The sequence below is a fragment of the Schistocerca serialis genome, chromosome 5, assembly GCF_023864345.2.
Source record: "Schistocerca serialis cubense isolate TAMUIC-IGC-003099 chromosome 5, iqSchSeri2.2, whole genome shotgun sequence".
NCBI lineage: Eukaryota > Metazoa > Arthropoda > Insecta > Orthoptera > Acrididae > Schistocerca > Schistocerca serialis.
Window position 1 is genome coordinate 303,780,170 of NC_064642.1, and position 142,822 is coordinate 303,922,991.

The following is a 142,822-nucleotide window of genomic DNA, read 5'->3' on the forward strand; positions in this document are numbered from 1 at the left end:
TCATGCTTGTATTTTGTGTGTATTTCTCTATGAAAATTGTCACTATTTCTTGTCTCATACCTATGGACTTGACTCTATAACACTGAGAAATCCAAGAGTGCCTCCAGAAAACATATACTTTCATGAATGTAGGTGAATGATAGGGTCGGGATTTTATATTTCTTGAAAATAGAGGGTGCTCGATTCTCTATATATGACTCCTTTAATTGCTCATATTGTTGCTTTTGATAAATGTGTATAAATGATCATTTAATCATACTGGTATTCGCCAAAACACTATGCCATATTGAAAGGTTCCTGTTGTCCCCTTACATTATCTTTATTTACCTTCTGGTGATACAAAAATCTCTGGCAGGCGTGAGTGAATCAATGTGGGTGTGTTTCTTGTTGGTATACGCTGGTTTAGTCTGCTGCAGAGAATCAGCAGTAGTCGTACAGAATGGCCAACCCCTCTAGTTTTCAGGAAGGCACAGGGGTTTTCTCTCCTTGCTTAAAAGTTACCGGTGTTAGGTTCGTGGCGGAAGTCTCATCTCCGGGTTTTCCTGGCTACGGAATCGCGTAGGAGACGTTGGAGTGTGCGAGACGGTCAGTCTGCTTCCAGCGCGCCGAGGGTCTGCAGCTGATTCAAAATGGTTCAAATGGCTCTGAGCACTATGCGACTTAACTTCTGAGGTCATCAGTCACCTAGAACTTAGAACTAATTAAACCTAACTAACCTAAGGATATCACACACACCCATGCCCGAGGCAGGATTCGAATCTGCGACCGTAGCGGTCGTCCGGTTCCAGATGTAGCGCCTAGACCGGCAAGGCCACTGCGGCCGGCGTCTGCAGCTGAGCTCTCTTCGAAGGCAAGTGAGTTGGTTTAACTGCGTGGCGCGTTGTCTCGTAGCGAGAGGGGAGCTTTTAGCTTTTGGTCTCGCATCTCGTCTTATAAAGATTCTTTAACCTTGTCGCAGCAAGGAATTCAAGGCTTCTCATGACTTTCAGTTTGATTCCTATTGCAGACTTTGAACCGTAAGAAGAACATAACACAAAGATGTTTCATATGTAAGAAGTGCGCCCTCGGTTAAGTGTGAATGTTTGTCTGCCGGCAACTGCGCCTGTTTGCGTTCTAATCTTTCCTGAACCTTAATAATTTTGCCTCTCCGTGAATTTTCTTTGTCTCATTTACCTTTTGTCCATTGGAAGCCATCCACGTGGTTTAATATTGGAGCTTGTTGGCCCACTGCCATCACCTTTTGTCCATTCAAATGTGCCTTCTGAAAAATGTTAATTGTTCGCGGCTGCATGGTTTAATGTGGTTAAAACTTGGCCACAATATGTAGAAACTGTGTCTCTGCAAACCACATGTGCATACGAGTGTGTTGTGAATCGTGTACCGTTTCACAAGCAATTGAACTTAGTTACCAGGCAACAGCAGTTTAGTATATGCATTACATCAATGTACTAAGGAATAAATAATTTTATCACCAATCTTATCCTGTGTACTGACGTTATGTCTCTATTACCTACGCCATTTACCTTGTAGTTTCCTTGTTAGCCCATCCATAGCGTTTCCATGTGCACAGGCCCAGTAATTAGTGTTCCCTTTTTATTTAAAACAAATTCTTTAGAATAGACGTTGTTTTCAGGAGTGCTGCTGCAAGTTGCTCTTATGCACAGTGTTCACACATTATCTACTTTATTTTAATATTTGATTCATGTGAACGATGCCTGGACCAAACTAGTAATTACATCCCATTCTTTACGAGTGATAGGACAATGAATGTTCTCTTATGAATCTTTTTCTCATGATTAAATTAATTAATTTTCCAATTCAGCCAAACCCTTTATTTGTCATGTGGCTAGAGTTACGGGTGACCCAATATTTTACATTGATTTCAACGTCAGATAGCATTTTCTTATTCAAAGTGAGCTTCACGCAACTTACACATAATGCCATTTTTTTCCACAACTTACATATAGTGCCCATGATGCAAGCTAACTTACAATACCTTAAAATGTTATATTTGAGTGTACAGTAAGTACATAACACTGTTTCAATACTAAAGGAATTTTTAAACAATGTTAGTACATAATAGTACTGATTTAATTTTTTTGTTTGTCGATTCTGTACATTTTACCCATCTTAAATGTTCATCCAGCCATACTCCTAATGGTTAGTATGTGGTATCTGTTCTGCTTTATGCTGCCACAGTTCTACTGTTAGGTTGGTTCCTAGTTTCTTTGTTTTTTGGGTAAAGTTAATAAGAATTCCTTTTCATCATACACAGTTAGTCCTTTATGCCCACATTATATGTTCTTCTTCTGTTGTCACTGTGACTTTGTACGGTATGTCATCTGCATTGACTGAATTAACAAACAGTAGCATCATCACCAAACAATATTTTATCTGCTGCTGATATATGGCTTGGTATGTCACTCATAAATAATAAGAGCAGTAGTGGTGCCAGTGCAAAGCTCTGTGGCACCCAATTCAAACTCTGAAGTATGCTAAGAATAAATATGAATGTCGTATCTATACTCTTTGATGGCTGTTAGGAGGATGGGATTTCAACCAATGATATATCAGTACTAAAGGGTAAATTGTTGTTCAGTAATTTAATCATGCTTATATCTCAATGTGCTGAAACTGGACTGCTACACGAAAACTCCCTTGTGCAACCAGTGGCAAACTTTATTGAATGTGTTCACAACAGAAATGGCAAGGCATCCGATGGGAACAGTACATTCAGCTAATTCCATAAAGATGCACTAATAATTGGGAATGGAAAATATTAAAACATAAATCAAAGACTAAACAAAACCAAAACACACGTGTGAAACACTGTGCCTCTGGTGTCTGGCATGAAATATGTGACAGTGAAATGTTTGTAAGCACATGCACTCGGCGTAAACGACACAACACTACGTAATGGAAGATGGTCAGTACATCAGTCCCCTCAACGGAAGTGGAATGCTATAAAAAACGTGGGCTGGAAAACTATCATTACGGCTTAATCGTTAGATGCGTTCTGCTGGTGGATTCGCTAATGCTGGAGTCTTTACTAGTGATGGTGGTGTTGGTACAGCTGAGAGATGAGGTTGGAGCCATAGAACTTCTGATGGGAGTGCTTCTTGAAATATGTATTCCAGCTAGACTCTGTTGATGGATCATAGTGGATTTCCCATTAATCGAAATGTCAAGTGTTTATTTTACCCTTACTAGCACACTATGTTAGCCTCTGTACTTATGCTGTAGAGACAGTTTGATGTTCATCATGTAGCATGACATGGGAACGGGTACTGAGGTCCTGATACACAAAGGTACAGGATGTTTCATATTTCGAATGCTCGCTTTTTGTGGTCTCTAAGTTGATGGACAATTTTGGGCTGATCTTGATCCAGCAATGGCAAAGTGTTCGAGTCCACAAATTCACCTGATATATGCAATGCTTCGCTGTACGCTAGTTAAGCCTATGAAGCGTCTGATTTATAAGTGTTGCAGAGGGCTTAATAGCACCATGGGAAGGGCCTTAGTTCACTTGGTGTCATGGAATGTCAGTTCTGCTTTAAATGAGTGGTGCCATCTCTCAATCATCATGTTGCTGGCCAGATGGTAGCTCGTCGTTTTGGCAAAATTTGTCGAGTTGCACAGACAGATCTGACTCAGATTGCTCCGAATGGTCCATTATGTTGTGCAGCGGACAGCTAAGTTGTGACACTCAGTGTAATACAAAAGTAAAGGCTACATTTCTGCTGAAATATTGTCCATCAGTGCAGCTTCTGACCAACGTGTGAAACAGTTTCGGGAGCAGATAGCATTGGTCATTGGACAATGGTAATGACCCGGCAAAATTGATGTGGACATGGGCAAAGCGAGTGGTTGTGTTCGGAAAGTTCCCTATAAGTGTGTGCATTTGTTGGTGACCTCTAATGCGACATCAATATTAATTGTTTTGCATTTCTGGTCATATATAACGATTTGTCATCAGAAGAGTCCTTGATCGTATGCCAGGGTGGCACAAATCGTGTAAAGTAGTGAATTCATCTCTTCTGAATGTGACTGGTAGGAAAGGATGAGGTTTCAAGGTGACATGTCGCAATACAGTTTAACATCAGCTTCAGAAATGTCAGTTAGCTGGAGAATCGATCATGTTGTAGATGCTGCTGACCCAAAAGAGACAATTCACCACAACACTGTTAATGCCATGTATGTGTTGAACATAGGTGCTGAACTGTGAGATGACTACGAGCTCATTGTGCCGCCTTGTCAAACAGTTCATGTTCTGAGCAAAGGCATACACAACAGTTTGTGATCTGCATAGATTATAATGACTTTGGCTTCCAGCTGAGGCCTGAAGTATTTAATGGCCTTGCACATGACTACAAATTCTCAATCATGCATTGCAAAGATGACGGCTTGTGTGAGAAGAATGCTAATAGTTGACACATGTCACTGCATCATTGCTGTAGCACTGCACCAATTGCTGAGTGATTAGCATCAATTACCATTACCAAGCGCGCATTAGGCTTGGGGCATGCAAGCAAGCAAGCAATGCAGAGTGTGATACTCTTTTAGCTGCTTCAAATGCCAAGTTCATACCACCAGTCTGTGCTATGTTTGAGATGCCTTTATTCTTCAGGTCAAATTAATGGCTATTGGAGCTCAGCCAAGTGTGGCAGATGGTGGCAGTAGAAATTCAAGGTGCCCAGAAATTGGTGCAATTTCTTGTCGGTGCTTGGCCATGGGACTCACAAGATAGTTTCCACCTTCTCGGATAGCAGTAGCAATCACACTGATGATATTCTGTACCCTGGGAAATCCACGTGTATCTGGCCGAAGATAAAATTAGGTCTATTGAGGACTACACCATATCGTTCCAACTGTTTTTAACACTTCTATTGAATGCTGACAATGCTGCTCTGATGAGGCAAAAAAATCAAGATGTCGTCAAAATAGGCAAAGCAAAAGGACAGACAACGTAGAGCTGAATCAATAAATCTTTGCCAGGTTTGTGCAGCATTCTGGATACCAAACACCATAAACATGTTCTCGAACAGTCCAAAAGGAGTAATTATAACTATCTTTGGGATATCCTGTTCGGATATGGGTATCTGCATTTGTGTTTTAGCACAATATAGTACACTGAAGATATTGGCACCATTAAATGCATAATTGTGGTCATACAACAACAGGACAAGGTATCTTCCTGGTATTGTTTTGGCGTTATGTGTGTGGGGGTTTTATTTTGTCTCATTGCACAATGGATTGATGCAACCAGTACCCTTTGGTTCCTTCAAGAAACAATTTCCACCTCACACTATGACAGTAGTCAGACAGACGCTCCTAATGTACCAACAAGAACTGCTTGAAAAACATTCAGCAACAAATATCTTCTGGAGTAGTCCGCTGTAAGGAAAAGACACAAAAAGAATTGTATATTCTTACATAACTAGTGGAATACTTGGATACTGGAGTATTGCTAGTTAGTGTAAAAAAAACATTAAACGAACGAAATATATTATTTATTGCAAAAAAATTCTGAGAAATCAAATGAAAAATAATAAATTTCCGGGTTGTTTCAAGAACAGTAGATTGCCTCTTATGGATAGGAATGCTGTTATTTTACAAAGTATGGAAAGGTTGTTTTCTCCCTTTTCTTTAAGGTTGTTATTTACTCTGCAGAATTGCTGAGAGCCACGCCTACACAACTTGAGTAACTTTCCTAGGTACAGTCAAGGCTGTCGTGTGAGAAATGTAATGGAGTGTAACATTAGGGAGGAAAGTGGGGGCTCGCATACACTGTTGCACACAATACAGTGAGCTGTGATGGCTGCTGCCTGCATCGCTCGCTGCTGTCAAATAACACAACTATCTCTTTCTATCTCGATTGACCTTCGCCAATTAAACTCTCCCTACACCCTGATGAAGTCAAGGACTCCTATCCACCCCTAGTCTAACTATTGGCGTGGTACACTGGTCAGATAACCAGTCCATCGCGATGCCACTCAGTATTCGCTCACAGGCATTTAACTAGTATTCTGTGTGTGTTCACACCGCACAATAAGTGTGGCAGCCAACACAGTGAACAAAGCTTAATCATGAGCGACTCAATATAGAGTATCAGTCCGATTCGCTAACGTCAGAGGTGCTCTCCCAGTGAAGTACTGACGAGAGACTTTGTACCTCGCTCTTTACGTACACGTATGAGCGCACTCGCTCTCGTTATGTGTTCCCGTTCCAAGAGCGACAAAGGAACGGCCCCTTTTTCTGGAAATGTTTGCAAGGGTATATCATTCGCTGTCTTCCCTCACTCCTCTGGCTCTTTGCGTCAGAAATATTCCACCAATCAGCGTTGCTCTGTTAAACAGGAGAATGACGTTAGTTTGATTTGACCAATGCGGAAATATGTAGCATCTCCGTTAGGCGTATACTGTCCTCCTGTGAGAACTCCGTAACTGCACAGCTGGTCCATCACTTAATGTTTCTTCTGGGCACTCACACACAATGTAGCGGAATTTGCTTTTAAGTCGAACACAGGGGTCATTATCCCTTCGCTCTGGCAAAAGCTGTCCTCTCTGTGGGCGGTCGCTTCGGCTGAAGTAGTTGTGCACCTACCCCTCTGAAGAGACGGACCTCCCAGTAGGCCGGCCGCCTCCCTAGAATGAAAATTCCTGTGGCCGACATGTTCTGTATACCAGCCTCGACTTTTTCAACCTTGGTGCGCGCTTGCGATTTACTTATTAGATTTGAATATCGCTTATATGAATTCATACAAAATTGACTCTACCTTATAGAGTTTGGGTTCGAATGAAGCATCTTGATGAGCAGAATACGGTTGTGAGGACGAAATATAAGAAATAAAGGTCAGGAGACCACACCACCTTACATTCCCCCCCCCCCCCCCCCCCCTTGTGACTAAAATTTTGTCTGGGGTTTCTTAATGCTGAGGAAAACATTGGCAAAGTCAGGCAAGAATTGTTCTTTTACATTTTCCAATAAACTTTCTCAGTCATTCTTAACAATTTTGTAATTATTTCTTTATAGCTATTGTTTCTATTTTTTAATTATACAATTTGTGTTTAGTTGTTATGCAAACATAGACTTTACAAAGGTTGATTTTCTTTGTCATTGCCATTATGTGTCTCTGTTTATCTTTTTCATTTCCAAAAGTTGCTTTTACAATATTAATTTTTTTAAACTCATTAGTGTACAGTGTATCATGTCTTAGTGTGGTTATTTCTTTTCTTCAGTTAAGCTTTGCGTGAATGTTTGCAAAAGCTCTGTTGTGTCACTTTGTTTTGTTTATTTATTTCTTTTATGTGTCACTGTTTTTCTTTTTAAAGAATGAAGAAGCTTTTCTCTTAATTCTGTCCTCATTACTAATGTTATGATTGCAACAAAAATGTATTTATGAACATTTTTTACAGAAGGAAAATACTACATAATTCTTTTTCTAATTCTGCATATAAAGGAAATAAGATTGTATGACTATCCTAATTCAGTTTCTCTCTCAAAAAACTTGAGGTATGTATAAATTAGGGACTTTGTATATTTAATAAAATAATTACTTTTACAAATAGAAAGGTAAGTATTATTCACATATATCTAATTTTTATAATCTACACTGGTTGTATTTACTCTGTCCGTTTCTTTGCTCGATGATCCCCGTGGAAGTGCTGGAAGGCGTTGACTCATTTATATGGGTGTCAGAAATCATGTGAGAAGCACTCTAGCATGTGATGCTGGGTCTTATTTGTTGATGTTGTCATCATGAAGTGGTATTTGTAACCGACGATGATGACTGGGGTTTATTGAGTATACGGTAATGTCTTGGTACTCCTTTGCTGTCACACCTGCGGTGTATGGCCGTTCGATGATTGTAGTAAGTTGGTGATTACCGACGATCGTCACCAAATATATGTGCTGTGACGTCTTGGTACTCCACACCTGGTTCGGTATGCCAGTTTGGTGATGTGGTAGGGAGAGTGATGTTTATTTTGCTGAATCCATTTCTGGATAATGTTTGTTGGTAGCACTTAATATTCCGTTTGCCGTTCGTTTGTATTTGTTTGACTGTTCCAGGTTTATTTTTGGAGTGATGGTTGTAGTAGTTACCATGCCTCAAAGTTCATGGAAAGAGTTTTGTAACAATTGTCTTTGTAGGATAGGAGAGAAAGGTATCTTGCTGTCTTCTGCCCTTCTTCGTCTTGCATCTTCTGTTCTTCTCTTCTTCCTTGCATTCTTCTGTTCTTATTGGGCTAGGGATATGTGAATTTTAATGTGGGAGAGATTTAGGATTTGCAGGATCTGACTGCCTTTCCGAATATAAGTTGATGAGTTTATTTCATGTACCTTCTTTTTAGTCTCATCATATCATGATTCTCACCACACTTGTCCATCAAGTAGCAGTATCGTAGCATATGACATGTCCATGGTGCACGTTGTTCTTCTGAAGTCCAACCTGGTTGCGACCTGCATTTCCAGTGTGACATTGGTCTTCATGTTGTTGTCATTGACCTAAGTGCTTTCTCAAGATGTCTGTACCCTCTCTGTTGCTATCTCTGTAATATTCCTTCTTTTGACTTGTGTGTGTTATTTACTATCGTGATATGCAAAACCAGATGTAATACTTTGTGTATTTTGTATTCTCTGAATTGGTTTACAAAACATACTGTCATGCAAAGCCAACTGTAATACTCTTATACTATACTGTTAATAATAAGCAATGTAACAAACAGAAATACAGTTACCTATCCAGACAGCAAAACCACAAAAACAAGTGTAATAACAGTGTGTGTTAACCTAAGGAATAAGCATCAGATTTTAACTCGTTTCTTCAAATAAGTCATTAGTTCAGAGGTATGGCAAATAACAGTAGTTAGACTACTATTCTTCATCGATAACAATATATGTGGTTGGTATTACACTATTATTTGTCAGTCTAATTAGGCACACATAATGAAGCTGAGTAGGACAGCAGAAAAGATTATAACTCCCTACTTACCTAACAGACTTCACTTCAAATTTAGATAAAGATTGTTCAGCAATACAAGAAAAATTTAGCTGCTCGAAACAAAACAACAGCACCCAATTGCTTAATCAAACAGACTGATTTCATGAAAACAAAAGTAAATTTGGACAGGGGGGGGGGGGGTTCTACGTCGACATATTTGCTACTCAACATTTCATTGATTCACTATAAACTGTTTAATGTTACTATTTATCACCATTAATCATCAACTTAGTATTTCCTTTCATTAATACGTAATGTGAAAGCAGCAAACAATTTATCTAATGTGGTCTCTGAGTCTGGCATAACCTTATGTAATCAATTTAACACAGAAAATAATAGCAATGGTAATTATGAAATTCTCAGTTATCCTTTCCATCAATTATTTCACTGATTAATCACTGATTTGCCAACAATATATTAAAGATTTCACAGTCTTGGCTGAATACAGGTCACTCGGAATTTTCATTTACCAGTTTAGGATCCTGCTTGGTTTATGAGCGGGATAAATTACCAGGTGGATACAATTGTTAATTTGGATGATGGTTATTATTCTTAAAGCACATTTCAACTTCCTGGTACACACTATAATACATAGCTAAAATGTCGTGCCCTGTAAGCTGTGATCAGCGACGATGGCGTTGGTGGCAACAACTGCATTAATATCAGAACGGCCAAGAGCAGTTATCCATGTCGGACTTATTTCCTCTTCATAGCGATGATCCATCTTATAATCATTAGCCCGTTTTTCTCCCCATAGCAGGCCGTGATAAACTGCAGTTTTCAACCGAGGCAAGATGCAACAATACGGCGCACTCCACACTATGCTGGCGCTGTACGTACTGCGTCTAAGATCCCTGGCCACCGAGTGACTTTGTTCGTGCCCGCCAAAGCGCGCCAAACGTTTCCGCTCCCACCTTTTCCTATGCTTACACAGCTTTCCGTTCCTGACGGAACTACTCCATCTTTTGTACTATACATATCTCATACAGCCCAAAGTGAGTGCCAGTAGCTATTACATACATAATTATAGCATCTTTTTACATTTAATAATTATAACAAATAGCTATCTTTACAATATTTAAAAGTAAATATTACACCATTTTCCTTAATATGTACACTCATTTTAATCTTATCAAAGAGTCTCAGTATCGATTTCGCTGCAAACAAGATGTCTCTACTTCTGCTTTTTAACAGTTTCAATAAAATATTTACAAAAATAAAATTTAACAAATATGAACAATAATGTCACACATGCTACTGTTTCAGTAATGTGTACTACCATTAAGCATTATTGAAACAACCAAAGTTACAGTTTTTCATATTTTTTTAACTTCAACACCTCAAATTTTTTTATGTTCCCTACATAACCAATAAATCTCTTATACTAAACATCATACACTTTATGGTCATATAATAAATACACATAATCTCATGAAAAATAGAAATGGTTTCATACTAATACTGTACCTACATATCCACACAAGAAATACCTATGATTACATGAAAAAACATACCTTCTGTCATACAAGAAAATATACATAATTACACAAAAAATACATAGTCACATGGCAAATACACCTAGTACAGTATAACATTACTTTAGCAAAAAACATCTATGTACCCTTCGTCAGTTGTTTTACCTAAACTATATGCTTTCACACCTCTATTGCTGCCCCCAGTATGAGTTACTATGGCAGTCCATTATTTCAACAAATTGCTCTTTCACACCTTATGGCTGCCTCTATGTTTCAATATACAGACAGTCCCTTTTCAAATTTATACTGACTTTTTAATCACCCGGTATATGTGAAATTACCACACGTTCTCAGCAGATATCCAAATAAATCCACGGATAGTAATTCTAAACCATCGTTTCGTTTGATACTTTGCATTGCCCCTCTACTTGTAATGTTAGTAACCTTTGACCTCTGACATACATCACAGGATTTTAACCGACTAGTTACTTTCTTCAAAGCGTTGATACCAATTTTGGCTATGCTTGCTAACTTGTCGTAGCACTTCTTTGAACCACAGTGCCCATAAGCCAAATGAAAATAGTCTATCAATTCGGTTTCGAATTGTGACAGCCAGCAAATTTGCCATTCCTCACTGTCCTTACTTTTCCTCACATACTATATTCCTTTACATATTTTATAGAACTTAGGTATCTGTGGACAATCTTTACTGTCAAATTTGACCTTTACTGATTTCCGTACTTCATCGTCATTTTGCAATCTCCTCATCTTTTTGCAAATAGAAACTATCTTCTTGCTGTCCACTACACCCTTTAAATACAATATTCTGAATGGCCCTTTGTCATAATTACCTTGCACATTTAATCCTTTACCATCTGGTAATCTAGACAAAGTGTGTGCTACATTGTTTTTTGTTCCTTTTACATACAGAATTTCCTAATCAAATTGCTCCAGATAAAGAGTCCAACGAGCTAACCTTTGGTTTATCAACCAACAGTCCTTTAAAAATGTGAGTGCTTTATGATCTGTGTGTATAATTAATTTATGTCCCTATGAATAATTATGAAATTTTTGCAGTCCCCAAATTATAGCTAATGCTTCATTTTCTGAAATTGTGTAATTCCGTTTATATCTAGTGAATGTTCTGCTTGCAAAAGCAATTGTTTAGTGCACAATGCTGCCTTCTTGTTCTACCTCTTGAAATATTTCTTCTCCTGTCCCATAGTTACTACTGTCAGTACTCATGTGAAATGGTAGTGACAAATCTGGATGGTGTAACGCGTTGTTTTTTAGTAATTCAGTCTGAATTTCTTCAAAATCCTTCTGACATTCCTGCGTCCAAATAAACGCACTGTTTTTACGTAACAAATTGTTCAATACTTCACTGTTAAATGCATGTCCTTTTACAAACTTCCTGTAAAATCCGCATAACCCTAAGTATGCCTTTAATTGTTTCTTATTCTTAGGAGGAGGACACCTTTCAATGACTTTAAGTTTTTCAGGGTCCTTTACAATACCAGTTGCAATAATATGGCCTAAAAATTTTATTTCTTTTCTTACAAGTTCACATTTTTTAAATTTCAGAGTCATTCCTCCCTTCTGTAAAGCGATCAGCACTTGTACCAACAATTCGCAGTGCTCCTGCCATTCTTGGGTAACTATTAACAGATCGTCTTCATATATTGTAAGTCCAGTACTCAAAAGTTCTATCAAGTACCCAATCCAAAGCACGAGTAAATACTGACACTGATGTGTTCAGTCCGAATGGCAACACTTTATAGTGGTAACACCTTCTGGCGAAGAGAAAAGCGGTATACTTTCTCGATTCGACACTGAGCTGCACCTGCCAGTAGCTAGCAGTCATGTCAAGGCTAGATAAATGCCTTACATTATAGAATTTCTGTAGCATATCGTCGAGAGATTCAGGACGATCAATTTCCTTTTTCACTATTTTATTCAGTGTCCTTCCATCAATGACTATCCCACTCCACCATCCCGTTTGGCCACAATAAAAAGCGGGTTACTGTATTCGCTATTACTACGCACAATAATTCCCCATTCTTAGATTTTGTCGATTTCTGCTTGAACTGCCTGTTTCTTTGCTGCAGGCACTGGATAAGGATGAACAAAAAACGGTTTGTGTGGTTGAATTTCCATTCTGTATTCAAAACCTTTTATTCTACCTGGTTTGTCCGAAAATACTATACAATTTTTTTCCAAAATTTGTAGTAGTTCCTCCTTTTGACTTTGATTTAACTCGGGTATATTGTTTACTAGGTTCATAATTTCTCCCAACATCTGTTCTTCATGCTTCTCATATGGTAAGCTTCAAACAGTTCAGATAACCCTTCGTAAACTGTTTCTACGTCATTCATCATAGATGTAAAGTCCGCTTCTAACTCCTCGTCGTTTCCTCAAAACCCATATCCAAATTTACGTCCTCGTTTGTTATGCTAACTGTCTCGTTACCACAACTGATACTCACCTTTTGTTTGTGCAGTCAATCCACACCTAGGATTACTTCAGTACGAAGCTCTTCAATTACTAGAAAGTCATGTGAAAACGTTTGTCCTTTTATCTTAAAATCGATCAAGATTTGGTTCTTTACCGGTTTGCTCCTTTTCCCAGTAGCCCATATAATACGTATTCCTTGGACAGTCATTAGTACTATTCCAGGTTTGTTCTCTATATATTCATAAAACGACTTAGACAACGCGCTAACCTGCCATCCTGTGTCTAATAATGCTCTTAATTTATAACCATATATCTCAATCGGTATAATAGTCTGCTACTTAGACTTCTCTTCCGTATCGCCATGTTCAAATGGTTCAAATGGCTCTGAGCACTATGGGACTTAACATCTATGGTCATCAGTCCCCTACAACTTAGAACTACTTAAACCTAACTAACCTAAGGACACCACACACATCCATGCCCGAGGCAGGATTCGAACCTGCGACCGTAGCAGTCGCGCGGTTCCGGACTGAGCGCCTACAACCGCGAGACCACCGCGGCCGTATCGCCCTGTCCTTCCAATAACAAGTCCTCATCCACCATTGCATCTTCCCACGAAATAGCGTTCGTTTCCTTTGATTGTACGTCTGGCGGCTCTTTCTTCCTTCTGATCGCAAATTCGTCCACGATCTCCTTCTGCAATACCTGACACATTCGTACATTCAGTTCTCTCTTGTCGTTTTCGGTTCCTTCATCTGTAAATTCTTTCTGTTCTACGTTAGCATCAGTTTTCGGCAATTTTCCGCATGAAAGGTTTTCGTTTTCCGATTCTACTGCTTTTATACAACAAAGTTTTTCTGATAGTTCTCTTACTTCGATTTCAGAGTCACTCGAATAATTACTTTCTTCGTCTTCTTCCGAGGGAGCACTTTCTACACCGCTTCCAGGCTCTAGCAAGACTGCTTGTCGTAACTTCTTGGTAAATTCCCACGTCATTACTAGTCTCGAAATCCATGCATTTTTGGATTCTTTCGAGAGTAGTAAGATCTTCCTCCTTATTTTCCTTTGCAGTTCCCAGGTCTTTACCAACACAGAGATTGTTTTCATCCGAACTGCTTCCTACATCTTTGGCAATGACATCAGCTCACACTTCGAATACACTGCAATCCTTGTGGAGTTCAATTAATCGCACGCATTCATTGTCTTTTAATTCAGGCTTATGGCTAACAGCAACACTTTCCTTCGTTTCGTGGCCGCGGAATGATTCATCAGCAACGTGTAAGATTCCATCTTTCATTGTGCGGCTAAGTACGGCTTCCTCCTTTTCAGCCACTCGTATTCTTTACACGGTGCTTTTTGTTTCGTTTAAATTGGCAGCTCGCGAAATCTGCGCGGCTCCACTGCAGAAACTTTCCTCCGTTCCTGCTGACTTCGCCGTTTTAGCGCTACTTTGTGTATCTTTACACTGCTTCAGACCGTCATACAAATTGCTCATTTGTATATGCCATTTACCTATTCCTTCGGACCAATTCTCCGTTTCCTTTGCCTCCCATTGTCTATCGCCTGCCTGAGACATTCCTAATGCGAGCGAAACTCCTTCCACCTGCTGGTCTACTACACTCCTGGAAATTGAAATAAGAACACCGTGAATTCATTGTCCCAGGAAGGGGAAACTTTATTGACACATTCCTGGGGTCAGATACATCACATGATCACACTGACAGAACCACAGGCACATAGACACAGGCAACAGAGCATGCACAATGTCGGCACTAGTACAGTGTATATCCACCTTTCGCAGCAATGCAGGCTGCTATTCTCCCATGGAGACGATCGTAGAGATGCTGGATGTAGTCCTGTGGAACGGCTTGCCATGCCATTTCCACCTCGCGCCTCAGTTGGACCAGCGTTCGCGCTGGACGTGCAGACCGCGTGAGACGACGCTTCATCCAGTCCCAAACATGCTCAATGGGGGACAGATCCGGTGATCTTGCTGGCCAGGGTAGTTGACTTTCACCTTCTAGAGCACGTTGGGTGGCACGGGATACATGCGGACGTGCATTGTCCTGTTGGAACAGCAAGTTCCCTTGCCGGTCTAGGAATGGTAGAACGATGGGTTCGATGACGGTTTGGATGTACCGTGCACTATTCAGTGTCCCCTCGACGATCACCAGTGGTGTACGGCCAGTGTAGGAGATCGCTCCCCACACCACGATGCCGGGTGTTGGCCCTGTGTGCCTCGGTCGTATGCAGTCCTGATTGTGGCGCTCACCTGCACGGCGCCAAACACGCATACGACCATCATTGGCACCAAGGCAGAAGCGACTCTCATCGCTGAAGACGACACGTCTCCATTCGTCCCTCCATTCACTCCTGTCGCGACACCACTGGAGGCGGGCTGCACGATGTTGGGGCGTGAGCGGAAGACGGCCTAACGGTGTGCGGGACCGTAGCCCAGCTTCATGGAGACGGTTGCGAATGGTCCTCGCCGATACCCCAGGAGCAACAGTGTCCCTAATTTGCTGGGAAGTGGCGGTGCGGTCCCCTACGGCACTGCGTAGGATCCTACGGTCTTGGCGTGCATCCGTGCGTCGCTGCGGTCCGGTCCCAGGTCGACGGGCACGTGCACCTTCCGCCGACCACTGGCGACAACATCGATGTACTGTGGAGACCTCACGCCCCACGTGTTGAGCAATTCGGCGGTACGTCCACCCGGCCTCCCGCATGCCCACTATACGCCCTCGCTCAAAGTCCGTCAACTGCACATACGGTTCTCGTCCACGCTGTCTTGGCATGCTACCAGTGTTAAAGACTGCGATGGAGCTCCGTATGCCACGGCAAACTGGCTGACACTGACGGCGGCGGTGCACAAATGCTGCGCAGCTAGCGCCATTCGACGGCCAACACCGCGGTTCCTGGTGTGTCCGCTGTGCCGTGCGTGTGATCATTGCTTGTACAGCCCTCTCGCAGTGTCCGGAGCAAGTATGGTGGGTCTGACACACCGGTATCAATGTGTTCTTTTTTCCATTTCCAGGAGTGTACTTCAGCTGATTGCCTCGCCAGGTTACTGACCGACTCTACTGCGTCATCTGCCGTCCGAACTGCTTGAGAGAACTTGCATTCTGCCGCGGCTACTTGTAAACGCGCCGTAGCGCCGTCACTGCGCCCTCGCCTGTCAAATTGCGGCAGGCTCTCCGCACCATGTGTCACTGCGCGGCGACTGCTCCAGCTCGCTTTAGCACACACACAGCACTGCGGTACTTCTGCACTGCGCTCATGAGGTTGAAAACCTTTCTTGCGTCTGGGCCATTTACTGTGTTTCTTTACCGAGTCCGTCCGACCCGTAACATTCGCGGACTCTAGTTTTCCGAACAATCCAGTGCGGAATAATTGGGCGGTCCATTTCCTCTACCGCGTCTATTAAAATTACCTCTTCCCCTTCGCATCGTATTGATTTGATAACGTTCGTTATCTCTTTAGTCGTCATCATGCAATCTTTGGTTCCTATTCCCGTTATTTCTATTCTGGCGGTAATTACTGCTTTCGCGCCAATGGTCCTATCACTGACCTTTTCCAGAAACGCTGAAAACGATCTGTGGTTACTACCCACATACCTCTTAGAATCTTCTGGCAACTTCTGCCAGAGTTCCCAAATAATTTCGGAATCTGATCTACGATTTCTTAAATGAGCTAACTTCCTATACCAAGACTCACAAAACTCTTTCATGGTCATTCGATTCCTGCTTTCGAACATTTTGACCATTACAAACTCACGCCATACGCTATTTTGTATGTTTTCGGACGAGTATTCGTCCAAAAATTGTTGCCTAAACGTACAGAAGGACATTTTTTCAGTACTCAGGTTTATGCCCCATCTTTTAGCATCTCGTGCTAATCTACTAATTACGATGTTGATCTTTTCCTGATCAGTGCTATTTTCAGGAAAAAGCCTCACGATTTTTTTAATGAAATCCACAGGGGATAATCCGCTGTGTTTTTGTATGGGTCGAATTTTTCTTTGCCCTCCAATACTTTGCTATGATTTACTCCATTTACTTCGTAAGAGATGTTGTTCTTAATTTGATTTTCAAGGTTGGTAACCTTCTTCTAAATGCAAGTCGCGTTATACAGCATTTTGCCTGGCAAAGTTCTACCTGTTTCTTTAGCCCTTTTTCAGTTTCTTGGACAGTATTTCTCAGTTGAGATATCTGTTCTTTATTCCTCTCAATGATGGTTTCCTTCGCTTGTGAAACCTCCTTTTTCACTTCAGCTTTAACCATAGGTTCGACCTGCTCTTGTATTTTCTCTACTTCTGTTTCAAACCTAGCATTGATTTCAACGATTTCAGTTTGAATGTTACTAACATCTTCCTTCAGATCCTTAATGTTACTTTTCGTATTTATTAATTCCTTAGTAAGAAATCCTATTTTATTATGTACCTTTTCTATATGTTCAGTTTGTTTTTTAAGCTGTGTATCTACATGTTTTGTGTGTTTTTTAAATTGTTGTTTTGTGTGTTCTTTGAGCTGTTCATTCTGAAATTTAATTTGCTTAGTTTGCCTTTGAAGCTGTTGTTTTGTTTGAATTTTAAGATGTTCACTTTGGGATTTGATTTGTTCACTTTGGGATTTGATATGTTCACTCAAATTTTTGGCCTGTGTCTGTATGTGCATACTAATGCCGTTCAACAAAGCATACCAATCGACTTGTGATTGTGCTTTTTGTTCTGTGTCATTTCCCTGATCTCTGTCTTCCTCTTCAGAATCTAACTTTCCTTTCTTTATCTGGGATGGACTTAACAACATAAAAGTCTCATCTTTCAGATCTACCTGCTGTACTTGTTTTTCTACCAGTGAGAGAGATTCATTTATGTTTTGTTCACTATCACTGTGTACAGAGCTTGTTTCACTATCATCCTCCTGCTTCACTTCCCTGTATTGCATTGCCTTATCATTATCCATTTTTAACAACTTCTCAAAGCACATGTATTGTTCCTATGACTGTAACAGATCCGTGCGCCTTAACTTTCTGTACCTCTCTCAAAAGTCCTGGCACGCTGCGCCAAGTGTAATATTCCTCCTTTTGACTTGTGTGTGTTATTTACTATCTTGATATGTAAAACCAGATGTAATACTTGCGTGTATTTTGTCTTCTCTGAATTGGTTTACAAAACATACTGTCATGCAAAGCCAACTGTAATATTCTTATACTGTTGTTGTTGTGGTCTTCAGTCCAGAGACTGGTTTGATGCAGCTCTCCATGCTACTCTATCCTGTGCAAGCTTCTTCATCTCCCAGTACCTACTGCAACCTACATCCTTCTGAATCTGTTTAGTGTATTCATCTCTTGGTCTCCCTCTACCATTTTTACCCTCCACGCTGCCCTCCAATACTAAATTGGTGATCCCTTGATGCCTCAGAACATGTCCTACCAACCAATGCTTTCTTTTAGTCAAGTTGTGCCACAAACTTCTCCCCAATCCTATTCAATACCTCCTCATTAGTTATATGATCTACTCATCTAATCTTCAGCATTCTTCTGTAGCACCACATTTCGAAAGCTTCTGTTCTCTTCTTGTCCAAACTAGTTATCGTCCATGTTTCACTTCCATACATGGCTACGCTCCATACAAATACTTTCAGAAACGACTTCCTGACACTTAAATCTATACTCGATGTTAACAAATTTCTCTTCTTCAGAAACGCTTTCCTTGCCATTGCCAGTCTACATTTGATATCCTCTCTACTTCGACCATCATCAGTTATTTTGCTCCCCAAATAGCAAAATAGCAAAACTCCTTATACTACACTGTTAATAATCAGCAATGTAACAAACAGAAATAGTTAACTATCCAGACAGCAAAACCACAAAAACAAGTATAATAACCGTGTGTGTTAACCTAAGGAATAAGCATCAAATTTTATCTCGTTTAAAAAAAATTATTGAGTGTCATGTAATATTTTGTCTAATGTAATATCTTGTATAGACACCTTTTATTAACCTTAGACGTTCCCCATCATTAGGAAGTGTCGTATTCATGATCTATGGAACAAGTACTAATCTAATCTAATGGAAAATAACAGTAGTTAGACTAGTATTCTGCATTGATAACAATATCTGTGGTTGGTGGTACACTATTATTCCCCAGTCTAATTAGGCACACATAATGAAGCTGAGTAGGACAGCAGAAAAGATTGCAGCTCCCTACTTACCTAACAGACTCCATTTTAGATTTACATAAAGACGGTTCAGCAATACAAGAAAAGTTTAGCCGCTCGAAACAAAACTACAGCACCCAGTTGCTTAATCAAACAGACTGATTTCATGAAAGCAAAAGTAAATTTGGACAGGGGGGGGGGGGGTTCCTACATCAACATATTTGGTACTCATCATTTCATTGATTCACTATAAACTGTTTAACGTTAATATTTATTACCATTAATCATCAACGTAGTATTGCCATTCATTAATACGTAATGTGAAAGCAGCAAACAATTTATCTAACGTGGTCTCTGAATCTGGCATAACCTTATTTAATCAATTTAACACAGAAAATAATAGCGATGTTAATTATGAAATTCTCAGTTATCCTTTCCATCAATTATTTCACTGATTAATCACTGATTTGCCAACAATATATTAAAGATTTCACAGTCTTGGCTGAATACAGGTCACTCGGAATTTTCATTTACCAGGTTAGGATCCTGCTTGGTTTATGAGCGGGATAAATTACCAGGTGGACACAATTGTTAATTTGGATGATGGTTATTATTATTAAAGCACATTTCAACTTCCTGGCACACACTATAATACATAGCTAAAATGTCGCACCCTGTAAGCTGTGATCAGCGACGATGGCGTTGGTGGCAACAACTGCATTAATATCAGAACGGCCAAGAGCAGTTATCCATGTCGGACTTATTTCCTCTTCATAGCGATGATCCATCTTATAATCAATAGCCCGTTTTTCTCCCCATAGCAGGCCGTGATAAACTGCAGTTTCCAACCTGGGCAAGATGCAACAATACGGAGCACTCCACACTATGCTGGCGCTGTACGTGCTGCGCCTAAGATCACTAGCCACCGAGTGACTTTGTTCGTGCCTGCTTACACAGCTTTCCGTTCCTGACAGAACTACTCCATCTTTTATACTACACATATCTCATACAGCCCTAAGTGAGTGCCAGGAACTATTACGTACATAATTATAGCACCTTTTTACATTTAATATTTATAAAAAATAGACATCTCTACAATATTTAAAAGTAAATATTACACCCTTTTTCTTAATATGTACATTCATTTTAATCTTATCAAAGAGTGTCAGTATCGATTTCCCTTCAAACAAGGTGTCTCTACTTCTGCTTTAACAGTTTCAATAAAATATTTTCAAAAAATATTTAAAAAATATGAACGATAATGTGACATCTCGAAGCATATGGTGTTGAGGGAGTTGATGATTGATGTTGGTGGCGATGTCCGTCTGATGCGTAGAAATATTTACAGTTTTTGTTTTACATATATTTGTTATTGTTATTTACAAAAAAACTCTGATTTTATATAATGCAAAAATTTTCTGATAGCGGCAAATATTATATATATATATATATATATATATATATATATATATGATTTCTTTTCTTTATTCTAATTATGGCCTACCACCTCTTCGTCCTTTTATGGGTTGTGTGTCATTTCTTGTTTGTGTGCATGTTGTAGGATTCTCAATACTACAAGAAATTGATAGTCCGTTTTGTGTGCCTTTTTTTCTTTTAATTATGTTGTTCTGTTGATCTATTAATTTAATTTTTATTTAGTCGTTAGTGTAAGATAGGGTGGACGTTAGTTTGCCTAACCTCTTCTGCATTTTTTGCGTCAGTCTTTATGTTTTGCAATATTCGGTGGCTTAACCTCTACTTCTGGTTTCCCTTTGCTGTGTTGTTCTTGTCTCTGTGGACCATGATTTCCTGTGTAGTTATTTGCGCTTTGGTCTCGCGAGTTGCTGTTTCTGTCATCGTGACCTCTTTCAAAGGTCCTAAACCTATATCCACCACTGTATGAGTATCCATTACCGTTTCTATTTCGGTACCAATTATTCTGGTTCTCGTTTCTATGCCAATTACCTTCATTATGCCACTGTCCTGGTCTGTTAAATTGCCTGAAATTATTGGTATTATGATTACGATAATTATTATTGGAATATTCGTTCCTAGACCTCTCCTTTTGCTGTTCCCTCTCCTTTCCTTTTTCTTTCACCTTGTCTTCTTTAAACATAACTTAACTTCTGAGGTCATCAGTCGCCTAGAACATAGAACTAATTAAACCTAACTAACCTAAGGACATCACACACATCCATGCCCAATTCAGGATTCGAACCTGCGACCGTAGCGGTCGCCCGGTTCCAGACTGTAGCGCCTAGAACCGCACGACCACACCGGCTGGCCTGGTCTGTATCATGTCTACCCATAAATCCTGAAACTCCTATGCCCTAACAGCAACACAAAAATCGTAAAAATCCAAAATTCTCCAACACAATATACCACAAGACCTTGTCCCTACAATTCTACTTTCCTCGCTACTGGTATCTATTCTAACCCTAAATACACTCCTGGAAATTGAAATAAGAACACCGTGAATTCATTGTCCCAGGAAGGGGAAACTTTATTGACACATTCCTGGGGTCAGATACATCACATGATCACACTGACAGAACCACAGGCACATAGACACAGGCAACAGAGCATGCACAATGTCGGCACTGGTACAGTGTATATCCACCTTTCGCAGCAATGCAGGCTGCTATTCTCCCATGGAGACGATCGTAGAGATGCTGGATGTAGTCCTGTGGAACGGCTTGCCATGCCATTTCCACCTGGCGCCTCAGTTGGACCAGCGTTCGCGCTGGACGTGCAGACCGCGTGAGACGACGCTTCATCCAGTCCCAAACATGCTCAATGGGGGACAGATCCGGAGATCTTGCTGGCCAGGGTAGTTGACTTACACCTTCTAGAGCACGTTGGGTGGCTCGGGATACATGCGGACGTGCATTGTCCTGTTGGAACAGCAAGTTCCCTTGCCGGTCTAGGAACGGTAGAACGATGGGTTCGATGACGGTTTGGATGTATCGTGCACTATTCAGTGCCCCTCGACGATCACCAGTGGTGTACGGCCAGTGTAGGAGATCGATCCCCACACCATGATGCCGGGTGTTGGCCCTGTGTGCCTCGGTCGTATGCAGTCCTGATTGTGGCGCTCACCTGCACGGCGCCAAACACGCATACGACCATCATTGGCACCAAGGCAGAAGCGACTCTCATCGCTGAAGACGACACGTCTCCATTCGTCCCTCCATTCACGCCTGTCGCGACACCAGTGGAGGCGGGCTGCACGATGTTGGGGCGTGAGCGGAAGACGGCCTAACGGTGTGCAGGACCGTAGCCCAGCTTCATGGAGACGGTTGCGAATGGTCCTCGCCGATACCCCAGGAGCAACAGTGTCCCTAATTTGCTGGGAAGTGGCGGTGCGGTCCCCTACGGCACTGCGTAGGATCCTACGGTCTTGGCGTGCATCCATGCATCCGTGCGTCGCTGCGGTCCGGTCCCAGGTCGACAGGCACATGCACCTTCCGCCGACCACTGGCGACAACATCGATGTACTGTGGAGACCTCACGCCCCACGTGTTGAGCAATTCGGCGGTACGTCCACCCGGCCTCCCGCATGCCCACTATACGCCCTCGCTCAAAGTCCGTCAACTGCACATACGGTTCACGTCCACGCTGTCGCGGCATGCTACCAGTGTTAAAGACTGCGATGGAGCTCCGTATGCCACGGCAAACTGGCTGACACTGACGGCGGCGGTGCACAAATGCTGCGCAGCTAGCGCCATTCGACGGCCAACACCGCGGTTCCTGGTGTGTCCGCTGTGCCGTGTGTGTGATCATTGCTTGTACAGCCCTCTCGCAGTGTCCGGAGCAAGTATGGTGGGTCTGACACACCGGAGTCAATGTGTTCTTTTTTCCATTTCCAGGAGTGTATTTGCAAATAACTCTTTAATACATGAAAGAAAATTTTTCAAAGTGTTAATGCTGCGACCTGCCATACCTAACTATCATATATCACCTATTCTGACACTTGTCTATCTTGGCAACGTACCTATTTTACATATCCCGTCAGTTTTACCTATCCTGGCAGGGTCGGAATATTCTGTGAGTGCGAGGGTTTTATTTTGTCACATTGCACATGGATTGATCTAACAGGTACCCTTTGGCTCCTTCAAGAAACAATCTCCACCTCACTCTACTACAGAAGTCAGACAGACGCTCCTAATGTACCAACAAGAACTGCTTGCAAAACTTACAGCAACAAATATCTTCTGGAGTCGTCCGCTGCAAGGAAAAGACACAAAAATATTCTATATTCTTATGTAACTAGTGGAATACTTGGGTACTGGAGTATTAGCAATAGTGTAAGAAACACATTAAACGAACGTAAATATTATTTATTGTAAAAAAATTCTGAGAAATCAAGTGAAAAATAATACATTTCCGGGTTCTTTTCAGAACAGTAGATTGCTTCTTATGGATAGGAATGCTATTATTTTACAAAGTATGGAAAGGTTGTTTTCTCCCTTTTCTTTAAGAACGTTATTTACTCAGCAGAATGGCTGAGAGTCACGCCTACACAACTTGAATAACTTTCCTAGGTACGGTCAAGGCTGTTGTGTGAGAAATGTAATGGAGTGGACTGTTAGGGAGGAAAGATGGGGCTCACATACACTGTAGCACACAATACCGTGAGCTGTGGTGACTGCTGCCTGCATTGCTCGCTGCTGTCAACTATCTCTTTCTGTCTGGATTGACTTTCGCCAATCAAACTCTCCCTACGCCTTGATGAAGTAAAGGACTCCTATTCGCCCCTAATCTAACTATTGGCGTGGTACACTGGTCAGATAACCAGTCCACCGTGATGCCACTTAGTATTTGCTCACAGGCATTTAACTAGTACTCTGTCCATGTTCACACTGTACAATAAGTGTGGCGGCCAACACAGTGAACAAAGCTTAATCACGAGCGATTCAATATAGAGTATCACTCCGATTCGCTAACAGCAGAGGTGCTCTCCCAGTGAAATACTAAGTAGAGACTTTGTTCCTCGCTCTTTATGTACACGTAAGAGCGCACTCGCTCTCGTTACGTGTTCCTGTTCCAAGAGCGACAAAGGAACAGCCCCTTTTTCTGGAAATGTTTGCAAGGGTATATCATTCGCTGTCTTCCCTCACTCCTCTGGCTCTTTGTGTCAGAAATATTCCACCAATCAGCGTTGCTTTTTTAAACGGAAGAATGACGTTTCGTTTGAGTCGACCAATGCGGAAATATGTAGCATCTCCGTTAGGCGTATACTATCCTCCTGTGAGAACTCCATAACTGCGCAGCCGGTCCATCACTTAATGTGTCTTCTGGGTGCTTTTAAGTCGAACACGGGGGTCGTTATCCCTTCGCTCTGGCAAAAGCTGTCCTCTCTGTGGGCGGTTGCTTCAGCTGAAGTAGGTGTGCGACTACCCCTCTGAAGAGACTTACCTCCCAGCGGGCCGGCCGCCTTCCTAGAATGAAAATTCCTGTCGCCGTCATGTTGTGTACGCCAGCCTCGACTTTTTTAACCTCGGTGCGCACTTGCAATTTACTTATTAGATTTGCATATCGCTTACACGAATTCACACGAAATTGACTCTACCTTATCGAGTTTGGGTTCGAATGAAGCGTCTTGATGTGCAGAATTCGATTGTGAAGACGAAATATGTAAGAAATGAAGGTCAGGAGACCACGCCACCTTACAGTGTCAATAGCTGTATAATCACCACAAGGATACTATGCACCACGCTTATTCGGAACTATATGTATCGGCGAGGACCATAGACTGCTGGACAAGGCATTTCTCCCTAATGGATCATACTGTAAAACTCTGATTCTGCCATCGCCATCCAGCCCAGAGCCAAATGTCATGGTCTACAAGATGTTGGTGGTCCATCTGTTGTCTTGGTGTAACGAACCATGTTGTGTATTACTTACTTAGGGGCGCCATATGGTCATGTCAGGGCTGGAAAGCCATGCAACCGTTTGGCATACTCTCCATCTGTGAGATGAATCAGTTTGGCAGAATGTATAGCTGCATCTCGATGAAACCCAGATGCTGTCAGACCAGTGGCGTTATCAGTTAGGCGCATATTCTTTGTGTCTGGCGAGAAAGTCTGCTCTGATAGTGGGTTTGGTGATGTCCACGATGGTGAAATCCTGTGTGAAAGCTCGATGCAAACCCAGATCTAATTCTGGTTGCAGAGTACCATACATCGTTATGACCGAATTGTTCGCTGCAGTCAGACAGAATCATCATCTGCGCATCATGGTCCATGGACAAATACACAGATTGGATCCAGTGTATATTAAATATTTGCAGCTAGACAGCCAATCTTTACCAAACAGGTGTGGAGATATGGACCAGCAGTTGGTGGAGGCACCTAGTTCCGACTGTCGCTGACATTCAGGTAAGTGTAGGATAAGTGTAGGAATTTGTGTATTTGAGTGCCTACTCGCGAATACCAACAGATTCCTTGCTGCTCAGGCCCAATTACAGAAGAAGTCGTTGATGATCTGCTCCACGAATGTCAGCAGTTCCGATTCCGGCCTCTGCCGTTTCTTCAGTCGTGACGAGATAATAATTCGCCCATCTACTGCGTCACTAGATCTACCTTGGCTTCCAAGACGTCGTAATGTGCGCGCGAAGCAATTGGCATCGGGCTAGCACACCACGTGGTGAATGCGCTGACAGGAAGTAGCGTCATTGCGTCTTGGAATTTATCTGGCAAACCCTCTAACGCGTTCAGCGATGTATCAGTCTAGGATGATATGATTACTTCGATGGGCGGTGATAAAGGACTGCTCCATATTGTGCGCAGTAAGTTGTCTGGTACCGTTTCCGCGTCCATTTTGCTTCGTAGGTGCCGCAAGTACTACAAAGGGTTTCTGTCTGTGGTATATTCTTGGGTGAGCACCATAGGTGAGCACCTGTCGGATTCGTTCTTCCTGCGATGCTGACACTTGCCAGATCGATTCTTCTTGCACTGCAGCGGTGTACTGGTAACCTAATTGACTTACTACCGCCGCAAACTTAGTAGTATCTGCTGAAATTTCGGAATAGAAAAACTAGGCTCCACCTGCACACACTACAAAGCCAAATTGTGTGGCCAGAACGGTAGTAGACATACAGCCAGTACCGACAGGATTAGCCGTAGACGGTGAGCCAGTCATTTTGCAACTCTCCTCCACGAGCACTCGTTAATTCAGTGATACTATGCAGGCGATCACGTCTGCTGCGCCAGTTTGTCGGTACAAGCCAGATAGGCTTCGTTCGACGATTTAATCCTGTGTATTTATCTCAACACGGTGAAACTGAAGTACTACATGAAAAACTTACTCATGCAATGTGACAAATTTTACTGAATGCGGCCACAGGGGAAACGGCGAAAAAATATAACGGCTTCTTAGAATCCAATTCACAACCTAACACAAATAAGCCGGGAACATGACATTCAAGTTATGCCGTAGCTATGAACTAATAATCAGACACAGAAGACATAAAACCTTAAAAAGCATAAATCAAAGAGTAAACGAAACCAAAAACATGCATACAATACAGTGCCGGTGGTGTCTGGTGCGAAATGTTTGACAGCACAATGTTTGTAAACACACGCACACGGCGCGTGCGTCATATCGCTATGTAACGACAGGCAGTTGCTACAAATCCCATGGAAGTATAATTTCGTGAGCAGAAAATTATGATCAGCGACACCGAACACCTTACGTAGATCTAACAGGCTAAAATTCAATTTTTTTATTACTTGTGGAATTTATGACCAGTTATAAAAATTTGGAGATGGCTGTGTTAGATGGAGCAGTTGTAACATAGTAATTTTAGACTCTGGTTATAACGACAAAGCAAACGCAGTAGGAAGTTTGAAATCATTGGGTAATTCGCATGATTGCAAACAATTGCGTCAAAGATGTGCTAAAATACTGACGGTGAAAAAAGCAGCTCATGGAATGAACCTGTACCAGAAGGCGCTGGAGAAATGTAAACAAGAGGAAAGTGTGAGATATAATTGCAGTCATCCTTTTTAGGCGCGAAACTTATGCGAAGCTAAGGCGAAGCTATAAACTAACTGCAATGCTATATTAAAAAAAAAAAAATGGAGATTGAAAATTTTATCTTTGACTTGGACGCTGATATCTCATTGGTTACAATCGTTTCGTCTGCAGCGTATCAACAAACTCAAACTGAAGCGCTGTTTACGTGTAGCCGGAAAAGGCTTGCAAGAGATAACGTGTGTTTGCATTGACATTTACTCAACTGTTATCGTTTGTTTTCCTTATGTAAACCATTTTATTTGTTTTAAAATTAATGTAGAGAAACTGCTATCTCTGTGACTGTGGTTTATTGAGAGCAAGTTTGGATAAGATAAAGTTTGGCCCATTTCGTAGGCACTTTATCGTTGCTGTACAGTGACAGCGCACACTGTTTACTTTGCGTTTCAACCTGTTCGCTGTCGTTGCAAGTAAGAAGGTAAGGACGCCTCGCGTTTTAAGTTTATGTCATTTTAACGATGGGATCCGTCTGTTTGGGCTTATCAGCCGCTGAAATTGTATTTATAGCTGTGTGTCAGAAAATTTGTATTAGTGAGCCTTAGAACCATCCACGAAAATGCAGTCGTTGAGTTAAAATTTATGTAAAACTATGAGTCGAAATGTTGTTCCCAACACAGCTTGTGCTTATTGTAGTTTTTGGCTGCTCCACAGAGATGTCAACTTAGTGATCAAAGGCCGGTTGTTGACGCCGTGGCCCAGCTATGGCCCAAAATATTAGAATGTGAACCGGGAATCGCCGTAAAAGTATGCAATAAACTCTTGCATAATTTGTGTTATTCCATATTTATTGTTTAAGTCTCGTATATCAAACAGATCCGAAAATGTTGTAGGTTGCAGACATTCCGAAGCATCTAAATGACAGCGCCTTTTCTGTGGTTTTCACCAAAGAACCAGAGTCATGAGAGATACAGACGCATGTTCATTGGAAAATATGTTGTAAAAGTGAGAGTCTTCCGCTGTAACTCCATGAAATTGCCCTAGATATTCAGAAAACCATGTCACTTATACTACTTATATTACATAAGTAATTCAGTGAACTTTATCATAACTGAGTGAGTTTATGCCACAATGATTAACACATTAGACCCAAATTCAATAGCAGTGGTCATGCTGGTTTAGTTTTCCTGTAGTTCTGTAAATCACTTGAATTGCTATAGTAATTATTTTTGGAGTCTATGCTTCATTCTTCCCTTCAAGTGTCCAATCCGAGCTTTTGCTCGTTCAGTAATGACATCAATGTTATAGGATTACTCAGCTCAAAAACTTAATTTCTTCACTGTTATTAACAGGTATCTGCAAAAATATATGAGTGCTAGGTTATAGCAATTGCTTCTAATGCTATTGTAATGTGTGGAACCAGTTGCAAATACCCTTTTTTCTTTCTGCAATAGTAATCATTGCAATGACCAAATATTAAATGTGTCTATCTCATGCAATACTGTGTGGAATGATGATTTTTTGAGCGAGCAATGTGAAAAGGAAAAACTAAACTCCACCTCCTAGGCAGTAGGTGGGAAAAAGTTGCGTCTTGAATCCCTCATCCCTGCATTTTTCAGCATGGCATGGATGGAAACGTAAGGCTTCTCTATGCCAGTTAGTTACACAACCACATTTTCTGCTTTCACATTTGGTGTCTTTGCCATATCACAACCAGTTGTCACCTTCCAGATTAACCTAGACCTCGAGCTGGTTTACGGATCAGTCTGTCACCACAACCAAGATATCAGAGCGGCCAGTATGTATCTTTAACCCATAACGTCTTGGTGGAGGAAGTTATGCACAGAAACCATGCACATACTCATTTTAGAGTGTGGTACAACAACTTGGAAGTTTCCTAAATAGTATTTGTAGAAGAAAGAGGGAAAATTTTGAAGTGGCAGTATTTTACTTGTCAGAAATATGTTAAGTCGCTACAAAAATGGTCAAAGGACAGTAACAGACTGGACCAACTATGATAAATGTCAGTAAAGGCATACTCTTTATGTGATAACACATGTTGAGTACTATGTTTGCTAAAATTCCTCCAGAGCAAGCAGCTCTATAAATTCCAAAATGAAGAGTAGTGACAATTTTCCATGAGAGAGATCATTTTCCTTTAAACTATCTGTGGTTATGTCATCAGGCCTTTTGGTCTAGTGGTAATACACTTGACTGGAAACCGAGAGGTCGCAGAATCAAATCCCAGTCCCACCGTAGAAATTTTTCAGTCTGACTTGATGCTAACTTTCACCTCACAGTGATGTGAAGATTTGCCAGGAATGACACGTAGTTCAGGTGTTACATTAAACTGTAGGTCGCCTTTCTCTGATAGAATTACTGTATTAGGTTAAGAACACACAAATCGCCGAAGTGGTATACAATTGAGCAAACTTGTGAACAGCTCACTGACCATCCCCCCTGAGTGTCTCCTAGCCAAACATGCCATACAAATTTACTTTACTTGTGGTTTCACCAGTGGGAATAATTAACAAACAACATAATGTTTCAGGTAGTGTGTCTGTTTATGAAAAGGAAAGCACCTTAGAAAGAATATCATTCATTTAAAATAAGAAAGGCTCAAAGTATATTGCAGGATCTCGTAAATCTGGAGAATCTTAACAGGACAATGTTAATAAAGAAGTTGACATTTCGCCATGAGCCGCACTACTAGATACTACCAGGTTACTAGGAGACTCTCCTGTTATGATACACTCTTTAGATGAGTTTAGTCCTGCTGGAGCTCAGAAAAGAATGAAAAGGGAAGATTTCACTGATGTGAAGGACTAATGAGAAAGCTGAACACAAACCTGGAAGAAACAGCCACTTTTATAATCATATTTAGGTTTCCATTTTTTTTCCCCAAAATGCATAATAGCTGGATTCCTCTCTCTTAGACATAACCTACTATTCAAAACTTGGTGAAGTGCTCTAAGTGTCAGCAGTCTGTGCCACACAAGTAGAGAAATCCGCTCAACTGACCCTACCAGTACTCGATGTTGACTTTTTCCTGTGACATAATGATGTGACATGACATGTGCAAACAGCAAGAGAACAGAACATTGGCAACAGTTTTTTTTCTTTCTTTTTCTGCCTTATTTTTTGGAATGTAGGTTGTGGTGATAGACTGATTTGCAGCATAGCCTGAGGTCTAGGTTAAATTCAAAAGTGACAGTTTTCTTGAGAGCTGGTGAAGCCAACGAATGCGATTAGAAAATTTCAGTTGTGTTGAAATACTTTTCCTAAAATGCTTCAAACAAGGAAACAGATATAAACAGAAGAATGTAGTACCACCAAGAGAAACATCAAATCAAAAGAAAAACTGACCAAAATGACACTCAAGCAGTGAGCCTGTAATCACTGGTAGAATCTGAAGAGACAGAAGCTGATCCAACTAAAAGTGACATGCATCTTCACATCTTCCTGAAAAAGCTGTCAGGTTCTTCAACCAATTTCTTTTATTTGAAGCTGTTTCCATCTCAGTGAAAATATAAAGTGAAAGCAAAAGAGAAACCTCACCAGTAAAATAGTTTACAGAATATACGGAAATACGGAAGCGTCCGATCCCACCCGTCTGCTTTGACCCATGACTTCACAAATATGGCGGAAACAAAAACAAACACACACACTTTCCACAAGAAGCCTAATGACACTAACGGGACAAGCACGGGAAATGGGGTGTTTTGGGTCGGGGGCAAACTAAATATAAACAAATTTAGACGCCTTGCGTAGCTACAACGTGGAAGTGAAGACAGCCATGCATGAATACCCACCCACCTCCCCAGGGGTTGTAACCCCTGCAACCCATAGAAGATAAAGATGCTTCAGTAGCTGATTAGTGTTTTTTGTCTTTTTTTAAAAAAATCTCACGGGATAGAAGGAACAGATCAGAAAGATAAATATAATAAACTAAAACAGAAATTCGAGGAAACAGATAATTAAAATAAGTAATAAGTGTTTTTAAATTAAAAAAAAAAAAATCTCACGAGATAGAACGAACAGATCAGAAAAGTAAATAAAATAAGATTAAACAGAACTGGAGACAGCCGCACTCAAACCAAACTCCGCGCCGTCATGACGTCACACACGACAACACCCTTACGTCACGGGTTAAAGCCGACGCGTGGGATCGGACTCTTCTGTCGACCCGAATATACTAGAACACAAATGGATTGAGAACTGATCTCTGGGAAATGTGCTTCTCGGAATAGCAGAAACCTCTCCCTTCTCTGCAAGACTCCAATTTTGGATATAACAAACCTCGGGTAATGGAAATGTCCGATTCCACCCGTCTGCTTTAACCAAGGACGTCACCAATATGGCGGAAACGACCATTCACAACTACTCCCATGTTGCTACTATAACGTCATTAGGTAAACATCACAACAAACACGAAAATAGGTAAAAAAAACCATCAAACACATATTCCTGCTATAATATAATGAAACTAATGGGACAAGCCGGGAAATTGGGGGTTTTGGGGTGGGGACAAACTAACAATAAACACACGCCACTAAACCAAACGACAAAACCGGTAAAATAAACAAACCACAACATTCGCAAAATCAATTAGAAACAATATCCAATGGAATCGAACATTTCCCTTGACCTATATAGGTCAACGGAAACTACTTATACCAATTCATAAACCCCAAAACCTACAACCACTTCCACAATCATCACTACCTTAAAAACCACAAGAAAACACAATACTTGGAATCAAAGACTTCCCTTGACCTCACAGGTCAACAACAACACAAAAAACCAACTCACCAATACCAGCAACACAACCTCCCTGACACATTATCCACAAATCATCTAACCAGACAAAAACATGAAAAAAAAAAATTATGAAAACTCGCCACATGAAAGAGCCGGCGCTGCCTACTAGATCGGACACCACAATCTCTCTCTCTCTCTCACCACACACACACACACACACACACACACACACACACACACACACACACACAATCTATACACCCAACTTCACCAACAGAATAAAGGACAACCAAGCAAATTTCCCAATCGTTGGTACTAATGGCAAACAGGGACGATTTAGGTATTCCTGTAATTCAATGTAAAGGCAATTTAAGCTGAGGGAGCATCCCCCTTTCCCCACCCATTCCTATTTTGTGGAGGACTTACCCTCAGAAGTACACTGTTGAGTGCCTCAAGTCTAAAGAAATTGTATGACTTTTGAACAGAGGTTAGTGCACACACTTCGGCACTGCTGTGGCATCAATCTCCTCAGTCAGTATTTCAATATTCACTGCTGTCTTCACACACACTGCTCATGGGGATGTAGTTGATAACTTGCTGTTTCAATCTGGATTCACTTATCAGAACAGTGCTTAGAGATAAGCCTACGAGAAAGATGCACAACAAGGAAAACTGGGATCTTCATGCCAATCTCTTCATCCAACTGTAGCATTTCCATCCAACACCCTATGTTATTTGTTGGATGTATTCCAACCTCCGTCTTCCCCTAGATTTACTGCTCTCTACTAGTACCATGGAAGTTATTCTCTGATTTTTTTAAACACCTGTTCTATCTCTCTCCTGGTCTTCTTGTCACTATTTTTCATGCATTACTTCCCTTAACAATTCTAGAGGTAGCTTATCTTATCAGTTCACATGATTTTCAGCATCATATTGTAATACCACCTCTCAGAATCCCCAACTACCTTCTTTTTGGTTTTACCGTAGTGCATGATTCACTGTCGTGCTGTGCTGTGCCCCAGTCTTACATTCTCAGAAACTTGTTCCTTTAATTTGTGGCCTACGTAAGATGTTAGTGAACTTCTTTTAGCAAGAAATCTCCACTTTGCCTATGCTAGTCTGTTGTTATATCTTTCTTGCTTTGTCCATCGTGTGATATTTTCCTTCCAAGGTAGCATAATTCCTTCACTTTCCTTACTGCATAATCCACAGTTTTGATGTTTAGTTTAATACTAAGCTCTTTTCTACTGCTCCTCAGTACTTTCATCTTTCTTTGGTTTATACTCAATTCAGTCGTTAGACTGTTCATTCCATTCAACAGGCCCAGTAATTCTCCCTCATATTCAATGAGGATAGGAATGTCATCTTCTTTGCTTAAATTATAACTCTCCCAAAGCTGCGTTATACTGTGACTCTAACACAGGTTACTCTGTGTCTTCCACATGGACATCCTTTTCCTCTTCTACCACATTGGCAGACAGTTACTTATCCACGGAAATTCCATCATTGTATTCTTTTTACCTATCCAGTCTCTCTTCTATTTTTAGCAGTAGAATTCCTTTTATACTCTTGATGATGATGCAATTGCTTTAATTTTGCCAAAAGCTATTTTGGCGTTTTGTAATGTTGATTGTGCTGCTGCTACTGATTTACTTTTTGTTTTCTTCACATACTTCCTGTGGCCATTATGCTTTATTTTCCTAACACTTCATATTAATTTCATTCTGAAATGATGTATATTGCTCTCTCTTTCTCCTTCCCTCTCTCACCCTCTCTCCCTTCCCCTTTTTTGTGTTTGGAGCATTATTGTTTTCTTCTTTTGTCAATCGATTGAAGTGCACTGTTGCTTCTGTTAATAGAATTTCTTTGCAGTTACCTTCCTCTTACTTGCATTTGTTTGTCCAGTTCCTGTGAGGGCTACTTCATGTATGTCCATTCCTCATCAAGATCAAGTGAACTCCCTGCTGTGGTATTTATGAACACTGTATTTGGAGTCTCAGAGAACTTTAAACAAACCTCTTCATTCCTCAACAGTTCAGTATTGTGCATATTTATTGGATAGATTCTTCCTGGCGATTCTCTTAGAATTCAGCCAAATCTTCACTATTAGCCTACAAGATTGTGGTCTGAGTCTGTTTCTTGGTATCCGTTAAAACAAATATCTGATTTTGGACTCTCTCTCTCACCATAATGTAATCCCACTGTTATCTTCCTGTGCCCCAGAACATTTTCACATATATATTCTCCTTGTGTGATTCTTGAATAATGTGTTTGCTACTGTCCGCTGAAATTTATTGCAGAGCTCCAGGAGTCTCTTTCCCCTCTGATTCCTATTAGCGAACCTGTACTCTCCAGTAACCCTGTCTTCTACTCCGTCCCAACTACAGCTTTCCAATCCCCCTGAATTATGAAATTTTATGAAATTTCCATCTTTCTTTACGTACTGAGTTACTCATTAATGTCCTTATACACTTTCTCTTCATCTTTTATTTGTGACATTAGTGTGTACACCTAAACTCCCATTTATGTTGGTTTGCAGTTAAATCTGATGAGAATAATCCTATCGTATTCACAATAACTCACTCTTTGCTCTATCTGCATATCCATAACAGACCCTACCCAGTTATTCCATTTTCTACTGTTCTTGATATTACCTGAATCAGACTGAACACAAATACTTATCTACTTTCCATTTTATTTCAGTGACCCCTACTATATCTAGATTTAGTCTTTACATTTCTCTTTCCAGATTTCTGTCTCACCTACTACAGTCAGAGTTCTGACATTCAATGCTTGGGCTCACAGAATGTCATTTCTTTCAGTGATTACCAACATGAATCGCTACACTGGTGAACCATTCACTCCACAGAAATTGTGTCTCTTGACTGAATGACAAGTCCCCTATGCAATCAGCACAGGTGCATAGCCATGCAGAAGTACAAAGCAAGACCATCTGTTGTAACACAACACACTTTTAGAAAGAAAAGGTAAAATGTGATCATCCAAATAATGAATGGAAGAAGAGATCATAATAGAATTCTGGAACTCAGGACATCATTCTGCTACATCTTCAGGTGAATGGGAGATCACCAGAAGGATTTCAGACAAGGGTGCAAATATCAGGCAGTGCTTCAGTGAAAAAAAGAATTCTTCAGAGCAGCAGTGAAGATAATGCCCAGACCATGATGGAGCGTTTTGCACAAGGTACCACCATCACCAATCAAGAATCAGATTTCCAGCCTTTCTGCAGGAAATGTATTTTAATTGTACTGACATTCCTGTTCTGAGGGGATGCACAAATCTTGGAAAGGATTACATGAGCAGAGGTGAGGTTGACTGTGTAAACTGATTCCTCCCTCATTGCTGGGTAAGACAACTGCAGATTTATAAATGAGAAGGACAAAACTGTATGTTCAACACCTTGTAGAACCTCCACATTTTTGTACGTTTATTTATAAATATTAAATGACTTTGTTTATGACATGACACATATCACTAATGTGCTGTCACAGTTAGAGACCTTCACGCATTTGTTGCTATAGTACATATGGTATATAAGATACCAATATGCTCCATCTACTTATAATCATCAGAGCTTTTAGTTGGCACAACTCTCACTGACTTCATAATGTAACCGCCCAGCAGATATTACTTGCTAGGTGATTTCAGTCCACACAGTGTGCTGTGGCACTACCTCTAGACATGTACTTGTGACGAGCTTTGTAACTGCTTGGGAGCTACGTATTCTCAGCATTGGCTGACACATATTGTTTGTTACTTTTACAGCATTACCTGCCCTGGATATCTTCTTCTCTTTCCTCCAGCCCTCGCATATTGTTCACTGGGAAGTTGTCAATGATCTGCATTGTGCTGATCAGTTCCCATTCTGCCTCCATCTCTCAGATGGCAAGTCCATGGGAGAGTCAAAGATGCGTGGGTAACAGAGCAAACTGGACATTTTACACTTGAGATCGGAGAAAATGGCTAGAGCTGAAATTACAAGCCATGCTATACAAGATTGAATCACATTAGTCAGTGTAAATAACTCCTCACAAAACTAAAGAGTAATTGGGACTGCAGCTGTGTAGTGCAAAACAATACACATTATGAAAACCCACAAGAATTCTTAATGTGCTTTTCGTATGACACAGATGTTGTCATGCAGTGTAGTCAAGGGTGGAAAAGCAATAAGAAATACTTCAATGTAACAGTAATTAGTATAATGGCTTCACAGTTCTGTGGCATAATCAATGGACTGGAAAGCAGCAACATGATGCTAGTGTCAGTTTGTGTCCCACATGTGGAATTTAAGTTCATATTATTGCATTATTTTTTTTAATTTGTAAAAAATAGAAGACAGTAACAAAATAAATGTTTCAGAGTACTTAATAAGTCATTTATGGTCATCAAAAAGGCAGAGCTTGAGGTTTCCTTACCTCTTGATGGTTCAGCCAAACACCTGTGACTTCAGTAACTATCTTTATCTGTATTTCTTTCCTGGCACCTATTCTGAAGCTTCAACAGTCATTGTGGTTTCCTGGTGCAGAGTAAGGTGACTTTTCTGGTATGGTACATTTTGTCTTTGTACATATATCATCAATGAGGCTTAGGTTTCATTCAGAAGGCAACCAGGTGAGGAGAGAAATCACATTCCATTCTGAAAACCACTGCTGAGCAGTTCCTAATAGGGATACCGGAGACTGACCCTGCTGAAACTGACTAATTCCTCAAGATGTACATTTTCTGATCAAAAATATCTGGACATGTCTATGTAATATGTAATTGACCACTAGGTGTCATGAAAAGTGGACCTGCCAGTATAAAAGTAGGCAGGGAGTATTATGTTGTCAGTAGAGAGGTAGTGACAGCAGAATGGATTCATCAGGAGAGGTAGCTGACCTCAAGTGTGGATAATATATCAGATGTCACCTGAGTAAGAAATCTATCAGGGACATTTCAACTCTTGTAAAGCTTCCTAAGGTGAGTGTTGTTAATGTGATTGTGAAGTGAAAATGTGAACCAATAGTCACAGCTAAACCGAGACCAGTCAGACATCATATACTAATGGACAAGGTCCATCGAATATTGCAGGGAGTGACTGTAAAAAAAAAAATGCATGAAATTAGTGGAAGGAACCTCTCATGATTCCAAGAATGCTACCAGCAGTCCAGATAGCACAATGACTGTGTATAATTCTTGGTTATGGTGATCATATTCTCCAAAGACTTTCATATGAGAGTGGCACTGTAAATGGCAGTGAATTCTTGTGTGTGATACATTTGTGATGTACACTATTTGGACCATATCATTCCTGCCTATGAACTTTCATCATGGCTACATGCTTATAAGTGCAGAGATTATCGCACTCTGTGTTTGCTCTGTCGTCTTCTTGATCATTACACTCCTTATTTCTCTTCAACTCGTATACTATTGTCTGAACAACACAGCCGAAATACTTGTTTTCAACTAAGTAAAATCTGGTCTGTACCACTGTACAATACTTACATGTTCTCTAAATCATTTTCTGTATCAGGAATCTGACTTTGGAACAATCTTTCTCAAGATATTATTGAAATTAAAATCCTTTCAAACTTCAAAAGACATCTAATGGTCTACCTTCTGTCACTGTAACTATCTCTTCCATATACTTGTCTGCAACTCACTCTCGTCAACCCTCCCTCCCCAACCACTTTTCCTTACCATTATGAACAGAATTCTCTATTGAAATTCACTTGTTCCCTAAGCCGTTAGCATTTTCATTTCAATCTTGTCCTCTTTCATTACACCTTTCACTTCTTCTGATACCAAACAAGGCTTCAAAAATGCTAAACTAATTAATATCATTCTTGATGTCACCATTCTTTTATAATTATAATAATAATAATAATCATTATTTTTATTAGTGTTGGCATACCATCACCTAACCATGAACCCCTTACTGACCATTTCAGATTCCTGCAAGAGATCTTGATTGGTGTGCATTTGTATTGAAAAAATAGATCTTTGGTTGTCGGCCTTGTATGTATAATTCATTTCAGTGCCCAAATGCAGTAGTATTTGTATGGGTGCTGGATCATGTAAGATGTCTGTTCTTTAAAGATCTGCTCTTCCATTGTGGACGCACACCAAACCTGATCCCTTGCAGAAATCCTAAATGGCAAGTGAGCGATTCATGGGTAGGTTGCTTTGCTAGTAGTGTGAGGTGACAGCTCCCACTAAATTGGAAATGCAGGTTCGTGTTCCGCTCTGGCACAAATTTTCACCTGTTGCCATTGAATCACTCCAATGCCCAAAACCTTTGAATAAGGATCATATATGGAGTCTGATACTTCGGACATGTCCAAATCTAGATTGACAAATTATTATGATTGTTATGTAGTATTTCTAGTATGTGTTGCTCCTGGTCAGTTGTAAGACAGTGCCTTAAGGCCCTAGTCTGGTCTGGCTAGAGAAGCAATAAATAAGTAAAAAGAATGGGATTCAATGCTCAAGCAGCTCCTCATAAGCCATTTACATTTCTGTAGCCACTGCTAACCGATGCTTGAGTTGGTGTAAAGAGCAATGTCACTGGGCAGTAGATGACTGAAAATGCATAGTTTGGTGTTCTAAATAATCCTATACCCTGTGGTAATCTGATGAAAGAGTTTAGGTTTGACAAATGCACGGAGCACATTACCTGGCATCATGTGTAGTGCCAACAGTGAATTGTGGAAGAGGTGGTGTTACGGCATGGGAGCGATTTTTGTGGTTATTGTGTGGTCCTCTTATTGTCCTTGAGAAAACATTAATTTTGGAAGAATGTGGACATATTTTACAGCTTTGTGTATTGCGTACGTTAGGGGAACAATTTTGAGATGATGATTGATTGTATTGGCATGACACCACATCTGTGCAGCAGTGGTTTGTGAACAGTAACATTCCTGAAATGGTTTGGCCTGCAGAGTTGAAGCCATCATGAAGGCGAAGAATGAACACATCACATATTAATGTCCGCTAATAGGTGCCGGTATGCTTTTGATTTATTAGTGTAGTTGTCATACTTATGGAATCATAATATAGGTTACGCTGGGCAGCATCATGCTGGCCATCTATCTTGTGAAGCATTCTAAGACCCACAGGACCACATGCAGCTTCAAACTGTTGCAGACACACAGCCATGCTGAGATGAATCATGGATTATTTTGAATCAAAATGGGCACTTTGTGGCATATATAAATGTATTGGACCTTGATTTGCAGAGGAAAGGGTGATTAGTCAGAAAATGTCATATTGTGCCTGTCACAATGTTGTCTTCTGTAAATGCTAACTGTAATGTGGGTTCCAAACCATGTTCACTGAACCAGGAAATGCAGCTGTATTTTCTGACTACTTAACCTACTGATACCGGATGTCAGTTTCAGCCTATGACATAATGATGAGGCGATGTATGTTGTAATACATGCAAAGAAGAAAAGCATTGAGAAACTTTTTTGGTATATCTTCTCCACCGTTGTGCTGTGTCCTCAGAAATGCCCCAGACACAGGTGCTGTCTAACTACCTTCCTCCATAAGGGCATGGTAACAAACAGCCTGTTGACGGTGAGGCATTTTTGATGAATAATTTTTCTTTTACTTCATTTTGTTTACAAGTTAAAAGTATCAGGAAGCAATCATAATTTATTTCACTTCTTGTTATACCAGAAATAGCAGTTCTATCAAAAACCTTTTCGCAGCTGGGTTCTTGGCATCTGTCCATTTCTGAACACTTCGTACTCCAGAGATCTCAAAGGGCTTCTTCTACAGGGATCAGGTGCCAGTCACCACATAGGGGTTTTCACTTTGTGTAAATGGCCAGTTGTCTGCAGTGCCTGCTATTGCTCATTGCTTTGCAGGTAGTAAAGTGTTTCATTATTGTTACATTATTTTTAATAGAGAATATCGATGATAAAGGAAGTAAATACTGGATGTGATTAAGTGTCAGACATTCTTACAAAGATAGCATCTAACACACACAATCCTGCACATCAAAACAGTCTGAAGGGATAATAATCTGACAGTTCAATCTCTGGTTGTGTTACTGCTCATGCATACATTTGTTCATCGTCAAACTTTCTAGTCATGTATTGCAGCTGGTAGGAAGTCATCACAGGGCTGATAGAGGAACAGAGAACTGAAAAAAATATTCCACAAATAAACACTGTAACTGACTGCTTGTGCCAACTGTAGGGTTTATATTAATAATATTTTCTGAAGGATTACCATTCTCCTGTTTCAATATATCAGAACTTTGTCAGTTTGGTACATAGAAAAGTGTGCTTTCCTATGTACAGAATTGATAAAGAGCACATTTTTGTTTTCCCTACATCTGATGAAGGACTTGCTCGATAGCTTATAATAGCTAGCAGTCTTTTTTCAGTATGCCTGTCTGCCACTTAGTGCCTTCTCTATTTGGCGATAGTTTACCCGTATCATATTGTTTGTATTCAATACATTCTGATGAAAATTACCTACTTACCAAATATTGTAACAGGAACAGTAGTTTGAGCCAGATCTTTGTAACACTGAATATATGTATTTGAGTAATTTAATTTGTTTCTAAAACTCAGATTGGTTGGCTCCAGTTGTGTGCTTTTTTTCCTCTCATTTCCATACAGAGCCATTTTTAATGCATTTTGAAGATATTTTCTTCCTATCTTTGTTTTATCTTTTTTAAACATTCATGCATGTAATTTATATGTACTATGTTGCAAATTTACTCACATAAATTATTTTTATAGGAAGAAACACATGGACTTGCCAGCTAATAATAATGATAACATTCAGGTCATTCAAATGAGAAAAGATGATGTGGAAGAAGGCAGATTTCTCTCTCTCACACAATTATTCGAAGCAAAGTTCATGGAGAAGCCATCATTCTATGTCCGCGTTCCAGGAAGGTAGTTATGATGCACAGCGACTGCTAATTTAAATACCGAAGTATATCACCATTGGTGCGAATGTGTCATGAAATGTCAGATGGTGTTTCCATTTGTTGTTTGGAGAAACTCTTAATACTGCAAGTTCTTGTGTGATTTATTGAATGTCTGTGTATCAACTGCTGCTTGGTAGCTAGTACATATGGACTTCCATAATGTATTCAGTTGTAACATTTGATGTTTAGTATGTGGCATACACTTTTTTCCATTTATGTTGCTTTTCAGCTATATATTCTCACAGAAAATCCTTAATACCTACCTACTTAATTGTCTCAACTGCTCAAAACTAAATGTACAAGAAGCAAGGAAACCAGAATCTTATTTATTTACCTAACACTCTTGTTAATATAGGTGAAGTTTCAGATAGTGAAGTAAAATCAGATCAGACAATGTTGTGTAGAGATTTTTGACAGCATTTAATAAATGTTAACTGTGACTACAGTCACTTTAATTTTCATAAATTCCAGTTGAACAATGGCCTCTACATTCATGATTGTACTGTATGTGTATCTAATCAGTCAGTTGTGAATTATCTCTTCAGATACTTTATCTGTGCCTTCCATCTCTCTTGATTTGGGGTTTATTGACTTTTTCTTTTATCCATCTTTTACCAGTTTCTATTTGCCTTTCCTTGTCAGTGAAGAGACATTCATTGTAGTTCCAAAAGCAATATATTTGGCTCGTTATTTAGTGTGCCAGCACTTTTGTAGTTGTTTCTGTCATGGGACTATTAAATCTCTTCTCACCAGAATTACCTTAATGTATCTCTTTCCAAAGGTTTGTGGTTCCATCAAGGCTGGCCTACATGTAACTTTTGTCATCATTCTTGTATGATCATGCAAGACTGATGACAAGAATGACACAAACCGCACAGCTACACTATTCAAACTTTTGCTCAGTTTTTCCGAAATAGTTGTGGAAGAAGAACTGCCATTAATGACAGCTGCACTACGTGCTCTGAGAATACAAAGCCTACATGTTGTTCACAATGGTGCCGAGGTAGGTTATTGAAGAGAGGGGCATTCCCTCGTGTGAACTTCCTCTGAGAAATACAGCAGGAACTAGAAAATTGGAGCAATTATGTACTTATGGACACTGACATGTACAGTAAAGTGTTAATGCTTGTAACTCCAGAAATTGAAAGAGAAGATAATGTCATATGGGCAGCTATAAGCTTCCACTGGGTCATTCTGGTTTTTAGTAATTGCAGGCACAAGGACCTAGAATTGAATAATTTTGTATGAGGTACATAATAAATAATAATTTTTGCCCATGAAAATTACAAGTGATTTTTATTACTTAACTCATTTTCAGACTCTTCTATGTCTGACAATGATATTTGACATTCAAGGAGGGAAGTAAATCGAAGTACCACAATGAATGTTTATAAACTTCTTCTGTACCAGCTCCAGACCTCATATACCCTATAATTTTTGCACTCTAGATTAGATTAGATTTGCTTTCATTCCAATTGATCTATAGCAAGGAGGTCCTCCAGGATGTGGAACATGTCTGAAAAACAACAATATATGACAAATATTTACATCTCAAACAAATAAGCTAATGTACCATTCCACAGGTGCCAAGTGGAATGATCATCATTTTTTAATGAACACTATATGAAAGAATCATTTTACAAATACTAATGCACTGAATTTAAAATAAAAAAGTGTTTTTATTTGTTTATGGGGTAATAAACGTGTAATACAACTACTATAATACTTATTTACAATGAACACATTACTGCACTGAAATGGTGCAGAAGTTATTTTGTACTTACATATATACATACACACAAATCAGTTGGTTCTACTGAGAAATTCATCAATGGAGTAGGAGGAGTTGGCCACTAACAAATCCTTTAGGCTTCTCTTAAACTGAATTTCATTGGTTGTTAAGCTTTTTATGGCTGCTGGCAAGTTATTGAAAATGTGTGTTCTTGAATAATGCACACCTTTTTGTACAGGACTAAGTGACTTTAAATCCTTGTGAAGATTATTCTTATTTCTAGTATTGATTCCATGAATTGAGCTGTTGGTTTGAAAAAGTGATATATTTTTAATGACAAATTTCATTAAAGAATAAATATATTGGGAAGCAGTAGTTAGTATCCCTAGTTCCCTAAAGAGGCTTCTGCAGGATGTTCTTGAGTCCACACCACATATAACTCTTAATGCATGTTTTTGTGCCCGGAAAACTTTAGCTTGGCTTGATGAATTACCCCCCAAAAATAATCCCATATGACATTATGGAATGAAAGTAAGCTGCCAGCTTTTTCATTTTCATATCCCCTATGTCTGACACAATTTGCATTGCAAATAGAGATTTGTGAAGATGCTTCAGCAGTTCTGTGGTGTGCTTTTACCAGTTGAATTTATTATCAAGCTGTAATCCCAAGAATTTAACACTGTCCACTTCTTCTATCTGCTTGTCATCATATGTTAGGCATATACTCGTGGGACACCCCTTAAAAGTTCTGGACTGCATGTAGTGTGTTTTTTCAAAGTTCAGTAACAAGGAATTGGCTAGGAACCAGTGATTAATGTCCAAAAATATTTCATTAGCTGATCTTTCTAAGACTACACTTGATTTGTTATTTATTGCAATGTTTGTATCATCGGCAAACAAAACGAATTTGGCATCTGGTAATGTTACTGATGAAAGGTCATTGATATACACAAGAAAAAATAAGGGCCCTAAAATTGAACCTTGTGGTACTCCCCCACATGTAATTAGTTCCCAGTTGGACGATGCTTGATACATGTCTCTTTCCTAATAACATGCTTTGTTTCCTGCCAGAGATATAAGATTTGAACCATTTTGCAGCATTTCCTGTTACACTATAATATTCTAATTTACTTAAAAGGATATTGTGATTTACACATTCAAATGTCTTTGACATATCACAAAATATTCCAGTTGCCTGCAATTTTTTATCTAATGAATTAAGCACATTTTCACTTAAGTGTAGATAGCCTTCTCCATATCAGAACCCTTTAGAAATCCAAACTGTGACTTTGACAGTATGTTATTTGAGATAAGATGGTTATAAAGCCAATTGTACATTACTTTTTCTAAAATTTTTGAGAATGCTGACAAAAGTGAAATTGGACGGAAATTTGATGCTATTTCTTTATCTCCCTTCTTAAACAGTGGCTTAACGTCAGCGTATTTTAACCATTCAGGAAATATTCCACTGATAAACAACTGGTTACACAGATAGCTTAATATGTTACTGAACTCAGAATCACATTCTTTAATTAGCTTTGTTGATATTTCATCGTACCCACTAGATGTATTTGATTTTAAAGATTTTATGATAGACATTATTTCTGCTGGGGTAGTGAGGGTCAAATTCATATTATGGAAGTTACTTGAAATCTCTGGTCTGAGGTATTCCATAGCAGCACCTACAGAACCTGACAACTCCATCTTTTCAGTAAAAGTTATGAAATGTTTGTTAAAAAGTTCTGCAACACTATACACATCTGTCACCAGTGTATCATTGCTCTTAATGCTATTTGTCCCTCTTCATGTCTGGTTCTACCGGTCTCCTCCTTCACTATATCCCATATTGTCTTTATTTTGTTATCTGATATGACTATCTTTTCCTTGATATATATTTGCTTTGATGTCCGTATTACAGTCTTTAATATTTTGCAGTATTTCTTGTAATGTGCTACATCAACATCGGAACTGTTTCGGATTGACAGATACAGTTTTCTTTTTGTTTTACTAGATACCCCTATTCCTTGAGTAATCCATGGCTTCTTTGTAGACTTTGCTCTAACCTAGGTAAGTTTTTGGGGAAAACAGTGTTCAGATAAGGTAAGCACTTTATTAGCAAAAGTGTCATATTTTTCATTCATACCATGAGCACTGTAAACATCAGTCCAGTGAATTTCTCTGAGGAGTGTCCTAAAATAATCAATTTTTGGCTTATTGATTACCCTCTTGAGCTCAGATTTAACAGATTTTATATCCTGTTCAGTGTTAACATTTAACAGAAGGAAATGCATGTCATGATCTGAGAGGTCATTGACTATTGGTTTTGTAATATAATTTTGTTCATTGGATTTTTCTATAAAGATATTATCAATGGCTGTTTGTGAGCAATTGGCTATCCTAGTGGGGAACTTTACGGTAGGAATTAAGTTGAATGATAGTGTTACTAACTCAAATAACTTCTTAGTGGGAGAGTCTTTAACGGAATCTACATTGAAATCACCAGCAACCACTAGTTCTTTGTTTTTGGTAGTTAAATGGCCCAGTATCGCTTAAAGGTGGTTTACGAAGAGATTAAAGTTACCTGCAGGTGCTTGATATACACTTAATATTATGAAGGATTTTTTGTGAAATTCTACTTCTGTTGCACATGCTTCCGTATGCTGTTCTAGGCAAAATTTATGAATGTCTATGTTCTTAAATTTATGACAGTTCCTGATGAATGTGGCAAACTGTTCAAAAGAAGTTGCCCATTTTGGTGACCAACTCTACTGTTGCGTCAAGATCCACTTTCTTGTACTTATTAACCAAAGTGATATATGCCTGGTTTTTCTTGCTTTTGTTGCTATAATTCTTAGATTTTACTTGCCAGAGACAAGGAAAACTTTGGTACACTGTATGAACTCTGCGAAAAATTTATGAGTCCAGTGCCATAAGTCTATAATTTTCTTTTGCCACTATATCCACTAAAATGACAGTTGGATTCTCTAGCATCACTGAGAGTAGACTGGCAGCAAAGCTAAGTTTGAGCGATAAGGCTCATGTGTGTCTACATACACAGATTTGTCAGCAGTCTTGCATGTACACAAAGCTCCAGTCCAAGACTGTCAAACTTCTGTCCACATAAATGCTTTATTTGACAAATCTGGTATGATCATGCTAGACTGATGACAAAGCATTATGTTTAGACCAGGCTTTAAATTTCACCATTATTTAAAACAGAATATCTGCTGCTGTTAATGTACTGTGACCTACATCGGTTGTCTGTGATTCTCTCTGTCCCATTTTCTTTCTGTACCAGTTTAGTTAGTAATTTCATATACCATTGGAACCACCCTAAATCATTTACCGTTATTGTATTATGCTACTTGGGAAATATATGCTTAATCAGATTTGCGATAGTCTTTTTGTTGTGCCTATCTGCGAGTCAGCATCTCCACTATATGGTGAGTAGCAGCTTTCCTTTTCATAATATTGTTACAATCAGATTTTATGATGATTCCAGTCTGACAAAATTTTATGCAATACCATGTGAGTGGTCTGTTATCACATGACTTGCAGATATGCAAGAACCCATTTTTCTCATATACAAAGTGTCTGTCTTCCTCCACTGCTGAATAGCAAATATGTTTAATATAATTTAACTCCTGACCAAGGCATTAACAAAGAATCCTCATCTTTGAGCACGTTGTTCAGTTTGATACTAAAAAGCTCCAGCATATCACACAATAAAGGCTCAGAGGTGTTCTGTCCCTTGACTTTTGAGCCACCTTGATATGGTTGCATTTAAAGAAGATACTTACATCCATCCGTAATGACATCTGCCCACACAATCAACCTACTACCACAATGTTATGATGTTTCTTGCAAAACTATGTTGTTGTTCCCTCCATATGTAAACTATATGGCATTGTGGGTCTGTCTTGATGCAAATGTGGATTTGCATTCTGGAGGACAATTCAAATCCCTGTCCAGCCATCCAGATTTACGTTTTCCATGATTTCCTTAAATTGCTCCAGGTATATGCTGGGATAGTTAGAAAAGGGCATGGCCAGTTTCCTTCCCCATCCTTTTGCAATCTAAACTTGTGCTCTGTCTCTAATGACCGCACTGTCAACTGACTGTTAAACTCTAATCTTCCTTCCTTTTGATGCAAACAAGGCAGATCCACAAGCCCAGATTGTTTTTACACAGACATGGACCAACAGAAGAACTGTTCAAGTTACAATGATTCCATATGCAAATATGTTGCTTACCAAACCCAACAATATAGTTAATGACTCGTTAGCAAACAATGCTCATTCCCCTTTGGTGTGTTCCAGTCCATGGCGTTCTCTCAGCCAAGTTTCATAGGTACTATAATACAGAACTTTTTTTAAAAAATATTAATCAAATTTCACAAGGTTATTTTATCCTGTACCTGGATGAAGATAGAAACTTGAAGTAAATTTTAACTTGGGCATTGAAACTGAAAGTGCACCTTCGCGGCAGTTGTAAGTTGCCAGTTCATGTGCTTGTCAGTAAAAGTTCCCCTGTTTCAGCTAGCTCACTCATTCATTAGTCAGTGTATGTCAGAGTGAGATGATGTTAATGTAGCAGCAAAAGTCATTTTGAGTTTGCTGTTAATGGGTACAATCCAGTTGCAACAATGCAGTGTGATCTCCATTGGGAGTACAGCACAGCTCAGTGCAGTAGTTGGTGACACCAGCAGTTTCAAGACACTTTTTTAGGCAGGGGAAAATTGACAGGTGGCCCCATGTGCTTGATCAAGACACTGAGCCATTCATCAGTGTTACACATAAACCACAAAAGTCTACCTGTCGAGCCAATCAAGACTAGTCATTCCTTTGTGTCTGTTCACCATATTTAGTAGTGACATTCGTGTTTCAGACTATACAGGATTTGACTGCTACAAGCCCTTCATGATAATAAACAGCATAGTGTATATGGTTTTGTGAATTTGTTCTTAACATGGGGATAGAAGATAACAATTTCCTTCCACATTTAATGTTCAGTGATCAGGCTACATTCCATTGAAGTGGAAAAGTGGACTACCACAATGTAAGAGTATGAGTAACACAGCAGCCCCCTGCTGTGGTTGAGTGCAAGACTAACTCTCAAAAGCTTCATGTGTTTTTTATCTTCCAAGATAACAAATGAGGACCATTCTTTTCTTGTGGAAAAGACACATACAGAAGTCACATTCCTGCATGCCATGGTGATGTGGAGTTTTCCACTGTTAGGAGAACATGCCAAAAGTTTCATATTTCAACATGGCGGAACACTATCCTACTGGTGCAGCGAGCTGCCTCAAAGACGAATCCACCATAAAGGGAACTTGGGCCTCAGATTGCACGATTGGCCTCCTACAGCACCTGATCTCACAGTTTTTTGAAAATTTTTGTGGGGGTTTGTTAAAGATTCCGTGTACATCCCCTGCCAATAACATTGGGTGAAATGTGGCACAGAATAGCAGTAGTAGTGATTGCAGTATGTCTAAATACACTCATAAAATTGTCTTAATGTTGTTGTTGTTGTTGTTGTGGTCTTCAGTCCTGAGACTGGTTTGATGCAGCTCTCCATGCTACTCTATCCTGTGCAAGCTTCTTCATCTCCCAGTACCTACTGCAACCTACATCCTTCGGAATCTGCTTAGTGTATTCATCCCTTGGTCTCCCTCTACGATTTTTACCCTCCACGCTGCCCTCCAATGCTAAATTTGTGATCCCTTGATGCCTCAAAACATGTCCTACCAACCGATCCCTTCTTCTAGTCAAGTTGTGCCACAAACTTCTCTTCTCCCCAATCCTATTCAATACCTCCTCATTAGTTACGTGATCTACCCACCTTATCTTCAGCATTCTTCTGTAGCACCACATTTCGAAAGCTTCTATTCTCTTCTTGTCCAAACTAGTTATCGTCCATGTTTCACTTCCATACATGGCTACACTCCATACAAATACTTTCAGAAACGACTTCATGACACTTAAATTTATTCTCGAAGTTAACAAATTTCTCTTCTTGAGAGACGCTTTCCTTGCCATTGCCAGTCTACATTTTATATCCTCTCTACTATATCCTACTCTACTGATGATACCATCATCAGTTATTTTACTCCCTAAATAGCAAAACTCCTTTACTACTTTAAGTGTCTCATTTCCTAATCTAATTCCCTCAGCATCACCTGACTTAATTCGACTACATTCCATTATCCTCGTTTTGCTTTTGTTGATGTTCATTGTCTAAATACACTCATAAAATCATAACGCAAGTTTGACTATCATCTGAATGTTTGTGACGTGTTTGGTGGAGGGGACAGTGAGCATTTGTGAAAGGTAAGTGAAAAATTTGATTCTAGGTGCAATTGTAAAAATTACTCCAGGGTCACATCTGCACGCATTGAAATGATATGCCCTTAAAAACTGATTGGCTCTTTTCAAAACAAAACCTGCATAGCCCTATGCATAAGTTAAAACTCAACCCAAATTTCTGTCTTCATTCACACAGAAGATATTGTCTTGTGAAATTTGATGTTTGAAACTGTTGTTAACACACTCATCATGGCTCTTATTGCACGTAAGCTGCCATGGCAGAGATAATTGCTGATGTTTAGGTTGGTGTTCCACAATCTTGTCATTGTTAGTGAGATTTAGTACTGTTGCATAACTTTCCTCTGCCTATCCTGGTTCACTGTGAATTTGAGACGAGAATCATTTGTGAATGGTATGCCTGAGCTTCATTGAATATCTCATTTTGTTTGAAAATAACTGAGAGCTTATACACTGGGACTCTCCCTATTCATTCTTCCTGTAACATTACTGATAAGATGCACCCAAAACTTGTCACAGGCACAACATTCCCCCCCAAAGCACAACATTCCTCCCCAAAGCACAACATCCTGAACCCCCCTCCACCTCTCAAATCACAACATTCCTTCAAGTGATGCTGTTGTAACGAAGTGCCTTCATTGAGACCTTATTGCTGCCTGAGTTTAAACGGTTAAAACATTGTTACATGAAAAACCTATCACACTGCTACAGAGAACTGACTAAATTGAGATCTAAAGAGTCTAATTTACTTCAGCATGCAGTTTTCTGTAGCTATGGTGCATACTCAATTGTATACCTAAAAATGGCTATTAATAATTTATTGATGTACTATAACAGATACAAGGCATCCCAGGAGGAATGATGAGTATTCAGGGATATGAGAGGAACAGTTATTTGAAGCAAGAAAGTTTAGTAAACATGGGCTCTGGAATGCGTACCACAAGACCTATGAGCACTTGTTCATAAGAAGCCATGTGTGTGATAGCAGTGAAGATGAAAAAGTGTTTACAACTCTTAAGATATGCACTTTAGAGCCCATGTCTACTGTGTATTTTGGCCCACATTACAATCTCTCAAAATATGAAAATCAAAGAGCTTGCAGAATAAGAGATTTGTTTCACATTATCGAAAATCGTGTAGTGTCCATGCTCTTACGGTATGCATTTTAGACTCCAAGTTTACTATAATTGTTGCTTCAAATGATCGTTCCTGTCATATCCCTGAATATTGACCAGTCCCCTGGGAGACGCTGTATACCGATAATAGGTAAAGTGTCCAGGATGTTTTGCGAGTGTCTCAGTTGGGGGCTATTTCCACTTTGGAAATAAATTATATACTGACAAAAGTAGTTTTTACATCAGTTTCAACCATGTTCCCATGCTTCATGTATTTCAGCAAGGAAATGTCCCTACCTCTAGGTAAAAGTTGCAGACTCTGACTCTATGGCTGATTGCCACTCTCATGCTATACTGCAGCATTGATGTGATCCTGATGTTGGTTACTGTACTGAGGTTGTGGCTGAACACTTCTTTGATACTACAGATATTGTTAAGAATGAAGGTAATTGGAGACATCTCTTGTCTCAATCAGTCAGGAAGGTCACAGCTACACTTTCTGAACGTGGAAAACTGATTATGCATTATCATCATGTATTCGTTGTTCTAACTGTTTAGTATCGTATACCAACAGTATTTTACTCCTAATTCTGAAATTACTTTCCAGATGTTTTTTAGGTATACACTGAGGTGACAAAACTCATGGGATAGTGATATACATATATACAGATGCTGTAGTATCATGTACAAGAGATGTGGAAGGGCAACACATTGGCGGAGCTATCACTTGAACTCAGGTGATTCATGTGAAAAGGTCTTTGAAATGATTATGACTGCACGGCAGGAATTAAGAGACTTTGAATGTGGAATGGTAGTTTGAGCTAGACGCATGGACATTGATTGCATTTTGGAAAACATTAGGGAATTCAATATTCCAAGGTCTACAGTGTCAAAATGGTGCTGAGAATACCAGATTTCAGGCATTACCTCTCACCATGCACACCGTAGTTGCTGACAGCCTTCACTTAATGACCAAAGCATCAGTGTTTGTGTATAGTTGTCAGTGCTAACAGACAAGCAGCACTGAGTGAAATAACTGCAGAAATCAAAGTGGGACGTATGACAAACACATCCATTAGAACAACACAGCGTAATCTGGTGTTAATGGGCTATAGCAGCACATGAGTGCCTTTGCTAACAGCACATCATCACCTGCAGCACTTCTCCTGGGCTCGTGATCATATTGGTTGCACCCTAGATGACTGAAAAACTGTATCTTGGCCAGATGAGTCCTGATTTCAGTTAGTAAGAGCTGATGGTAGAGTTCGAGTGTTTCGTAGACCCCACGAAGCTGTGGACTGGGTTCGAGTGTGGCAAAGACTCCACAAAGCCATGGACCCAGGTTGTCAACAAGACACTGTGCAAGCTGGTGGTGGCTCCGTAATGGTGTGTACTATGTTTATGTGGAATGGCCTGGATCCTCTGATCCAAATGAACTTAACGTTAGCTGGAAATGGTTATGTTCAGCCAAATGGAGACCATTTGCAGCCATTCAAGAACTTCATCTTCCCAAACACTGATGGAAGTTTTATGGATGGCAGTGTGCCCTGTCACCAGGCAACAGCAGTTAGCTGTTGGTTTGACAAACATTCTGGACAATTTGAGTGAATGATTTGGCCACCAAGTTTGCCCAACATGATCCCATTGAACATATATGGGACATAATCAAGAGGTCAGTTTGTGCACAAAATAATGCACCGGCAACACTTTCACAATGATGGATGGCTGTAGAGGCAGCATGGCTCAGTATTTCTACAGGGGACATTCATTGACTTGAGCCCATGCCACATCGAGTTGCTGCACTACATTAGGCAAAAGGAAGTCCAACACGATATTGGAGGAATCCCATGACTTAATTGTCACCTCGTTGTATGAGGGGATGTTCAAAGGTAAAAGTATGGAACCACATTGTAGGTATAATTTAAGTCTTTATTCAGAAGTAATTATCAGAGGCCTGTGCACAACTATCCCACTGTTTCACAAGCCAAAAGATCCCCTGTTCCCAGAATTCTTGTTTCTGTGACAGTAGCCCAGTTCTCCACTGCGTCCTTTAGTTTGCCGTCAGAGTCCTAGCACTTCTCTTCGATGTTTTTTTAGGAGACCAAACTCTTGGAAGTTGCAGGGTTACATGTCTGGAGTATAGAGGGGATGTGAGGGGATGTTGAAGCTACCCCCACTTGATGACCTTGGCCATTAAACTTTGTGTGACCTTGGAGATATGTGGACATACATTATCATGAAGTAGAATCACTCACTCTGTGTGTAGCTCTAACTGTTTGCACTTGGTGGACTTGTGTAGGCTCCGGAGTGACTCACAGTACAAGTCACTGTCAATGGTTTTTTCTGTGCTCAAGGAATTTGGTGAGTAGTGGGCCTTGGGCCTCAAAAAAGACAGTGAATATTACCTGCCTGCTGAGAGTGTCGCTTTGAACTTTTTGGAGGGAGATGGTGACACTGCATTCGCATCCCTAGATGTCTCACTATGTTATCCCAAAATGCAAATTTCAACCAGTTTGTTTGTTACAGCATTTTGTACCCCATCATTTGAATGCTTCTTATATTTAGTTCTGAGAATATTTTCCATATTTCCAGAGGAAAGAAGCAGTCATTCCCTTTTTCAAGCTGGCAAGAACAGTATGTTGATAAATAGTAAAAATAGTGATATCCTGACAAAAGTTTTGGATATAGCTCTGGAAAGAGCATTTTCTGATGACTTATGCCATATCAAGAAATTCAAAAATCCCAGAATGTTTTCACTGTGACTAATGGGTATCATGTAACACTTTGAATATCCTAGGCTTGATGGTTGTGGCTGTTCATGATACTTATGTGCATGAACATGACATTATAAAACTGCCTCGAAACTTAGAAAACATGTTATATAGTATGGCTTCAAGATATTTCACAAGTCAGGATTGAAGTTGTGTTACTTAACAGTTTTTTTGGATGCATACTAGTAAGCAAATCTATAATATTTTTATTCAGAAAAACTTAATCTCTCAAGTATCGGTTCTAAGTGATATCAATCACTTAGTGCCTAGCAAGAGAACTATTCTGCATGTTTCAGGTAGAGATTATTTTGCAAAATACCACTTGCTGTCTAACCTGAGAACTATTGAACTTGTTAGAGATTATGCTCTAAAAATCAGACCGTTTAGACCAAAGTTTGGAACTGCCAGTAATTTTATTCAGTTTTCACAAAATCCTCGACAATTTAAGCATTGTGTAGGATTGAAAATTAAAGGACAGTAATGAATACCATAAGACAAACAAATGAACAGATTGTGACTTGTGATACAGATTTAAAGGCTAGGATGGAAAATAAACTAAGAGAATACAAATGAAAATGAGGACAGCAATGGAATTGGAAGTCATACAATAGAGACATACTACAGGAAGCTTTTGAGGAAGTGTTGTTGACTGACTGTAGAACAATTCTACTGCTTTTAATGTTCTTTTAGGGTAAGGACTGAAAGGAGAAATTAAGAGTGTTACAGCTTGTACTAAGGCATACAGGAAATTATTTTCGCCTCACTCCACTTGTGATTGGAGCAGCAAAGGACATGTCTTGCAATGGACCACACAGTATTGTGGGAATCTGTAGAAATTTATCCAAGAGACGCAAGACTCTAAAAGTGTTTCTTTCAACAAAAATGTATCATGTCCCCAGAACTAAATTTGAAAGGAAGTACACCAGACTTCAAATACATCAAATGTAAGCAATGTTGAACTTGGTCAAGAATGCCGCCCTATTGCTGATTGCACTATGAACTGTCATTTTTGACTTTGAAATCTGTGAGTCCGTAGCTCGTGGTCTAGCGGCTAGCATTTCTATCTCTGGATCACGGGGTCTTGGGTTGGATTCCCGTCCAGGTTTGGAATTTTCTCTGCCCGCGGACTGGGTGTTTGTGTTGTCCTATCATTTCATCATCATCCTTTGGAAAATGGCTAAATTGGACTGTGTAAAGATTGGGACTTTGTACGGATGCTGATGACCGCGCAGTTGAGTGCCCCACAAACCAGACAACAACATCATCATCATGATCATCATCATCATCATCATCATCATCAAAATGTGTGGGAATCAACATCCCAAGGGAATATGTGGTTTCATTGACACCTTTCATACTGCCATGTGACACCATTTCGTTTCAATATTGAGCAGCAGTATATCGGAAATGTTTTCCTCAGCCACTCATAAGAAAACTACATGATTACAATGCTGGACATTGTGCTTCTGGCTGCCACCACAGAGGCAAAAAAAAGAGGGATAAATGTGGGTAAGAGAGGGTGTGACAATCTTCTCATCATGTGACATCTCCACAGTGGCGTAGGTCAGAGTTGTGGTGAAATTTGGTGGCAGTGTGACATCACTGACCCACCTTACACTTTGCATGAACTTTTCTGCATCTGTTGACATTTCGTTGTTTGAAGTGTCATCAAGCCCGAGGGTAACGATGCAGGGCACCTCGCTTTTGCACTATTACAGGGGGAGGTTGCAGGCACTTTTAAGCTAAATTTTAGTCTTCTCCATTGCAATGGGTGACAGTTACGGTGTTTTAAAAAGTCATCCTTTTATTGTGTTGCAACCTTCTTTGTGTGTGTGTGTGTATGTGTGTGTGTGTGTGTGTGTGTGTGTGTGTGAAAGAATTCAGTTTAAAAAAGAAAAAAATCACTTAATTAAATTTACATTTTGCTTCAGAGTCAATATCATTGGAGAACACATAGATTACTGCGGCTACTCTGTGTGTCCCATGGCAATTCAGAGGGATATTTTAATGGCTGTTAGTCCTTCAGAAAGCAAGATGCTGCAGCTGTGTAATACTGACTCCAAATGTGAAGATTTAACCTGCTCTATTGACAATATCAAGTAAGCATTCAAGCTGTAGAACTAATGTTACATAATGGATAGTCTGAGAATGAGTAATTGTAAGAACATGTTTGTTGCAATATATTTGTAATGTATTTGTATATCTATAATTTATTACAGGAAGGCATGAAAAGACTGTTAACATAATTTCATAGCAACATGATGAATGATTATTGAAATGGCTTATTGTGGACATGCATAAATATTTATAAGACTTATTTTGGTCTCTTCACATGAAAAATGATTTTCTTCCAACCTGGATTTCTCATTGTTTGATTTTATTAATGATTAATTTGAAAAAGCAAATTATCTGACTTTTAAAAATACAGCATTATTCTCACTTCAGAAATACTGCTGAACAGTAATAAACATAACTTATTTGTTTGCTGTTTTGAACAATTGCATTATGCTGTTTTCAGGATTAAAATTTTAGAAATTAATGTTTTTATGTGTTATTTTCTTGCCTTTGTCATGGAATTTATATTTATGCTGTTCAAAGTCCATTTTTTCCCTCTAGAATTGAAGTAGAAAAGGGCAAACCTCCAGAATGGTACAATTACTTCCTGTGTGGTGTGAAAGGAATTATGGATATTCTGCCAGACAAGACTTCAGTTGGAGTGAATGTAGCAGTTACTGGTAATATTCCCTGGGGTTCTGGTTTATCCAGCTCAAGTGCACTAGTAAGTGCTGCAGCACTTGCAACAGCTCATGCAAATAAGGTAGATAAAATGAAAATTATGCAGTTAAATGCTGTGATGCCTATAACTAGATTTGTTTATAAATCTCTGTGTTCTTTCAGGTTAGTATGAAAAAAGTGGAGATTGCAGCATTATGTGCCCATGCAGAGAGATATATCGGAACACAAGGTGGTGGTATGGACCAAGCAATAGCATTCTTAGGGTCAAGAGGTAATTTGGAATGTCTCAGTTCACATTTTTTACATCTTCTGTGCGATAGGTTGTAATCATTAAATTTTAATTGTTTACATAGGCAAAAGACCACAGTGTCTACATTAAAGGAATTAGCAAGGTAGTTGATTTGTTACTGAAGTTCTATTTCTGTAATAGGTTTTTTAGTGGCATGTTGTACACTCGTAGTAATGGGATAATCATTTTGTCAACTCCTGGAATGTCATTTATTTGCAAAGGCACAAGCATATTACTGATCCTCCCAATTAACTACATTGAGGAACTTGCAGAGAATACAGGGTGGTCCATTGATAGTGACCGGGCCAAATATCTCACAAAATAAGCATCAAACGAAAAAACTACAAAGAACGAAACTCATATAGCTTGAAGGGGGAAACCAGATGGCGCTATGGTTGTTCCACTAGATGGCGCTGCCATAGGTCAAACGGATATCAACTGCGTTTTTTAAAATAGGAATCTTCATTTTCTATTACGTATTCACGTAGTATATAAAGAAAAATGAATGTTTTAGTTGGACCACTTTTTTCGCTTTGTGATGGATGGTGCTGTAATAGTCAGAAATGTATAAGTGTGTGGTATCACGCAACATTGCGCCAGTGTGGACGGTATTTGCTACTCGATACATTACCCGTGTTAAAATGGACTGTTTACCAATTGCAGAAAAGGTCGATATCGTGTTGATTTATGGCTATTGTGATCAAAATGCCCAATGGGCGTGTACTATGTATGCTGCTCGGTACCCTGGACATCATCATCCAAGTGTCTGGACCGTTCGCCAGATAGTTACATTATTTAAGGAAACAGGAAGTGTTCAGCCACATATGAAATGTCAACCACAACCTGCAACAAATGATGATGCCCAAGTTGGTGTTTTAGCTGCTGTCGCGGCTAATCCGCATATCAGTAGCAGACAAATTGCACGAGAATCCGGAATGTCAGAAACGTCGGTGTTGAGAATGCTACGTCAACATCGATTGCACCCATACCATATTTCTACGCACCAGGAATTGCATGGCGATGACTTTGAACGTCGTGTACAGTTCTGCCACTGGGCACAAGAGAAATTACGGGACAATGACAGATTTTTTGCACGCATTCTATTTAGCGACGAAGTGTCATTCACCAACAGCGGTAACGTAAACCGGCAACGGAAAAACCATGATGGCTGCGACAAGTGGAACATCAGCGACCTTCGCGGGTTAATGTATGGTGTGGCATTATGGGAGGAAGGATAATAGGCCCCCATTTCGTCGATGGCAATCTAAATGGTGCAATGTATGCTGATCTCCTACGTAATGTTCTACCGATGTTACTACAAGATGTTTCACTGCATGACAGAATGGCAATGTACTTCCAACGTGATGGATGTCCGGCACATAGCTCGCGTGCGGTTGAAGCGGTATTGAATAGCATATTTCATGACAGGTGGATTGGTCATCGAAACACCATACCGTGGTCCGCGCGTTCACCAGATCTGACATCCCCAGATTTCTGTCTGTGGGGGAAGTTGAAGGATATTTGCTATCATGATCTACCGACAACACCTGACAACATGTGTCAGCGCATTGTCAATGCATGTGCGAACGTTACGGAAGGCAAACCACTCGCTGTTGAGAGGAATGTCGTTACACATATTGCCAAACGCGTTGAGGTTGACGGACATCATTTTGAGCATTTATTGCATTAATGTGGTATTTAAAGGTAATCACACTGTAACAGCAAGCGTTCTCAGAAATGATAAGTTCACAAAGGTACATGTACCACATTGGAACAACCAAAATAAAATGTTCAAACGTACCTATATTCTGTATTTTAATTTAAAAAACCTACCTGTTACCAACTGTTCATCTAAAATTGTGAGCCATATGTTTGTGACTATTACAGCACCATCTATCACAAAGCGAAAAAAGTGGTCCAACTAATACATTCATATTTCTTTACGTACTACATGAATATGTAATAAAATAATGGGGGTTCCTATTTAAAAAGACACAGTTGATATCCATTTGACCTATGGCAGAGCCATCTAGCGGGCCAACCATAGCGACATCTGGTTTCCCCCTTCAAGCTAGACAAGTTTAGTTCTTTGTAGTTTTTTTTTGTTTGACGCTTATTTCGTGAGATATTTGGCCCGGTCACGATCAATGGACCATCCTGTAGATAGAGAAACAAATTAAAGTTTTAGGAAGAACTCCGCTTACAGCTGGTAAAATTGTTGTTTATTGAAAAATGACCAGTTTCACAGCTTTAAGCCGCATCATCAGGTGAACCTAGGTGGTAAAAAGCAAAGTACAGAGTCACCACATTTTGCGGATATTAAAATTAGTGAAGGAATGTCTTAAATATATTCATAACGTCAAAATATCTGCTGTGGTTACTCAGAATATAAAATAGTTTTCAAATTAAAGTTCTTGCAGATGGAAAACAATGAATGTAGTAGAATATTTAGACATATGAGAGATTATGCAGAAACAACAACTTCTTTAAAAATGTGAAAAAACCAGTAATTCTGCGCTAAGGGTTTAAGATGAAGTACATTTCTGTGGAGAAATTGTAGTATAGTATTATTCATCTAAGGATCATTATACTATGGCATAAGATTTTTATACTTAATACTTGAAAATCATGTTATGTATACAGTCGTGTAAATATGTACACACTTCCAGAATGAATTTTCACTCTTCAGTGGGGTGTTGCAGAAGTCTGGATTTTGGCTTGAGCGACATTCACACTGGCGCAAGTATATTTGTACCATTAAACAACAGGGGGCCTGACAGATTAAAATGGTGCATCAAACTGGGACTTGTCTCGGAACCTTTGCCTTTCATGGGAAAATGCACTACTGACTGAATTATCCAAGCATGACTCACCACCTGTCCTCATAACTTTACTACTGCCACTAAATCTCTCCTATGTTTCAAACTTCACAGTAGTTCTCCAGCACACTGTGTGAAACAAATATTCATGAAAGAAAGGATACTGAGAAGAATTGGTGTAGCCACAGCCTAGGGGATTGTTCTAGTATGAGTTTTCACTCTTCTTTAGAATATGTGCTGATTTGAAACCCTCTGGTAGATATAAACTGTTTGCCAGAGAGGGGCTCGAATCTTTAAACTTTGCTTTTTGCAGAAAAATTGTCTATTGGGCCGGGCATGCCTGCTGCAGAAGAACTGTGCAGTTTTGAGAGTTCGTTGAGGTATTGATCTTAGTAAAGTTGTTGGAGTCTGTCATTAGTTCATTCTCATGCCAGATAAATCTAACCAGGTAAACTAGGAAGAAGGCTGCCACTTTGAAAAAGCTACTGTCTTCTCAGCTGAATTAAGAGCTGCTGTTTTATTTCACATTTTTTGGGTTAACATTGACTTGATTACATTTGCATTCTTCAAAGAAAATAAGTATTTTGATCTGTGAATACAGATTCCTGGTTATAGATAGCCAATGCCCTGGTTGTGATGTAGATTTGCAACAAACTCTGTTACTTGCCATATATCTAACAGAACTTTCAGACACTGAGTCCAGATGTTTGGATAATTTATAAAACGAGTGGCTAATGAATTACATTTTCTTTATTTTTGTTTGAACTGGTTGGGAGTTCCCAATTTCTTTGTTTATGTTAGAAGGGAATTTGTTGAGTACCTTTGCACCAGAGTACATAACTCCACTCTGAATTCTGTAGGAAGAGGAAAAGTCAACATGAAAGTAATTTTCATCTCTCACATTGTGATTCTGTGTGTTAAAATTTGACTGAGAAGTAAATGTATTGGGAATTGAACATAACTATTCCAAGATCCTTAAAAAAGCTTCTGGGGTATGAGTGATTACTTTATACAATATTTGTACTGCTCCCTTCTGCTGAATGAACAGTTTATTTACTTTAGGTGCACTGTGCCACAGGTAATACCATAAGACAACAGAGACTGGAAATAGGCAGACTAAGCTAATGCCCATGTCGTTAGGTCAGCACAGTGAGAGAGACCTCTAAGAGCAAAACATGCTGAATTTGGCTTCATGTTTGGTTTGTCTATGTACTGACCCCTTTTAACTTGTTATTCAGCCAGACTTCAAGGAATTTTTCACAAATTGTTTCACTTAAATTATGATTTTTAATGGTTGCAATGAAGGTAATTGCGAAAAAAACCTTGGGTAACAGAAGAAATACTTCGACTGACAACTGAAAGAAGGAAATAAGAAATGTTGAGGGGGAACACTGGAGTACAGGAATATAAATTACTTAGGAACAAAATAAATAGGAAGTGCAGGGAACCCAAGGCAAAATGGCAGCAGGTCAAATGTGAAGAAATTGAAAACTAAATGTATGTTCAAAAGATTTATTTAGCGTATAAACTAGTCAGAATAACCTTTGGTAAAATCAAAAGCAAGGGCAGCAACATTAACAGTGCAATGGGAATTGCAGTAATTGTAGGCCTCTGTAGGGAGGGGGGTAGAAGACTTGTCTTTAGAGTTCATAGATGAAGAAACTGGAGTCGATGAGGAAGACATAGCGGATCCAGTATTAGAGTCAGGATTTAAAAGAGCTGTGGAAGACTTGAGATCAAATAAAGCAGAAGGGATAGGTAACATTCCATCAGAATTTATAAAATCATTGGGAAAATGTCAACCAAATGACTATTTGAGTCAAGTGTGTAGAATCTGAGAGACTGGTGACATACCTTTGGACTTTCAAAAAATATCACCCACAAAATACCAAAGATAGCAAGGGCAGATAGGTGCAGAACTGTTACACATTCAGCCTAGGATGTCATGCATCCAAGCTATGACAAGAGTAATAAACACAAGAATGGGATACAGAACTGAGAATCTGTTAGATGCTGATCAGTTTAGCATTAGGAAAAGTAAAGACACCGAGGATGTAGTTCTGACTTCACGCTTGATAATAGAAGTGGCGATGAAGAAAAATCAAGACACATTTGTAGAATTTGTTGGCCTGGGAAAAGTATTTGACAATGTAAAATGGTACAAGAGGTTTGAAATTCTTAGAAAAATAATTGTGAATAACTGGGAAAGATATGTAATATACGGGGTGAATATAATTAAAGTTAAACTTCCAAACTGCCGTAGAAATAACACCACTCGTCAGAATGACATCAAATTGCAACGAAATATTATTGGAGAAGGGAGAAAACATGTGGCACAAGAAAAATAAACAGTTACAAAATGTAGCATTAGATGGCACTGTAAGCATCATAATTTAATAGTGGTCCACTACAAATGACAAATGAATCATACAACAATGCCTAAGGTGTACGTTTGACATTAAACAAACTGTACTACTCAGTGTGCTTGGGTGTACAGGTGTGATACTGTTAGTTACACAAGCCCATCCACCTCAGCAACGTCATATAACATCGGTTGGCAAAAATTGGTTTTTGATTGTCCTGAAGCAAAACCACATTAAAAGCATCAATCACATCAGTTTTTTTATTGTCGTGAGGCCAAAAACTGCATAAAAAGCATCAATCACATTGCTTTTTAATTGTCCTGAGGCCCAAAACCACATGAAAAGCATCAATCAAAATCAAATCAGATTTTTAATTTCCATGTGACTGGCACAAAACATGTTCAATGTGCTGTCCACCATTTTCCGCAACGAGTTGAATTCGAGAAACAACATGTTCCACAACTGATCAAAGTGTTTCCGGGGTCACATTCAGAGTGTGTTGCACAATGCATGCCTTCAATACAGCTAAGTTTGCAGTCGGAACACTGAACACAACATCTTTTTGCCATCTTGCATAAAAATGAGCCCAACCATGCGTCCCCGCTTTTGAAGAGCTGGAATGACGTGGTTGTGCAAAAGACACTCGGAGCACTTACCAGTGATGGTACAGGTAACAGGACCACAAGCACCTGCCTCTTTGGAAAATTGTGGCCCTATGATAAATGATGCGGTAAATTCGCACCACACAGTGACCTTTTCAGGATGAAGTGGTACTGGTTGATTTGCGTGTGGATTTTCCATTGCCCATGTTTGACAATTCTGTGTATTGACATATCTTGTCAGATGGAAGTGGGCTTCGTCTGTCTGTGAAATCTTCCACGGCCAATCATTGTCCACTTCCATGAGAGCAAGAAATTCTAAAGCAAAGGTTGTTTGTGCTGGCAGATCAACAGGAAGCAACTTGTGCACACAGATTATTTTGGATGGATACCAAAGAAGGATTTTTCATAGGATTTTACGCACCGTGCTCATGGGTACGTCCAATGTTTGGGCAATTCTCTGTGCACTACACGTTTGCACACCACCACTCATCTTCTCCTGCATTGCTGTGGACACTGCTTCCACTGATATCGAATCAATTCGTTTCCTTCCTCTATCAGGTTGCACACCAAAAGAACCTGTCTTTTTGAATTGCTGAATCATTTTCTCCAGGCCCACAGCAGTCATCGGACCAATGCCTTTTTTCAAACCCTTCAGTGTCTGGAACTTCTGCAGAGCAACGTGTGCCCAGTCATCACTCTTGTAACACGGCTTTACAATCAGAGTGTGATCCTGCATTGAGACAGTCATGGCGAACATCACAGACGTGAAAGGAAGAAAATCCGTGTACCTGGTGTGCTTATACCAACTTCAATGGGTCGTGCACATAACAGGTGTTTTCATTTACATATTCTGACACATACAGCGCCATCTGTTGATCAATTTTCACACTATTTTTCTTTTTCTTCTGCTGTACGTTTTCCCCCCTTCTCCAATAATACTCCATTGCAATTTGATGGCATTCTGACCAGTGGTGTTATTTCTACAGTGTTTTGAAAGTTTAACTTTAATTATTATCACCCTGTATAATATGTACAAGAATGAAGAGGGAAAAATAAGAATGGAAGACTAAGAATGAAGTGCTCAGATTGTAAAAGATGTAAGTCAGGGTTTCAGTCTTTCACCCCTGCTGTTCAGTCTTTTCATCAAAGAAGCAGTGATGGAAATGAAAGAAAGGTTCAAGAATGGGATTAAAATTCAGTGTGAAAGGATATAAATGATACGATGTGCTTATGACAATGCTATCCTCAGTGAAAGTGAAGAAGAATTACAGGAACTGTTGAATGGAGTAAAGTCTAGTGAATAGAGGATATGGATTGAGAGTAAACCTGTGAAAGAGAAACAGAAATGAGAGTAGCAATGAACTTAATGTCAAAATTGGGGACTACAAAGTAGACCGATTCTGCTACCTTGGAAACAAAGTAACACACAATAGATGACACAAGCAGGACTTAAAAAGCGGACAGCGAAAAGAATTGAAGTTTGTGAGATTTGGTGCTATAGAAGGATGTTGAAAATTAGATGAACTGATTATAAAAAAGGGAGTGGTGCTCTGCATAATTGATGAAGAAAGGAACATATGGTAAACTATGATAAGAAGGCAGCACAGGATGACAGGACTAGTGTTATGACATCAGAGAGACCTAGAGGTAGGTGTAAAGGGTAAAGACTGTAGTGGAAAACAGAAATTGGAATACATCGAGCAAATAATTTAGGATATAGGGTGCAAGCACTACTCTGAGATGAAGAGGTTTCACAAGAGACGAGACTGATGACTCAAAAATGTCATCTTCTGGTGGTAGCAGGCATTCTGTCCGTGTTTAAAATTGCATATTATGTTTTGTTCATGCTGAAGGGAATTTTTCTCTGGGACACTGTGTGCTCTTAGCACCAAAGTTTTAAGATACTAGTGGTTTATAAAGATTGATAGCAGTTATTGGTATGTAAATAGAGATTTGTGACAAAGGATCTGCAATATTCTGTGTGCCTTACTTCAGAATCAACTTCATGATGAACTGGGAATTCCAGAAATGGGAAGCAGCCATCCTTTTCTATATCCATGGTGAATTAAATACTTGCATGAATGAAATTAAATAACTACAAAAATTGATATAAGTCATCCTTCCTGCAGTGTACACTTACCTCCAGAAACCTAGAGGTTTCAGACTTACAGAATCAAGTGCCTTGACCTCAAAATCTCCCGTAAATAAATCAGCCATTATATTGGGCAGAGGGCTTCCCATGACGACTCTGTCAGTATGTTCATGAAATTCACCACTGAATAGAAAATAAGATGACATTAGCACACAATCGAAACAGTTCTCTCTTTGTCAAAATATTGGGGAATGAGAGAGGAGGAGTCTTCTAAAGGTACCGTGGTGTATAGTGATACTGTATCAAAACTAACCAATGCATCAATGTGGAGTTTGGCTGTGTGGCATCGCCCGCTATACCTGTGAGAGGACAAGTGGCCGCTCCTTCAGCAAGGTCCGAGCAGGCACATGGGGGGAGGGGTTTATTAGTTATTGGGAGCTCCAACGTTAGGCGGGTGATGAAGCTCCTTAGGGAAATAGCAGAAAGGTCGGGGAAGAAGGCCAGTGTTCACTCTGTCTGCTTGCTGGGGGGGGGGGGGGGGGTCTCATCCGAGATGTGGAGCATAGAGAGCACTGGGTGCACCCGACTGCAAATTGTTGCTCATGTTGGCACCAATGACTCCTGCCGTCTGGGTTCAGAGGTCATCCTCAGTTTGTACAGGCGGTTGGCGGAGTTGGTGAAGGTGGAAAGCCTCGCTCGCGGGGTGGAATCTGAACTAACTATTTGTAGTATCGTTCCCAGAACCGGTCGCGGTCCTCAGTTTTGGACCCAAGTAGAAGGCTTAAACCAGAGGCTCAGGCGATTCTGCGGAGATCTGGGGTGCAAATTTCTCGACCTCCGCTATCAGGTGGAGAAATGTAGGCTCCCCCAGAATAGGTCAGGCATGCACTACACGCAGGAAGCAGCCACAAGGGTAGCGGAGTACTGTGGAGTGCACGTATGGGTTTTTTAGGTTAGAGAATTCCCTCCCTAGGCCAGACAAGAAGCCTCCTGAGACGCGGCAAGGTAGGAGTAGGCAAAATGCAACAGGGAATAACAATATTAATCTGCTAATAGTAATCTGCAGGAGTGTCTATAGAAAGGTCCCAGAACTGCTCTCATTAATAAACGGTCACAATGCCCACATAGTACTAGGGACAGAAAGTTGGCTGAAACCAGATGTAAACAGTAATGAAATTCTAAACTCGGATTGGAATGTATACCACAGAGACAGGCTGGACAGTGAAGGGGGAGGCATGTTTATAGCGATAAGAAGTGCGATAGTATCGAAGGAAATTGACGGAGATCCGAAATGTGAAATAATTTGGGTGGAGGTCACGGTTAAAGCAGGCTCAGACATGGTAATTGGATGTCTCTATAGGCCGCTTGGCTCAGCAGCTGTTGTGGCTGAGCATCTGAAGGATAATTTGGAAAATATTTCTAGTAGATCTCCCCACCATGTTATAGTTCTGGGTGGAGATTTTAGTTTGCTGGATATAGACTGGGAGACTCAAATGTTCATAACGGGTGGCAGGGACAAAGAATCCAGTGAAATTTTTTTAAGTGCTTTATCTGAAAACTACCTTGAGCAGTTAAACAGAGAACCAACTCGTGGCGATAACAACATATTAGAGTTTCTGGTGACAAACAGACCCTAACTATTTGAAACAGTTAACGCAAAACAGGGAATCAGCGATCATAAAGCGGTTACTGCATCGATGATTTCAGCCATAAATAGAAGTATTAAAAAAGGCAGGAAGATTTTTCTGTTTAGCAAAAGTGACAAAAATCAGATTTCAGAGTACCTGACGGCTCAACACAAAAGTTTGTTTTAAGTACAGATAGTCTTGAGGATCAGTGGACAAAGTTCAAAACCATCGTACAATATTTGTTCTATGAGTATGTGCCAAGCAAGATCGTAAGAGATGGAAAAGAGCCACCGTGGTACAACAACCGAGTTAGAAAACTGCTGCGGAAGCAAAGGGAACTCCACAGCAAACATAGCCAACGCCTTGCAGACAAACAAAAATTACGTGAAGCGAAATGTAGTGTGAGGAGGGCTATGCGAGAGGCGTTCAATGAATTCGACAGTAAAGTTCTATGTACTGACATGGCAGAAAATCCTAAGAAATTTTGGTCTTATGTCAAAGCCGTAGGTGGATCAAAACAAAATGTCCAGACACTCTGTGACCAAAATGGTACTGAAACAGAGGTTGACAGACTAAAGGCCGAAATACTAAATGTCTTTTTCCAAAGTTGTTTCACAGAGGAAGACTGCACTGTAGTTCCTTCTCTAGATTGTCACACAGATGACAAAATGGTAGATATCGAAATAGATGACAAAGGGATAGAGAAGCAATTAAAATTGCTCAAAAGAGGAAAGGCTGCTGGACCTGATGAGATACCAGTTCGATTTTACACAGAGTACGCCAAGGAACTTGCCCCCCCCTTCTTGCAGCGGTGTACCATAGGTCTCTAGAGGAGCGTAGCATTCCAAAGGATTGGAAAAGGGCACAGGTCATCCCCGTTTTCAAGAAGGGACATCAAACAGATGTGCAGAACTATAGACCTATATCTCTAATGTCGATCAGTTGTAGAATTTTGGAACACACATTATGTTCAAAAATAATGACTTTTCTGGAAACTAGAAATCTACTCTGTAGGAATCAGCATGGGTTTTGAAAAAGACGATCGTGTGAAACCCAGCTTGCGCTATTCGTCCACGAGACTCAGAGAGCCATAGACATGGTTTCCCAGGTAGATGCCGTGTTTCTTGACTTCCGCAAGGCGTTCAATACAGTTCCCCACAGTCGTTTAATGAACAAAGTAAGAGCATATGGACTATCAGACCAATTGTGTGATTGGATTGAAGAGTTCCTGGATAACAGAACGCAGCATGTCATTCTCAATGGAGAAAGTAAGAGTGCTTTCAGGTGTGCCGCAGGGGAGTGTCGTAGGACCATTACTGTTCACAATATACATAAATGACCTTGTGGATGACATCGGAAGTTCACTGAGGCTTTTTGTGGATGATGCTGTAGTATATCGAGAGGTTGTAACAATGGAAAATTGTACTGAAATGGAGGAGGATCTGCAGCGAATTGACACATGGTGCAGGGAATGGCAATTGAATCCCAATGTAGACAAGTGTAATGTGCTGTGAATACATAGAAAGAAAGATCCCATATCATTTAGCTACAATATAGCAGGTCACCAACTGGAAGTAGTTAATTCCATAAATTATCTGGGAGTATGCATTAGGAGTGATTTAAAATGGAATGATCATATAAAGTTGATCGTCGGTAAAGCAGATGCCAGACTGAGATTCATTGGAAGAATCCTAAGGAAATGCAATCCGAAAACAAAGGAAGTAGGTTACAGTGCGCTTGTTTGCCCACTGCTTGAATACTGCTCAGCAGTGTGGGATCAGTACCAGATAGGGTTGATAGAAGAGATAGAGAAGATCCAACGGAGAGCAGCGCACTTCGTTACAGGATCATTTAGTAATCGTGAAAGCGTTACAGAGATGATAGATAAACTCCAGTGGAAGACTCTGCAGGAGAGACGCTCAGTAGCTTGGTACGGGCTTTTGTTGAAGTTTTGAGAACATAACTTCACTGAGGAGTCAAGCAGCATATTGCTCCCTCCTACGTATATCTAGCGAAGAGACCATGAGGATAAAATCAGAGAGGTTAGAGCCCACACGGAGGCATACGGACAATCCTTCTTTCCACGAACAATACGAGACTGGAATAGAAGGGAGAACCGATAGAGGTACTCAAGGTACCCTCCGCCACACACCGTCAGGTGGCTTGCAGAGTATGGATGTAGATGTAGATATTAAGCCTGAGGCCACTAAGTGTCTCAATAAACTTCATGGAGTTACCTGTGTGGTGGGTACACTTCCCTGAATGAATGGTTTTAATAATTAAGCTATATATTTAACAGAAAAATACATTGGGGAGCCAGTGGTGCTTATTATTGGCTGCATGGATGAAGGCAAAATGTCTCTTGGCTCACTCCTTGTTATTACATCTGTGGTAAGAGAAGGAAGGTGTCCAAAAAATGTAATCTCATAGATCCAGTAAATAAATGCCCACGCATGTGCAGTGATGCCTTGAAACATTTATATACTGTTAATTTGGGCCAATTTTGAACACAGCTGTATAAGTCTTGTTTTTCCAAGAGGTTTGATGGCTTGTGTGGCCATATGTAATTCCAGCAGTTGAGAATTGTGGGCAACCACACATACAGGACTGATGGACACATCTGTGAAGATTAAAGGCTACTTGATGTTCAACATGAGGATGCCATTATTGAACAGTACATGACCCAGTCGGCTCATTACTGATAGTGTCTGTTAGTTGTTTGTGTAGTCTTTGTGGGTTATCCACTACTTTAATGTTTTGGAAGACCTTCAAAAATCACTTGGCCTATGACTTCCAGTGGCACAATCAAATGGACATAACTGGAAGTTACTTCAATAAAGCCATTTACAGTAACTGGTCATTCAAAACCTGATTTAATGCAATGTATACAGGATGCCTTAAAAGCAAAAATAGTGATAAGGAGTACAGTAATACCATTCACAAATCATAAGGAAGAGAGATCCAGGAAGCTGAAATGATATTTCTTAGAGCTGTGGAAGTTCGTACACCGAAGTAGAGAGATAAAGAAACAATGACATTAGGAAGGAATTAAACATATTTAATGTAAGAAACAAAACTGAAGACAACAGAAGAAAATGGAATGAACATTTTGGCAGATTGAACAGTGGCAGAATACTTTACGAAGTCAGAAATTAGAATGAGAAGTCTGGGAATGGCAAGAAACAGATGTGCACCATAGAAAGTGTAGGCCTAATACTTGAAATGCAGGAAAAGAAGAAGAAGAAGAAGAAGAAGATGTGATATTTGTTTGGTCTGTCTGCTTCTCAAGTGACCACTGGCATGAACTCAAGGTTTTCGGAGAGAGTTGTTTTACAGTATTCATCAGAAACAAAATCGAATTCAGGAACTGCTGCATCAAAATTCTTCCTGAACAATGTTTTTAGTCTTTGATATAATTTTGCATTAACCTGAACATCTTGATTCCACCCATCATAACTGGAAGAACTTTTTTGAACAGTTTTTTGGTCACGCTGCTGAGAAAAGGAGTTCATTTTGATTTTGCTGTAAAATTTTGCATTTTGATTTTGCCACAATAACTACAGCAAAATTTTGTGGCATTCATATGGTGTAAGGGATGAAGACTACTGGTAAAATCCACTGAAGTAGAATGTCATTGAAGCCATGATTTTGTAACAGGCAGCTTCCATGAAACAGGTGAAGGAGCATCCCTTTGGCCAGTCACCTAGGCATTGTGGGTTTGATCGGTGAGCAAGGGAGTCAGAAGTCTTATCAGAGGTGGGGGACTGCAGCTAAAGAGATAGGTTATAGTAAAACTCTATGTTGTTACATCAAACTGGAGCAGACACAGATGCATGTCCTTGTCCAGTTGGCACAGAAGCTTTGTACTCGGTGTAGCATTCAAATAACTCCCGGGAATTCAGCCAGGTAACACTTTCAGTGACCGCCGATATTTTGGCGGGAGAACACCCCGCCATTTTCAAGGCAAACTGCAACGGACAGGCAGCGTACATGCAAATTTAAGACCTCGGTTCTCGGACTGAAGCAGGAAAGATAACACACACACACACTGAACACTAGTGCCACCAAGGTGGTGCTGTATTAACTAATCTCTTTCGCATTTGTTGATATCCACTTACTTTTTATTTAATGACCAGTATTACGAGCAGACAGATGGAGTTGCAATGGGTAGTCCGTTGTCTCCTGTGATCGCAAATTTGTTTATGGAAGACTTCAAGGAGCATGCATTAGAGTCGGCGCCTTTGAATCCTGCCTGTTTCTTTAGATAAGTTGACGATACCTTCGTTGTTTGGCCTCATGGTAGGGAGAGAATTTGAATGTCTTTCTAGAACATCTGAACTCGATCCACCTGAACATTTGTTTTACAATGGAGGTGGAAGAGGATGGTTGCCTTCCCTTTCTTGACGTGTTGGTTAGGAGGAAGGATGATGGATCATTGGGACATGCAGTCTACAGGAAATGTACTCACACCGACTTGTACTTACAGGCTAATAGTTGTCACCATCCGGCTCAGTGTGAAGGGGTACTTCGTATCTTGGTACACAGGGCACATGTCGTTTCTGACACTGAGACTTTGCCAGCTGAGCTGTCCCATCTTGAAGTTACATTTTGTCAAAATGGTTTTAGTGATAGACAGATTGAATGTGCGTTGCGCTATCGACCAACTGTACATCGGGTGATTGATGATAATTCTGAGTCAACACCTAAATCTACTGCCTTTTTGCCTTACGTAGGAAACATGTCCAACAAGATCGGTTGTATTTTATGGAAATACTATGTGAAATGTGTTTTCCGACCTCCATCTAAAATTACAGCACTTTTGAGTTCCGTTAAGGATGAACTTGGACTGCATAAGGCGGGTGTATAACGTGTTCCTTGTAGCTGCGGCATGGCATATATTGGTCAAACTATCAGGACCGTGGAGGACCGATGTACTGAGCATAAACGGCACACACGATTACAGCAGCCAAGTAGATCTGCTATTGCTGAACATTGCTTGGAGACTGGTCACCCCATGTTATATGAGATCCGAGATATTGGCATGCACGTCCAGCTATTGGGACAGTGTTATTAGGGAGGCAGTTGAGATTAAATTAGTGAGCAACCTCGTTAACAGGGATGGAGGTTTCTGTTTAAACTCTGTTTGGAATCCGGCTCTCTCCCTTGTCAAAAAACAGAGGGACAGAGTCAATGCTACCTCACCTGAGAATTCGTAGTCTCGCTATCGATAGCTCTGACTTTGGTCATCTTTGGTGGCACTAGTGTCCAGTGTGTGTGTTACCTTTCCTGCTTCAGCCCGAGAACCGAGGTTTTAAATTTGCATGTACACCGCCTGTCCGTTGCAGTTTGCCTTGAAAACGGCGGGGTGTTCTCCCGCCAAAATATCGGCGGTCGCTGAAAGTGTTACCTGGCTAAATTCCTGGAAGTTATTTGAAAGTTGTATACGCTAGGAGAAACTCTGGTCTCACATTGGTGTAGCAGATTTGACCATGCTTGAAGACCTCCACACTGCTAAGAGAAAGCATGCTGATGATGCATGCCAGCCAGAGTGGCCGAGCAGTTCTAAGTGCTACAGTCTGGAACCGCGCGACCGCTACGGTCGCAGATTCGAATCCTGCCTCGGGCATGGTTGTGTGTGATGTTCTTAGGTTAGTTAGGTTAAAGTAGTTCTAAGTTCTAGGGGACTGATGACCTCAGCAGTTATGTCTCATAGTGCCCAGAGCCATTTTTTGATTATGCACATGGCGATGTTAACCAGCTGATGCCTGTGCAGCATCCTTGCAGCAGGCTCAGCTGTGGTCAGGGGAACCAATTTCAACTTTATAATGGCCTGTTGCATTTGCAGGATTCCATGAACAGCCCAGTGTCATCAAACCTCAGATCCTGCCAAACTCTCTGTTACTGGGTGGGTCATATTCTGCCTATTTACAGTGTCCTCCTGTTAGCTGCCCATGGGCGGAGGCACACCAAGTCGATTGATAAAATGCTGCATTGGCATCTAATCATAAAGAATCTTCCCACATAATGGCATAATGCTTGGGAGGGGGGGGGGGGGGGGGGGGGTTGGTTAGCAAGTTAGCAAGCCTTCAAGGACAGAAAGTGAACCACCATGCCTTCATACTCCTTGGGGGTTATGGTATTGTGTCTGCATCACTACTATCTTAATTGGGGGTTCTAAAGGGAAATTAGTCTTCTTTCATAGGCTTCCTGTAATACCAGCAGATTACTCTTCAAATTTGAATGTCTTCAGTTTTCAATAAAACAAACTGTTATAAACAAGAAATGCAGACATACTCTTCTAGTGGTTGGACTCCACATGAAGTCAGTATTTCCCACACAGGCAACTTTACCTACTATCTTGCTCTTGGGTGTTAAGTAGAAAGAGCAGGAGAAAAATATACTGTTTGTTTCTTGTGGTGCTTCATGAGAAATACTAAATTCTGTACAATTTACTTTTTAATCTGTTCAAATAAAGAATAACCAGCTAATAAACAGTAGTTGATAGGAATCACTACAACTTCATGTGAAGACAAAGTGCTAAATGGCAGATAGGCACATTAAAGTATGGATGACTGTTCATTAAACTAAAGTTAGGTGATGAAACATTCCTGTGTTCGTACTGCACTTCATTAGCAAAATTATTTCAAAAGAATGTAGTAAATGAAATTCAGTGAGATTACTATTTTCTACTCTCTAGAGCAACGTTAACATATTTGATAGGTGCATGGTGGAATTTTTGTCCCCCAATACAATGCAATCCATATAGTATACCAAGAGAGTGAGTCAGAAGTAAATGGCAGATCAAATGAAGTGAATATCCATGTTCATATTTGTTATTCTTTGTTACTGTCCTAGTGAGTTACAAATTGGCAAGTGTATGCTAAGTTTTAGATTAATTAATAATATGCGTAATGTATAATTTCCCTGACTCCTGATTTTGATACCATTTGTACTGCAACACATAAGCATATGAGAATTGAAAATTGTGATTAATAATTGCAGACTGTCTGTTTTTTTAATGAGAAGAAGCTGCTATTCTCTACTTCTTTTGTTTTGGTATTCTCATTGCCACGCAGCTTCCTGTATGGTGATTGATTATTATTTTTTACAGAACACTTTGTAATAAAAAGTTTTGTATTGATTTAATTATTTTTATCTTGTTTTAGGATCTGCCAAGCACATTGAATTCAATCCTTTAAGAGCTGAAAACATTAAGCTTCCAAGTGGCGCAGTTTTTGTCATAGCTCATTCTCTTAGTGTTGTGAATAAAGCTGCAACCCATGACTACAATTGTCGTGTAGCAGAATGCCGTTTAGCTGGCCAGGTATTTCTCATTAATATTATTCACAAGAGCGTAAGGTTGATTATAGCATCTTATGGTTGTGATTGAAATTAACAAAATAATGTGGGTTTATTGTAGCTGGAAAAATCCATGCATTAGTTCTCAAATTAACAGTATTTACAATGGTAAAGTTCAAAAAAATTTATTCTGCCACAGAAATTAAACAAAATCCAAATGTTCATATTTTTGAATCTTGACTCTGATTTTCCTTTGATGTGTGATTTCATCAGACAATTTATGACTTCCAAGAAATCTTCAACACATGTGTTAACAGAATTATGATATTGCTTTTTCTTCTACACTCAGCATTTAATAAAGTTCTTAAATTTAATATATTTATTATTATTTTATCATTTGACATGTTTTTGTAAAAGAAAACATGTAGCTCTCCAAGCAATATAGGTATGTTGTTGTTGTTGTTGTTGTTGTTGTTGTTGTTGTGGTCTTCAGTCCTGAGACTGGTTTGATGCAGCTCTCCATTCTACTCTATCCTGTGCAAGCTTTTTCATCTCCCAGTACCTACTGCAACCTACATCCTTCTGAATCTGCTTAGTGCATTCTCCCTTGGTCTCCCTCTACAATTTTTACCCTCCACGCTGCCCTCCAATACTAAATTGGTGATCCCGTGATGCCTCAGAACATGTCCTACCAACCGATCCCTTCTTCTGGTCAAGTTGTGCCACAAACTTCTCTTCTCCCCAATCCTATTCAATACTTCCTCATTAGTTATGTGATCTACCCATCTAATCTTCAGCATTTTTCTGTAGCACCACATTTCGAAAACTTCTATTCTCTTCTTGTCCAAACTATTTATCGTCCATGTTTCACTTCCATACATGGCTACACTCCATACGAATACTTTCAGAAATGACTTCCTGACACTTAAATCTATACTCCATGTTAACAAATTTCTCTTCTTCAGAAACTCTTTCCTTGCCATTGCCAGCCTACATTTTATATTCTCTCTACTTCGACCATCATCAGTTATTTTGCTCCCCAAATAGCAAAACTCCTTTACTACTTTAAGTGCCTCATTTCCTAATCTAATTCCCTCAACATCGCCCGACTTAATTAGACTACATTCCATTATCCTTGTTTTGCTTTTGTTGATGTTCATCTTATATCCTCCTTTCAAGACACTGTCCATTCCATTCAACTGCTCTTCCAAGTCCTTTGCTGTCTCTGACAGAATTACAACGTCATCGGTGAACCTCAAAGTTTTTATTTCTTCTCCCTGGATTTTAATACCTACTCCGAATTTTTCTTTTGTTTCCTTTACTGCTTGCTCAATATACAGATTGAACAACATTGGGGAGAGGCTACAACCCTGTCTTACTCCCTTCCCAACCACTGCTTCCCTTTCATGTCCCTTGACTCTTATAACTGCCATCTGGTTTCTGTACAAATTGTAAATAGCCTTTCGCTCCCTGTATTTTACCCCTGCCACCTTCAGAATTTGAAAGAGAGTATTCCAGTTAGCGTTGTCAAAAGCTTTCTCTAAGTCTACAAATGCTAGAAACGTAGGTTTGCCTTTTCTTAATCTTTCTTCTAAGATAAGTCGTAAGGTTAGTATTGCCTCACGTGTTCCAACATTTCTACGGAATCCAAACTGATCTTCCCCGAGGTCCGCTTCTACCAGTTTTTCCATTCGCCTGTAAAGAATTCGCGTTAGTATTTTGCAGCTGTGACTTATTAAACTGATAGTTCGGTAATTTTCACATCTGTCAACACCTGCTTTCTTTGGGATTGGAATTATTATATTCTTCTTGAAGTCTAAGGGTATTTCGCCTGTTTCATACATCTTGCTCACCAGATGGTAGAGTTTTGTCAGGACTGGCTCTCCCACAGCCGTCAGTAGTTCCAATGGAATATTGTCTACTCCGGGGGCCTTGTTTCGACTCAGGTCTTTCAGTGCTCTGTCAAACTCTTCACGCAGTATCATATCTCCCATTTCATCTTCGTCTACATCCTCTTCCATTTCCATAATATTGTCCTCAAGTACATCGCCCTTGTATAGACCCTCTATAAACTCCTTCCACCTTTCTGCTTTCCCTGCTTTGCTTAGAACTGGGTTTCCATCTGAGCTCTTGATATTCATACAAGTCGTTCTCCTATCTCCAAAGGTCTCTTTAATTTTCCTGTAGGCGGTATCTATCTTACCCATAGTGAGACAAGCCTCTACATCCTTACATTTGTCCCCTAGCCATCCCTGCTTAGCCATTTTGCACTTCCTGTCGATCTCATTTTTGAGACGTTTGTATTCCTTTTTGCCTGCTTCACTTACTGCATTTTTATATTTTCTCCTTTCATCAATTAAATTCAATATTTCTTCTGTTACCCAAGGATTTCTACTAGCCCTCGTCTTTTTACCTACTTGATCCTCTGCTGCCTTCACTACTTCATCCCTCAAAGCTACCCATTCTTCTTCTTCTGTATTTATTTCCCCCATTCCTGTCAATTGCTCCCTTATGCTCTCCCTGAATCTCTGTACAACCTCTGGTTCTTTTAGTTTATCCAGGTCCCATCTCCTTAAATTCCCACCTTTTTGCAGTTTCTTCAGTTTTAATCTACAGGTCATAACCAATAGATTGTGGTCAGAGTCCACATCTGCCCCTGGAAATGTCTTACAATTTAAAACCTGGTTCCTAAATCTCTGTCTTACCATTATGTAATCTATCTGATACCTTTTAGTATCTCCAGGGTTCTTCCATGTATACAACCTTCTTTCATAATTCTTAAACCAAGTGTTAGTTATGATTATGTTGTGCTCTGTGCAAAATTCTACCAGGCGGCTTCCTCTTTCATTTCTTAGCCCCAATCCATATTCACCTACTATGTTTCCTTCTCTCCCTTTTCCTACACTCGAATTCCAGTCACCCATGACTATTAAATTTTCGTCTCCCTTCACAATCTGAATAATTTCTTTTATTTCATCATACATTTCTTCAATTTCTTCGTCATCTGCAGAGCTAGTTGGCATATAAACTTGTACTACTGTAGTAGGTGTGGGCTTCGTATCTATCTTGGCCACAATAATGCGTTCACTATGCTGTTTGTAGTAGCTTACCCGCATTCCTATTTTCTTATTCATTATTAAACCTACTCCTGCATTACCCCTATTTGATTTTGTGTTTATAACCCTGTAGTCACCTGACCAGAAGTCTTGTTCCTCCTGCCACCGAACTTCACTAATTCCCACTATATCTAACTTCAACCTATCCATTTCCCTTTTTAAATTTTCTAACCTACCTGCCCGATTAAGGGATCTGACATTCCACGCTCCAATCCGTAGAACGCCAGTTTTCTTTCTCCTGATAACGACATCCTCTTGAGTAGTCCCCGCCCGGCGATCCGAATGGGGGACTATTTTACCTCCGGAATATTTTACCCAAGAGGACGCCATCATCATGTAATCATACAGTAAAGCTGCATGCCCTTGGGAAAAATTACGGCTGTAGTTTCCCCTTGCTTTCAGCCGTCCGCAGTACCAGCACAGCAAGGCCGTTTTGGTTATTGTTACAAGGCCAGATCAGTCAATTATCCAGACTGTTGCCCTTGCAACTACTGAAAAGGCTGCTGCCCCTCTTCAGGAACCACACATTTGTCTGGCCTCTCAACAGATACCCCTCCGTTGTGGTTGCACCTACGGTACGGCTATCTGTATCGCTGAGGCACGCGAGCCTCCACACCAACGGCAAGGTCCATGGTTTATGGGGGGGGGAGGGGGAATATAGGTATATAAGCATGTAATTTGACACACCACAGAAATAACTGCTCATAGAAATGGACAGAAAATGCAAAATAGCACGGCAACAATGACTTGAGGAAAAATGCAGAGCTGTAGAAGCCTGCGTGACTGTGGGGAATTTAAAGAAACCTCAGAGAAAAGAGAAGTAACTTTACATAAAGAAAGACCTCAGAGGACAAGTTAGTACTAACAAGGAGATATTCCCAGGATGGGATCAACTTTTTGAAACTATCTATACAGCATGATAGGGTAGGGTCCCAGGTATCACAACCTGAAGCCATTCTTCAAAGTGGACCCTCATTTGTGAATAATTGATGAAAGACTTCTGTGTGACACTCTGGAGCAGTGGCCGTCAAACTTCTTTGCTCAAAAGCCAATACTGACATTGTGGGGTAACACCTCAGGCCACAAATGTGAAATACCATAAAGATAGTGAAGATGAAATACACTGGCCACCAGCCTGCAAGTGGCAATTGTTAAAAGTCGACACCATTTGGAACACTTTGTTCAATTGTTCTCTATATCAGATTGCTGCCACCTCTAGCAACCCCGAACTTGTGACAGTTTAACTGTGTGACAAAGTGTTGTGTGTGTGAGTGGATGATAAATTGATTAATAACAGTAATTGTATTTATATTTAAATGTGCTCTTGAATATTAGGCACGATCACAAAAGTTTGAGAAGTGATTTAAATGCCTGTTTTCCTGTCCTGTACTGTACTGTATTACAAGAGCCTTAATTAATTTTATGTCCCTTGTTACAATAAGTATTGTGTTTCTAGATAACCATCTCTGTAATGCACATTTGCGACTTCCACGTTACTTTCATATCAAAATTTATACAATAGCAGGCAATTAGTGCAAGTTGTGTATGCACATGAGCTGTCAGGACTGGACATCCCCATCTCAAATCTAACCCAGCAGTGACTGCACTGCTTACCCCTCTGTGGCTGCACTGCTTACCCCTCCATGACTGGGGTAAATGGCCAAATTTACTTAGCTCATAGCCAAATTCACCATTCTCAGTTAAAGCTTTTGACATTATATACACCACCATATAGATGGTTTCAAGAAGTCAATCCTACCCCTGTGGACCTCCCCTTGTAAGCAAAGAAGGGAAGGCTGATGAAGAAGAAATAGATGAAAGTGAAGTGGGCAATTTGATACTGTGAGAAGAATTTGACAAGCGTGTGAAACACCTAAATAAAATCAAATTTCATGGAGTAGACAACATTCCCTCAGAATTATGTGATTTGTGGGGGAGTCAGCCATGACAAAATTGTTTCACTTGCTTCAAAAGCTGCAGCATAGTTGTGAATAGAATCAGTGATCCAGAGTGTGTAGAATTAGTTCATTTATTACTGTCTATCATCACAAAAATTAGCATGTGATGACAATTTTTGTGACTATAGATTGGGATAACAGAAACATACTTAACTTGCTATGCAAGATAGATGAGACAGTTGAAAGACCCTTAGATTTTAAAAACAAAGTAATAGTCCCAGTTTCAAAGAAAGCAAGAAATGACAAATGTGAATATTATCTAACTATCAGTTTCATAAATCATGGTTGCAAAATACTGACATGAATTATTTTCAGAAGAACGGAATAACTGATAGAACCCACCTTGGAGAGGATCAGTTTGGGCTCCGCAGAAATGTAGGAACACATGAGACAATACTGTCCCTATGATTTATGTTAGAAGATAAGTTAAAGAAAGGCAGATCTATGTTTATAGCATTTTTAGACTTAAGAGAAAGCTTTTGAAAGCATTGAGTGGAGTATGCTCTTTGAAATTCTGAACATTACAGGGATAAAATACAGTGTGTGAAAGATCATATACAACATATGTAGAGACCAGTTTGCAGTTATGAGAGTTGGAAGATATGAAAGGGATGCAGTAGTTGAGAAGAGTGAGACACGGTTGTAGTCTGTCCACAATGTTATTCAATCTGTGTACTAATCAAGCAGTAAAGATGACCAAGGAAAAAAGTTGGAAGGGAATTAAAGTTCAAGGAGCAGAAATAAACATATTGAGGTTTGCTGATGACACTGTAATTCTGTCAGAGATGGCAAAGGACTGGAAAGGTATGTTGAAGGGAATTGATAGAGCCTTATATTGTGGCTTGAAGGGGTACAAAATATCCTCGTAAGGCTGCTGCAAATTTTTCATTGATCTAAAAATGTTCTCCAGCTATAACGTTTTTAGACGTGGGGGCAGATGAAAGTCAGCAGTTGCAAGATCTGATGAATTGCGTGCACGTTCAAAAAATTACTGTTTCAAATCCTTTCTCACATTCTTCTACATATATAGTAGCTCTGTTTCGCAGAAACAGAGATGTTGAAATCTGCAGTCAAATATTCCTCTACATGGAGGACTCACGAGTATAGCCCTTGTTTAATTCTCAGACCACTGCAAGGATGAGTTATACAAAGATATTAGTGTCAGTGTGATGAGAAACAGCTAATATTGCTAAAATATAATCAACATAATTATCATCAACGATAGCAGCAGCAGCAGCCATTTTTCATCTACTGTTGGATCAAGTCTCTTCCAGACTTCTAACGTACTAGCATCTTCAATCTTATGCATCAAAGTACATCTCGATTGTTTTCTGAGATTGCCTACCATCTTGCAATAGATTGCTGTCTTGGTCACTTTCTGTGATAAGCAATTCAGCAAAAAATGTAATCCATCTATCTTCTAGCAGCTGATCTGGCTCTGTTAAGCATGGTTTAAGCAGAGAATCTGGATTGGTAAAAATTGTTTTGTGACACAGGTGTTGCACATTAATTTTGTAAATACCTGTCTACACAGTGACATCAGTGTACCCTGCAGTTTTGACGTTTTGTGAGTGCTGGAGCATCACAGTCATCTCTAAAATGAAAGTTGTTATGGTAAATTAGTTGTGATGGAGTTCATGCTATTTGCTTGAAACCAATACAAAAGGAGAAGGACATACATGTTTGAATTTGTGATTTGATAAAGTCAACTACGTAAGAATGATGTCAGAGCAATTTAGAGACCTTTATAACAATGTTCAATAAGAAAAGAAGATATTGTAATGCATGATGTTTTACTTAGGAATTGAAACTACAGATCTCGGAGCACTTCTTTGACTTGTGTAGATTCTTATTCACCTCTATAGTATCCATTTCATGTTCCAAAATCCACAGTTGCTAACTTATATAATGACATTTACATCTGCACCTATAATCCACAAGGCACCTTGCGGTGTGTCGAGGGAAGTACTTTGTGTACCATATCACTTCCCTGCTTTCCTTTCCTGTTCTGGTCGTGCATAGTTTGCAGGAAGAATAATTGCTGGTAAGCCTCCTTGTGGGCTCGAATCTCTCCAATTTTATCTGTACCATATCACTTCCCTGCTTTCCTGTTCTGGTTATGCATAGTTTGCAGGGAGAATAATTGCTGGTAAGCCTCCATGTGGGATTGAATCACTCTAATTTTATCTTCATGGCCTTCTCATGAGATGTACGTAGGATGAAGCAATGTATCTGAAGATTCATCTAGTAACATACACTCTCAGAACTTTAACAATAATCCACATCTTGATACAGAACACTTCCCTTGCAGTGTTTGCCAGCTCAGGTGATTGATCATCTATCTGATGCTTTTGTGGATACTAAATGAACCTGTAATGAAATGTGCTGTTCTTCTGTGAATCTTCCCTATTTCCTTTATCAGTCTGATCTGGTGCAGATCCCATACTGAGAAGCAATATTCAAGTATTGGTCGAATGAGTCGTTTTGTAAGCTACTCCCTTTGTTGATGGATTAAACTTCTTGAGGATGTCTCCAATGAATCTGTGTGGCATCTACCTTATTTGTGATTGATTTTATGTGGTCATTCCATTTCAAATCACTTTGTATGCATACTCCTAGATATTTTAAGGAAGTAACTGATTCCAGTGATTGTTCTGCAATTGTGTAATCATACAGTAATATGTCTTTCCGTCTGTGTATTCACAATATGTTACATTTCCTAATGTTAAGGGTCAATTGTCACTTCTACACCAAGCGTTGATCCTCTACAGGTCTTCCTGCATTTTGCTACAATTTTCTAGCATTGAAATTTCTCTATCTATACTACAGCATCATCTGCAAAAAGCCTCATGTAACTTCTGACAATATCTATTGGGTCATTTATATGTATTGGGAAAGTAATGATCCTTTAACACTCCCCTGGAGCACACCTGAAGTTACTTTTATGTTTGAAAACTTCTCTCCATTCAGACTGACATGCTGTGTTCTGTTTGCTAAAAACTCTTCAATACTATTAAACAGTTGGTCAGATATTCCATATGCTCATAGTTTGATCATTAGGCAGTAGTATGGATCTGTATCAAATGCCTTCCAGAAGTCAAGGAACACAAAATCTACATGGACACCTTTATCTATTCTACATATTCCTGAAGCTTTTGGATGAACAGAGCAAGCTGCGTTTCACCCAGTGAAGCATGTTGCTTCCTACTGAGCAATTTTTTGGCCTCCAGCAGTGTCGTACTACATGAGCATAAAACATATTCCAAAGCTTTACGACTGACCAACGTCAGATAGTTTTGTGCATCTGTTTGATGATCCTTTTTGGGAACTGCTAATACTTGTGCTTTTTTTTTCAATCATAAGGAACACTTCGCTTCTTCAAAGACCTCCAGTACATGGCTTCTAGAAGAAAAGTGAATTCTTTCACATATGCTGTGTAGATTTGTATCGGTACCGTGTCAGGTGCAGTGACCTTCCCTCTATTGAGAGATTTCAGTTCCACATCTTCACAATGTCACCTATTTGGTAAGTTTCTTTTCTTTGACTTTCAGTTGTCAAATCTTTTTTGTTTCACATAGACTGAATTGTGTATTTTCACCTTTAACTTCACATAACATACTTTGGATAACTTCTGCATTTCCTCAGCTGTGCTTTTAGCGAAGCTGGCTATTCAGTCAAGCTTTTCAGGGTGGCTTCATATTGAGTGAGAGCATTGATTCCTTTTCTAAACCCAGAAAGGACTCTATATTAATCTTAGATGTCTTATTGTTTCTTACAGTATGTATTTTGGTCAGTAATTCAAACATCGTCAATCATTTGATGTTAATACCACAAAAACTGTCTCAAGTGCCGCACTGCATTGCGCGCTGTTCTTTTAATAATAATTATCCTTAACACACTACAAGGACCTGTGCATAGTGTAACTGCTGAAAGGCCAACCATTTTCTCAATTCACCACTTTGTTGCATTTATTGAAACATCACCTAGAGCAGAAACGCACATACCAGATAGTTTCATGTCATGGAAATTTGAATGCTCCAAAACTGAATAGTTTTTGCCAACGACTTTTGCCGCTGCACTCCATGCATTTACAATGACTGGCAGCAAAGTTCTGAAACTTGTTTTACAACATAGTCTTGCTATGTTAACTAGTTCTTACTTTCCCACCTCAGTTGCAGTTTCATAATAGTATCAGTACATTGTATTTAATATAAATGACAACATTGCCAACTAGATGGGTACTCTTTTTCAGATTATAGCAAAAAAACGTAATTTGAAATGGAGAGAGATATCTCAGCTGTCTGATCTTCAGAAGAAAGTTGGATTAAGTCTTGAAGAAATATCTGAAGTTGTGTGCAGTGCATTACATGAAGAGCCATACACGAAAGAAGAGGTATGTCTCAGTAGGCACTACTTATGTTTTTTATAGCTATTTTAGGATTGTGTAGTACAGGTAGTTCAACAGAATTTTTGATCTTTATGATTTTGTTTACCATTAACATTTGGTCTATATACATAAGTATGCACTCTGTTTCTGATACAGCAAAAATAATGCTGACTACGTAAATAAATTTACAGATTTGCAATGAGCTTGAGGTGAGTGAAGAAGAGCTACACGAGTACTCTCTGACTAACAACACCACACACATCAGCAAATTCAAACTTCGACAGAGGGCCCTCCATGTGTTTCAGGGTTTGTTAAGACTAATGTTTAGTTAAAAATCAAGTTTCTAAGGACTTCAGCATTTTATTGAATTTGATGCATTTGCTAACATTCTTCTAAAGACATTCACAAAATTGAATGTTATATATGATACAGACGCTATGTATGTAACAGAAAATTGTGAGTTAGTTTTAGATACACTAATGAGCCAAGCTAAATTTCTTTTTTTTTTTTTTCAGCATACACTCCTTCAAATTCTTTGAGCACTTGAACAGTTATTTCTGTTGCAGTATTGTATGTTCCTTACTGACATTGTTTCACATACAGGGGAGGAGGAACATACTCAGAGAGTATGAGGAGGAAGTACAGTTACCTGCAAAGTTCATGCTGTTTAGATTATACAACCTAAAATTGTAGGCTGGATTGGTACTGTAACCTGGATACCTTCCTTTCTTTGAAAATGTGCTACTTGAACAAACCTGTGGTGCATTTGAATCTTTCAACCCATGACAACTCTTTCACCTGTTTCTTCCAAACTGGACAGAGGCTCTCCCAAAATACTGATGTGCTGGAGCCTATTCCATCTACTTCCTGGGGCATATTGCCCAGTTGCAATTGATAAACCGTTCATACTAAATGGCAAGCACGCCTGGAAACTCATTGGATGGTGGAGATTGGTGAGCACTAGCTGGTGGCTGGTGGATGCCACAAGTTCCATGCAAACATGAACGTAAGATATGTTCCAGTGAATACCGTGTAACACCATGGTGGGATACTGTGTAATACTGTGCTAGAATGTTAAACAATGGAAAATCCAGAATGGAATTCAGATATTGTTGTTATGGTGGAATTTTGTGTGACACAACAAGAAATGGAAACCTTGGCTTAGCCATCTGGATCAGGATTATGATACACAAACTTCTTCAAAAAGAAAATTTCAAATGGATGTGCTCTGTACTGAATGGAGGGATGCTTCTTGAGGCGAAATAGTCATTGCTGGGCAACCTCTGGAGCAGCTGCTACACACCAGTGGCTTGAGTATAGCTGTGGTGCTCAGTTTGACTAACATCACCTTCCCTAGCTTGTTGTGGAATGTAAATGTGTCTCACATAGTCAAATAGTATCACAGCCAACAGCTCAAATGATACATTAGGAAATGTCTGCACCCAAAGGCCTCAAATATGTTATACTTATTAGCAACGGATAGACTGTTACTCACAACAGAGATGACACATTCTGTTGCAAACAGGCACAATGGAAAGACTGTCACACATTGAGCTTTCAGCCAAAGCCTTCTTTAGAAATTAAACACCTATTCTCTCTCTCTCTCTCTCTCTCTCTCTCTCTCTCTCTCTCTCTCTCTATCACACACACACACAAGCGCGCGCGCACACACACACACACACACACACACACACACACACACACACACACACACACACACAAGCAAGCACACCTCATGCACGTGATTGCTATCTCTGGCTGCTGCAGCCAGAAGCTGGAGGTAGCAGCCATAAGTGTGTGGAGTGTACTTGCTTGTGTGAATGTGTGTTTTCCTTTTGAAGAAGGATGTGACAAAAGCTCAATGTGAACAGTCCTTTTGTTGTGCCTGTCTGCAACTGAGTGTGCCATCTTTATGGGGAGTAGCTATCTTATCTTTTTTGTAATATTGTTGATATTCAAACCTGCTCTTTAAGTCGTCGTTTTTCATGTTCCAAACTAATCAGCAGTAGTAGGTACTTATAGAATACACTCCGCTTTCCAGAACTGAATTATTATCATAAAGGGGATAGAAGGCATCTTTGAGTAGTCCTCCCCGTATTACATTTTGAAAATGCTGGGTACATTGAAATACATAATGATAACCCACTGATTCAAATGGCAACAGCAAATTGGGTATTACAGCCACTAAGCACAAGATTTTTGAAGGGTATCCCATGTAATGTCAAAAACACACCAAAGTTATTTACAATAATTTCTGTAAAAAATGTGGGAAACCCATATGTGAGGGGTAAGCTAAACCATCTGTCTGTTGCATTACATGCTTGAATAATCATTCAGTGTGGAGTAGAGAAGCAGAAGATTCAGGGTATCAAAATTACAAAATTAATACCGGAAGCAGATGGGGGGGGGGGGGGGGGGGGACCTATGTAAGGCTCAGTAACCACCAACATAATCTTCACCTCTGCTTCCAAATTTAATTCAGCAACACTGACAGTTTCTCCCAGAACTATTACTAAAGCCAGGTCACTCCAGAGTTACCAAAAAAAAGCCCAATCAATGTGTCCTTGGCCTAGAAATAAACTATATTTCTGAGGAAGAAGTTTCTAAAAAGAAGAAGAAGGAAGAAGTGTTGTGCTGCGCCAAAGAGGAAAGGTTGTATGATTGTATGCCATCTGATAGCAGAAGATTGGTGTTATCAGCCCCTCCCCCCCCCCCCCCCCCCCCCCCCCCCCTCCTGCCATCCATGCAACCCTCCCCCCCACACGCACATACATACAGTGAGAGAGAGAGAGAGAGAGAGAGAGAGAGAGAGAGAGAGAGAGAGAGGGGGGGGGGGGGGGAGGATTGGTTTTGGTGGCTTGCTACATTGCCCCAACACTCACTGCAGCCCAGCTGGAATGAGGGGTTGTGTTGTGTTTTGTTGGAAAGGTGTGAAAGTAAGTTGGGGATAAGGAAGGAGAGGGTAGGGTGGACAGGAGGGTGGTTGGTGGTTGGTGGTTGGGAGGAAGAGGCATTACAGAAACTCATTATATGCAGTTCAATACTTCTCATAAAACATCAGAAACTGTAAAAATAGTTTACTCAAACAATGAAGTACGAGGGCATTTCGAAAAGTAAAGATACAATGGCTCACATTCCTGAAATAGAACATTTATTTAGAAAACGTCAGTTACATCTTATTAACTGGATTATTTGTTATTTTTCGACATAATCACCCCGTTATCAAAACATTTGTTAAGTCGGTGCACAGGCTTTTGTATCTCACAGCCTGTTGTCGGAACCACATTTCAACTTCATCTTTGATCTCTTCATCGTCGTGGAATGATTTTCCACCAAGATGTGACTTCAGGTAACGGAAGACTTGGAAGTCGGTGGGTGCAAGGTCCGGGCTGTATGGCGGATGGTCCAATACGCCCCATTTGAATTGTTTGAGTAGTGCTTTGGTTACAAGCGCTGTGTGAGGCCAAGCGTTGTCACGAAGCAGGCGGACTCCACTTGTCAGCATTCCTCTGCGTTTGTTTTGAATTGCCCTTCAAAGACGTTTAAAGTGTGGCAATATGCAGCAGCATTAATTGTCGTTTCAGGAGGCATAAATTCCAATAGAAGAATGCCTTGTCTGTCCCAAAAACCAGAAGCCATGATTTTCTTTGCTGAAATCGACATTTTGCATTTCTTGACTTTTGGTGAATTCGAATGGCACCATTGCATTGATTGTTGCTTGGATTCAGGTGTATGGTGATAAACCCATGTCTCATCACCCGTCACAATGTGATCAAGGAACTCATCACCTGCTTCAGCATAGCATGTGAGGAAGTTGAGTGCAAAGCCCATCCTTTTCTTTTGTGTTCTTCTGTTAACAATTTTGGAACCCAGCGCGCATACAATTTCCTGTACCCTAACTTGACAGTCACAATGTCATAAAGAGTTGTCATTGACACGTCCGGTATGATCTGTTGCAATTCGTTCAATGTGAGATGTCTATTCGCACAAATTGCATCCTATGTTTTCTGAAGAAGGGCATCAGAGATCACAGATGGCCGACCTGTTCTTTGTTCGTCATGAACATCGGTCCTACCTTCAGAAAAATGACGACAGCATTTCGTTACATTTTGTCGATTCATAATGTTCCCATAAACAAAAACAATTTCTTTGTGAATAACGTATGCCAGAGCGCACTTCGCATTTGGTGGGATTCTGAATCGGTGCAGTCATTTTAAACGCGACCTACTCCGACCAGAAGCAACGTTCAACTGCCGAACGACCGCGAGAAGAAAGCTAACGGTTCAAGGTTAACACCAGTGTTGCCAACTTGCTCGCCAAAACTCTTCTGTTCCTTTGGCGTACGGTGTATCTTTACTTTCCGAAATACCCTCATACAAGAAGTGGAAAATGTTACATTGTAGGGACTAAAGACAGGTCAGTCAGAAAACCCACATGACTAGAAATAAAGAAGCACCTGAATTCAGCTTCACATATGGCAGACATGACCAATTCTACAAATAATTTAAAATTAAGTAGCTAGCTTATTATGCAGTTTTTGAATCAGTAAGAAACTATAAACTGATTTTTTGAATAAGGTCAACTTTCGGAGATAGTATTTTCAATAGCTAGAATTACGTTATAAGAATTATATCTGTGGACAAGAAGTGTACTACATGCTTGGATATGCAAATGAGTGGTATATCAACACATCTTCACACAGTATGAGGCTCATTGAGCAAGTAATGCAGCACTTTTTTTAAAAAAGCTTTATTCAGGACACCAATGCATCATATTATTCCTCACTTTTTTGGTTACAAAACCCTATTTTTTAACACAATCTCCACTCAATGTGACGGCCTTACACCATCTTACTGGAAGGCCTTTATGCCCATATGGTACCACTCTACTGGCCTAGATGAGAACCAATGTCTTGCTGCATCAATAATCTCCCCATCATCCATGTACTGATTCCCAAAGGGTGCATACTTCATTTGGCCACTGTAGGTGTGAGATCAGAGCAGTAGGGTAGATGAAGAATAACAGTCCAGTGAAGTTTTGTAAGCTCCCCTCAGATGCGCAGACTTGTGTAAGCCCTTGCATTGTTGTGGAGAAGGAGAAGTTTGCTTGCATTTTTGTGGCAACAAAGACCTGAAGTCCAACATTGCAGGAGTCACAGCTATGTACGGCCAACAGGCACGCGGGAGATCAGACAGGTCTGCACCTATGAGTAGAGATGCTCTGGTTTTCTACCAGAAGAAACTCAGTGACAGCTCTCTGCTTGGAATGTATCCCTGTTACAGGTGCCATTTTGAAGACTACATATAGCACTGCCACCTAGCAGAATTCATGAAACTATAGACACTGAAATGGGAATGTTCCACGATGTCCGACACAAATTCTGCACTTTTTTTCAATTGCAAGAAGCTGGAAAAAAATGTGTTACATTACTTATTGAATGCCCCTCATGAATCGGAGTAATGCCATCTTTATTCTGTAAGTAAAGAAAAATTATGCTGTGGGTTTCTCATGCAGAGATTGCATTTGAATTGTGTTTGTTTGATAGAAAATCATGTTATGGCTTATGTAAGATGGAGAAACATCTACCGGCACTTGTGCATTTAGACAGTGACAGGATTGTAGCTTATCAACTCTGCATTTTATCATTCTGTAATATTATTGCTCATTGGTCAGAACCCCATGACAGAATATGGAATTGATGGGTTCAGGAGGACCATACTAAATGCTATGCAGCATTTCTGTGGCCTCATATTACTGCCCATTGTTGAGTCGGTTCTGCAAAGTCATGCAGCCTTCAGTCAGGAAAACATGTGCCCTTACAGACCATGTAATGATGTCTTAAACACCATGATATATCAGCATGATGACAAGTCTTGCAGCTTCCGTTGACACAGCAACAGAAGCAGCAAGAAGCATGCTGGCAGTGGTGCACCTAGTGACAGCACGGGACACAAAAATGTCACAATGTCATCAGTCCCAGTGCTCCATACAGTGTGACAAGGGATGTACGTGTATGGGGAGGCTCTGAGGAGAACAAACAGTACCAAACTGCATTTGTCATCATCATATGGGCCCAGCACCTCGCGTTGGTGTATGGTGCCATTGGGTACACAACTCGATCGCCTGTGGTTTACATAGCTAGTAATTTTGACAGCAGCTGTTATGTTTCTGACATATTGACCCTTTCACTGCTACAGACATGCTTTTTGCATTCCATGCTGAGGCAGCTTTTGTTATGGCTGTATTGCTTGCCAAATCCTGGTAACAGTGCTGAGAGATGGTGTTCTGGCCAATATGAAATACTTACCATCCAATTTTTTGGAAACTATTTAGCGGAAAAATTTGAGTTTTACATAGCTTACAGTCTGATACCTTCAATCAAGAAAGAATTGAATTTCTCTTATTTTTCTGTCACACTTACTATGCTGCATCAAATTAAGTAAACATTGCACAAAATTTTAAAGATTTTGCGTTACATAAACTTTGTATATGGTTAATTTTAGCTCATACATTGCAGTGAATGGACTGTAGATAAGATATTGAAATTTTATTTAAAATTGAGAGAAGAAGAATGCTTTATTTCATTCTTGAGTTATTTGGCTTTACATCCAAAGGACAGTCACATGTGACGCATCCATTCATATCCTTGCACATCGTGAATCGTGTGGTCATAAACATCTTCGTATCTCATAAATGACTGAAGATATGGAAGCAAGGGTTTTTGCAAATGACCACACTTAATAAAATACATATGTTGTATGATAAATACTCGAAACTTTTTTATTCACTGAGATATGGAACTAACTTGCTTGCAGCTGTGAGAGGTCAGTGGCTTGGGACACTTCCAGATGCCTGTAGCACTGAAAGAAAATCCAAGCAGTGTGCTTATACAAGTCCACAACACCTGGGGAATGGCATAGCAGGACGTGTATACACACCTGCAGCAGTAAAAGGGTTAAGGCTGCTGGTTGTGCCCTATCTTTGAGGTCTCTGTGATGTTATCTTCCAACAATATAAGGCAAGAATGCATGTTGTTCATGCTGTATTGATCTACATCTATACAGGAGCTGTTTGACTGTTGCCTTCACCACCCCATATTCCCAAGATATTTCACAAATTGAAAACATCTGCTCACAGATTCTCAAGAGACCATCACATCTCCATTTGCCAATCACTACTGTTGGTGAATTTGGGCATGGTGTTGAAGCACCATGGAATTACATATCCATATCTGAATGTCATTTTGACTCAATGTCCCGCCAGATAAAAGCGATTACTGCTGCAATAGTTGGGTGTTCTATGATTTAAATTTCACATCCTGTTTTCCCTCAGATCAATTCCACAAAGGTAAATCATTTTGTTTTAACTGAGGAAACTCTTCTTATTAGGCATATGATGATGACCACTCTCTGTACTGTGGGCATGAATACGCCTTTGTCACATTAAGACAAGGGTTGAGTAAACTTTCAGTTGACTCTGTGCTGATAATGAGAAGAGTGATGATACAAATGGCTTAAAAAGATTAGCACATTTTGCCCTGTGATGATACAAATGGCTTAAAAAGATTAGCACATTTTGCCCTGTGAGTAATTTAAAAATTTCTAAGTACACCATAAATTCTTGTGCTTCTACCACTATTGTTTATGAAACATGGCTGAATGGTTGCAGAACAGTTAGCAGATGACAAGATATTTGACATCCATGCCTCATCTAAACAGATGGCTATCAGAGGATAGCATGCTTTATGTAGTGAAGTAAGCATCAACCTGGGATCCAAGTGAGACCAGACCACCATGCAGCAGAAAGATTCAAGTGTTTTGAGGTTCATTGAAGATTTCTGCAAATGGGAAATGGAAGAAGACAACTTGTGTGTTTGTGCTAACACTCAGACTTGCTCAATTCAGATTGAAATGAGTACTGTAGCATTGTGAACCACTACATTACGTTCTTCCTTTTAAGCAGGACCATTTAACCCATTACATCAAACTAATGATCATGTCATTATATGTCATCTTCCACAGAATGCTTGCTTGACCACTAGTACCACACAATGTTTGCATGTTGATGGTAGCAGGTCATTAATTTGAGGATTCATGGTCTCTATGGGCAGTACAGAAAGTTCCAACAAAAACTGTTATGATTTCCGAGATTGACCTGGTTTAACATACAAGCACTCTTCCAGCTACCCAGCCTCTTTGACAATTCAGTTCCTGCACTCTAGAAGAAGTTCAATAGACAACATGTCTGAGCACCAAAACGTTTCTTCTGACATCAGCATAGTTGATGACTACTTCTCAGCTGATGATGGTGTCTTTCTCATTGGAATGTGACAAAACCACTTCCTTATATGGCTCCATAAACTTTCCCAGTGTAATAATTGGTTTATTGATATAAGGTCTCCAACCAGAACATGTCATCATCTGGGCACAATATTTTGGCAGTCCACCTGGCCGCCATCTTCAGGAGAGTAGGCCGTCGCACTATCTTGCCGGAACTGAGATCAAACACGCCGTTGCCACTCATCTATACACCGACTGTGGGTCCACCGTGTGTGTGCGAGCATAACTGCCCTCTAGTGACAGGCACAACAGTGCACTGCTGAAGAAAGCACGCGGAAATGATAAATCGATATCAAACACTGTTGACAGTTTTTGAAGACTGAAACAAGGACTGTTGTTCTTAATATCAAACAGAACAAGGTTCCATCTCTTACTTTAAGGATACCCGTTATCTCTATTTATAATATTGTCAGATAGCCAGATTGCAATGGCTTCTTTTTCTTCACAGCCCCAATATCCCGACATTGGGACAACACTTGTGCCTCATTGTACAGCATATTATGTTGTTTAGTACAACAATGTTCTGCCACTGCAAATTTTTCTGGCTGAAATAAACACATGTGGTGATAATGCTCCATGCAGCGATCCAGGACTGCATGAATCGTTTGTTCAGTATATAGACTCCCGCAATGCCAGGGACGCTTGCAGACCCCGGGTTTTCTCAAACCCAAATCTTCCTTCACTGAGCCCAGCAGAGCTCTGGTGTTAGCTGACAGATGGAATACACTTTTAAACTCTAATTTCTTTAAAATTCTTCCTATTTTTGAAGATATGATCCCCACAAAAGCTAGGAATGCCACCAATTTGTTTGTATCTGCTGTTGGTTCTCACAAAGGTCCAACCTGTAGAGCACGACATGTCAGATTGTCAGTATAACCATTCTGAACACAGCTTTTACATGATTGTGTTTTTGTGTCAAACTATCTGCATCTGATATGACATAAGCTCTTTTTACCTATGTACGTAGAACCCCGTTTTATTGGTATTACAACTTGATGCATTAAGATATCAGTATGTATGCATGGGCTTACGATAAACACTATGTCCTAATGTCCCATCATCCCTTCTGTAGACCAAGACATTTGAAAAATGGATGTTTTCCATCATTTTCAACTTCCATGGTTAATGTTGGGTTGCAGACATTTAAATGATCTAGGAAATGATCCAGAACATTCCTCACATGTGGCCATGCCATAAACGTATCGTCAGTGTATCTCCAGAAGCAAGTTTGTTTCAAGAACACCATCTTCAGTGCCATGTCCTCAAAATCTTCCATAAACAAATTGGCAACTATGGGGGAAAGTATTCGTCATTAAATAAAAAATACGTTGACTTCAGCACATGGGGACAAAGCTTAGTTGTTTCTTCATCCAATTTTTCACCAATTAACTGCAAAGAATCTCCAAGAGGAACTCTGGTAAACAGACACAACATCAAAACTAACGATAGAATCTTTGGGACTAAGACACAAAGATTTCGAACACTGAATAAAAATCAGAGAATTGGAAATATGATGTTCGCATTTCTTCCAGCAGACAAGGGAAGCACAATGGTTTTCCTCTCATGGGATAATTATGTGGGTAAAATGGATCTTTTACTTGCAGACTCGGCATACCAAAGATTGCAGAACGATCTGTCTGAACATATAAAATGCAAGTTGCTTTCACTTTTGAAGAAGAGTTCATTATCTGACAATGTTGTCAAAAAAACTTATATCTGGTGCTGCAGTCCCACCGAGATTATACGGTTTGTCTAAGGTACACAAGCAAGGTGTTCCTCTTCGGCCTATTGTTTGCAGTTTGGGTGCTCCTACTTACAAGGTAGCCAAGTATTTACCATCCTTTCTCAGTTCCCATGTCGGAAAATGTGAATATCATATTTCCAATTCTCTGGTTTTTATTCAGTGTGTGAAGTCTTTGTGTCTCAGTCCCATGGATCTGCTCATTAGTTTTGATGTTGTGTCTCTACCAGAGTTCCTCTTGAAGAGTCTTTGCAGTTAATTGGCGAAAAATTGGATGAAGAAACAACTAAGCTTTGTTGCCATGTTTTAACATCGACATATTTGTTTTAATGACAAATACTTTGAACAAACTGACAGAGTCGCCAATTTGTTAATGGAAGATTTTGAGGATACGGCACTGAAGACGGCATTCGTAAAACCAAGCTGTTTCTGGAGATACATTGCCGATCCGTTTGTGGTATGCCCACATAGGAGGGATGCTCTGAATTGTTTCCTAGGTCATTTTAATTGTCTGCACACCAAAATTAAGTTCACAGTGGAGGTTGAAAACCATGTAAAACTTCCGTTTTTAGATGTCTTTGTCTAGAGGATGGATGATGGGACATTAGGACATAGTGTTTATTGGAAGCCCACGCATACGGACCGATATCTTCGTACATCAATTTGTCATCCATTGTACCAACGCAATGGGGTTTTATGTTCATTGGTAAAAAGAGCTTATGCCATATCAGATGCAGATAATTTGACACAAGAACTGGATCATCTAAAAGCTGTGTTCAAGCAGAATGTTATACTGACATCAGATCTGTCATGCTCTACAGATTGGACCTTTGCGGGAACTAACAGAAGATACAAACAAATTGGTGGCATTCCTATATTTTGCGAGGATCAAATATAGGAAGAATTTTAAAGAAATTAGATATTAAAAGTGTATTCTGTCCACCGACTAAGACCAGAGCTCTGCTGGGCTCAGTGAAGGATGATTTGGGTTTGAGAAAACCTAGGGCCTACAAGATTCCCTGGCATTGCGGGAAAGTCTATATTGGACAAATGATTCACACAGTCCAGAATCGCTGCATGGAGCATCATCATCACATGCATTTATTTCAGCCAGAAAAATCTGAGTGTTGATACATTGTCTTACTGAAGGACATAAAATGTTGTTTGATGAGACACAAGTGGTTGCTCCTGTACATCTACATCTACATTGATACTCCGCAAGCCACCCAACGGTGTGTGGCGGAGGGCACTTTACGTGCCACTGTCATTACCTCCCTTTCCTGTTCCAGTCGCGTATGGTTCGCGGGAAGAACGACTGTCTGAAAGCCTCCGTGCGCGCTCTAATCTCTCTAATTTTACATTCGTGATCTCCTCGGGAGGTATAAGTAGGGGGAAGCAATATATTCGATACCTCATCCAGAAACGCACCCTCTCGAAACCTGGACAGCAAGCTACACCGCGATGCAGAGCGTCTCTCTTGCAGAGTCTGCCACTTGAGTTTATTAAACATCTCCGTAACGCTATCACGGTTACCAAACAACCCGGTGACGAAATGCGCCGCTCTTCTTTGGATCTTTTCTATCTCCTCCGTCAACCCGACCTGGTATGGATCCCACACTGATGAGCAATACTCAAGTATAGGTCGAACGAGTGTTTTGTAAGCCACCTCCTTTGTTGATGGACTACATTTTCTAAGCACTCTCCCAATGAATCTCAACCTGGTACCCGCCTTACCAACAATTAATTTTATATGATCATTCCACTTCAAATCGTTCCGTACGCATACTCCCAGATATTTTACAGAAGTAACTGCTACCAGTGTTTGTTCCGCTATCATATAATCATACAATAAAGGATCCTTCTTTCTATGTATTCGCAATACATTACATTTGTCTATGTTAAGGGTCAGTTGCCACTCCCTGCACCAAGTGCCTATCCGCTGCAGATCTTCCTGTATTTCGCTACAATTTTCTAATGCAGCAACTTCTCTGTATACTACAGCATCATCCGCGAAAAGCCGCATGGAACTTCCGACACTATCTACTAAGTCATTTATATATATTGTGAAAAGCAATGGTCCCATAACACTCCCCTGTGGCACGCCAGAGGTTACTTTAACGTCTGTAGACGTCTCTCCATTGATAACAACATGCTGTGTTCTGTTTGCTAAAAACTCTTCAATCCAGCCACACAGCTGGTCTGATATTCCGTAGGCTCTTACTTTGTTTATCAGGCGACAGTGCGGAACTGTATCGAACGCCTTCCGGAAGTCAAGAAAAATAGCATCTACCTGGGAGCCTGTATCTAATATTTTCTGGGTCTCATGAACAAATAAGGCGAGTTGGGTCTCACACGATCGCTGTTTCCGGAATCCATGTTGATTCCTACATAGTAGATTCTGGGTTTCCAGAAATGACATGATACGCGAGCAAAAAACATGTTCTAAAATTCTACAAGAGATCGACGTAAGAGATATAGGTCTATAGTTTTGCGCATCTGCTCGACGACCCTTCTTGAAGACTGGGACTATCTGTGCTCTTTTCCAATCATTTGGAACCCTCCGTTCCTCTAGAGACTTGCGGTACACGGCTGTTAGGAGGGGGGCAAGTTCTTTCGCGTACTCTGTGTAGAATCGAATTGGTATCCCGTCAGGTCCAGTGGACTTTCCTCTATTGAGTGATTCCAGTTGCTTTTCTATTCCTTGGACACTTATTTCGATGTCAGCCATTTTTTCGTTTGTGCGAGGATTTAGAGAAGGAACTGCAGTGCGGTCTTCCTCTGTGAAACAGCTTTGGAAAAAGGTGTTTAGTATTTCAGCTTTACGCGTGTCATCTTCTGTTTCAATGCCATCATCATCCCGTAGTGTCTGGATATGCTGTTTCGAGCCACTTACTGATTTAACGTAAGACCAGAACTTCCTAGGATTTTCTGTCAAGTCGGTACATAGAATTTTACTTTCGAATTCAGTGAACGCTTCACGCATAGCCCTCCTTACGCTAACTTTGACATCGTTTAGCTTCTGTTTGTCTGAGAGGTTTTGGCTGCGTTTAAACTTGGAGTGGAGCTCTCTTTGCTTTCGCAGTAGTTTCCTAACTTTGTTGTTGTACCACGGTGGGTTTTTCCCGTCCCTCACAGTTTTACTCGGCACGTACCTGTCTAAAACGCATTTTACGATTGCCTTGAACTTTTTCCATAAACACTCAACATTGTCAGTGTCGGAACAGAAATTTTCGTTTTGATCTGTTAGGTAGTCTGAAATCTGCCTTCTATTACTCTTGCTAAACAGATAAACCTTCCTCCCTTTTTTTATATTCCTATTAACTTCCATATTCAGGGATGCTGCAACGGCCTTATGATCACTGATTCCCTGTTCTGTACATACAGAGTCGAAAAGTTCGGGTCTGTTTGTTATCAGTAGGTCCAAGATGTTATCTCCACGAGTCGGTTCTCTGTTTAATTGCTCGAGGTAATTTTCGGATAGTGCACTCAGTATAATGTCACTCGATGCTCTGTCCCTACCACCCGTCCTAAACATCTGAGTGTCCCAGTCTATATCTGGTAAATTGAAATCTCCACCTAAGACTATAACATGCTGAGAAAATTTATGTGAAATGTATTCCAAATTTTCTCTCAGTTGTTCTGCCACTAATGCTGCTGAGTCGGGAGGTCGGTAAAAGGAGCCAATTATTAACCTAGTTCGGTTGTTTAGTGTAACCTCCACCCATAATAATTCACAGGAACTATCCACTTCTACTTCACTACAGGATAAACTACTACTAACAGCGATGAACACTCCACCACCGGTTGCATGCAATCTATCCTTTCTAAACACCGTCTGTACCTTTGTAAAAATTTCGGCAGAATTTATCTCTGGCTTAAGCCAGCTTTCTGTACCTATAACGATTTCAGCTTCGGTGCTTTCTATCAGCGCTTGAAGTTCCGGTACTTTACCAACGCAGCTTCGACAGTTGACAATTACAATACCGATTGCTGCTTGGTCCCCGCATGTCCTGACTTTGCCCCACACCCGTTGAGGCTGTTGCCCTTTCTGTACTTGCCCAAGGCCATCTAACCTAAAAAACCGCCCAGCCCACGCCACACAACCCCTGCTACCCGTGTAGCCGCTTGTTGCGTGTAGTGGACTCCTGACCTATCCAGCGGAACCCGAAACCCCACCACCCTATGGCGCAAGTCGAGGAATCTGCAGCCCACACGGTCGCAGAACCGTCTCAGCCTCTGATTCAGACCCTCCACTCGGCTCTGTACCAAAGGTCCGCAGTCAGTCCTGTCGACGATGCTGCAGATGGTGAGCTCTGCTTTCATCCCGCTAGCGAGACTGGCAGTCTTCACCAAATCAGATAGCCGCCGGAAGCCAGAGAGGATTTCCTCCGATCCATAGCGACACACATCATTGGTGCCGACATGAGCGACCACCTGCAGATGGGTGCACCCTGTACCCTCCATGGCATCCGGAAGGACCCTTTCCACATCTGGAATGACTCCCCCCGGTATGCACACGGAGTGCACATTGGTTTTCTTCCCCTCTCTTGCTGCCATTTCCCTAAGGGGCCCCATTACGCGCCTGACGTCGGAGCTCCCAACTACCAGTAAGCCCACCCTCTGCGACTGCCCGGATCTTGCAGACTGAGGGGCAACCTCTGGAACAGGACAAGCAGCCATGTCAGGCCGAAGATCAGTATCAGCCTGAGACAGAGCCTGAAACCGGTTCGTCAGACAAACTGGAGAGGCTTTCCGTTCAGCCCTCCGGAATGTCTTTCGCCCCCTGCCACACCTTGAAACGACCTCCCACTCTACCACAGGTGAGGGATCAGCCTCAATGCGGGCAGTATCCCGGGCAACCACAGTCTTAGTCCGATCAGGGGATGCGTGGGACGAGCTGGCCGTCCCCGACAAACCCCCATCCGGACCCCCACAGTGATGCCCATTGGCAACAGCCTCAAGCTGTGTGACCGAAGCCAACACTGCCTGAAGCTGGGAGCGAAGGGATGCCAACTCAGCCTGCATCCGAACACAGCAGTTGCAGTCCCTATCCATGCTAAAAACTGTTTTGCAAAGAACGTCTGAACTAATCTACAGAGAGCGCAAACAAATCGACAAAATTTAAACGGTTATTAAAATACAAGATTGCCTAGTAAATGCAGTAATGCTGCTACTTGCGCACTGCTGACACTGCTCGGCGGCGGAAGGAGACTAAGCGAAATTACACTATTCAGGTACTAAAACACGATGCTACACTCTCAAATACTATAACACGCCCGAAATTTATGAATTAAACAATGCAAGTACCAAAAACACGCAAAGAAATTAAGAATTAAACTATGTAGCAAATGAGTGAGCTAGGAGTATACGACTTGCTGCTGCAGCTGCTTATCCAAGGGCGGCAGGGAGCACACTGTATCGCAATATTGGGATTGTGTAGTGAAAGAAGCCATTGAAATCTGTGTATCTGACAATATTATAAACTGAGATAAGGAGTATCCTTTAAGTAAGAGTTGGAGTCCTGTTCTGTTTGACATTAAGAAACAACAGTTCTTGTTTCAGTCTTCACAAACTGTCAATAGTGTTTGATATCGATTTATCATTTCCGTGAGCTTTCACCACCGATGCACTGTTGTGCCTGTCACTAAAGGGCAGTTATGTGCGCACACGTGCAGTGGACCCACAGTCGGTGTATAAAGGATCAGGTGCGGTGTGTTTGATTTCAGTCCCTGTGAGATAGTGCGATGGTCTACTCACCTGAAGAGGAGGGCCAGGTGGACCGCCGAATTATTGTGTACAGATGACGATATGTTCTGGCTGGAGACCTGATATCAGTATAAGCACTACCTTATAGTCTTCTAGATTTCTTGACACTACTGTGGACATCTGATGCTGCTATTTATCTACACAGTGAATCACAACTGTCTTATGTACTAAAGCACGCTATTGGATGGATGGCCAGAATATTATGGCTGATAGATCTGGGAAACTGCTGTAGGTGATATGGAATTTGCTCTATTTCATTAACTAAGAACTATTTTATTTTAAATAGATCTACAGAAGATTATGATTAGTCTGAGAGCTAGTTCTGCTACTGTTTCCATATGAACACCTGCTTGTATTTTGTCAGGACCAAGACAGTGTTAAATTTCTGTAGTTGACACTGGTTTCCAACACAACTTGCATTAATATCTGTACTACTCAACTTGTTAGTGTATAGTGTTTGGGTGCCAAAGGATTCCATGAGTTTCATTGTGAGCTTTCATTTTGCTGGTGTCCATGTGGTTGAAACTGTTCCAATAAGCAAAGTTACCATGAGCATTAGGAAATGTATCACTGATAGCTGGATTCGGAGATGATCACAGCGATAGAAAATCCTGTCAATCTGGTCAGACTTACGTTAAGATACCTTCTGAATCAGTTATGTGATTAATGTAAAAAAGAATGAATAAAAGAAATGATCAGGAGAAATGCACATTTGATGAGATCTGAAATTATCATATGTGTGTTGTGTTGCTGTCTTCAGTCCAGAGACTGGTTTGATGCAGCTCTCCATGCTATTCTATCCTGTGCAAGCTTCTTCATCTCCAAGTAACTAATGCAACCTATATCATTCTGAATCTCCTTAGTTATTCATCTCTTGGTCTCCCTCTATGATTTTTACCCTCCACACTGTCCTCCAATACTAAACTGGTGATCCCTTGATGCTTCAGAACGTGTCCTACCAAGCGAGCCCTTCTTCTAGTTAAGTTGTGCCACTCATTAGTTACATGATCTACCCATCTAATCTTCAGCATTCTTCTGCAGTTCCACACTTCAAAGGCTTCTATTCTCTTTTTGTCTGAACTATTATTCGTCCATGTTTCACTTCCATACATGGCTACACTCCATACAAATACTTCTGTGTGTCTCTTGTATGCACAGTATATGGACTGGTGCTGACTGCATAGCAGTTCTTTTTTGGCTGGTGTTATGCCTTCTATGTTAATAGGTATAATCATTAACTGTGGCCCTGAAAAGGGCTCAGGTATATATGTTTCTGTTGTGAAAGGATGAGCAGTCAGATTATTTTGATCATATTCTGAAGTTGCCCAGGTTACACGCGATTACTTTTATCATTCCGATCGCAGATCACTGCAATCTTCTTGGAGGCTTGTTTCATGTGCAAGTTGTGACATGCACCGACCAAAAATAGAACAAATGCTTCTCGCCATCGAAAGACCACATTTTAAATACAGAAGTGCTATTTTGTTCATCCAGATACCCAGATCTGATCCACAGAATTCATGGAGGAAAAGAACTATGAAATTCTTATTTTAGAAACAGTTAATTGCACCATTACATTACTTAATAAATCACCTGGTGCTGAATTCACTGTTAACAAACCATCCAATTTTCAAAATAAACATGTGCAGACTGTGATCGGTGATTTCAACAGCCATAGTACCATTTGGGGCTATGATCATGAAGATGAGAATGGGACAGCAGTACAAGTGTGGGCAGAAGCAAGTCACCTGACTTTAATCCATCATGCTAAACTGCCTGGATCTTTTAACAGTGGCAGTTGGAGGTGAGTTTACAATTCTGACCTAAGTTTCCGTTTTACCAGTATCAGTCAACAATGTGTAAAATCTGTCTGCTCCTCGATACCAAACTCGCAGCATAGACCAATAATGTGTCAATTATTTGCTGCCATAAGACCATAGAAGGTATCTTTCCAGAGAAGGTTTAATTTTAAGAAGGCTGATTGGTTATGATTTGTGGAATTGCTGGACATTGAAGTATCTTATATAAAACCAATACGTGATTGCTATGACACCTTCACGGCAGCTGAAAAGAGATGTTCGAGAACGTCTATTCCTTGCAGCTGTCGAATATCTTATAGCCCCGGGCTTACTTCACACCAAGCCACCCTACTAGTGGAATACAGCTACTTATTTGAAGAAAACCATTTCAGTGAAGAAACTGTGGAAACAAGGCACAATCTTATTTCCTGTATAAGGGAGGCAAAAAGGGATAAGCGGATAAAAACTATAGAAAACTTGGATCTGAAAAGAGACAGCCATAAAGCTTGGAGACTTCTGAGACACCTAAACAATTATCCGACTAAGACCATTACGCATCATAATATCACTGCCAATCGAATAGCACATCAATTACTGATGAACGGGAAGCCAACACACAAATCACAAAAACAGAAATTGCAAAGAGAAGAGCAAGAGGAGAATAATGACCTTACATCATCATTCAGCCTGGAAGAACTACAGAAGCCTATCAAACCAAGTAAAACAAAGGTAAATCAGCTGGCTTGGATGATATACGAACTGAGCAAATCGAACACTTCGACTTAAATAAAAAGAAATGGATTCTTCAACTTTTCGATAACTGTGTAAGCAGAAACCAAATTCCAAAGATATGGTGGAAGAGTCGAGTGATTGCTTTGCTGAAACCTGGCACAGACGGAAATGATCCAAAGAATTTTAGACCAGTCGCACTGTCATCTTTACAAATTGCTGGAAAGACTGATTTTGAGTCACCTATCACCTGCAATTGACCCCTCACTTATACCTCAGCAATCTGGATTTCGTCCAGGTAAAAGCTGTACTGGACAGTTGTTAAACCTCACACAGTTTATAGAAGATGGCTTTGAAGCTCGGAAGGTGACAGGAGTGGCATTTGTCGGCTATCAGAGGCATATGATACGGTCAGTCACCAGGTACTACTAGTCAAGGTCTACAATCTGACCAAAGATTTTGGACTAACAAGACTCATCACCTCCCTTCTGCAGAATCGCAGGCTCTTCATTGACTTTCAAGGACAGCATAGCCGATGGAGACTACAGAAGAATGACCTCCTGCAAGGAAGTGTTTTGGCTCCAATTCTGTTCCATATATATACAAAACGACCAACCTATAGACCCCAATGCCAGGAGCTTCTTATATGCTGACGACCTCACTCTAGCCACCCAAAGCACAGATTTTGAATCAGTGGCAAGCAACCTCATGAATGCCCTTGAAGATCTATTCAGATACTGCAACACAAACCAGCTTAAACCAAACTCTTCAAAGACCCAAGTGTGTGCTTTTCATTTGAGAAACAAGGAAGCCATATGCAAGTCGAAAATAGTATGGTTGGGGGTTGAACTGGAACGCTACGAGACTCCAAAATATCTAGGAGTGACACTTAATAGATCTCTCACTTTCAAAAAGCACTGCATGAAATGCAAGTCAAAAGTCTCCACCAGGAGCAATCTCCTATGGAATCTGTCCAAATCACAGTATGGTAGTCAACCTGAAACAAGCTGAACATCTGCAATGGCACTATGCTATTCTGTGGCAGAGTATGCCTGTCATATTTGGTATAATTCATTCATGTGAAACAGGTGGATGTAGCTGTCAACGAAACCTGCAGAATTGTAACAGGTCACTTGAAACCCACTCCAGTTGAATGGCTTTACCACCTTACAGGAATAGCACCACCACCTCTTCGAAGGGAGATAGCTGCAAACAAGGAAAGAAAGGTAGTGGAACAGGAAATTAATCATCCTCTGTATGGGCATGAACCGCATCTGCAACAACTGAAGTCAAGAAGAGTTTCCTTAGGACATCAAAGGAACTTATAAACACTGCTGAAAAAGCTAGGTTACAGCTATGGAGGGCTACAACCTATCTTCCTCCTGGTTGTAAAAGAGTTGTTGAAGTATCGCGGAGGCACGCAAGCCTCCCCACCAACGGCAAGGTCCATGGTTCATGGGGGGATGATGGCTCAAGTAGAGAGGATATAAAGCGTAGACTGAACATGGCAAGGTAAGCATTCCTGAAGAAGAGAAATTTGTTAATATCAAGTAAGAAATTTGTTAATATCAAGTATAGATTTCAGTGCCAGGAAGTCTTTTCTGAAAGTATGAATATCAAGAGCTCAGATGGCAACCCAGTTCTAAGCAAAGAAGGGAAGGCAGAAAGGTGGAAGGAGTATATAGACGGTCTATACAAGGACGATGTACTTGAGGACAATATTATGGAAATGGAAGAGGATGTAGACGAAGATGAAATGGGAGATATGATACTGCGTGAAGAGTTTGACAGAGCACTGAAAGACCTGAGTCGAAACAAGGCCCCGGGAGTAGACAACATTCCATTAGAACTACTGATGGCCTTGGGAGAGCCAGTCATGACAAAACTCTACCATATGGTGAGCAAGATGTATGAGACAGGCGAAATACCCACAGACTTCAAGAAGAATATAATAATTCCAATCCCAAAGAAAGCAGGTGTGGACAGATGTGAAAATTACCGAACTATCAGTTTAATAAGTCACAGCTGCAAAATACTAACGCGAATTCTTTACAGGCGAATGGAAAAACTGGTAGAAGCGGACCTCGGGGAAGATCAGTTTGGATTCCGTAGAAATGTTGGAACACGTGAGGCAATACTAACCTTACGACTTATCTTAGAAGAAAGATTAAGAAAAGGCAAACCTACGTTTCTAGCATTTGTAGACTTAGAGAAAGCTTTTGACAACGCTAACTGGAATACTCTCTTTCAAATTCTGAAGGTGGCAGGGGTAAAATACAGGGAGCGAAAGGCTATTTACAATTTGTACAGAAACCAGATGGCAGTTATAAGAGTCGAGGGGCATGAAAGGGAAGCAGTGGTTGGGAAAGGAGTGAGACAGGGTTGTAGCCTCTCCCTGATGTTATTCAATCTGTATATTGAGCAAGCAGTAAAGGAAACAAAAGAAAAATTCGGAGTAGGTATTAAAATTCATGGAGAAGAAGTAAAAACTTTGAGGTTCGCCGATGACATTGTAATTCTGTCAGAGACAGCAAAGGACTTGGAAGAGCAGTTGAACGGAATGGACAGTGTCTTGAAAGGAGGATATTAGATGAACATCAACAAAAGCAAAACGAGGATAATGGAATGTAGTCAAATTAAATCGGGTGTTGCTGAGGGGATTAGATTAGGAAATGAGACACTTAAAGTAGTGAAGGAGTTTTGCCATTTAGGGAGTAAAATAACTGATAATGGTCGAAGTAGAGAGGATATAAAATGTAGACTGGCAATGGCAAGGAAATCGTTTCTGAAGAAGAGAAATTTGTTAACATGGAGTATAGATTTAAGTGCCAGGAAGTCGTTTCTGAAAGTATTTGTATGGAGAGTAGCCATGTAGGGAAGTGAAACATGGACGATAACCAGTTTGGACAAGAAGAGAATAGAAGCTTTCGAAATGTGGTGCTACAGAAGAATGCTGAAGATAAGGTGGGTAGATCACGTAACTAATGTGGAGGTATTGAATAGGATTGGGGAGAAGAGAAGTTTGTGGCACAACTTGACTAGAAGAAGGGATCGGTTGGTAGGACATGTTTTGAGGCATCAAGGGATCACAAATGTAGCATTGGAGGGCAGCGTGGAGGGTAAAAATCGTAGAGGGAGACCAAGAGATCAATACACTAAGCAGATTCAGAAGGATGTAGGTTGCAGTAGGTACTGGGGGATGAAGAAGCTTGCCCAGGATAGAGTAGCATGGAGAGCTGCATCAAACCAGTCTCAGGACTGAAGACCACAACAACAACAACAACAACAACAACAACAACAACAGGTATTTTGCTTCCCATATAGCAAAACTCATTTACTACTTTAATTGTCTCATTTCCTAATCCAATTCCCTCAGCATCACCTGATTTAATTTGACTACATTCCATTATCCTCATTTTGCTTTTGTTGATGTTCATCTTATATGCTCCTTTCAAGACACTGTCCATTCCATTCAGTTGCTCTTCCAGGTCCTTTGCTGTCTCTGACAGAATTACAGTGTCATTGGCAAATGTCAAAGTTTTTATTTCTTCTCCATGGTTTTTAATTCCTACTCCAAATTTTTCTTTTGTTTCCTTTACTGCTTGCTCAATATACAGATTGAATAACATTGGGGATAGGCTACAATCCTGTCTCACTCCCTTCCCTGCCACTGCTTAGCTCTCATGCTCCTCGACTATTATAACTGCCATCTGGTTTCTGTAAAAATTATAAATAGCCTTTCGCTCCCTGTATTTGACCCCTACCACCTTCAGAATTTGAAAGAGAGTATTCCAGTCAACATTGTCAAAAGCTTTATCTAAGTCTGCATGTGCTAGAAATGTAGGTTTGCTTTCCTTAATCTATCTTCTAAGATAATTCGTTGGGTGGGATTAATGGATATGAAGAGTAAATGGGTGAAATGGAGAAGATTGCTTGTGGGAAGTGGAGCTCAATAGCAGCAAAATAATTTTATGTTCTTGCAACTGCTTTTCCTAACTATCTTTTTACCTTCTGGTAAATTCTGCCTTGATTTATTTCGTATAATTCTATCCTATTAACCAGTCAGTATTTGATATTACAGTTTTTCTTCTCCTTGTAAGGTTTTACCAACCTGTATGTTAATTTAATATGAATGTGAATAGAATATAAATATTAAATGTACATCCAGTTTATCTCATAACTACTAATGTTACTCATTGCATGAATTGATTAATATTTTAAACAAACAATTCAAAATGGAATGTTAGTAATATTTTAGTCTTCAAAGAGGAACAACTGGAGTAGGACTGAGGGTACAAAATATTAGAAAATCTTGTTAGATGTGTAACTTTTTGGAATTCTCGACCAAAATAAATAAGATGCACACAAAAAAAGCATAAGACATAATTATCCTCATGCAGTACTTCCCATTACCTTGTTAACAAACAATATCATGTTGATTGTTTGTTTACCGCAACCAACTTCACATAAAGAGATTTCTTTACTTCCCTCATTGTGTCTTCAAAACACAAATTAAATATCTGTGATGGCAGCAAGCAACATTATGTTACACTTCACTGATTTTGACCTCTTGTATCATTCCTTTAGCACTGACTTCTCCAGGGACTTTTTTTAAACAAAGTGAATGGATAGTTCTTCTGTCCTTGCAGTTTAAGTGCAAAAAATTATTTGTTACATTTTATCAAAACCTCCTTCAGATCTATGTGTGCAATGTATGATTTCTAATTTTTCTTAAATATAGCTCGTTGTTGAACACAGTGCTAAAATTACTTCTAAGTGATACTGATTTTTCTGAAAATGACCAGAACTTCTTGTAAACTACTTTCAGTTTTACATTTTTCAATAACATACTCTTGTGAATAGTTTTGACTGATATGTAGAGTGGACATAGGTGATGACTTTCCAGGTAGAATAATGGAGACCACAAATACCAATAATCTACACTTTATTGTAAGATGGAAGCACATGAAAACACATGCATTTATAAGTCATCAGTTATGAACTGAGGCAAATATTGTCACTGCAGCAGAGCTGTAGCACTCACCAAAGATTCTCCTTGCTGGATTCCACGACTGGTGCTAGGTCATCACAGATGTGATACTTGGCAGATCGTGCTATAATTTTCAAATCTGTGTGCTCTTGCTTTCTTTGAAAGTGCAATAATTGTATTCTTTTTCAAGATGCCATGGAACTTTCCAAGTTACATATGTTTTGTTGTTGTAGTATGCTGAAAATGGCCTTTAGAATAGAATAATGACAAAGTTGTGATTGTGCATGCTCTCCTAGTTTGGAATGTTTTACATCTACATATGCACACATAGTACACAAACCACTGTATGGTGCATGACAGAAGGCACCACTATTAGTCATTTCCTTTCCTGTTCTACTTGTAATAATAGAGTGAGGGAAGAACGATTGTCTATGCGCCTCCGTATGAGCCCCAATTTTTTGTATATTCGTTCTTACACAAAATGCCTGTTGGCAGTAGTAGAATTGTTCTGCATTCATCTTCAGAAGCTAGTTCTGTAAATTTTCTCAATAGTGTTTCTTGAAAAGAACATTGTTGTCTTCCCTTCAGGGATTCTCATTTTGGCATTTATCCGGTAATAAATATGCAATCAGTCACTTTTTTTACGATTTTTTCAACCATGAACATGTTTTTGAGCCATTGCAGGCTCATCTTCAGATGGAGGAGTTACAGGAACGTTATGTTGTGGACCAAGTGTATCTAGATGCAGTGCTGGTGCTGCTGGCGAAAATGATATAAATTTAGTAATAGGTGACGAAACATTTACGAATCTGAAACTTTTTTATTGTATCTGAACTCATAATCTGTTCAAGAATTCTGCAACAAACAGATGTCAAGGATATTGGCCTGTGGTCGGCAGGCAATGCATGATTGTGTCCAAGATTTGCAGTCTTTCTGGACATTTGGACAGATGAAGTAGTCTGTGAGAAGCTTCATTACTGGGCAAATCCCAGTATGTGAAAGCCCAAGTAATTTATTGAAAATAGTTCGTCTCGTGGTGTCTGATACCAGTAGATAAAGGCAGTTTTGGGAGACATCACATAGTACTTGTTTTGAAGAGCCAAGGATGTTGCGATGTTTGATGTGCAGTCACTTTGTGTTGCCGTCTAGGAATTTACATAACGTACATGCTCTAGCTATGCTGTTGCAAGTTTGTCAAAATCAGTATCTATTGAGATCGAGTTCATTTGTGAAAGGAAGCCGCCATGACTGTGTCCACACCATGTAGACGTGGAACATTGATTGTGAATTGTGCAGTGTAAGTATAAATGGAGGAAATACCATAGGCAACAGTCTTTTGCAGAGTTTCAAATAGAATCCAGTGGTGGGTGATAATCCATATAGACTGTCAAAGATGTGCCCTCATGTCATCTTTGAAGTATTGTATTGCTTTCGACAATGCCAACAGTTCTCTGTCATAGGCCAATCACTTATGCTGTGAGTCGGTCAGTTTTTTTAGAAAAGAAATGCTGTAGCTGTTGTGTGCATGCTACTGACTGTTGAAGAACAGCACCAGTCACAAAGTTGCTCATGTGCATGGTGACCATCAGCTGGGTAGTGGATGAGCTAGGGTCTTAGCCTGAGAGAGACAGTCTGTAATTTTTTCGAATGCTTGTCGGATCTGTGGGGTCCAGTGAATAGTCTTTTTGCCTGAGATGTGTTTGCTTGTAAACGCATCTGTACGAGGTACCTGGATGGTGGCAGCATTAGGCAGGTATCTATGACAATTAATTATCAAGCTGAAAAATCAGTACAAGTTGTGAAAGGCCTGTGAGTGCAGCATGTGATGTTTAGCTTGTTAAGGTGCAGACCAAACACAGTCATGGCAAACCAAATGACCAAAGAACGCAATCTGAGACTGGCTCATCTGACACTTGTCATAGTTGATCGTGACACCAAGTTTGTGTAAAGTATTGAAAACTGGTTTGATGTGGTCTTGTTCCTTTTGGAAGCAGAGAAAACTAAAATGTCATACAAGTAGGTGTAGCAGAAGGGAAATTTGAAAAGAGCATTGTCTATGAATCTTTGCCAGGTCTGGCTTGCATTTTTAAGTCGTTATGTGGTATAAAGAAATTCATACAGTCGTAAAGGGATAAGGTTGCAGTCTTTGGAACATCCTCTGGGTTCATAGGAACCTACAGACATGCTTTCTTACAATTCAGCTTACTGAACACTGGGGTGCTTGTCAGATAACGTGCAAAATCTGAATGTTAGGGATAGGCTAAGTGTCTGGTATCATATGGGAATTATAAGGACTGATAACCACCGTATAGGCTATAGGTGCCATCCTTCTTAGGTACAAGATGAATGGGCAAGACCCAAAGACTATCAGACTGTCTAATAATCCCAGTTTGTAATAACCTCTTTGTAAAGAACTGAACCACAGTAAGTCTGTTCAGAGGTAGCCTACACACTTTGGGTGGGCCTAGGGTGGTGTTTGTTTTATGAACTATACTCTTGTTGATAGCACACATGGATGATGGGAGATGGGAAACATATATGGCAGGTGCACGGGCACTAGAGGAGCAATGCACTTGACTAACCTGCACAGGTGCTGATGAAACTGTTACAGTTGGCTATGGTGGTGTGTGAGTGTTTGTTGCCGTATGTCCTGCATCTGTTGATTCATTTGTGATGGGGAAAAATTAAATGATCAAGCTGTTCCAAGTATATATATGTCAGCAGTTAGCACAAATTTTATCGGAAGTGGCGTGCTTTTCTTCACATTGGTGAAATGTTTCCTTCAGTACGTCGAATTATTGCTGGGTGGTACATTGTAATTCCGCTGATGATAACAGGCAGTCTTTTGATATCTATTGACTGTGTTTGTACATATCAACAGCACTAACAGTTTGCGAGCTGAGGTACATAGTCATTGGTTACATGGGGGATGGTACAGCACTGATAATTCCATTCACAGAACGTCTGCATCTGTGGCGTATAAGAGGTCCACAAGCCAAATCAGGACTGAGGCAAGATGTCTTAGAACTTCAGACCCCAGTACTGGTTTGTGACATCAGCAATGAAAAATTTCCAAGGGTACATGTCTTCTAAGTCGAAGTCAAAGCTTCGAGACATGTTTCCATACACTGCAGTGGATGAATCATTCACTGCAAGGCACTGGTTGTAGGTACATGTACATGGAATAACACTCACCTCATATCCCATGTCAATGAGAAAATATTGGTGGCAAGTGTGACCCAGGATGTAGAGTCTGTCACAAGAAGATGGTGTGCAGTGAGATTGGCTCACATGTCAAGGTAGTAGGCGTCTTGAATTGGGGCAACAATTGTTCTTCCCATTTAGGTAGTCTCAGGATGCCTTGCAGTTGTGAGTAATAGTGCCAGAACAACCAAGGAGCCAACAGAGGCGTGTTTGTGTCTTTTTGTCAGGGAGCTGATTGCTGTTGCTAACCAATTGCCTGTTTGTTTTGGCTGGCCGATGGTCACTGCCTGGGTGGGTGGGAGTGACGTCATCCTCAGCAGCATCTGTGTGTGCTCAGAATTGTTCAGCTGCCTATTGCTGCATGTCAAGGCATGCTTCCAAATTGAGGCAGGACTGGTTGTTGTTGTTCAGTGAATTAAGACATTGTTGGTGTTGTAACAGGGCTTGAAGTATGTCTGCCAAACTTCATTTCTTCTCTTGTGGCTCAATCTCTTTCAAGATAAGTGCTCATTCTCACCTGGGGAGGTAACTTCCCAACCCACACTGTCTTTGCCATGTCATATTTGTTGGTAGCTGGAGGTGACAAAATAACATCACTAATGAGATTTGCATACTTACCAATGTGACGAACACGGAGCTGATGTCAGAAATGCCATGACTGCCACATAGTTGTTTTGGCTGGGAAGAAAGTGTTCGTGCATGGCCCAACTGAGTTGACTCCATTTGGCAACGTGAATAAATTTGGCAGAACCGAATGTGACACAGTAGGTGCAACACATCGAGTGACATTCGATGTGTGTCCATGACAGTTTGTTGAAAGATGTCTCATTTGTTTATCAAAGAGTGGCATTCATAGCCAAAGTCACCCAGAAGGTCGGTAACTCCAACATATTGCTCAGGTATGTAGAGGTCACAGTTCATATCACCAACACTGCACAAGAAAATATCAGTTTCACATTTAAGCAGAGGCAAAAATTGTCACTGTTGCTGCCGAGCACTTAACTCAATACCGTGTAAGTCACTGCCTTGTAATTGCTTAACTTCAGCACTAAGGTTGTGTGATGACTCCATTGTTTCTGCAAGCAAGATGAGTCAAAGAACATAAAATAGTTTATAGTGTTGTTTGACGCGGGGTCACCAATGTAGATTTTCAAATCTATGTGCTTTTACTTTCTTTGGAAGTGCAATAATTATATCCTTTTTCGAGATATAATGGAACTTCCCCAGTGACACATATTTTGTTCATGAGCTTGTATAATTCTTGCTCTGTTGTGTGGTATGATACCTGTGGAAATACACTGATATTTCATCAATATCTGGGCAGTCTTGCCTTCTGTGTTTGTGCAAAACTTTTTGAAATACAGAACAAGAGTATGGGATTTCCCTTTCATCTTCATGCCCCATGTCCTTATTTTCAGTTGGCCAATTTTTTTTGTGGCAGGTTTAATATTTCTCCAAGTATTGTTTCCATTTATTCACCTTATTTTCAGCTTCCATTTCCCAACTATATTTTTCGTCTCTAGTCACTATACTCCCTAAAGTGATTGTTTAGCATATTTGTACAGAATCACATTGCCCTTTTTCAATTATGCATCTTATTTTGTGAAATCATTTCTCCATTCAGTCTTTTTTAGCTTCTCTACATTTCTGGTTAATATCGTTTGTCAGTGACGTAAAAAAAAAAAAAAAAAAAAAAAAAGGTTGAAAGTGAATGGCACCAGTATACATTTTTTCATTTCTTTACTGCAAACAATATTTCATGCATTTTCCAAGGGCATTTTCTGCCTTTTTCAATTGTAATCCTTTTCTACTGCATTTCATCATATTTTCCTGAAATGTGCTCTTTAGTTTTAATTTCTTTTAGCTTGTCTAGGTTCCAACATTTCAGTCAATTTCTCTGTAACTTCTTGAATTTTAACAAGCATTTCATAAATACTAGTGTGTCAGTGATATTTTTTCACGCACTTGCGCTACATGACGTCAGAATGCACAAGGTGTTTTTTTGGTGATGTTTTTTAAGTTTGCTATAATGTTATGTAGTTTCTTAACGTTGTTGGATTCTTCTGGTCAAGTAATTTTGGCAAGACTGAAACTAATAAAGAGTTTCCTTCATTATACACTACACTCATTCTATTTATGTGGTGTAGGTCCATGCCTACATAATTGATGATCTCTGACTAAGGATTTTCAGGCTTTTAATTGATTGATGTAAGTCCGTGGCAATTCTAAACAGTTGGAACAATGAACAACAATGGCAAATGATAACTGTCTGATAATGGAATAAATCTGCAGACTTCAGAACGAAATAGAAATGTTGCAACTGCATCTTTCAGAAGATACGAACTTTGAGTGTATGCTGAACAAAAGAACTGATATTAATTCAACAATGCCAACACAGTGCAGTAAGGCAACATTGTCAGAAATGTTGACCACACCACAGCAAGAAACAGCTGTGGATCTACCCACTGGTTTCAGCAATTCACACACTCAGTGGTTGCAATTATGAACATTTTCATTCATGCCTTTCCAGCCACATACGAGGTTTGCAATAATAGAAAATGTATTTCAACACCAGAGAGTAACCTAAACCACCAGACCTCGGCATCGATGTCAGATGTGATGGTGAGCTCACCTACAGGAGGAGCATACGGCAGACTGAAGGAAGTTCTAATTTCTTGGTGCACGAAGGCAGTAGACATCAGCATCAAGCAGGTACTGTACCAAGAGAAGCAGGGAGGTAGGACCCTATCAGAATACTGGTGATATTTACGCAGCCTGGTAGGGTGTTCGGCAGTCTCTAAAAGGTTACTGTTACAAATGGCAATAACTTCCAGCAGAAGTAAGGACTGTCCTAGCCATATACAAGGAGAGATAAGCTGACAAGCTACTACATGCTGTGGACAGAATCTATTAGATGTGTAAGCCAGCTGCAACGTTACAATGATGTCGACAGATTCCACATATGATTACCACCATGATCAGCAAATTGAAACCGGAGCCATAACTATAAACAGTGCCACAGTCACACCATGACATGCAACAAACATTTCAAATGAGGTTAGAGATTTGAAAGCTATTCTAGAGGACCTGAGAACACAACTGTGCAGGCAACAGCATGACAAGTTAACATTAATCAGGTGTGAAAATGAGCTAGACGTGAAACACGAAGCCAGGAAGAGGATGTACATAAAGTGTGTTGCTACAGTAAATATTTTGAGATGCACGTCACCATGTTTCTACTCAAAGAGCCAAGGTACATGCAGTAACAGTGCAATGTTTTTGTGTCAGCAACAGCGGTCATCACCGCATACATCTCCTTTTATTTTGAAGAAGTTGTATGTATTAGAAAAGCATACAGCCATTAGGTTTTTGGTTGATACTGGGTCAGACATCAGCTCACTTCCTGACAGCCATGCACCATGCAACGAACAAGACATATAGTCATGTGTGAAAGTAGTGAATAACACTGTGTTTAACACATATGGGCATGAAGTATGCAAGATTGATGTGGGTTTCTTCAAACAGTTTACGTGGTCTTTTGTGATAACTGATATATTGGACCATTGATTGGGCACTGTTTTTCTAGCTCATTTCACGTTGACAGTCGACTTACAGCGAGAACATTTATTAAATTTGACAGACAACAGTACTGTATCAGGTACTAAAAGAGGTACGATGCCTGAGAAGCTTCAGGCGATTGGCAACTCTGTATCTGAGGAGCTACATAACGAAGAGAAAAGTCAGAAACTTCTGGATGACCAGGCAGTATTAACAATGGATAATCAACTAAAAAGACTCACTGAAAAGAAATTAAACATAGTATGGTACTTTATATTCATACCATGCTGAGGCAGTCAGTTTCATGACTAGCACAGAGAGTTGCACCAGAGAGGCTGGCAGAAAAAAGGTGATATTTAAAGAAATGTTAGTTGGGAGTAATTTGCCAGCCAGATAGCCAGTGATCTTTGTCCCTACACTTGGTATGGAAAGACGAACAGATAATGGAGGCTGTAAGGGGTTCACCAGGCATTAAACTTGAGGATCATCCCACATAGGTATCCAGTACCCAAAATACAGGACTTCACATGTTCTCCGGTCAGTGCGAAAATTTTTAACATTCTCTACTGCAAAAAAGCTTACAACAAGATACTAGTAGCTCCAAGAGGCATTCTGAAGACAGTAATGACTACGCCATTCAAGTTATCCAAGTTTTCCTTTGTGCCTTTTGGCCTTCAATAATGCAGTACCAACTTGGCAGCATTTTATTGTCAAAGTGATAAAGGCATTGGCATTTTATTTTGCTCATCTTGATGACATTTTGATGTTCAAACTGGATACTCAAACACATGAACACTGTCTGTGCCAAGTCTGCAGGTGACTCTTTGATCATGGAGTGGTGTTAAACGAAAATAAGTGCATCATGCACAAGAACCAAGTTGCTTCCCTTGGACATACTGTGTTGTCAGAAGGTACATTGCCTCTGCCAGAGACGATCATGGCAATACAGTCTCTGCCAAAACTGGTGAACTATCAAGAGCTGAGACAATATATGGGAGTAATGTTTTTTTTTTTTTTCAAATCATCTGCCAGCAACGGCTGATGTGCAAGAACAACACATTGGTGCACTCAAGGGACATGATGCCAAGGGTCAGTGACTGATTAGGTGGACACCAGAAATGAACAAAGCATTTAGTGATCTACAAGCAAGCCTCAGCCAGGCAGTGATCCTCACTCAAACCAGTTCAATATGCACAGCTAGCTATTGTTGTAGACGTGAGTCAGTCAGCAATTGGGGCAGTGCAGAAAGGGCAGTGGTAGCCACGCAGTTTTCCTCCAGGAAATTACAGGTATCAAAGCAAAAATGGAGCACATATGACAACGAATTGTTGGCAATCTATGAAGCAATTAGATACTTCTGCCTGCAAACAGAAAATAGATGAGTGACTGTGTTTACAGACCACAGACCAATAACATGTGGCTTTAAAAACACTAGTGATAAGTGCTCCCCGAGACAGTTCCATTATATTGAGTTTATAAGCCACTTTACGACATATGATGTAGAAGAAGTGCAGAGAATTTGATGGCTGACTATTTTTCACATATTTGTGAGAGTTCAGAGATTATAGACTATGATAAGCTCATGGTGGAACAGACTGTGGATTCAGAACTGCAGCAAGTGTTAAATGACCCTTCTACAGGTCTGAAATTTGAACAAATTGTGGTGCCTAACTCTTAGCTGAAACTGTGGTGTGACATTTCTTAAAGCAAGCCAGGACCATTCATTACAGAGATGTTCTGAAAGACTGCATTTGGCAGTGTCCACAGCCAATTGCACCCAGGAGTCAGTGCTACAATCAAGTTGCTGACAGAGCGCTTTGTGTGGCCTGCTATGAAGAGATGTGCACCTTTGGGTATGTTCCTGCATTCCTTGTCAGCAAAGTAAAGTGGGCTGAAATGTACATGCTGATATTGGAAATTTTCAATGTCCCTCTGCTAGATTTACATACGTTCATGTGGACCTGATCAGACTTCTTCCACAGCCAGAGAGTTACAGGTATTTATTTACAGCCATAGATAGGTGTACAAGGTGGGCAGAGGCAACTCAAACAGGCAGTATATCAGTCAGTTCTACAGCGAGGATGTTTCTATATATGTGGATTGCATGTCTCAGATGCCCCCTTCATGTTATGACTGATCAAGGATGTCAGTTTGAGTCGATACTGTTCCTAGAGCTGGCCAAAATGTGCCGTTTCCATTGCCACCACATGACTAGCCATCACCCAGCCAGTAATGGTTCGGTGGAACAGTGGCACAGAACTCTGGAAGGAGATTGATGTGTCATCAAATGAGATGGATAGAAGTGTTACCATTAGTATTGTCAGGCCTGCGAACACCTTACAAACTCAGCATTGGTGTGTTTGTGGCTGAGATAGTTTACGGTGAACCGCTACAGTTTCCAACAGACTATTTAGTACCAAATTCACTGCCAAACCCACAGGACATCACTGCATGAATATACATTGTCCACTGCCTTCCCATGATGGCACCCATAAGGTGTTTGTGCACAAAGACTTACACAATTGCTCTCACATAATGTTATGAACATACTCAGCCAAGTCGTCCTTACAACCACTGGATACCAGCCCTTTTAAAGTGCTGGTTAGAGACAAGCACACCTTGGAGATGTAGTACTGCAATGACTCCAGACATCGTGGCTGTACATCAAGACACAGTAAACACAGAATGAACTGAAAAAACCTCTGTTATGACATCTGGGACAGCATCACAATTGACAGTTACGTCACCTCCACAAACCACAGCTCCCGAGAGATCCAACGCACACAAGAGCCGACCATCAGATTAAATTAAAGTATCAAGACAGCCCATGGGCCCTGCACTTGGGGGGGGGGGGGGGGGGGGGGGTGGACACAGGAGTTGTGTGGGGCTGTGATATTTTCTTGTGCATTTGTGCAATGTGATGTCAGAGTGCATGAGATGTTTCTTTGGTGGATGTTGTTTTTTATCTTTGCCATCATGTTATGTAATTTTTAGTGTTGGCTAATTCTTCTTGTTGTTAAATAATTTTGACTAGATTGGGCCAGATGAAGAGATTTGTTCATTCATTATATGCTATGCATATTTTATGTATGTTTGTAGGTTCATGTCTACATTAGGTTATGTTCGCTGTAGTCGTCAACACCTGGATAATACCTTCAGTTCTTAGCTGCATCACATAATCTCTATTTCACCAAAATATAGGCAGTCTGATCTTTTTTAGATCCCCTGGCATCTTCATACATGTATCCTTATTGATGCAAATTTAGACAGTGTGTTCTCAGTGATTAAACTGTGACCAACACAAAATTCTTTTGATTTTTCTCCTCTCTTATTTTGCCAAAACTAAAAGCTCCCATTTGTTTCTGTTCTATTCGTTCACCAATGACTACATTCTAGTCTAATTGAAGTCCCACTTGACATATTTTATGATTTCAGTAATATTATCACTATCTTCTTCGCGTTCACTGTCATTGTCATTTGTGATGTCATAGATATGCATGCTTTGTTTGATCACAATATGTACTAGATATCTGTTCAATTTCATCATCAGTGTTCTTTCTGTTTGTAACAAATAAAACTTTACTGTCTATTTTCTGATTCATTACTTTTTTTTACTCCTTCTATACAATTAAATGAACCAAAAACCACCCTCTTCTGGTCACCACATCTCACTGATTTCTTTTTCTACCTTCAGATTTTCTGGTTTTTTGCTCAGCCTTAGAGTTATCACATTTCACATAATCGCAATAATCACCATTCTCTTTTTGTCAGATAACTCCTCCTGAGTGGTTCCTGCCTGGAGATGTGAATCGTGGACTATTTTAACTTCAGAATATTTCATCAAGAAGGAACCCAGCAAGTCATTTTTTCCAGAGAACTTGGGTAAAATATTGTAAAATCACTTAAACAAGCAGGCCTATCACCAGGAAGCTGGAACTAACATGGATTAGACTTGACTGTATCCAACAATGTAACTTCTATTGTAAAACAATGGCAATAATAATAATAATAATAGAAATAATAAAAGTAAGATGCTTGTGGTAGTTTTCAAGTCATATCATGATGGATTACCTTCCACAGAGTTGAAAGCTATGGTTTCCTGAAATTTTTGTTAAAGGATTTTGAATAAGTGTGTGTTCAAACAAAAATATAAAACATGTGGCCTGCTCTGGTCTTAAGCAACTTAACAGCCATACATTTTGACTGCTCTGTCATCAGTATGTTGGTAATCTCTGGTAATCAAAACAGTAGCTACTCTGAATGTCTTCTGCAAGTCCATGATGGGTGAGTGGAGTTACATAGCACAGATCATCTAATGCCTGCACATTCTGATAACAAAATGACCTTGTACAGTATTGGGATTAACAAACAAACATCTAAGTTGGAGAAATGATGACTGTTTTGATGCTTTGCAGTTGAGATACTCTTGTTTGAAATTGTGCTGCCAAGGCAAATAATGAGATACAAAGCCTTGGAACTTGATAGTCACATTATGAGGATCTTAGGGTACTTGAAATAAAGAAATTATCATGATTTATCTGCAGTATGGGCGTGACATGGTGATCACCGATTACATTTAAAATGCCTTAATCTAGTGATGTGTCCCTCAAAATGAGTCACTTAATCTCAAGTGGTCGGGACCTTGATGTATATATTACCACCTAATGTGTCATAGCTTTTGTAACATATTTAACACTTGTGTTATGATATTATGATTAATGCTCTATACATTTGAGGAATGCATACTTTTGTACAGTTCTTATTGGTTTATAATTTATACTTGCAAAACTGGTTGTAGAGCTGGTGCTCTCACTTACATCAGTGTACAAATGATTGTCTCATTCCTCTCACTGCATGATAACATAAGGTTCCATTTTATTTAATTATCTTCCTTAAAATGTGAAAGTATGATGCATATCATTTTGATGTACAAAGAGTGAGGTTCAGAAAGTTTGTCATACTCATGATTACTTCAGTTGTCAAATATAGCACCAAACTTTTTGTTATGTAGAGAGCATCCAACAAAAGTTTATTTTCTTATCTTGCAGAGGCAGCCCGTGTGAAGAACTTCTGTGCAGTTTGTCAGTCTGAAGCAAGTGATGAAGAAAAACTGGTACAGCTGGGAAAGCTTATGAGAGAGAGCCATCAAAGTCTGCAACATTTGTTTGAGTGCAGTCATCCTTTGCTGGATGAAGTTGTTCTCTTGGGAGAAAATGTGACACTGGGGTCTCGACTAACAGGAGCTGGGTATGTAGCCATATAGGTATAGGTTATAAAGTGCTAAGCTCCTACAGTCTTTCATACTTGTTTTCATATTTGTTTTACAGATGGGGTGGCTGTACTGTTGCTTTAACAACACAAGATTCATACAAAAAATACATAGAGAAATTGAAAACCAGTTTCTATGCCAAACACAGTGAAATACAAAATATTGATACACTTGTATTTGCAACTGAACCAAGTGAAGGTGCTGAAGTTTATGTAGTTGCTTAAAAAGAGGGGATAGAAATTATCGATAGCATTCCTGTTTAATTCTGGAATGATCTCTACGCTTACCTTAATCAAAGGATATAATATGGCTTTAAATGATACACATATATATTTTCATAAAGTACTCTATGCACTGGAGTAACTGCTCTTGTGAGCCGTGCCATTAGATAAAATGCTCTTATTTATGAAAATCATGTATGCTTCTATGTGATGGCAGTAAAACAAATTTGAAACACTTTCAGGTTAGAGTATAGCTGAGGTAGTAGAAAAAAAGAAAAGGTAATTTTTCTTCTCAGTGTCTGTTCCACAGTGTATACTGCGAACCTTCTTAAAAAAAATCAAACTTGTGTCGAGCTTTCCACTATATTTTTACCATGTATGAGATATGCAGAAAGGTTTCCCTCTAAGGTCATCAATAAGTTACGTGTGTTTCCACCGAGTGAAGAAAGAGTGATTGATGATGCACTGGACTCACATTTAGGAGGAGTGGTGATCAAACCCTTATGTGGACATCCAGGTTTAGACTTGTCATGATTTCTCTGAATTACTTGAGGACAATGTCACAGTAGTTCCTCTGAAAAGGCCACTGCTGATTTGGCATCCAGTCCTTGCTCACTCTGAGCTTGTGCTCTGAGGACATCATCAATGAAACCAGTCTCTAAACCTCCTTTTAAAACCTTAGAGCAAGTTATGTTTGCATGAACTTTGCATGAACTTTAAATTTTGACATTGTGTCCACTCTGTTTTACTTTGAAGTTTTTGTTATTTACTGGCTTTATCATGTTAAATATAAATTATTTTAACACTTTAGGAGTAACGAAGACCACTCACTGAATAGCAGAAGTGGTGAGTTGCCCACAGACAAAAGAAAACAAAAATTTGCCAGCTTTTGGAATAAATCCCTTTTGAGCTAGAGTACACACACACACACACACACACACACACACACACACACACACACACACACACGCGCACGCGTGCGTGCACACACAGACATGCAAACCTGTGTCGATCCATTGTATGAGCTGTGTTCAGGCAGCACATCTCCTTTACTCCTGAAGTATTTGCATGGTGCCAGGACTTTCCTCACAGTGATTATTTTAAGCAGTTTGAGTACAGAGGTTTTGCCTTTCGTGAATACATGAATTACCAGATTTTCTGTGCAGACTTATTTACTGAACCCATTTGCCACCATATCATCACTCTGAAGATTAATTTCCTCAACATTATGTTCATGGTTCAGTGCTTCATTTGGTACTTGAATGCTCTATGTAAAGTAACACAACACTCCTATGTTGCACTACTTCTAATTTTTGACAAAATAATTTGATTGGACAGATAAAAATCTACTCACCAAGCAGCAGCAGGGAAATGCACACGTGAAAGACGGTTAATTCTAACTTCTATTTTTTAATTTATTCTTCCTGTTCCCTTTCTAATGACTGTTTCTGTTATCTGTTTTGCACAGTAATCTGCTGATTTCCAATCTTTCTGGATATGTTTTTCTCAGTTGCAATCCTATGGTGGTTTTTGACATTCCATATACTTCACAAGTGTAGATAATCTCATCCTTTGTTGTAATATCTGTGTTCCTAATCTGATAATTATTCATTAGTTTTGGTAAGGTGGTTTTAATTTTTTAAATTCATGTTACCATTGCTACCACTTTCGTGTCAGTAAATCACTGAGATACATAATGTTCCTCCCTTTTGTGTATGATTCGTATTACAGAACATTAGATGCCTGCATGTATGAAAATGTAAATTTTCGTAGTGGTGTGTCCCTAGCAACAGCCAGATTGGATGTAGTATTCAAGTAGTAATACACATGTGAAATGTGGTGTACGTGAGGGGAGAGTTCTTGAGAAAACATAACAGAATAGAAAACTTACTTATAAACTGAATTGTAATTACAAGCATGAGTTTCAAGCTGATTTTTTCAGTTTGTAGGTGTGATAGAATCTACCTCTGTTAAAAAATCACAGCTAGTCTATGTTACGTCAGGGGAGTAATGATAAATATGGAGTCCCAAGTATAAAACACATGAAACTTTTAAGTTTGTTGGATAGACACAGCTATTATTAAACTGTGAATGTATGTAAATAGAGCTGGCAGATCATTTTAGTTGGAAACCAGGAAAATTGTGAGCCTGATTTGTGGTTTTGAGTGATATTTTGTTTTGAGATTGTTTGTGACACAATTTGTATCTCCGTATGTAAACCATCTGGGTTCAAATAAAGCATAATTATCATGTACTTGAATAGAATGGTACAAAAATAAGTTGAAATGTTGTAACGTATAATGGTACTCATTCAGTGTGTAAAAGAAATGTTATAGATAGAAAAATGTAAGTTCATTGCATTAAATTCATTTCCTGTATGAAGATGTGATGCAAGAATATCTTGGCCTATGGTGAATTGAAAATTGTCTTGTTTTTGATCGTAATTAGGTTTATTAGATCACCAAATCTTTTTATACTAGTGCAATAATTGTTTGTCCTTCAGTTGATGGTGGTGTTGTCGTTTGGGTGGTCTTCATTGCAAAGACTGATTCCTGTTACTCCCATTGTTTGTGACCCTGCCTCTGTAAATCATGCAGTCTCATGAAGAAACGTTAAAACATAATTTGTAATTATCTGATTGGTGAGCAGTGTAGGTATCAATTATATATATTCTCTCTCTCTCTCTCTCTCTCTCTCTCTCTCTCTCTCTCTCTCTCTCTCTCTCTCTGTGTGTGTGTGTGTGTGTGTATGTGTGTGTGTGTGTGTGTGTGTGTTTAAACTACCGTATGATTATACATTATTAGTGAGCATTTTGTTTTACAATGGATGTTGTTAATATTTCTTGAAAGATTTTTTTTTCTCTATGGATAAGAAGAATTTATTTTGCTTCATTTTGTAATTGTGTGAATGTTTTCAAGACCACATTGTGTTATCTTCTTTGTCAAAGATCCATATTTGCTTGGTGTTTGAATCGTCATTTCTGTGCTTTGGCAATAAGTCAGAGGGCTATTGAGGTGGTTTAAAATAATGATTATGACACTTATAAAGTTATCACACAATCCACATGTGTCTGAAACTTATGTATGTTAAATCAGCCATCAAACAGTGGAAAATCCAGGATACCTGAAACCTACCTTCCTGTATAAAAGATACCAACCATTTCCTCCACTGACCCTCCACAGTTCCTGTCCTTTCACCACACCATCCTAAGCCAGCCTACTCATGTGCCATCTAGACGAATCTTTCCTAAAAACCCAGAATCCTAAACCCCTCACCTGGTTTAGATTCATTGATGACATCTTTGCTATCTGGATCGAAGGTGACGACGCCCTATAGGTGTATAGAAAGGCCACACATACTGATCGTTATCTGCATAAAGATTCAAACCACCACCCTAGACAAAAAAGAGGTGTAATGAAAACCTTGGTAGACAGGGCGTAATAAATTTGTGAACCTGTTTATTTAAAAGATGAGATTGAACATCTACGGTCAACTTCCGTGAATAATGGCTATTCTAGCAAGGGTTTAGATCAACCACTTCACTCATGGCAGAGAATCAGGAGCAACGACGAACAACAGTCTCCCAAGGGCAAAGTTTTTCTTCTGTTCATTAGTAAGGTCACAGATCGCATTAGGAAAGTTTTAAGCAAGTATGGGGTGGAAACTATTTTCAGACCCACCAGGAAAATAAAAGAATATTTAAGATCGGAAAAGATGCATGACACCCTTTGACTACACCGGGGGTATATAAATTTCCTTGTAGTTGTGGACAGGTTTATATCGGTACCACAAAGAGAAATGTGAACACCCATCTTGTTGAACATAAGAGGAATTGCTGCCTGGGTCACGCGGATAAATCAGCTGTAGCGGAACATGTTAACCAGGAAGGTGATCATGAAATAAAATTCAGCGAGACGAGCGTCGTATAAAAAACCTTGCATTATTATGGACGCATGTATAGAGAGGCTATCGAGATTGATAAACAACATAATAATTTTAACAGGAAAGATGAAGGTGTTAAACTGGATAAAATTTGGATGTCGGCGTTGCAACACAAGCGTGACGATCGATTACTTTCAATCGAGAGTGTTGGCATTACCAGAGACAATCTCATAGCCGACGCCATGTGATTGACAGTGGCGCCCTCTGTACTGGCTATATAGTGAGCGCTACCTCGAGTTCTCTTCACAGTTTGCTGCTGGATGTCTCCGAGGATGTCTCCTGCAGTTGGAGACGAAATGTCAGGGGAGAGTTTTATACTTCGACCACGGCCTGTCAGCCCGGAAGTTTTAAGTGAAGATTCTCTGCCAGGGTTTCGACTACCTCTCGTCATGCCCTGAAATGAGAAATCTCCTGTCCACTATCCTCCCCACCCCTTCCACAGTGGTATTCCACCTTCCACTGAACCACAAAATATACTCGTCCTCCTTACACACAACCCCTGCTCCCAATCCCTTAATTCTTGGCTCATACCCCTGTAATAGACGTAGATGCAAGACATGTCTCATACATCCTCACACCACCACGTACCCCAGTCCGGTCACTAACATCACCTATCCCATGAAAGACAGGGATACCTGTGAAACCAGTCATGTGGTCTACAAACTAGGCTGTAACCACTGCGCTGTATTCTATGTAGGCATGACAACCAACAAGCTATCTGTTCACATGAATGGCCACCGACAAACTGTGGCCAAGAAACAAGTCGACCACACTGTTGCTGACCACACTGCCAAACATAATATCCATCATTTCAATGACTGCTTCACAGCCTGTGCCATATGGATTCTTCCCGCCAACACCAGCTTTTCTGAATTGTGTAGGTGGGAACTTTTCCTACAGTACATCCTACGTCCTGTAACCCTGCTGGTCTCAACTTTCGTTAGTCGCTGTCCTCAGCCATCCAGCCCCTTCCCAGTTTCCATTCCAGCACTACACAGCCGTCATTCCACCACCACACCCAGTCTTTTTACTTTTCTCCTTTTTCACTATCTCCCTCCCCTCTCCCCTCCCCACCTCTCCCCCGCCCTCCATCTAACCTGCAGCACTTGCTGTCCACCACTCCCACCATACTATCCCTCCTGCTCCCCACCCAGTTGCCACACCCATCATGCACTGGTGCTGCCGCTAGCAGTGTAGTTTCAGTTGCCTGAGACTGCAGTCGTGTGTGTGTGTGTGTGTGTGTGTGTGTGTGTGTGTGTGTGTGTGTGTGTGTTGACAAAGGCCAATGGCCGAAAGCTTTAATTGTAAGAGGCTTTTTGTTGTGTGTATCGCGACTCAGCATCTCCGCTATATGTAAATTAGCCATCAGTATTAAATGGTCCAGTCACATTAACATGATGACTGCCTATGTTCAGTGTCAACATGCAATATGCACTCACAGATGGCAGGTGGCAGCAGTAGCAGTGGAAGGTATAAAAAGCATGTCGGGGGAGGGGGAATAGCACAGTTGTTGTCATGATGCAGAAATGGAGCAATTCATCTGATGTCCAAAAGGACATGGTCATTGGCTTTCAGGCCAGGGTGGAAGCATTTCCGAAATGTTTGTAATCATTTCATGTTCCACCATGCTTAAAGTATACTGTGTATAGCAGAGGTTGAAAATACTGCTTCAGTTGTAAGGTTCTTTTCAACCTCTGCTATAATGCTCAGTTGTTGATGTTCCTCTGACAGGATTGTTTGTGTACTGTGCATGGTGGAATGGTGCTATCCAGAACGAGCTTCCAAGGCAACTGCAGTGCACCATGGGCCATAGGTGACAGGGATGAATGATAGCTGTGGAGATTGGGATTGGGGCTTGCAATTGTTCCCCATGAACGAGGAATTCCCAGTAAGCGCGAGTCATAAGCTCGCATTGATTTTGTCCCTGCCCTTTGTACACACCGCCCGTCACTACTACCGATTGAATGATTTAGTGAGGTGTTCGGACTGGTATGCGGCATCGACTCTGTCGTTGCTGATACTACCGGAAAGGTGACCAAACTTGATCATTTAGAGGAAGTAAAAGTCGTAACAAGGTTTCCATAGGTGAACCTGCGGAAGGATCATTCGAGGCATATTGGCAGTTATTTTTCCCTCGTTCTGTTTGGGAGTGGAACAGGAAGAGAAGATGCTAGTTGTGGTACAAGGTACCCTCCGCCACGCACCGTATGGTGGGTTGTGGAGTATGTATGTAGATGTAGATGTAGATCTGTATGGTCAAATAGATATGCAGCTTTTGAGCAGCCAAATTCATAGTTGAACTGAGAGGCTACCAACAGTGTTTCCTCAATGGCCATTCAGCCAGTGCCTGGTTCATGCACTTGTGCTGACTGCTGTTCATTGGCAATGAAGGCTGCAATTTTCATGTCAGTATACAACTGGATGTCCACCGAGTGGTGACAGATGGCCTTTTCTGATGAATCAGGTTTTATGCTCCATTAGGCAGATGGCTGTTGGCGTGTACACCTACATCAATGTCTACGTCCTGTCTGGCGTCGGCAGCCAGAGACAGTGGTCGTGTGTGTGTGTGAGTTGCATTTGTGTGTGTGTGTGTGTGTGTGTGTGTGTGTGTGTGTGTGTGTACACGTTATCTAATTTGGAACAAGGCCATTTTGGCCAAAAGCTAACTTGTTTCACAGTCTTTTCATTGTGTGCCTATCTTTGTCTCAGTATCTCTGATATATGGTGAGTAGCTATGTATCCTTTTCATAGTACTACCTACATGCAGTTTGTTTTTCTTCCCCACAATGGCCTCTACCAGCAGGAAAGTGCAATGCGTCACACAGCTCACATTGTTTATGTGGTTCGAAGAGCACCAGGATGAGTTTACTGTGCTCCCTTGACCACCAAACCCCCTGGATTTAAACACAATTGAGAATCTGTGGGATCCCCAACAATAAATGTAGTGCAGCTGCCCATGGCACTGGAGTCGGTATGGCTCCACATCAATGTTGGTACCTTTCAAAACCTCACTGACACTCTTACTGCATGTCTCACAGTGGTTCGTACTGCAGAAGATGGTTATTTGGGCTTTTGACAGATGGTCACATTAATGTAACTGGACAGTATGTAAGTATGGAACAAAAACCTGAAGATTTTGCTTGAACATAATTTGTGCTTGTAGCACAAGCATTAAAAGTTTCCACCGGTTGGTTATTGGCTCATACGAACACATGCAGCCAACATGTTAATCTCTCTTTTTGTTTATGACTTTCAGGTCACTGGCATTTGTTTGTATGATAGGTGCCTTCAAAAAATTGAAATTAAACAATGGAAAAGTCTAGGATGGAATGTAACAATATTTTGAAAAGTGTAGTTGCTACTCACCATACAATGGAAATGCTGACTCACAGATAGGTACAACAAAAGGACTGTTGGAAAGCAAGTCTTCTGCTTTTTCCACTTTTTGATGTCACCCATTGAATATTTGCATTTTATTACCATTGGATGGGTTCTTTCTATGTGAAGCCTCTTAATTTGCAACTATTGTATTTGCTCTCTGTCAGTAGCTTTTTTTTCTGTGAACAACACGCTCTTTAATCCACTCAGCAATTGACACAAGTGTTTTATTTGCATTCTGAACACCTGAAATTTTTACTCTTTCTTCAATTTTGATGCACGTTCCAGTGTTCAGGTGAATAAACGTCATGTTCATATAGTGATTTTACAATGTCAGTAAAATTTACATTATTAGGTAGAAACCTACAACCAGTGGTTACAAATTGTTTCAAAACTCTTTGCTTTTTTGCGAACATAACATCCTACCATAGCAATTATGAAATTCCAATATATTTGCCCCAAAGCTGTAGGAGTATCCACCACACTGTTATTCAGTTTTTCACTACAGTGCTCAGTTACTCAGGAGCCAGTTGGCCTGGTCTCCTTCATGCATTATAAACATTGTAGCCACATGACTCCCTGAGTCATGAATTCAACATTATACTCATGCAATTGCCTGCAGTAATAGGCCAAGTTATTAAAATACCAGGGCACTTTAATGTCTTTTTCCAATCTGAAACTGAAAGGAAGTTTTTACGGAGAAGTTTCATTATTCCAAGATTTTAAACATGGCTGCAGCAGCAACTGTTAAAATTCTGCACAATAAAGGATGGCAGCCAAAAACAGTTGCAGGATAGAATTTTTTTATTAAAATTCTTGACCAAGGTTTCGGTACATATAAATATACCTTCATCAGAAGTACATTTCCTGAATAGAAAGACACATTCATTAGAAAAGCCATATCAACGAAAGTGAGAAACAGAAGCTTAAATAACGGTGAAATTGCTAAAGTAATACAGGCACACAATCTTTAGTACTTACTAAAATTACATCATGCACTGGAGAATAATGAAACAATTATGCCAAAAGGCGTCGTCAGTAATTAAAATATCATCTCCATTTGTACGACATGTGTAATGGGTACAGGATCAAAGCGAACAGTTTAACAATGTTACTTCGCCTACGAACTGTTGAGACACGAGTGTGAAGGCACTAAGGTAGATTGTTTCGCCGAGAGAGGGCACTTGCATGTGCCAGACTCGCGCATATTACAATCCATAAATACATACATAAGCGCATCAAAATTATTAAAGGTTGTGTTAATTCAAACTTTGTCTTAATAAATAAAGCGTATCACGCCAATTAAAGACATTTATGTAAACTAGAAATATAGAACCAAATTTACCTGTGTCCTAGTGTCAAACGGATAAAGCTTGCGCTTGGAACATCTAACGAGAGAGGGCACTACTGTAATGCGCGAGAGTCTCGTTACGCGAGACTCTCGCGCATTACAGTAGTGCCCTCTCTCGTTAGATGTTCCAAGCGCAAGCTTTATCCGTTTGACACTAGGACACAGGTAAATTTGGTTCTATATTTCTAGTTTACATAAATGTCTTTAATTGGCGTGATACGCTTTATTTATTAAGACAAAGTTTGAATTAACACAACCTTTAATAATTTTGATGCGCTTATGTATGTATTTATGGATTGTAATATGCGCGAGTCTGGCACATGCAAGTGCCCTCTCTCGGCAAAACAATCTACCTTAGTGCCTTCACACTCGTGTCTCAACAGTTCGTAGGCGAAGTAACATTTTTAAACTGTTCGCTTTGATCCTGTACCCATTACACATGTCGTACAAATGGAGATGATATTTTAATTACTGACGACGCCTTTTGGCATAATTGTTTCATTATTCTCCAGTGCATGATGTAATTTTAGTAAGTACTAAAGATTGTGTGCCTGTATTACTTTAGCAATTTCACCATTATTTAAGCTTCTGTTTCTCACTTTCATTGATATGGCTTTTCTAATGAATGTGTCTTTCTATTCAGGAAATGTACTTCTGATGAAGGTATATTTATATGTACCGAAACCTTGGTCAAGAATTTTAATAAAAAATATTCTATCCTGCAACTGTTTTTGGCTGCCATCCTTTATTGTGAAGTTTCATTATTTCTTATTTTTAGGCTTACACAGTTCATTAACTTTTTTCAATGCTTCCCATTGCTCATTACTTGCAATCTGGCTATCAATTTTATATTTATCATACATTTTGGAGGCGCCTTTTTTGTATATGAAAAGACAGATTAAAATTCCAATAAAACACTGTCTGTAGGCCCATTTCTTAATGGGCTGCAGTTCCCATTCATAGCAAAAACCCTAATTGCAAATTATCTCAATTCCTGTGCTGAAAATACTCTCATATTTCACTACAAATTAATGCTTGAAATATACAAATATCTAATGCACTATTGTGTTTTTGCATAGTTTTGTCATCTCCAGAAATACCATAAATGTGAAACTCTGAATTTGAGTCTGTCACCCTAAACCACTGATGGACATGTCCCAATATATGGATATACACTGGTGGGGAAAAAAAAAATTGCAACACCAAAAAATGATTAATGTAGAATAATGAAATTTCATGAATATGTTTGTCTAGGTAAAATATTTAAGCGATGAACATTGCAAGAGCACAGGTTAATGTATGTGCAAGATAAGCTGTCACAAATGTGAAGTGCTGGTACATTGATAACTGGTATAACTGCCAGAATGTTGAATGCAAGCATGCAATATGCATGCATGTGTTGTACAGGTACCAGATGTCAGTTTATGGGATGGAGTTCCATGGCTGTTGCACTTGGTTGGTCAATAAAGGGACAGTTAATGCTGATTTTTGGGTGACACAGGAGTTGCCATCTGATGATGTCCCATATGTGCTCAATTGATGACAGATCTGGTGATCGAGCAGGCCAAGGCAACATAACACACTGTCCACTATGTTGGGTTATGACAATGGCATGTGGGTGAGCATTATCCAACTGAAAAACAGCCTTTGGAATGCTGTTCATGAATGGCAGCACAACATGTCAAATCACCAGATTGACATACAAATTTGCAGTCAGGCTGCATGAGATGACCATGACAGTGCTCCTGCTGTCATATGAAATTGCACCCAAGACCATAACTGCAGGTGTATAGTCAGTGTGTCTAGCACACAGACAGATTGGTAGCAGGCTCTCAATTGGCCTGGCACCAAGGCAGAACCAGCTTTCATCAGAAAACACAACAGACTTCCAGCTTGCCCTCTGATGAGGTCTCACTTGACACCACTTGAAGTAGCAAATAGCGGTGGTTTGTCCTTAGTGAGATGCATGCTACAGGGCATCTGGCCCGGAGCTGCCCTTGAAGTAACCAATTTGTTACAGTTTGTTGTGTCATGGTGGAGCCAACTGCTTCTCAGATTGCTGCTACAGGTGCTGCACAATGTGTCAGAGCCATACACCAAAGACAATGATCTTACCTCTTGCTAGCACCATGTTGCTGTCCAGAACCTGGTCTTCTTGTGACTGTACATTCCCCTGACCACCACTGCCAACAATCATGTACATGGCTGCATTGCTGCCAAGTCTTTCTGCAGTATCACAGAAGGAACATCCAGCTTCTTGCAGCCCTAATACGTGACCTCATTCAAACTCCGTGTTGATGTTGATAATGGCATCTTTGTCACCTTAAAGGCATACTTGACTAACATTGACTTAAAGTTTGTATTTAAAGCAAACCTGATTTGCATCATCTTGGTGGCACTGCTAGTGCCACTCTTATGCCGCTGGTGTGAAATTTGAATAGACATCGCCTCTCAGATGTATCAACATGCCTACCAAATTTCGTTTATGTCTCTAGAAGTCTTCATGTTGTTATGGCTTTTTTCCATAAGTGTATTGCTGAACAGAGAGACATCAGTTGTGCAAAGTATACAGATATGTTAACAGATGACAGGGAAATACAGACTCGAGGACCTAGTCTATTTATTCTGACATATTTGTCTCAACTACACTTTCCTGCCTGATGTGTTGGAGCAATTGGTTATAGACCTTTGTGCCAAAATATAAAATTCAATTTGGAACTCTAGATAAGGATATGTAGTCCCAGAGTGTATGCGTATTTCACCCCCCCCCCCCCTTGTATTGTAACTGTGAATTGCACTGTTCATCATCAGCTCACTGTTCTTATAAACCACAAATACAATTGAGCTGCTCGGGGGAACAAAATGGTAAGCGCCAAAATCACAGTTTTGAGATACAGCATATCTAAAGTTTCAATTGATCTGCAAACCTGAATAATTTTTTTTGAAGAGTCCTTTTATTCTGTAGTGATTCTAACATCTATCTTCTACTGTACAGACATAAATGAAACTCAGAACTGACTAAAACAAATGAAATATACAAAAATTGTTACATTACCATACACCATTAACAACACATAGTGATAGAACATTACATATTAAATTTTACAGTAATTCTTCAACACTTTACTGAAACTGCAAAAATCATTCATCCGTCTCATTACTAATGTCTTTTTCATCCAAAACTGTTGGCTTTAGTGAAAGGATAAATCTATGGTTGACAGGAGGTATGTAATTTAGCAGCAACAGGACGTCAGCAACTTTCTTCTTTTCAATAAGCATTGGCCCATTGTATTTAAGTCGAAGCATAGGAACTGGTCCTTGCCTTCCATGTTTCCTGAAGCTTATTTCATGCCAAATGTCATGACAAAATGTCTCGCTGATGAATAAAGATGATGGATATTCGGAGGTCACCTTCCCCTACACACTTTCCTTAGGTTGGCATCTAGACCATCAACTGTCTTCTTGCTGAAGACAAACGCTTCTTTAGAGTATTGTATTTGATAGAAATCCTCTCTCTTCATAACATATACAAGCAATGGGTTCTTCTTAGCCGACTTCTTGATGATCTCGCACCACTGATCTGGACTGTACACATCTTGTACTTGTCGGCGAACGTAATTTTCAATTGTCGCGAAATCTCTATCGGACGGCAACATTGTGTGCCCGCTCACGGGGAAGTGGTGTTCAATCACACGAAATCTACCAGTTGAAATTAGATATTTCCAAAACAGTACCATGTTCCACTTCTTATTTTGGCCACAGCAGCACCTTTTCCGACACAACCTCTTTGTCTGTTCCTGAATGTTTACTGCAGGAGCGATACACTGTTCGTTGTTTTGGGAAATATGATCTGATTCGCTATTAACCTGTATAACAACGACACTACTATTACCATTATCATTACTATTATTACATGTAACAATATAAATGAGAAATGTGCATTCACACACCTCTTAGCCAAAAAAATGTAGCCATTCTAAAATAACCTCAAAATTAACGTACTTCAGGAACATAATGGTATGTACATGCACTTACCATTATGTTCGTGAAACGTACTAAAGACAGTATATTTACAAAATAACATACCTTTGAGTCATCTGAATCGTCAGGAATGTATTCTGGATCCCTCTCGAAGATATTAGTATCATTGGAAGTATATTTCTCATCTTCTGCCATGTTCACTGTTGCCATAATCTCGGAGATGTTTTTATTTGCCGCCATTCTCTCTGTCACTTACCATTATGTTTCCGCAATAGACGGACAGTGGCGCTTACCATTAAGCTCGGCCCTGACATCTGTTGAGTGAATTTGGAACTACTAGTAAGTTTACTGCATTGTGCATCCCACAAATACGCGGCGATGGCGCTTATCATTGTGTTCCCCCGAGCAGCTCAATTATTAGACACGAAGTGTCTTGAGAGTGTAAAAATTTCTAGCTCCCTACATAATGTTGTTAGTGCATGCTTCTGTAGAATAAATACCTTTAATAAATAATTTTAAAATACCTTTTTGTCTCTAACCATATTGTCCCAGAAGATTATGCCATTGGACGGTACTGAATGAATGTAAGCAAACTATAAATATGGTAGAATGTTAATACAGAAGGAGTAAAGGTCACAATTCACTGTAGAGTTCAGGCATTGAGTCATTAATAGGCACAGAAACTATATATATATATATATATATATATATATATATATATGTGGATGGATATGTGTGTGTGTGCGAGCGTATACCCGTCCATTTTCCCCCTAAGGTAAGTCTTTCCGCTCCCGGAATTGGAATGACTCCTTACCCTCTCCCTTAAAACCCACATCCTTTCGTCTTTCCCTCTCCTTCCCTCTTTCCTGATGAGGCAACAGTTTCTTGCGAAAGCTTGAATTTTGTGTGTATGTTTGTGTTTGTTTGTGTGTCTTTCGACCTGCCAGCGCTTTCGTTTGGTAAGTCACATCATCTTTGTTTTTTGATAAATTTTTCCCACGTGGAATGTTTCCCTATATATATATATATATATATATATATATATATGAATTAATAGAGGGAAACATTCCACATGGGAAAAATATATCTAAAAACAAAGATGATGTGACTTACCAAACGAAAGCGCTGGCACGTCGATAGACACACAAACAAACACAAACATACACACAAAATTCAAGCTTTCGCAACAAACTGTTGCCTCATCAGGAAAGAGGGAAGGAGAGGGAAAGACGAAAGGAAGTGGGTTTTAAGGGAGAGGGTAAGGAGTCATTCCAATCCCGGGAGCGGAAAGACTTACCTTAGGGGAAAAAAGGATGGGTATACACTCGCGCGCACACACACACACACATATCCATCCACGCATATACAGACACAAGCAGACATATTAAAAGGCAAAGAGTTAGTGGGCTTGATATGGACAGTAATCAGCTATAATAAGGCACCCAGGATGTTTAGGTTTATGTACTTTGGGGAGCATGTAGAACAGACTGTTTCATCTCTGCCCTGTGATGCACAGACACCAACAAGTGCGAACAATTTGTCCCTTCTGCAGGTGCAAGCTACCTGCCAAATGGCTCTATTGAACTGTGTTCACACCCAGTTCTGTGACTTGCATGAACCATTTGCTCGGCCCTGTCTGCACCCACTCAGCTGAGGTATAGGCATAAGCTCCAGTACTGTTTGGACCTCTCAGTCGTTTGCTATGCCTTACTCCCTGCCCAGCTGTGTGTGTGTGTGTGTGTGTGTGTGTGTGTGTGTGTGTGTGTGTGTGTGAGAGAGAGGTATAGTTGGGGTGAACAATAGATGGATTTGGATTGTGGGGTAGGCTTAAGGATTTGTGTAGGGACTGAAGATTATGCTGGACTGAGGGAAGGGATCATTGTGGCAGAGTTTTTTTAAGGTGGAAGGCAGTTGGCATAGCTTTCTGTTAGGTAATCACTGCAGTTTGTCGTGACAGTGAAGGTGCCTTTGTCACAAGGAGGTTGCTCTACTCGGGGTCTGCCATGAGGGTGTGAGCGGATGTTCTTTCCTCTGTTGAGAAGTTTGTGCTGCTTGGAAGGGACAAAGCAAAAGATGGACAAGATCAGGTTGGAAGTGAAGAATAACTGGAAGGTTACTCGGAATTGTGAGATATGCTAGCAATTCTGTATACATGTCAACATCCTCACAAACATTTATGATTTTTGATGCACAACTATACGACATTTGCTTCGAAGTGCTTTCATATCACAATTATTGTCATGTAGAATTTGGAATTGACTTAACACTTTCAAGAATTGGGTTGACAATGAGAAGTAATACCTCACAATGAAAGAACATTTCTTAAACATACAGGAAAGCACAGAAGGAGCTGAACTGTCTGCCTTGGCAGAGATGGCTCCTACTTCAATTTCAGTTTAATTTTTCAGTTTAAATTTATTGCTTGTATCATGTAATTTTACATGCATGTGCATTTTCAACTAAGTATAAAGTTTTCACAATTGCAATTTTTTAAATTTACATTATTTCTTATTACATCGTAATTCATGATAAATTCAAGTAATAAGCCACTGCTTGACTCAGGTTTTTTTTTAAAAAGTATTCCCTGTCAATATCTTAACTTCATTGGTAACAAATTATTAAAAACAACTCCTTTGACTTATGGGCTTTTTGCTGTTAAAGTTAATCTTCTGTTAAACATATGAAATTCTTTTCTATGCCTTGTTTCATAGTTGTGAATATCTGTGGTGGCGCTCGGTCTGCGATCACACAGTGGCGACACGTGGGTCCGACATGTACTAAATGGACCGCGGCCGATTTAAGCTACCACCTAGCAAGTGTGGTGTCTGGCTGTGACACCACATTCCTCCCCCACAAATCGGCGAACGGTCGTGTTATAAGGCTTCCACCCGCCGTGGGGAGGACCCCATGTTGACGTATGCGATGAGGTGGGGAGCCTAACAACAGGCGAGGCTGTGCCACCCGCACCCGGCCATTCGGTCCGAGGGGAGCTAGGAAACGCCTGAAAACCTAGTCCAGGGTGCACGTCAACATGCGGTGTATGCGCCCGTAAAGAGACAGGAGGGGCCGAAGGGTCGACCTCCATTGCGTCGGGGTATCCGACGCGCGATGACGTCACGTGGTCCGGAGCGAGCAAGAGTTCCATGGCGGAAGACAGCTGGTCACGGGAAGCGATCGGCGGCGCGTGACCCCGGGAGGCGCTTGGCGGCTGCAGCGAAGCGGCGAATGCGGGCGGCGGCGGCGGGAGAACAGGCGGCGGCGGCGGCTGCAGTGGCGCGTCGCCATGGGGCAAAATGGAAGACATCGTCGGTAACACCTGGGGATGAGGCGAGCCAGTAGATGGGTCCCCAGGGTGCTGACCGGACGGCACCGTCGCTGAAAGCAGACGGGGAGCGGCAGAACCCGTGCGACGACAGAGGCGCAGCTGATTGAGATGCCGACGCACCTCACCAGAGGCCCCCAAAACCAAATACATCGCGCGGCCGAGGCAGCGAAGAATGCGCCCTGCGAGCCAACGCCGTGAACCTCGATAGTTGCAATAGAATACAACGTCGCCTGGAGCAAAAGCAGGAGTCTGCCGCTGCACAGGAACCTGATGCGGCGGATGCAGCAAAGACATCAAGGTTCGATGAGGACGACCGTGGAGCAACTCAGCTGGCGAGCGACCATCTCGGGGCTGAGAGCGATATGAAGACAAAAAGACCAACAATGCGTCCTCCCGAGATTTCGATTCTTTCAACTTCAACATCTGTGACTTGAAAGTCCGGACCAATCGTTCAGCGGCACCGTTTGACTGAGGCGAAAACGGCGCGGAAGTCAGATGTTGAATACCATTGGCCTGGCAGAATGACTGAAATTCTGCGGACATGAATTGTGGGCCATTGTCGGAAACAATAGTCTGCGGAAGACCTTCAATGCAAAAGATAGCAGACAATGCTTGGATGGTGGCAGTTGACGTCGTGGAAGACATCCGGACAACAAAAGGAAAATTACTGAAGGCATCTACCAGAACCAACCATCTAGCATTCCAGAATGGACCAGCAAAATCGATGTGCAAGCGTTGCCAAGGGGAAGTGGCTTTTGGCCATGCAAAGACTTTCCGCGGCGGTGCGGATTGTTGTTCGGCACACGTCATGCAAGAACAACACATATTCGTAATCGCAGCATCGATTCCGAACCAAGTACAGTGCTGACGAGCAAGTTGTTTCGTTCGCACTATACCCCAATGTCCTTGGTGAAGAAGCCGTAAAACAGAGGACTGTAACGAACGTGGGACCACGACTCTGGACTGATCATTATCAGAACGCAACAACAAAACACCACGTCGTACAAAAAGTCTCTCCTTATGAGCAAAAAATCGGCGAACTAACGGATCCTCGATCCGAGACTTTGACAAAGGCCATTGCGTAGCAACAAAACGCAAAACGGTAGCAAGGACAGGGTCAGCAGCTGTGGCTGTAGCTACACGACGAAAATCAATCGGAAACGATTCGACCACTTCATCGGTTTCTGAATCAATGAGCATGCAAGCAAGTTCGGAAGAATCGAATGCTTTATCCTCAGCAACAGGCAAACGGGACAACGCATCGGCGTTTCCGTGCTTAGCAGTGGACCGATACAAGATATCTTAGCGGTACTGCGAGAGGAAAATAGACCAGCGAATGAATTTCTGCACTGTACATGGAGGTACAGGCTTGTTCGGATGGAAAAGCGATGTCAAAGGTTTGTGGTCTGTGATGATGATAAAGTGACGACCATACAAGAAATCATGGAACTTAGTAACACCAAAGACGAGAGCCAAAGCTTCTTTCTCTATCTGTGAATAATTTCTTTGCGCAGTTGAGAGCAATTTGGACGCAAAGGCAATAGGGCGATCATGCGAGCCAACTTTGTGCGCAAGCACAGCACCGATCCCGAAATCCGATGCATCGACCATCAACAAAAGGGGTTTCTGGGGATCGAATGGCGTAAGGCAAGTATTAGAAAGCAACGCCGATTTCAACTGGCGAAAGCCGCACAGTATTTGTGGGACGGACACAGTCACTGTTAGAGAAAGTGGCACTGGACGAAGTGGAATTAACTACATGAATGTCCATGGGGGAAGGTCCACGAGCCTGAGTGTCCTTGGTTCGATTCTGGCGCGAAGCAAAGGGCCTGGAATGATTGTGGCGAAGCCATGACACAAGTAAATGTAAGCAATTAGAAAGAACAAGACCCTTCCCCTCATCGCCAATGATGGGTTGGTAAATGTGCCAACACCTTGTAGATAAAGGAGGCCGAAAGGCACGCTATCTAACGCAGACGGGCGTGAATTCTGGAACAGGATAAGTAGTGAATTCTAATAAGAAATGGATGCAGCTCCTCGAATACTTATCTTTTATTCTTTGATGTGAATACAGCATTCTTGATGAGACATTTCATACGATAGCTATCAAACTATGTAAGGCTAATGGCGCCTTGCTAGGTCATAGTCATGGACTTAGCTGAAGGCTATTCTAACTGTCTCTCGGCAAATGAGAGAAAGGCTTCGTCAGTGTAGTCGCTAGCAAAGTCGTCGTACAACTGGGGCGAGTGCTATATCGTATCTCGAGACCTGCCTTGTGGTGGCACTCGGTCTGCGATGACACAGTGGCGACACGCGGGTCCGACATGTACTAAATGGACCGCGGCGGATTTAAGCTACCACCTAGCAAGTGTGGTGTCTGGCTGTGACACCACAATATCCATATTTCTTTTTGTGATCTTAGCATCTTCTTTCACTAGCATTATAGTTTCTAGTATATACATGGCATAAACTGTGAGAATATTGTACCTAATGAATAGGGGTTTGCAAGAAGTTCCTTATTTTACTTTTGCTGTGATCCTCAAGTCTCACTTCTGCCATATGAAAACCCTTTTCATAGTAATTTGACATGTCCAATCCCACAGTACTATTTCATAAGACAAGAGTGGATACACTAATTCATAATATACAGTACTTTGGGTTTCAGAATTGAGATAGGGTGATAATCTTCTTACATATAGACAGGGTGTTACTTTTTTACAGACTTAATTAGCTTGCTGCTTCCATAAAAGTCTATCATCTATGCATAAACCGAAGAATTTACAATCTGTACAGGTTTTTGGTAGAATTTCATCAATCACAGTATTTTGTCTGTCTGGACCATTTGATTCAAAATGAATAATATTGGTTTTTTCTATATTTACTTTTAGGTTGTCTCTTTCAAAATGAGCTCTTGCCTTTTCTTATCAACTAGGCTGTATACATCATGATCAATTGCTTATTGTCAAGAGAACTCGAGACATCATTTACAAAGAATATGAATAGGACTGGACCTGAAATGGAGCCCTGAGGAACACCAAAATGTATAATTCTTATACTTTACTTTCTCCTCTCCAGTATTTCTCCATCGGAGTACATAATCTCCATGCACTGTTGTCTACCCTTCAAATACGTTTCTAGAAATTGCATGAGTTTTCCATTGACACCACTCTTTGCCATTTTTGATAAGAGCACGTCATGTACTCTATCAAAAGCCCTTGAGAGGTCCAGGAATATTCCTGCTTCTTGGGATTTTTCATTTATTTTTTCAAGTACTTGGTGGACAAATTGTACTTCTGCTGACATGGTACTTTGACCTCTTCTGGAACCATGCTGGAAATCACTTACTATGTCAGCATTCTGGTAATGTTCCAGGCTTTCTTAAAATATTATTTTCTCTATCAGTTTGCTGAAAGTTGAGATTAGGGCAATGGGTCTGTAGTTTTGTACATGCTTTATTCCCCCATTTTTGTGTGTTGGTTTCACTACAGACAGTTTCAACATGTCAGGGAACACACCGTCTTTGAGACCACAGTTTATTAGATGAAGTAGTGCTTTCATTAGTTCATGTTTGCATTTCTTCAATAGCTATGGAGAAATTTCATCTAATCCTGCTGATTTTTTGTTTCTGAGGTTATCAGTAAGCTGCAGAATGTTATATGTGCTTACTGTGGCTAGTGTACTGCAGTTCTGTTTGTTACTGGACTCAAATGAGTGCTGTATATCCTGTTTCATAGACACATTGTTTCCAACTGTATCTATGAAGTAATTATTAAAAATATTGCTGACTAGAAGAGGATCAGAGATATCTTCATTATTCACAGTTAATTGTACATTATTAATGTTTTGGTTGGCAGGAGAGCCAACACCGTGTTACTAGAGGAAGCCGAAAGGCACGCGTTTTAGCTCACGCAGGCTGGCGTGAGGTCTGGAACAGGACAAGGAAATTAGAATTTAGAAAAAACGGACGTAGCTGGTGGAATACTTAACTTTAATCCATTAATGGTGAACGTCGGCCGGCTGCGGTGGTCTCGCGGTTAAGGCGCTCAGTCTGGAACCGCGCGACTGCTACGGTCGCAGGTTCGAATCCTGCCTTGGGCATGGATGTGTGTGATGTCCTTGGGTTAGTTAGGTTTAAGTAGTTCTAAGTTCTAGGGGACTCATGACCATAGATGTTAAGTCCCATAGTGCTCAGAGCCATTTGAACCAGCCAGCCATTTGGTGAACCTCACTTTTGACTGTACATGATTCACAGTATCAATAGTAACTGGTAATGACGCCTTGCTAGGTCGCAGCAAATGACGTAGCTGAAGGCTATGCTAACTATCGTCTCGGCAAATGAGAGCGTATTTTGCCAGTGAACCATTGCTGGCAAAGTCGGTTGTACAACTGGGGCGAGTGCTAGGAAGTCTCTCTAGACCTGCCGTGTGGCGGCGCTCGGTCTGCAATCACTGATAGTGGCGACACGTGGGTCCGATGTATACTAACGGACCGCGGCCGATTTAAAGGCTACCACCTAGCAAGTGTGGTGTCTGGCGGTCACACCACATTCCTCCCCCGCAAATCGGCATACGGTTGTGGCATAAGGCTTCCGCCCGCCGTGGGGAGGACCCCATGTTGACGTATGCGACGAGGTGGGGAGCCTAACAACAGGCGAGGCTGTGCCACCCACACCCTGCCATTCGGACCGCGGGGAGCTAGGAAACGCCTGAAAACCTGCTCCAGGGTGCATGCCAACATGCGGTGTATGCACCCGCAGAGAGACAGAAGGGGCCGAAAGTTTGACCTCCATCGGGTCGGGGCACCCGACGGGCGAAGACGGCATATGGTCCGGAGCGGGCAAGAGTTCCATGTCGGAGGACATCTGGTCACGGGAAGTGATTGGCAGTGGGTGACCCAGGGAGGTGCCCGGCCGTTGCAGCGACGCATCCACTGCGGGCATCGCCGGCGGGAGAACAGGCGGCGGCGGCGGTGGCGGCGGCACGTTGCCATGGGGCAAAATGGAAGGCAGTGTCGGTAACACCTGGGGCTGAGGCGAGCCAGTAGGTGGGTCCCCAGAGTGCTGACCGGACGGCACCGTCGCTGAAAGCAGACGGCGAGCGGCAGATCCTGTGTGACAACAGAGGTGCAGCTGGTTGAGATGCTGGCGCACCTCACCAGAGGCCCCCAAAACCAGATACATAGTGCGGCCGAGGCAGCGAAGGATGCGCCCTTCGAACCAACACCGTGAACCTAGATAGGGGCGGTCGTAGACAATGTCGCCTGGAGCAAAAGCAGGTGTCTGCCGCTGCACAGGAACCTGATTCGGCGGATGTAGCAAAGACATCAAGGTTCGATGAGGGCGACCGTGGAGCAACTCAGCCGACGAGCGACAATCTTGGGGTTGAGAGCGATACGAGGGCAAAAAAAGCAATAACGCATCCTCCCAAGAATGCGACTCTTTTAACTTCAACATCTGTGACTTGAAAGTCCTGACCAATCGTTCAGCAGCACCGTTAGACTGTGGCGAAAATGGTGCGGACGTCAGATGTTGAATACCATTGGCCTTGCAGAATGACTGAAATTCTGCGGACATGAATTGTGGGCCATTGTCGGAAACAATAGTCTGTGGAAGACCTTCAATGCAAAAGATAGCAGATAACACGTGGTTGGTGGCAGATGACGTCGTAGAAGACATCCGGACAACAAAAGGAAAATTACTGAATGAATCTACCACAACCAACCGTCGAGCATTCCAGAATGGACCATCAAAATCGATGTGTAAGCGTTGCCATGGGAAAGTGGCTTTTGGCCATGCAAAGAATTTCTGCGGTGGGGCTGATTGTTGTTCGGCACACACCATGCAAGAAGAGCACATATTCGTAATCGCGGCATCGATTCCGAACCAAGTACAGTGCTGACGAGCAAGTTGTTTCGTTCTCACTATACCCCAATGTCCTTGGTGGAAAAGCTGTAAGACAGAGGACTGTAATGAAAGTGGTACCACGACCCTGGACTGATCATTATCAGAACGCAACAGCAAAACACCACGTCGAACAAAAAGTCTCTCCTTGTGAGCAAAAAATCGGCGAACCAACGGATCCCCGATCCGTGACTTTGACAAGGGCCATTGCGTAGCAACAAAATGCAGAACGGTAGCAAGGGCAGGGTCAGCAGCTGTGGCTGTAGCTACATGACAAAAATCAATCGGAAACGATTTGACCACAGCATCGGTTTCCGCATCAATGAACATGCAAGCAAGTTCGGAGGAATCAAATGCCTATCCTCAGCAACAGGCAAACAGGACAACGCATCGGCGTTTCCATGCATAGCAGTGGACTGATACAAGATATCGTAGCGGCACTGTGAGAGGAAAATAGACCAGCGAATGAATTTCTGCACTGTACATGGAGGTACAGGCTTGTTCGGATGAAAAAGCGATGTCAAAGGTTTGTGGTCTGTGATTATGGTAAAGTGACGACCATACAAGAAATCATGAAACTTTGTAACACCAAATACGAGAGTCAATGCTTCTTTCTCGATCTGTGAATAATTTTTTCGCGCAGATGAGAGCAATTTGGACGCAAAGGCAATAAGGCGATCGTGCGATCCATCTTTAAATGCGCGCAAGCATAGCACCGATCCCGAAATCCGATGCATCCACCATCAACAAAAGGGGCTTCTGGGGATCGAATGGTGTAAGGTAGGTATTGGAAAGCAACGCCTATTTCAACTGGCGAAAGGCGCGTTCGCATTCCGTTGTCCAGACGAACGGAACACCTTTACGGCGTAAGCGATGAAGCGGAGCTGAAATGGAAGAGGCATGCGGCACATATTTATGATAATACTTGATTATTCCCAGCACACTCTGTAGCTGCTTCAAATTCTGCAGCGAAGGCAAGTCTTGTATGGCACGGAGGTGCTCGGGACTGGGATGGATGCTTTGGGCATTGAGTACATGTCCCAGGTAGGGCAAGTCACGAGCAAAAAACACACATTTGTCCTTCTGCAAGCGAAAACCATTTTGTCGCAAGACCTGAAATAATGTTCTGAGATTGGCTAAATGTTCTTCTTCCGTCTTTCCGGAGATCACAATATCGTCCAGATAGTTTGCTGCAGTAGGGACCGATGCACAAACAGTTTGTAGATATTGCTGAAACAATGCAGGGGCGGATGCACACCCGAATGGCAGTCGTTTGAATCGATACAACCCAAGATGCGTGTTAACCACCAAAACGCACTGGGATTCTTCGTCCACCGGTATTTCCAAGTACACATCTGCGAGGTCCAACTTCGAAAAATATTCACCCGGGCACAGTTTGTCAAAAAGATCTTCCGGGCGGGGTAAAGGAAAAGTTGCAATCACTAGTTGTGGATTCACTGTTGCCTTGAAGTCCACAGAAAGTCTCAATTTTCCGGAAGGTTTTGGCAAAATTACTAAGGGTGATGCCCAGAGAGAAGTCTGCACACGTTCAATTACACCTTGTGATTCCAAATCGTGTAATGTTTTTGCGACCTCATCACGCAATGCGTGGGGAACATTGCACGCTCTGAAAAATTTCGGTTGCGCATTTACTTTCAGTTCCAAATGTGCTTTACAGTTCGTGGCGCAACCAAGGCCCGGTGCAAAAATATCTGCAAGTTCTTCAAATAGAGGAGAAACACTGTCTGAAGGCACAGTCTGGTTCACTGATAGGACCTGATTTACTATAGACAAGTTAAACAACTAAAATAAATCGAAACCAAACAAGTTCACTGCAGAAGAAGAATGAAGGACGTAAAATGACACAAGTTTTGTTTGTCCTTTGTATGTTGCACGAAGGCTGCACTGTCCTAACACAGGGATATCTTGAACTGAATAACTAGTTAACTTAACATTTGTGGCACGCAACGGAGGTGTGCCCAGCTGTTTGTACGTGTCTTGATTGATCAGTGAAACTGCAGCTCCAGTATCGAGCTGGAATTGTATCACTTTGCCATTAATGTCCAAGTCTACAAAAAGTTTATTGTCCTGCTGACGACAAGAGCGACTGTCTTGTGCAACGTGAACTGACACTGGCACATAATCACTTGCGACTTGACGGGATTTCCGGCGATGTTGACGCACACTATTTGTGGGACGAACACAGTCGCTGTTAGAGAGAGTGGCACTGAGCGGAGTGGAATGAACTACATGAATTTCCATGGGCGAAGTTTCACGAGCCTGAGTATCCTTGGTTCGAATTCGGCGCGAAGCAAAGGGCCTGGAATGGTTGTGAGTGTCCGATCTGAGCTTTTTTGCCAAACACTCTGAACATGTCCTTTTTTATTACAGAAAAAGCAAATAGCCTGGCGTGATGGGCAATTCTCACGCAAATGTCTAGTAGCACACCGCGGGCATGATTTTAGCACTGCATTTGCTTGCCTGCGCGGCACACGTGGCTGAGAGCCTGGCGGCAGCGGCATGGCCGGGCGCGAGGGCTGTTTACTGCTCCGTGCAGCTCGCCCGGCAGGCCGGTTAACCTGACACACGGCTGGTGAAGTTTCAAATGATTCCTGAGCAAAGTCAAGTGTGTCCTGCCAATCCAATATGTCCATCACTTGTTGAAGGGAGGGATTGACTAGTTTCAAAATCTGTTCCCTTATATGAACATCAGAAACGTTCTGTGCAATTGCATCACGTACCATAGTATCTAAATAAGGGAGTCCACATTGACACTCAAAAGCACAATCCCTAGTAAGGCCTTGCAAGGTTGCAACCCACTCCCGATTAGTTTGACCTGCCGTATGTTTTGTACGAAAGAAGGTATACCTTTTCGCAACTACATTGACTAATTCTTTGAAATATGCATCTAATGCAGACAAAATTTCATCATAGGACAGAGTTACTATGTCGCGTCGGGGAAATAATTTGACTATCACATGGTACGTTTGGACGCCGACCGATGCTAACAAAAAAGGCTGCTGCTCGTTGCCTTGAATTCTGTAGGTGGCGAGATGGAATCCAAATTGGTGTGACCACTCCGTCCAGCTTTCCAGTGCAGCATCAAAAGGTCGAAAAGTTGGTGCCACAGCATGTTGTGGTTGCGTTAGTGGTGGAGCGGCGGCTGCCGCATCGTTTTGCATTACACGTTGACCCTGGACGAGCTGTCCAAGAGCATCCAGTAATGCCTGCGTCTGCTGATTCTGTAAGCGATAAAATTCGGACAGTACATCTGGAGATGGTGAAGCCATTACACAAGTAAATCAGGGCAGTATCGATAAGAAC

General features: G+C 40.6%; 1 protein-coding gene across 2 annotated transcripts; it reads left to right on the forward strand.

Annotated features, from left to right (window-relative positions):
- Positions 1–27,151: 27,151 nt before the first annotated feature.
- Positions 27,152–119,876, forward strand: LOC126481075 (N-acetylgalactosamine kinase). Of its 2 annotated transcripts, none has more exons than XM_050104561.1 (10): positions 27,152–27,543; positions 40,580–40,738; positions 54,649–54,816; positions 55,334–55,535; positions 55,616–55,724; positions 72,413–72,570; positions 81,872–82,012; positions 82,198–82,312; positions 117,181–117,379; positions 117,460–119,876. In XM_050104561.1, the coding sequence occupies exons 2-10, from the start codon at positions 40,590–40,592 to the stop codon at positions 117,623–117,625; spliced, it is 1,407 nt and encodes a 468-aa protein (XP_049960518.1). In that variant the 5' UTR covers positions 27,152–27,543; positions 40,580–40,589; the 3' UTR covers positions 117,626–119,876. The 2 variants fall into 2 exon arrangements, with proteins under 2 accessions (XP_049960518.1, XP_049960519.1); XM_050104562.1 differs by lacking the exon at positions 27,152–27,543 and adding an exon at positions 27,823–27,869.
- Positions 119,877–142,822: the final 22,946 nt, after the last annotated feature.

Bases quoted from the DNA above. Each gene is read 5' to 3' on its own strand.
- LOC126481075 (XM_050104561.1), top strand. From the start codon at position 40,590: ATGGACTTGCCAGCTAATAATAATGATAACATTCAGGTCATTCAAATG. The intron at 54,817-55,333 runs GTAAGCATTCAA...TTTTCCCTCTAG, and splicing joins TGCTCTATTGACAATATCAA to AATTGAAGTAGAAAAGGGCA. The intron at 55,536-55,615 runs GTAGATAAAATG...GTGTTCTTTCAG, and splicing joins CAACAGCTCATGCAAATAAG to GTTAGTATGAAAAAAGTGGA.